At 59.3% G+C, this 138,813-nt stretch overlaps 2 protein-coding genes and 2 long non-coding RNA genes across 11 annotated transcripts in view; 2 read left to right on the top strand and 2 right to left on the bottom strand.

The window, feature by feature from the left end:
• LOC115505516 (inositol-trisphosphate 3-kinase B-like) overlaps positions 1-20,544 on the top strand; it is a 25,334-nt gene extending 4,790 nt beyond the window's left edge. The window contains exons 3-8 of the mRNA XM_030303159.1: positions 6,335-6,434; positions 7,679-7,892; positions 12,457-12,661; positions 14,468-14,569; positions 16,048-16,119; positions 17,480-20,544. Of these exons, the coding sequence (XP_030159019.1) occupies positions 6,335-6,434; positions 7,679-7,892; positions 12,457-12,661; positions 14,468-14,569; positions 16,048-16,119; positions 17,480-17,695 (909 nt within the window). The 3' untranslated portion in view covers positions 17,696-20,544. The remainder of the gene's footprint in view (positions 1-6,334; positions 6,435-7,678; positions 7,893-12,456; positions 12,662-14,467; positions 14,570-16,047; positions 16,120-17,479) is intronic.
• A 9,058-nt stretch (positions 20,545-29,602) lies between these two features.
• On the bottom strand, positions 29,603-92,008 carry STUM (stum, mechanosensory transduction mediator homolog). 2 transcript variants are annotated; one of them, XM_030302854.1, is made up of 4 exons: positions 91,748-92,005; positions 42,393-42,572; positions 35,789-35,797; positions 29,603-34,772 (listed from the first exon to the last, which is right to left on the bottom strand). In XM_030302854.1, the coding sequence occupies exons 1-4, from the start codon at positions 91,935-91,937 to the stop codon at positions 34,738-34,740; spliced, it is 414 nt and encodes a 137-aa protein (XP_030158714.1). In that variant the 5' UTR covers positions 91,938-92,005; the 3' UTR covers positions 29,603-34,737. The 2 variants fall into 2 exon arrangements, with proteins under 2 accessions (XP_030158714.1, XP_030158715.1); XM_030302855.1 differs by lacking the exon at positions 35,789-35,797 and having other exon boundaries at positions 91,748-92,008.
• Positions 92,009-112,768: 20,760 nt separating this feature from the next.
• On the bottom strand, positions 112,769-116,992 carry LOC115505190. Of its 7 annotated transcripts, none has more exons than XR_003965945.1 (5): positions 116,845-116,992; positions 116,304-116,353; positions 115,691-116,090; positions 113,431-113,633; positions 112,769-112,912 (listed from the first exon to the last, which is right to left on the bottom strand). It is a non-coding gene; the product is annotated as an uncharacterized LOC115505190 (long non-coding RNA). The 7 variants fall into 7 exon arrangements; XR_003965949.1 differs by having other exon boundaries at positions 112,911-112,995; XR_003965944.1 differs by lacking the exon at positions 112,769-112,912 and adding an exon at positions 112,924-113,020 and having other exon boundaries at positions 113,431-113,707.
• A 7,777-nt stretch (positions 116,993-124,769) lies between these two features.
• On the top strand, positions 124,770-126,070 carry LOC115505093. The gene is made up of 3 exons (XR_003965914.2): positions 124,770-124,995; positions 125,385-125,494; positions 125,791-126,070. It is a non-coding gene; the product is annotated as an uncharacterized LOC115505093 (long non-coding RNA).
• The last annotated feature ends 12,743 nt before the right edge of the window (positions 126,071-138,813 follow it).

Here is a 138,813-nt window from a genome sequence, read left to right as displayed (position 1 = left end):
GTGATGGGCGATGTCTTCGCCCGTCTCCCCCGCTAGCCAGTCACCGCCCCTCACCAGCGCGCACACACGCTCGTACGTACGCACACGGGAGCAGCGGAGCCCAGGCTCCCAGCGTGTTTCCGAGAGTCGCGGGGTCCAGAGAAAATTCCCCTTTTCTGATGTCTTCGAGATTTGCCCTCGTCTCTTTCAGACTTAAAAGAAAAAAAAAGGAGACTTGTGATTCTCTGCAAAGACCAGGTCGCCAAGGGTCAGACTATTTCGATAAAAAGGGACGTGCTGGAGGAAAAAGTGGAAAATTGGGGGAAAAGTTAGGTGGGGAGAAGTTAAGGAAAGGATGTAAAATCCCCTTTATAAAATGAAACCTGCTCCGTAATCTCTTTGCCCCCCAAAATAGCCGTGTTCCGCGGTGCCTGGCAGATGGGGTTATTTGGGAAACTTTTCTCTCTTGGGCAGCTTTACGGATTCTCCGAACCCGAAAATGGTGCCAGTGCCTGGCCTGGCCTGGCCCGGCCGGCTCGGACTCTCCCCGCGTCTGGGGCCTCGGGAGGTGCTGCGCGGGCTCCCACCGCATGAGCACCCGCGGGGAGGCTTTGCAAGCGGCTTGACCACACAATGAGTTCATCTGGTTGCCACTTAGCCACAATCTGATCCTCTGGAAGTGCCCAGATGGATCCTTGCCAGGCTCCCGTGCGTTGGAGGTGAAAACTGTTTCAACTAAAAAGGAAAAAAAAAAAAAAAGACACAGAAGTCAGAGCAAACTGAACACCTAAGGTTCGCCTGCCCCGTGACCGTGTACGGAGCCCCCGTATATATGTATTCTTTCCTCCGCAGTCCTCCCCACGACCCTATGGGCTGGGCCGGGCATGTGCGATGTTCTCGAGCCCAGTTTACAGATGCGAACGCTGACCGACAGGTGCAAAGGCTTGCTCGCAGCTGCAGCCGAGAGGAGGTAGACCAAGGGGTCCCTCTGCCTCCCAAACATGATCGCGCTCTGTGTCATCGTGCTGCCTTCCGGAAGCGAAATGCAGCATGAAGGCCAGCCTTTCCCGCCCAGGCCTGGCGACGTCGAGGGAAGGGAGGCTGGAGGAAGGGGCTGGCCGCGCTGGGGTAAACACGGGGCCGCGAGTAGCTGTCTTCAGGAGACCTGCTTCTCCAGACGGTCCAGGCAGTGCCGTGGCCGAGGGGAGTGGGGGGGTGGGGGGTGCAGGGCCCCGAAGAGCCCGCACCTGTCCAGAAACCTCAGCTTGTGCCAGGAGGCTCCCAGTGGGTCCCAATGGGCAGATGCAGCCTCCCTCGCACGCCTCTTGGCTTTGGTCTCCCTCCTCCTGAACCACTGGGGCAGTGCTCAGCCTGCAGGCCTGGAGGGCCATGGTGGCCTCTCGGGGACCCCCCTGCAAGGGAGTGCGCGGTGGGGCCAGGTCCTGGGGGCCCGGCTCTCAGGGGCTCACGCTTGCCCGGGTAGGAGCTGGCGTGCAGGTGTATTGTGCCCAGAGCATTCTAGAAACACCCGGGGGGGAAGGGGGCAGCTGAAGCAGAGGAAGGGCTTCCAGGGAAAGGGGCACCGGGCTGCGCAGGGTTAGCGAAGTCCTCTGCAGCCGTGCTGGGGAGAGATCCCTGACGGCAGAGACAGGCACCTGGCAGGTGTCTCAGGGTGGGTGCGGGGAGGTGTGTGGGGCCAGGCTCACGGGCCTGGGACACCGTGTTTGGTGAACGGCCGCGCGGCCGCCTGTGGATGGGGGTGGGGGGCACCAGGCAGCTAAATGTCCCATAGTGCATGAGGCAGCCCTGCAACCAGAGGGGTCTCTGTCCCCGGCATCACTACCCTTTTTATTGGCTGCGAGGGGCAGGCGGTGGCTGGAAAGAAGGCAGGAGGCAGACCCCAGAGGGTCCTGAGGGCTGAGCTGAGGAGAGAGAGTGCCGGCCCTGGGCAGCTCCTGCAGGGGCGGGGACTGGGCGCTAGGCTCTGACACCCCCCTGGGGGTCTAGTGTCCTCTCCATGTGCAAGAAGGAGGCCACCAGGGAAGACAGAGCAAGTCCAGACCCAAGGAACAGGCAGAAGGTGAACGAGGGGAGGGCTGACTCGTGACCATCCTCCCCTCTTCCCTGTGCCATTCCCTCCTCCCCCTCCTCCTCCTCCCCCTCCTTCCCGCGCCACTCTCCTTGTCTGTTTATGGAAGACTGAGGCGATCCTAGTCATTAGCCCTTTCATTCGTTGGAGGCGGGGTTTCCCTGCAACAGACGTGGGGTGTCTGGGGAACCCAGCCGGAGGGTGGCGTTTTCCCAGGAGCCACAAGCATCACGGGGAGGCTTGGGGTCTGGTTTAGAAAAACACACAGATGGGGGCCTGGGGGGCTCAGTCGGTTGAGCGTCAGACTTCAGCTCAGGTCACGGTCTCACGGTTCGCGAGTTCGAGCCCCGCGTCGGGCTCTGTGCTGACAGCTGGGAGCCTGAAGCCTGCTTGGGATTCTGTCTCCTCTCTCTGCGCCTGCCCTGCTTATTCTCTCTCTCTCTCAAAAATAAATAAAACCTTTAACACACACACACACACACACACACACACACACACAGAATCGGACACCCCCCGGGCCCCCTCCCTGGGGCTCAGCCTGGGCCCTGCAGCCCTCTGGCCAGTGAATACTTTCTGCCCGGGCTCTCAGGGGCTCTGGCATCTCTGAGTCCAAGATGAGAGATGCGGCCGAGAACCACAGGCCGGAGCCGTGCGCTCCGAGGTTCCGGGCGTTGAGTGAAGGCGTCCGCCCCACACGGGTCCTGGCCCCCAGCGTCGCTTCTGCTGTGAGGCCGGGCACCTCTAGACTGAAGAGGCAAAGGGGAGCCGGAAGGTGCTGTGTCCTGAGCCTCCGGTCCCTGCTGGCAGGTTCGGGAGCGTCACTGGCTGGCCGAGGCCGGAGAAGCCCAGTCTGGGGTTTGCCCGTCCCACCGAGATTCTTCTGTCCCCCTCGAGGAGGGTCGGGGCTTGTGGCCAGGCGGTGTTCTCCCCCTACAGCCCTGCCCACATTCTCTCCGCTCCTGTCAAGTCAGGGGCGGGGGCTGCCTGGAGCGGTTTCCAAACATCCGGCATCTCCAGGCCGCTCACCTGTCCCGTCCTGCTGGCTTCTGGTCCTTTCCTTCCCCTTGACGTGCTCCCGAGAACATCCCAAGTGCACGACTCCAGCCACGGGCAGATCTGCCTGCTGGGAGAGGCCTGTGTGATCCCGTAGTTGCCCCTGCCCAGCCCCAAGGTGGGACCTTTTGGGGTTTTGGTGGCCGGCCTCGGAGCGTCTCCCAAGGGCTCAGGACCCTGCTGCTAAAGGGGCATTCAGGAGACTCCCCAGAGCAGGCTGCCAGCCCCACTACCCAAGGGACCCGCCTCGAAGAAACCTCCTTGTTGGCCTTCCCAGCCCGTCTGCCGTTACCTGGCACGGCGTCCTCAGGGCTGGCGGAGACCGTGGGTCAGGGCCCTCGCCCGGCGTCAGGCGCAGCCGCTGTAGGATTGGGCCCCGGTCCCCGGGGGTGAGCCGGGACCTGCCGGCGCCCGTGGGTGGGAGCGGAGAATGGGATAACTGGGGGCAGCGACCACCCCGGGTGTCCTGGGAGGCGAGGAAGGAACGCGTCTCCGGGAGCCGCGACCACACCGAGTGGGTCTGACCAGCCCCGGGCTCGGTGGTCTTTACTCCTCAGTAACCGCGGCGACGCCTGCGCTTAGCTCCAGACGGGCTGCTCCCCGGGGTAACTTCAGAAACACCCCTTCCTTGAATGCAGAGCTGAGACCCTCCCCCACGTACCCCGTGATCGCTGAATGGCTTTACCTCCTGGGATCGGGGCGGGGGGGACCAAGGGTTGCTGTCCTCCTACAGGCAAGATAAGAAAGCCACCGGGAGGGTCAGGAGCCTGTCCAGGATCAGTCAGGGAGGAGGGGCCGGAGCCAGGACTCCGGCCCAGGCCGACCCGCCTCTTCCCCACTGCGTATGCTGCCCTGCCCCGGGCCTCCTGGCCTCACCTGCTCACCCTCGTCCCCCGCCGCCTCCAGCTGCCCTTCCCAGCAGGCCTGGACCCAGCCGTTCCAGACGCAGGCCGGGGCTCTGTCACACAGGCCCCTGCCTGTGACAGTCTTCCCCCTGCCCCCACCCTGCCTCTGCCGGGCGCAGCCAACACGAAGGCCTTCCTTCCCAGCATTCCCCCGTCTTTGCACGCCCCTCCCTGGCCGAGGGACCACCGCGTCTGCAGACGCAGTGTGAGGTCACACACCGCAGCCGGGTGACAGCTCTAGTCTTCCTCCGAGGGGCTTTGCAGTTGGGATGCGTGTCCCCGGGCCCCTGAGGGTCCAGCAGTCAGCGCAAGGAGCCCGGTGGCCCAGCTGTCCCTCCCTCACGAGGCAGAGGAGGAAACTGAGGCCCGAGAGGGGCGTGTAGAAGGGGAGCGTGGGTTTATTGTTCCCTGACGGGACAGTGGCCCGGGATGGGGTCACGTGCACCTGCCAGACCCTCGTCCCCCCCCCCCCCCACCCCGAGCTCTGCTGGCGGGACGTGGCTGGCAAGTGGTGGCCAGCTGTGCACGTTTCCTCTGGACCCACCTTGACGTCTCCCCACTCCCCCCTCCCGGCTCATCTCGTGCAGTGAGGTTTTCCCGTTGTGCCTCCCCCTGCATTGTTTGTGCGCCCTTCTGGGGGCTTAGATAAGAAACTCCTCGGCCTTCCTTAGCCTTCTTTGGTGATCTCCATCGGAAGGATCTAGAAAAACAACCTTGCCAGCAGAGGCCCGGCCCTCCCGTCACGTGGGCTGGCGAGGGCTGGCCTCGTGCGAGAATAGACCAGGTCTCGGTGGTGGGGTGAGGGTTTCTGGCACCGGAGGAGGATTGCCAGGTTCCAGCAGATGCTTCTCCTTAAACAGATTTTCACTTGAGAGCCGGGTGACAGCGGTGGCTGATGTGACCTTGGTTTCACCTTGGGCACCCGCAGCCTCCGCAGCGACGCGGCCGTGGGGCAGGGAGCGAGCCCCCCGGTCTTCGGGGTCCCCGGTCGAAGCGGGCCCCTCCTCACGCCCCCCCCCTCCCGCACAGCTTCTAGCCCCTTCTCCCGGCGCCGAGCCTCGTGGCTTTGCTCTGTGTTTTGCCAGCCAGGGACCCGCCTTCTCAGGAACCGGTGGTGGTCCCCTGGCCCTGACTTGCAGCTCGGGTTCTCGGGCCTGTGTGCTTCTGCAGAAACATTGACTGCGGGGGGAGGAGGGGAATTTTGTAAAGCAGTGGTGTGGGTGAAGGTTCCAGAACCGTCTCCGTCGCTCGTGTCCCTGAGGCTCGGGCTCTCCCCGCCGACGGGATGGTGACTGTCCTGTGTGCCTGTTGGGACGATAAAGTCGGGTGCGAAATAAGTGTCCGTTCTCCTTTCTGCCAGGGCGCCCTCCTGCACACACACGCGCGCGCGCGCACACACATACACACACACACACACTCTCCTTACTTGAGAAACACCCTCAGAAGGAGAAGTACCTTGAAGAGGAGGGAACTGCGGGCCCACTCACCCCTGTGTGCACCCGAGCCGCGGGGTGGAGGGTGCTGTCCCCGGGGAACTCCCTGCAAGGTCTCTCTTCAAACCGCCCGCAGGCAAGAAGGGCCTCTGTGCAGCAACGTCTGCAGACGCAGTGTGAGGTGACATACCGCAGCCGGGTGACAGCTCTAGTCTTCCTCCGAGGGGCTTTGCAGTTGGGATGCGTGTCCCCGGGCCCCTGAGGGTCCAGCAGTCAGCCCAAGGAGCTCGGTGGCCCAGCTGTCCCTCCCTCACGAGGCAGAGGAGGAAACTGAGGCCCGAGAGGGGCGTGTAGAAGGGGAGCGTGGGTTTATTGTTCCCTGACGGGGCAGCGGCCCGGGATGGGGTCACGTGCACCTGCCAGACCCCCGTCCCCCCGAAGGTCCCCTTGCATCTGGGCGCTTTGTCGAGCTCTCGATGGCCGTCTGCTGCGTAGATGACGGAGGCGACGTCCTTGGAGCCCTGTGGGCTTGACACTTGTCATCCTGGGGCCACAGGCAGCGAGTCTGTTGGCTTTGGATTTGTCCTAAGCAGAAAGCAGTAGTTCCCTTTCTTAAAATGTGTATTTATGTATGTGGGAGGTGGGGAGAAAATTGGGCATGTGAGTGGGGGAGGGGTGGAGAGACAGGAAGGGAGAGAATCTCAAGCAGGCTCTGCCCTGTCAGCGCGGAGCCCGACCCGGGGGGCTCGATCCCACGAACCGCGAGATCGTGATCTGAGCCGAAACCAAGAGTCGGACGCTCAACCGGCTGAGCCGCCCGGGCGCCCCTGTGGTTTCCTTGCTAACGGAGAGTTTTCTCATTCGCTTGTTTCTAGAGCAAATCATGGCGGAAAATAAAAAACATGGTGCACTGGTCTCCCTTCGTCATGTCCTTCAAGAAGAAATACCCCTGGATCCAGCTGGCAGGACACGCAGGTAGCTGCAGGCCCTCGCGGAAGTTCCCCCGGGACCCTCTGCTCTCCAGGGAGGGCCTGGCCCCCGATGCTCCCGGAGGTGGAAGCATCTGGAACGGGATCTCTCGGAGACAGCGGCGTGCTCCCCTGATGCGGCCCGAGCACTGCCCCGAGAACACGGGAGGACAGCACCCCCTCCGGAGCCTGTCCTGTCCGCAGACGCACACGCAGCCCCCCTTCCTCGTCTCTGTCTCTTTCGGTGTCTCCGTCTCCCCCTCCTGTCTCTCTCCCGCCTCACCTCAGCAAAATACGCGAAATCATCATCTTCCAGCTCGCCCGCCATCTGCCATCTTGGACAAAGAGGCAAGGCTCAGCGTGCCATTGGGCGCCCGCTGTATCCCCCCATTGCCATGGTCTTAGGGGTCACGGCATTCGTGGAGATGCGGGGGGTCTGCCCCGACGGAGCTTGTAGGGGGTGGAAGGTGCAGGCAGATCACCCCACAAGCGAAGGACAGTGCAGAGTCCTGGGTGCAGGCGGCCAGGGCGCCCGTCGCCCGCGGGGGATGAGGGGACATCTGTAGCCAGAGCCTGACGCTGGCTGGTCCACGTGCGGGCGCCCCTTGGTGGGCCTCATCCCCTGGGAGGTTTCCGTGGCTGCCCCGGACTTGACCTTCACGACCACAGACCAGCCCAGGGTCTGACACCTCTTTTATATCCCCCGCACGTGGGCCCAAGGCACTTGGGTGGACACTCTTCCTAAATAAATACGTCCCCGACGGCGTGACTCAGGGTCACGTCGCGGGTGGCCTGTGCCGGGCCTCGGACCCCCGCTTCTCAGCCAGCGTCCCTGCCCTGGGACCGAACCTGTCCCATCAGAGCTTCTGCCGTGAGACCGGAGGCACCGTCACTGCCCGAGGACTGGACCGATGACGGGGTGGGGGTGGTGACAGTGACACAGGAAGAGGAGTGGCTGGGTCTCGCGTGTGTGAACCCTGCAGTGAGCACTGGTGCCCCTCCATCTGCAGAAGAAGAGCCTGGGGTCAGGGAAGCTGGGGACCCAGCCCGGTTTGCAGCCAGGACTTGCCTCCACTCCCCTTACGGGGCTCGGTCCACGAGTGGGGACCTGGGGGCACCTTCAGCCCCAATGCTTACTGGGCGAGTGGCCCCTGGAGACCTACCGCGGGGGCTGGCGGGCAGGTGGGGGGAGGTGAGAGCGGGGAGGGTCTCGGACACGGACCCAGGGTCTCCCCCGACCTTGCCCTGCAGGGAGTTTCAAGGCGGCTGCCAACGGCAGGATCCTGAAGAAGCACTGTGAGTCGGAGCAGCGCTGCCTCGACCGGCTGATGGCCGACGTGCTGAAGCCCTTTGTCCCCGCCTACCACGGCGACGTGGTGAAAGACGGCGAGCGCTACAACCAGATGGACGACCTACTGGCCGCCTTCGACTCGCCCTGCGTGATGGACTGCAAGATGGGCGTCAGGTGAGCTGGGCCCGGGGTGCGGCAGGGCGGGCTCGGGGCGTGGGGGACGCCATCCCGCAGAGGGGACGGGACCCCGGCGTTGCCCCTCACGGCCTCCCCGCTTTTCCAGAGCCAGTAGCTGTGGGGCCGGAAGAGGGGCTCCGTGCTGAGCCTCCCTGGGAGGGGTGGGGCAGAGAGAACTGCCTTTCTGGGCGGGTGGGATTGCCGGGCAGCAAGGTGGTGGCCGCGTGGGGAGACTGGGGGAGAGGGTCTTAGCGCCCCCCCGCGCCCCCACCCGTGGGAAGGGGGAGCTGGTCAGTGGAATATGTTGGGGTGCCCCCGAAGGTTCGCCCCTGCCCTACGAGTGCGGTGGAGGGGAGCCCGGGAGCTGCTTTCACGGGGGACGGGTCGGGGTGCTCCAGGGGGCCCGGAGAGGGCACAGAGGCCGGAAGGGGGTGCTCGGGCCTGTGCACGGACTCGGATCCGACCCCTGGCGCCTGCCCCGGGAGATAAGCCCGAGCTTGGAGAGGACTCGGAGGGGAGGAGACCGCGTGATGCGCAGAGCCGAGGGGACCCGAGACCCCTCCGCCCGCAGCTCTGGGCCCTGCTTTGGCGGCGTGGTTTTCTCCTCCCTCTCGGCCTTGGGCCGCTCCGTCCCAAGGAGTCACCGGGCGGCTCCCTCTCTCCTGCTGCGCTCGTGAAGGCCTCCCGGGCTGTTGGCCACGTGGTATTGGGGTGCCGTGCTCCCTTCGGGGGGAAGCCCCCAGGCTGCACAGCCAGACGCCCGGCTCGTCCATCCGCCCGCGGCTCGCCGGGGAGACCGGGCTCCAGGGAGCGGCTCAGAGCTGGGGCCTGGGTTTGCTTTGGATGGTTTTTATTCTTACGAGAATGAGAAAGAAGCATGTGTGTGTGTGTGTGCATGCGCACACGTGTGCAAGACAGGCAGGGACCAGGAGAGAAGAGGGCCCGACAGCCCCCTTCCTTCCCTCCTCACTCCTGGGACTGTGTCCTCAAGTCAGACCCTGCAGGCCGTGTTCGTCGCGAGGCCCCCAGGCAGGGACCGGAGATGGGGAAGTACAGGCCCTCCTATTTGCTCTTTCGCTGTCCTTGACCTCCCTCCCCCGCACCCTTCCTCCCTCCTCCGCTCCAGCCCACAGGGAGGAAACAGAATGTCCCTCCAGCCACCGCTTGGCCGCTGCCCTTCCCCAGAGTTTTATTTCTGTCCCCGGAAGGCCCTCCCCGGTGCACCAGGATGGGCCCTCTCAAGGGAAGACACAGAAATATTCCGATTAGCGTTCACTCAGACCGTGGCCCAAAAAAGCACGCGCTGCGGGAGGGATGTGTGGAAAGTCCGTCCCACGAGGCTGCCCCGTGTAGCTGTCTGTTCCCTGGGAGGCTTGTGGGGACTGGCGCCCCCGGGCCCTGCCTGTGTCTTCAGCTTCTGTCCCACTGCGCCCCGGAGTGACCGGCGAGGCTGGGACAGCGTTAGCTCACTTGGGAGCGGGGCCTCGAGGCGGAGGCTGTGCGGTGAGAGCGGGGTCTGTGTGGAGGGGAGGGGAGGTCTCCCCGGAACTGGTCCTGCCCAGCTTCTCCTCCGCTCCACAATGCAAGGGATGGGCCCTCCTCCGCTCCTCACTGCCACCGGCAGACGTGGGTCCTGCGTGGTCCAGTCCGAGCAGGGGGACATCGAACACAGAGGTGCGGGGACTCGGACTCAGCAGGGCCCCGGGTCCGTGCCAGGCTTCCAGCTGCAGACCATGCCCCGAGGGGGCTCCGTGGGGCCCCGGGTCCATGCTGCGTCGATCCAGAATCCTTAACCCCAGACAGAACCCCTCGTAAGACCAGCAGTCCGTGGCCACTCCCAGTGCTTGCCAGAGGGAGGAGGCCGGAGCCCGGGGCCACCACCATCACTGAGTCCCAGGCATGAGGGGTTGAGACCTGTCACGGGGAAGCAGTAGACGGGCTGACCAGCCAAGCCAGCTTCGGCCACAAGCTGGGGGGAGGGGTGGGGGGCGCTCAGGAAAAGGTGACGTGGGCACCTGTAGTGTCCTAAATCGGGGGCATCGGGGACGGCGGTTCCACGTGGATGTATGCTCATGTCCCAGGGACTTTTCTTAGATTCTCCCCCGTAAGCCTGTGTGCTGTGTGTCACACGAGTCTTCCTGATGTCGGGGCTGGGGGTGGAGACAAGGACCGTCCCCAGCTTTGGCGCGCGAGCTGTGGGCGCCCACAGGCTTGCCGCCTACCCACCCTTCGCCCCGAGTGGCCGACCCCCCCACCCCCGTCCCCCGCAGAGGCCTCTGCTCCCCCATCCCGCTGTCGGACGGAGGCGGGGAGCCCGGCCAGGCCAGCACTGGGGAGCCGTGTCGCCGCTGACCGGTGCCCCGGGCGGAGGGTGAGCGACCCCACCCAGACTGGCTGCGGGGGCCCTTCCTGGAAAAAGCCCCAGGCCTGCTTCCTGTTTAAGGAGCAACTGAAAGCTCTCTGCGGAAGTGCGGCCGCCCACCCGCCCCGCAGGCCCCCACAGTGGGCCCCGGAGCACGTGGGGCGGCCAGCCCACCCCCGGCCACGTGGCACGCACACACAGCCGCACCCGGGCCGGCCCGACACGACTCCACGCAAAAGCATCCTACCCCTCGGCCTCTGCCTTGAAGCTCCTGCCATCCCTGACCTGGCTCGGCGGGCACCGTGGTGTGTGCGCGTGTGCGTGGGAGGGTGTGTGCATGGCTGTGTGCATGCGTGAGTGTGCGCGCACGTGTGCGTGGGGGTGTGTGCGTGTGGGGTGAGTGTGTGCATGGGGGTGTGCGTGGGGGTGTGGGTGCACGTGTGCGTTAATGACTGCGCACGTGCATGTGTGCATGAGTGTGTGTGCACGTGTGCGTGGGGTATGCATGGCTGTGCGCGCTCACGTGCGTGGGTGTGCGCATGCACGTGCGTGGGTGTGCGTGGCTGTGTGCGCGTGGGGGTGTGCAAGTGTGCATGTGTGGGGGTGTACATGGCTGTGTGTGCATGTGGGGGGTGCATGGGTGTGCATGCGTGTGGGGGGTGTGTGCATGAGTGTGTGCATGGGGTGTGCGTGGGTGTACGTGTGCACTGGGTGTGCACGTGTGCGTGCATGGCTCGCACACTGCGTACGTGCATGAGTGTGCACGCGTGTGCATGAGTGCACAGTGTGGGTGTGAATGTGTGTGCGTAGCAGTGTGCATAGCTGTGTGTGCATGCACGTGCGTGGGGGTGTGCACGTGCACGTGTGGGGGTGTACATGGCTGTGTGTGCATGTTGTGTGGGAGGGTGCATGGATGTGTGTGCGTGTGGGGTATATGTGCATGAGTGTGTGCATGGGGTGTGCATGGGTGTGTGGGTGTATGTGTGCATGGGGTATGAACATGTGCGTGCATGGTTTGCGTGCACTGCGCATGTGCATAAGTGCACGCGTGTGCATGAGTGCACGTTGTGGGTGTGAATAGTGCTTAGGGGTGTGCATGGCTCTGTGTGCACACACGTGCGTGGGTGTGTGCACGTGTGGGTATGTGGGTGTACATGGCTGTGTGTGCATGCACTTGTGTGGGTGTGTGCACGTGGGGGGTGTGGGTGTACATGGCTGTGTGCACACGTGCGTCTGTGTGTGCAGGTGTGCGTGGGGGTGTGCGTGCGTCCACACGTGCATGGGGGTGTACCTGCACGTGCGTGTGTGTGGGTGTGTGCATGGCTGTGTGCGTGCACGTGTGCGCGGGAGGTGCGCACGCCCGTGGAGGGGGTGTGCACTGGTACAGGCGAGGGCTGCGGGAGGTTCTAAATGACCAGGGCCACGTTCACAACCCAGGACTTGTCGTTTCCTTATATTTGACACGGTGGTTTGTGAAAACTCGGCCTCTGAAGGCGTCATGAGTTGACGCGCAGTCTGACCTGGGTCCCCAAGCAGCAGGTGTGAGGGGAGGGTGCGGCCGGGCCGCCGTCACGGCCGCCGCCCACGATGGGCCAGCACAGAAATCTTCCCTCCGCTACAGCTCTGTCCTGTGATTTGTTTCAGGAAGGGTCCGGGGCAGCGATGGAGCCCGGGGTCAGGGGAGAAGAGGGGGGTTCACTGGGGAGCAGGGGTGCGTCTGCAACGTGCAGGATGCCCGTGTGTGTGGCAGGGGTGACGCCCCATCTCTGTTTGGCGATGGGGGTGGGGGAGGCATCGCGGGCCGGGGATTCAGCCCCGGGCTGCTCAAGTCCCGTCCCGCCCCTGCTCCGGTTTCTGGGGGACCCCTGCCGGTTCGACGGCGGGACAGTGACCGACTTCCACTGGCTGTGCCTTCTCGGGCCTTCGGGCTGGGGGGCAGGTGTGAGGAGGCACGGGCTGGGCGGGGCAGGCCGTGTGGCCCCCCTCGGGCTTCCCCCCCCACTCCAGGCACAGGCTTCCCCTTCCAAGGCCACCTTCTGGCTCAGCCTTAGTGCTTGGTATTGGCACGAGGTCGCCCCATGCGCAGGGCCGCCCCCCGTTCTCCCGGTCGGGAGCCGGCCCCGGCCTGAGCAGAGCGTGTGCGCATCCCGCGTAAGCAAGCGGCCTGCGGCCCTCATCACCGCCCCCCTTCCCACGCAGGACCTACCTGGAGGAGGAGCTCACCAAGGCCCGGAAGAAGCCCAGCCTCCGGAAGGACATGTACCAGAAGATGATCGAGGTGGACCCCGAGGCCCCGACCGAGGAGGAGAAAGCCCAGCGGGCTGTGACCAAGCCTCGGTACATGCAGTGGAGGGAGACCATCAGTTCCACCGCCACCCTCGGCTTCAGGATCGAGGGCATCAAGGTGAGGCCCGCCAGGTGCCTGGGGAAGGAAGGGACGGAGGCTCCCATATCCGCCCCGGGGGTGGCGGCGGCCCGCAGGGGCCCCGGAGCAGGGTGGCTTCTAGCCGGCCCCAGGGTCAGCCCTCTGCCGAGGACCCTACGCTTAATCCTGACCGTGCCCAGCCCTGACCGGGAGCCCACCTAGGGGCCCGCGTGCCAGTGCAGGGGCCGCTCACTCTGCCTGCGGCCTGAGAGCTGGGGATGGGCCACGAGATGCAGGGGTGGGGACGTGCCGGCTGCGGTGACCCTCCCTCTGCCCGGCAGCCGGACCAAACGCCCCTCCTCCGCGTCCCCGAGTGTCCCCGCCCTGGATATGATGAGCAGGTGCGGGCCCGCACTTCACCCCGGGGAGCGGCCTGCGAGGTGCCGGCCGGCCGGGCAGACGGCGGTCCCTGCGGCCTTCCTGGGTGTCTGTCCTCTGCCTGCTCCGGGCCGTCACCGAACAGCCCTAGCGTCTGGGTTTGAGCAGAGGGTGGCGCTCCGGGCATCCGCCCCTCCCCAGCGCTGCTTTGTGAGCTCTGGGCTGAGAAAGCCGTGTGTCCCTCCCCTGTCATCTGAAACCAGTTTTTCTTCCTTTTTTGCATCCAGCCCTCATACGGGTTGCAAGTTTCATGCTTCCCTCTCATAATGCTCGTTTTCCTCCATGTCTCCAAAACAGTCCGCTTTCCCCTTACCTCTCCCTCTCAGGCTGGGTGCCCTAGCCTCCGTTCGTTGTCCGGCTGCAGGTACAGCCAGCAGCCCGTCTCCCCGCCCCTGCTCTGGGCAAACGCCGCGCGACGAGCCCCTGTGGGCAAGCTCCCCCTCCGCCCCGGGGTCCGTCCTCAAGAGGCAGCCACATTGCGTTACCTCGTCTCCGGCCTGGTGATGCACAGACCCAAGTCTGGGGGCTCCTCGTGGAGCCCTGCTTCCTCACCCTTTGTCCTTAACTAAGAACAGATCTCGGGGCGCCTGGGTGGCTCAGTCGGTTAAGCGTCCGACTTCAGCTCAGGTCACGATCTCACGGTCCGTGAGTTCGAGCCCCGCATCGGGCTCTGGGCTGACGGCTCAGAGCCTGGAGCCTGCTTCGGATTCTTTGCCTCCCTCTCTCTCTGCCTCTCCCCAGCTCATGCTCTCTCTCTTGAAAATAAATAAAACTTGAAAAAAAAAATTTAAAAAAAAGAACAGATGTCCTCCTGGGGGAGCTAAGCTCCATGTGCTTTCCAGGAACAGCCTGGAACAGACGCAGCGCCAGGCTAAGAAGATAAGTAGTCTCTTGCACCAGGCGGGCCAGGGAGCAGAGATGGGCAGGCGGTGACATTTTGGCTATGTTCAGGGAACATACGGTAAAAGATCTTAAGCTACAAAAGGAACCTCATTGACCTTGCGGTGGGAGCACCTCTCTTCTGCCTGGCGAGGGAGGTCGCCCCCAGATGGCAGGGACCCGTGGGGCACTCATGGGGGTTCCCAGGGCCAGGCCCCGAGGGAAGCCGAGACATAGGTGTCTCCTCCAGCCCCTGCTGCCCGCAGCCCCCTCCTCCAGTCCCGGCCCGCACCCCCCAGGCCTTCCCTGACCGCCTTCCTCTGCCTGGCACGCTGAGGCCACCCTCCTTGTTCTCAGTCGGGGCTCAGGACAGGCTCCACGGTGCTGCCCGACTACGCCCTGTGGCTGGCAATGCAGACGTGGGTCTCCTCGGACTGCCCGCGGGCACCGTGGTGCCTCCACTGCCCCCGAGAGCTGCTGGCGGGCGGGGTCCGTGCCTGACCCCTCCGGGGCGCGTATCGTTCTCAGAAAGAAGACGGCTCCGTGAACCGAGACTTCAAGAAGACCAAAACGAGGGAGCAGGTCACCGAGGCCTTCAGAGAGTTCACTAAAGGAAACCGCAACATCCTGGTGAGTCAGGGCGCCCCCCGGAAGGGGCCGGCCGCGCAGGGACACCTGTGCCCTGCAGACATTCTTGTCCAGCCCGGGACCACGCTGGGCCACGCTGCCCGCACGGAAAACGCCGGCCCCAAAAGATGAAGCGGGAGTTGGTGGCCAGCCTCCAACTGGATATGTGGGGACACTCGGTGGGCTTGCCCTCCCTCTCCCTGGCCGCCTGCCTCTCTGCACTGAGGACGGTTCCCTTGGTGGATTTCTGTAGCCTCGCTGCCCGTCGAGAATGGTGTGCTCATCAGATCCGCAGGCAGCCCTCTGGGGTGGGTAGGCTCTTGGTGCCACTTTCCAGGTGAGACACTGAGGGGTCAAGGACACAGCAGGGACAGAGCCGGACCTCACACGCAGGTCCCCTCGCTCCCCGAGGCCTCCGGGGCCTCTCTCCCAGGCGCTGAGGCCTCCTGAGGGAAGTGCCTGGGGCGGGGGTCGGAGCCTCTCCGAGCCCGGGGCTGTGAGTGTCACAAGTTGGTGACAAAGTGACTTCACGTTTGCCACTGCAACGGTAGACAGGCTGGACAGACACCTGACCTGTGGGGTCAGGACCTTGAGGGCCCCCCCACCCCCAGGCGGAGGTAGGGTGTGCTGAGCCTCTAGGTCCCTAGGGAAAGGCACCCTGGGACGGACCCAGGGGCCCTGGGGACATGGGTCCTGGAGCCCCTGGGAAAGGCGCCTTGCGAACAGCCTCCCGGCGTGTGGAGCAGGGAAGGGTGGACCCGGACCGCCTTTTCTCTGGGCAGACTCCTCGCTGGCCCTGAGTCTCCCTCCCTCCTTTTCAGGCTGGGCTGGGCTTCCCTTAGCCCCCGGCAAGGAGGCTTTGGTCGTGGGGCGCGCACCCGAGTTCTCCACAGCCCGAGCCCTCTGCTTTCCGGTCACCTGCTCCTTAGCCGGGCCCGCCACGGAGTTCGCACACCCGTGCCTGCACGGGCCTGTTCGAGGTGCTGAGCCCCAGGCCACCGTGTTGCCGCGGGATGGTGTCGAGCGACCCCGGGGCCCCTGGGGACGGCAGGCACCCCCAGAGCCGGCACAGCTCACCCCTGGTCCGCGGAGAGGCCTTTGGAGAGATGCTGGCACCTCCCCCGCTTACTCTGCCCGTCGCAAGGTCAGGGGCACGGAGGTTTGTGTTCCGGAGGCCACCGTGGCAACGGGCCCGCTCCGCTGCTATCCCCGCACTTGCGCCGGCGTCCCAGAACCCCCGCCACCCTCGGGGGGAGCCCCGAGGGGCTGCCCTCCGGCGCCTCCCGCTCTCGAAGGAGGGCAGGTGCGCACAGCCCCGTCTGGGCCTCTCCGCTCCTTCGTGTCGAGAGGAGGAGGTTGGAATACATGCCCAGGGTGTAGCCTCCCTTCCGCTCTGACACCTGAAGAGTCTGGGCCACACGGGGCTTAAAGACCACCTCGCCCCCCACGTGTTTACAGCTCTGGTCTTTTTCTGTTCCCAGATCGCCTACCGGGACCGGCTGAAGGACATTCGGGCCACCCTGGAAGTTTCTCCCTTCTTCAAATGCCACGAGGTACATACTGGGCTTTTGTCCTCTTGGGCAGAGAGCCACGCTCTGTGTGGTCAGCCGTGACCCTCGGGCCTGCTGGCCTCCCACGCCAGAAGCCGGAGCGGCGTTTTTAGCATGGTGCAGCCGGGGGGCAGACCCCTCCGGTCAGGTCCCCCGCCCCCTGCAAGCCTGAAGCTCTGTCCTGAAGGCAGCCCCTCTCGAGGTCTTGTGTGAAGGGAGCCTCAGCCCGAGCCCTGCCCACAGAGAGGACTGGGGGTCCAGCGCGAGGAACAGGAGACAGGTGGTCCCGGGGCTCCGGGCAGAGGGAGTGCCCCGAAAGGGAGGTGGGCCAGGCCCTGCTAAACCTCACAGCATCTTTGTGCAGGTGACCTGGCTGGCCCTTCCTCCAGGCAGGCAGCCCAGCTTGCCCTTGGATTTTATCCCCGACTTGCCCCTCGGCCCGGGGGCACCTGTCCCACCACACGTGGTGGCTCTGACCCCAGGACCGCCCGTGAGGGAGGGACTGGGGTGCCCAGAGGGCAGACTGGGTGGTCTCTGCCCTGAGCAGTGGCGCCCAGGTTTCTCAGGACGTTCTTTCCTCGGTCACCTCCGTGGGGCCCAGGGTGTGCAGGCCCAGGGTGTGTTCTCAGCTTGATAAAAGGTCTTGGTGCAGCCTGCTGGAGCCTCCCTTCCCCCCCAGCCTCCTTGCTCCAGAGGACGGGGCTGTGATCCTGCAGGCCGAGCCCGGAAGGGCTGGGGGCCTCGAGCCCCAGGACCTGCCGCACCGGGCGGAAGGACCCCATCACCCCCGTCAGCACCCAGGCTTTGCTGTTATTTCTGGAAAATTGGTTTTGCCGTATTCTTTTCTGGAGTCTCGCTCGAGAGGCTTCAGGCCTAGAAAGAGGCCACATTAGCTGGGGCTTCTGGTATTTTCCGTCCGGGCGGAGGGAGCCCCTGTGTGGGCTCCGTGTTTCCCAGGGGTAATTTCCAGGGTCTTTCCTGTCCTGCCCGGGATGTCTGCCCAGGGTCCTGCTGCTGGAACGAGGCCAGTCTGGGCCTTGCTGCCACCCCCCTGGGGTGCCGTGTGCGCATTTGGGGAGGTCCTTTCCTCTGCCCCACGGGTACAGTGTGGGCTCCTGGACACGAGAAGTCAGGGTGGAGTGTGGCGGGGGGAGGGGGGGGGGGGGGGGGGGGGCCCTGAGGTTCAGCCGTGGCCTGAACTAGAGGACAGTGTGCAGACGCCGCTGGCGGCCAGGGGTCTGCCTCGGGGAGGTCAAGCCCTGGCGGCCGGTGTCCTCTGCCCCTGGGTGGCCACCCTGGGACGGGCCCGCCCCACCCCCCACCCCCCGGCAGTCCCCCTCCTCAGCCGCCCCCTCCCCTTCAGGTCATCGGCAGCTCTCTTCTCTTCATCCACGACCAGAAGGAGCAGGCCAAGGTGTGGATGATCGACTTTGGGAAAACCACGCCCCTGCCCGAGGGCCAGACCCTGCAGCACAACGTCCCCTGGCAGGAGGGGAACCGGGAGGACGGCTACCTCTCGGGCCTGAACAACCTCATCGACATCCTGACGGAGATGTGCCAGGCCACCCCGCTGGCCTGAGGGCCGGCCCGCCTCGCCCCCCCACCTCCTCCCTGCCGCCCCCTTCCTTTCTCCTTCTGAATTTCCCCTTGGTGCCGCCCCAGAGCCGACCCTCCCGAACTGCACTATGAGACACTTTGTAAGAGACCAGGTGAAGATCGGAGAGGAGAGAGGAGAGGAGAGGAGAGGAGAGGAGAGGAGAGGAGAGGAGAGCTTGCCGGGCTCCCACTTCTCTTTATAAACAGGATCTGCTGGCAGAAGAGGAGTGGGGGCGGGGGGAGCCAGGCTCAGGTGGCAGGGAGGTCCCCAACGCAGGAGCCGGCCCCAGCCTTCCAGTGGGGGCCTGCTGCCCCTGGTGGCCGCCACCGAGCTCAGCCTGTCTTGGCCCCATCCTTCCGGCCTGGAGCATCTCCGGGTTGGGGCACAAAGCCACTGGCAAGTGCACGTTGGCCACGAGTAAAGCATTCTCCGCCTAGCGGCCCAGGGGCTCCCACAGACGTGTGGTGGCCTGCGAAAGCAGGGACCCCACCCAGCTGGCAGTGAGACCCTCCAGCTGGGGGCCGGACCCAGGAGCCAGGAGAATGCTGGAGTCCACTGGCTGTGCTCTCTGACCTCGACCTTCCCGGGAGGGGGCAGGCGGGAGCCCCCCTCTTCCATCTGATTATCACCCAGGAATTCAGAGGGACGCTCTGCAAACCTGACCTTGGGGGAGGCCCCGCCCCCACCCCCACCCCCAGAACCACCTGTGCCTCCGGCTGCCAACCTTGTTGGGACGGCACTGGGTGGGGCGGCCCGGGGCACAGCCGGAGGCAGATCGGTTGTCTCACGTCCCTTCACCCCCACCCCCCACATCCCTGGGCTTGTTTCACGAGGTCAAGTCCCCAGCACGTTCGGGGGGGCAGCGCTGGGCAGGGATGAAGCAGATTTCTGGCCTTCCTGGCCTCATTTTTCTCCCCTGAAGTAACTCTTCCAGCCCGAAGGGCTTGGACCCACATTCCCCGGATGCGGTGTGGGCAGCTCCCAGGGCGGGTGGTGGGTGCCGGGTGTGAGGAGGGGTGCTCCCGGCAGGGGGAAGAGTCCTGGGGCCTCTAAGTTGCTCGAAGATGACTGGGGAACCAAGTAGGGCCGTGTTTCTCATTTTAAAGCAAGGCAAGTCTGTATTATGGGGAAGAATGTGAAACCAGCATGACTTTTTAAGAACAAACCTCTCAGCTCCGTGGCCCTTTGGGGCTGTTAGAGGCGCACGGGTGCCCAGAGCCGAGCTCTGACGGGGTAGCGATCTGCAGACAGCCGGGTCGGGGACATGGTGGAGGTCCGTGTACCCCGGAGCGTGAGCCCAGAGGGGCCGATCCAAGAGCAGGGGTTTCCGGGGCTTCCCCCCTCCGCCTTCCCCCCCTCCGCCCCGGGGACTCTGGGAGAGACCTCCGACCCCAGCACGTGACCCCATCATTTCCCCTTTCGTGGCTGGGTGAGTGACAGTCGGTGGGGGCGGAGGGTGGGACGCATGAGGCTATCTGAGTACAGATTTTAGAAAAGGAAATCAGTCTGAAACTTCCTGGCTCTGGTTCAAAACAGTGGGAGCTCGTGTGGGGGGCTCTCGCCAAAGGTCACCACCCGTCCCGGCCGAGCGCTGAGACCTCGTGACAAGCATGTGACCCCGTAAAGGGCGGGAGCACCAAAAGCCAGCGCTGGGTGGCTCAGGAGGGACCCGGTGGCATCAGCAGTCCGCGGGGAGGGGACGTTGCTCAGTTGGACGTCCCGATTCCACCGCCGGGGGTGGACCACAGGTCACCTCACTCCATCGATGAGGAAATTTGCTAAAGCAAATGAACGCTCTGAACAAAAAAGTGCAGGGGACCAGCTTGCTCTCCTAAGAGAACACATTTTCCAAGCACTTTAAACAGGCACCCGTTGTCTGCAGACAGCGTGCTAGAAAAAGGCAAAGCGACGTGTTTATTAGAGGAGGGTCCGTGGGGCCTCTTCCTGGCGACCGGTTGCTTGGGGTGACATTCTGTCCGCGAAGGTGGTATAAAGTGTCATTTTTTTCCTTAGGGTTATTCTTTTAGGGGTTGGGGGGGTTTGTATTTACTCGCTAGCTCTCCTCTCCCGCACCTGCTCTCGCAACCTTCCCTCCCCTCTTCCCTGTCCCCCCCCCCCCCCATCCTGGGGGGCTAGGGTGGATCCCGAACAAGAACCCTTCCGAGGGACTCCTCGGGCTACAGGTGCCGGGACGGCGGGACAAGCCACGTCCTTTCCCGCCCGGTCCTTGCCGGGCCCCCCGGGGGGGGGGGGGGTGCTCCTCGGTGGTCAGCGTGCTTAGCGTTCAAAGAAAGTTTCTCAACTGCTTGCCCACAGACTTGCCTTCAGCGCCATGTAAGAAGTTTTTAAGTTATATTTATTTTTTCTGGTTTTTTAATTGCACAAAACACTAAGACTGGGAGGCTGGGGATTCTGTGTGTCCTTAAAAGCTGTGCCTTCTTTCTGAATTCCTTTTCCCACTTGGCGGAAAGAGCCTGGACACAGCCCTGCCCCCCTTCCCCGCCCCCCTGCCCCCCCCCCCCCCCCCCCACGGACTCTTGCCTCTGTGAGCTGTATCTAGCTTTGAGTTTCTCCTGCATCCCGTCCACCCCCGTGTGTATACACCCAGGCCCCTGGCTCGGGAAGAGGCCCTCTGGCCGTTGCCTTTCCCTCCGGAGGACAGGACCCCCCCCCCCAGAGGGCTCCCCCTCTCTCTGCAACCCCTTTCGCCGCGACACCTTGGAGGAAACTGAACTGTTACAGACTCCCCCCCCCCCCCCCCGCCCCGCACAGTGCCTGTCGAACAGACTGCAATGCTCTGTACCTTCCCGAATAAAGGCCCTGGAGACCACCGTGCCGTCTGCAGTGTGGTCCTTCCGCCTCGGGATGGGTGGTCCTGGCGCTCTTTGGGAACCGGGGGGTTGCGCTGGGACTGCGGGGGTCCCCGGGGTGGGGTCAGATTGGATAATGTTTCGATCTGCAAAGGACTGAAGACACCCTTCAAAACTAGGCACTTCAGAGCCGCCTGGGGGGCTCTCAGTCGGCGAAGCGTCCGACTCCGGCTCAGGTCATGATCTCACCGTTTGTGGGTTCGAGCCCCCGCATCGGGGCTCTGTGCTGACAGCTCGGAGCCTGGAGCCTGCTTCCGATTCTGTCTCTCTCTCTCAAAAATAACATTAAAAATTTAAAAAAAACAAACACCAAGCCTTTCAACCTTCTCCACAAAATGTTTACGTAGCAGTTCAGGAGTGTAGACCAGCCACAAAGTGCTTGTCCCGCACCCCTGGGTCTGGGGCAGCTCCGTGAGGTCCTCACGTATGGAGCGCAGCTCTGTGCAAGGTCGGGTGCGGGCTGCTCGCCTCTGTGCCCCCCACTTGCCCCCAGACCCTCCACAAACAGGGCTCTGTGGTCTCCGTTTTAGAGACGGGGAAGTTGAGGCTTGGATCCATTGTGACCTGGGAAATAAATGGGGAGCAGAGATTCGGAGAGCAGGCTTTGCCCGGTTTCAGATACAGTGCGGTCCTCCTCCTCCCCAGGGAGCACCTGCGGGCGGAGGGCCTTGTCCTGTCTTCCCGGGGTCCCCGGCCGGAAGCAGGGGGCCTGGCGCTTCCTGGCCTCGGCCCCCCGCTTCCGCAGGCTGGGGCTGCACCGTCTCCCAGAACGTCAGGCTGCTTCCCGGAGAGTCTGAACAGAAGAACCGCCAGCCGAGTTGGCTCCAGGGTCGGCCCCTCGGAAAGGTGTGTGGACGCTGGGTGAAGGCGAGGCTCCCCCAGGCCCCGTCTCCCAGCGACCGTCCTACCCACACCGCCTCCGTGTTCGCGGCCACCGACGGGGTTTAGGGTTAGGACGCGGGCTCTGTCCGCTCCATTGGGATGTCACCTCGAAGACGGGGGCTTGACCCTGTTCGTTGCTGTTTCCTCACCCCCTAGCGGCGCCAGGCATGTGACAGGTGCTTAGCGGACGTGTGCCGACGGTCCCCGAGCGCCCTCGGTGACCACGGCCGTCGGGTGCACGAACGCTCGTCCTCAGGCAGGAGAATGACTCACAGGTGCGTGGGCTCCCTGGCCCCTGGGTCCTGCGCCCTCTGCGGGCCGTCCCTCCTCCAATCACAACCCGTTCCTCTGTTCTGCAGTGGCTGGCAAAGCCTAAAATACTATCTGTCCCTTTACAGAAAAGGTCCGCCAGTCCCTGCCTCAAAGGAACAGGGGCCACTGAGGAAGAGTTACCACCTGCCAGGCACCATGCAAGGTGGTTGACGACTAAGCAGGACAATCCTTACGAAAACCCTGCGGGATGAGCTCCGTTCACCCCCATTGTGTACCTGAGAACGCAGGGGCGCAGAGGGGGTGAGCGACTTACTCGAGAATCGCGCAGCTGGTAAGCAACTCGGACCCCGGCTTTGAACCACAGCTCCAGCTATTTCCGTGACGCTGCGCGACTGAGTCTACCTTCCGAGCCGGGGGGGGGGGGTCGCTGGGCGTGCGGCTACGTCACAGAATTTGGGGGGCGGCCTGGGGCCAAGCCAGGAGTCCTGGTTTTTTGGTGGCTATAACGCCGATTAGGCGCTGCAGATGTCGGTCCCAAGCGTGGCCCTCTCCTGGGGGTGCCGGCTGGGCCACAGAATCCCGCGAGCCCAGGGGGAGCTGGGCAGCCTGAATCAGTCCGGGAGGCACCGTGTGCTGGGCTCCACGCGCCCCTGCAGCCTCCTTCCCCCAGAGACCCAGACGTCAGACAGACGTCATCGTCCCTATTGACCTGGCAGGTCACGGGCTGGCTCACACGCGCCTCCACAAAGACAGAAAACGCATCCCTCGTTTCACAGGCACCAAGACACGGTGTGTGCGTCAATCCTTCTCCCTTTATGGCGACAGCTGTGCCCCGCCCCCGCCCCCCCCCACCCCCGCCGTGAGTGCAAGGGGCGCAGACAGGCCTGAGCAGCGAGGTGGGAGCTGTCGCACCTCGCCTGGGTGTGAGCGCTGGCGGTTGTCGGGGGCTTTTCTTTTTCTTTTCTTTCTTTTTTTTTTTTTAAGCAAAACATACAACAAAATACAAGCACCGGAAGCGCTTCCCCAGCAGACGTTTATTTTCTCGTGGTTCCGGAGGCTGGACGGCCAAGATCAAGGTGCCCGCGGGTTGGTCTCAGGGGAGAGCCCCGGGCCGACCTCGCCGACCTCACTGGCCTCACGTGGCGCTCACGCAGGGCCACCACCTGCCTGGGCGGGGCCCGCCGCCGTGCCCCCCCCCCCTTAGCCTGCGAGGGGTTCTTGCCCGCGCTGCTCCAAATACGCGAGGAGGGTTGGGGCTCCCACGTGTGATTTTGGGGGACACACACGGTCGGTCCCCAGCCCCGTTGCTAACATCACGGGCTGTTTCCCGCTCCACCTTTCGTCCTGCACCTCCCAAACTTGTGAATGAGTTAGAGCGGTTTTTGGGGTGGGGCGCGGGGGGGGGGGGGGGGGGAGGGCCACGCTAAGTTCTGTGGGTTTCGATGAGGCAACACGCATTTGGGTTCTTTTAAAAATAGTTTCTGCAAGTCCTGGGCAATCAGTGTCTCACCGGGGCAACCTGCTGGCGACACAGCAGCCCTGTTTACCTGCGGTGGAAAAGCGCCCAATTTTAGTCCTGTTACCGCGGCCCATGGCCTGCTGCCCCCGCCCGCAAGGGAGGCCGCCCCCCTCTGGCCGTGCTGGGCAGGACAGGCGCCCCCAAATGCCCAGTGCCTAAGATCCCTTCCCCTCCTGGCTTCTCCCAGCCTAGCTGCTTTTTTTTAAGGTCTACTTTATTTAGAGAGAGAGAGAGAGAGCACGGTGAAGGGGGGGGGGGGGGGCAGAGACGGGAGAGAGAGAATCCCAAGCAGGCTCCTCCACGCTGTCAGCGCGCAGAGCTGGACCCGGGGCTCGATCTTACAAACTGAGATCACGACCTGAGCCCAAATCAGGCGTCGGATGCTCACGGAGCCACCCAGCGTCCCATGAGCCACGCAGGCGCCCCAGCTCGCTGCATCTCCGTCCTAGGGGACTCAGGGGCCTTGGCGGCCGTCGATTCGGGTTGGTGGCCCGCACCACCTTACCCCCTGCAACAACCAGACGGGGGGATGGGGGGGGGCAGGCACGTCCGTGGATCACCTGTGCTGTGTAGGTTGGGAAAAGTGAGGGCAGGACCGAAGTCAGGACCGGAACCCAGGGCAAGGCGGGCGTGGGGGCGGACAGGTAAGGTGGGCAAGGGCAGTGCACCGTGCGAATGTCCTGTGGGGGTCGGAGGGGGCACAGAGCAGGGCGCCTGACCCGGGAGGGTGACGAGGTCGCTTGAGGGGGCTCTGCAGAGGCGGTGCCACCCGAGGTCAGGGGTCAGGTCATCCAGAATTCTCCAAGAGGGTCTGTGGGGGGGGGGGGGGGGGGGGAGGGAAGCACGTGCAAAGACACTGAGGCCCGGGATCAGGCTGGGGATACGGTGGCTCCAGGCGGCGGGGGGGAGCTCCGCGTGGGGCCCAGGTGGGGGTGGACTGGCGAGCTGGGCGCCCCTCCGTGGTGGCTGTGGCTGTGTGGGGGTGGGGGGGGACACACGGGGTGCCCCGCTGAGCAGCTGTGGGCTGGTGGGGGATGGGGTGCAGAGCAGCTCCGTTTCCCCTCCTGGGCCCCGGGTTAGAGGTGCCGGGGGAGGGGGGACACCCCCATGGGAACACGGCCCGGAGGTCCCCCCAGCGAGTCCCCCAGAGCCCGGAGTAGGGGCGCTGCTCGCGGGATCCCACTCGCTGACAAAAGCCGAGTTCACGCGAGCCGTTTGTTTTCCTTCCTGACAGTTTCCTGTTATATCCAAAGCGGTCTGAAACACGTTCCGCGCAATGGCGCGTGTGTCGGGATCCGAGATGCGCTCCTCCCCTCCTGCTCCCTCCAAAGTCCACTCGGGGAGCCCTCTCAGGCCCCCTGCTCATCCTGAGCATCTTCTGGCTTCCAGAACCTTCCTGCTGAACAGGCTGGCCTGTGGCCACACCCCTCCACCACAGACCGTTCCCCCCACACAGCCCCCTCCACACACATCCCTCCACACATACCCCCTCCATGCACACCATTCCACGCCACACCCCTCCACACACGCCCCTCCACATCCCACCCCTCCACACATGCCCATCCACACTGCACCCCTCCAAACAGGCCCTTCCAGACACACTGCCCCTCCACATCCCACCCCTCTACATAGCACCCCTCTGCACCCCACCCCTCCACACACACCCTCCACATCCCACCCCTCCACACATGCCCCTCCACACACACCCCTCCACGCACACCTCTCCCCCCGCACCCCTCCACACGTGGCCCCTCCACATCCCCACCCCTCCACACATCCCCTCCACACTGCACCCCTCCAACAGGCCCCTCCAGACACACCGCCCCTCCACATCCCACCCCTCTACATCCCACCCCTCCACACCCCACCCCTCACACGCGCCCTCTCCACACCCGCTCACACGCACTGACAATTAACACGTGCGCTGGATTCCTCGATCAGAACAGGGTATGTCCGGAATCCAGGTCACGCGAGTGACGTTCAGAAGGGCCGAAGGTGCTCCCCGTGCAGAAGGCAAGCCGGGGAGGCGGAGACAAGCCGGGCCGGCCGCCTCATGGGGGACTCCCACCTTCTCCTCAGTCTTCGGTTCTGAGGGATCCGCAGGGACTGATGGGCAGCTGTTACCGGAAAGTAGGGGCGGCTCAGCCAACCCGTCTCTAGCAGGTCTTCGCGTCCCGCAGAGGAGGAGGCGGCGAGTCCTGTCGCTGGAGGAGTTACGTGGAAGCTTCCTGACCACTTACCTGCTAGACTGTGGAGGTGGTCACAGAGGAAGGCGTCATGCCCTTGAGATTTCGTGGTTCCTCTGGAGAGCCGTTTAGGAGAGATTTTCAGTCCACACACACACTTGTTTTTCAAAAATTTTTAAATGATTTTATTTATTTTTGGGGGGGGGGGCAGGGCAGAGAGAGAGAGAGACCCAGAATCCGAAGCAGGCCCCAGGCTCGGAGCTGTCAGCGCAGAGCCCGACGCGGGGCGCGAACCCATGAACCGCGAGATCGTGACCTGAGCCCAAGTCGGACGCTTAACCGACTGAGCCCCCCCGGGCGCCCCAGAATCTTCCAGAATGTTTTAATGGACACATGTGGCTCCCACGGTGAAAAGGAGCCCAGTTTACTGTATCAGATTCTACAAAACCAGACTGGCCGCCGGGGTCTTGAGGAGGGGAGACCGGCTGCAGAACTGGCGGGAAGTGCGCCTGGAAAGCGAGCTGGGGGGCTGGAGGGCATCGACCCTCCCCACCACGTCAGACCAGACTACTGTGGGCTGGAGAGAGAACCTGAGATTGACCGCACGCTCGGGGCAGGGGTCCCCGCTGGGGCAGGCCAGCCAGAGTCCCTCACCACGGTTGAGGGAGGAAACTTTGCAGGCCGGACTGGAGGCCGAGTAGGCAGAGAGGCCCGCGCTCGCGGTCCCTGGAATCTCTGCGAGGTGCGGCTCGGGCACAGCCCTGCCCCCCCCAACCACGTGGGGCCCCGGGACTCGGGGGCCACCGCGTGGCCACAACCAAACAACGCCTCTTGAAGTCAGAGCTGAGCGTGAAGTGAAAGCTTTCACGGAACTCGCGAGGCGCTCTGGAACCCCGTCGAGCCTCCGAAGTCCCGCCACCCCTGCCGAGGTTCGATGCTCATCTTTCCAAGCGTTGCTCTCTTTCTGCCCGGCTGGCTTCTCTCCGATCTGAAATCCTTCGAGCCCCGCAGGCCTGTCGGCTCAGGCTTCTTTGCGCGGCTAAGCAACCAACCCTCCAGACGGGCCGGAAGCCAACGGAAACAAATCCTGCCTCTGCACTGGGTGCGGAGGACTCACTGCATAAAACAGTTTCCATTTTAGGTAGGAGGGGGCAGGTGCACTCCGTTAGCCGCTTACCATGTCGAATTCCACCCTTCTCCTGCGCGAAGAGGTTTGCCTGGAACGGGACCCGGGTGGCACAAGAGAAAGAAAAGCGTTATAGGAACCCGCACGGTGTGGGGGAGGCGTCTCGTGTCTGAGAAACCTGGTTCCCTCTGTCAAGGCACTTGGGCCTTGCTGTGCGGCCGGTCCGGCAGGTCTGGGCGGCTGGACGCCCCGAGGATCCCGGACCGCGGATAATTCATGCAAGGACTTCAGACCACCAACCTCTGGGTGCGGTTTTTCCACGTGGGGCTCAGAAAGGAGACACTGATCTTGGTCCTGGACCCCAGCCCTGGTTTCGTACGCTGTAACTGACCCTCATTAACCAGGCGGCGCCCCCAGCCCGCTGAGATGTCCTGCCTGGCCCTCACCCGCCATGGGCATTCCACACGTGCCGTCAGCTCGATGGGAAAAGAAAGGGATTGTACATGTGGCTTAACATTTCTGGAGCTTTTGTTTATTTACTTGGAGAGAGACAGAGAAAGCTTGAGTCAGGGAGGGGCAGAGAGAGAGAGAGAGACCCAGAATCCGAAGCAGGCTCCAGGCTCCGAGCTGTCAGCACAGAGCCCGACGCGGGGCTCGAACGCACGAGCTGTGAGATCATGACCTGAGCCGAAGTCGCTCAACAGACTGAGCCACCCAGGCGCCCCAACTTTTTCTTTACGTACTGTGCCCTTTACAGGAGGGGACGGTGGAGCGGGAGGTGGGTGGTGCCGGCGGGGACGGAAGCCTGTGTTACGTCAACGCGAAAGGCTTCGCCGATCACCTGCCCGGGCCTGGCGCGTGTGCATGTGAACGTGCGTGCGCGGTCGGTGAAGGCCAAGGCTCCTTTTGTTATTAGTGAGAGAAGCTCAACTTGAGCCAGTTCACAGACAGGAAGGAAGGAGCACCGAGGGAGGCAGGAAGGGCCGGGAGCACCGTGGCCGTGGTGGGAGGGGCGAGGGCTAGCACCGGCCTTGGGGACCCCCTCCTCCGTCTCCCTGCGCGCCGCTGTCTTGTCCAGCCTCGGGCCCGATGTGGCTTCAGGCTTGCAAACACAGCCTCAGGACCAAGGAGGAAAGATCCCAAGGATCTCAGGAAAGACCCTCGATCGTTGCAGGTTAGCTGAGCTGGAGGGCTGGGTGGGCTGAGTGGAGGGACAGGCGGCCTCCCCCTGCCTCACGTGGGTGGTGTGGGTTGGGGGGGGGCGGACAGCTGGCCCGGGAGCAGAGGAGGGGAGGGCAGGGCCACAGGACCAGTCTGGTCTCGCCCAGTGGTTACAGTTCTGGAGCTGGGCCTGGGGCGCCAGGGAGGATTTGGATGGGGGTAGGGGAAGCTTCTGAGTGTTTGCAAAGTGCTTGCCTCCTCCGCCAACGACATCCCCAGTTTCAAAGTTTCTTTCGCTTTCTAGAGGGGTGTGTGCGCGCGTGTGTGTGTGTGTTAAACGTGGCTATTTTTGGTGAAAAGAAAAACGTGTGCCACTCTGACCGCTCGTCTCAGAGCCTGATCCCTTCTGGGGGCCCAAACCTAGTCAGTGGGAAGAGGAATGGCCCACCCAGGGGCCATTCAGGCCGCCCGTCTCCGCAAGGACACGGGCCCCGGAGCCGCGGCGTCTTGACGGGACCGGATGCCCAAGCTCCCCCAGGCCCCGGAGGTCCCGCTGCCCGTGAGGCTCTCAAAGTGTGCCCCCGTTCACACGAGCAGCCACTGCCCCGTCCCCCGCTCCTCCTCGGCAATTCCTGGTTTGTGTCACTGTGTGAGGTCTCAGCGACCCGGCTGGCCAGGCCCGGTCCACAAACCCCAGCGGGGCCCTTCTCGGGCCCGGGGCCCTGTGTGTCCCTCCCTGTGACTGGCCTCTCCCAGAGCCTGGGGGCTGGGGATGTGGGGCATTCTGGGGCACAGATGCCTTCACGCGGCCCAACGTGCCCCCCACGCCCGGAAGGGGGTCCCTCTGACGCTGCACTGCTCCGCGGGGCCTTCCCAGGCGTGATCTGAGCCCAGAGAGTATTTGGAAGATGCACTGATCAGGAAAGGCTCCCTGGGGTGTATCTCGGATCATTGCCAGCCTTAGGCCCGGGTTTAGCAGAGGACTGAGCCAACCCGAGGCCCATTTCTGGGGCTTGGAGGGTCGCCCTGCTTGAGCCCGGAGTCTCACGGACTGACGGGACTTTGAAGCAGTCCCGTCCTGAACGCTCAAGGGCACTGCGGCCAACAGGCCAGAGAAGCCCCAGCACGCGACACCTGGAGACTCGCCTTCCCCGGTGGCCGGGGCGCTGCCTGCGACTCTACAGACGAGGCATTCCAGAACCCCCTCCTGCTCCTAGTGCACCTGACTCACGGCGTGAGGGACGGCGAGGGGCGCTCGCTCCCCAGGACAGCTCTGTCGCTGAGCCCTTAGCGTCAGCTCACAGATCTGGGGCCTGCCCATCAGGGGCTTTCTGAATCCCGGTTTGTTCGTCCACTTGCTCCTCTTCGTCCACAAACTCGATAAGCTCTCCAGGCCTTGACCCCGTCGGTGAAGAAAATGCCGGCGGGGCCCTGGACCGTGCCCTGCCCTTCCTCCCAAGTAGTTCAACCAGTCCCCTTGTTAGGGCTGAACAGCTCATTAGAAGTGCTCCTAACCGCTTCCGAACACGCCCCCGAACGTCTATGTCACACACGTTTCCCCCACCAGGCGTCTATAGGGATGAATCCCGTCTGTACCTTATTCCTGGCGATCCCGGGGGCGGGGGGGGGGGGCGATGCCCAGGGTGGCGGGTGAATTCCCAGTTCCAAAGGGATCGGATCACCAAAGATCTACCCCCAGAAGAAGGGGAGGGTGGGAAACGAAGCCCTGCCCTCGGAAGGACAGCCAGCCTTCGTGCCGAGAGAACAGCATCGTCAGGTTTTGGCGGAGCGAGCGCGGGAGGCGCTGGGGACCAAGTCTGGGTCCATCCAGCCGGAAAAAACGAGAGCACACAGGGGGTTGAGAAGCCACCAGAAAGGTCACATGAACGTTTATTACATAGAAAAGAGAAACAGGAAGAAAAGGTGTCTAAAGTTGTATTTCCAGGATTTAAAAAAAACACAGATTTGGAATGCAAAGGATTGCCATGCTTTGTGTATTTATAATAGGAATATATAAATATGTACACGGGGCTATGTATACAGGTTCCTAGCGTCATGCACGCTGTCTGCCATGACATATACGGCATGGCGTTTGGGCTGTGACTTCTGAAGCTGGCGGGGCGCTGGGGAAGTCGGGGCCCTGCTCGGCGCCTCGAGGGGCGCGGGTCCCCGTGCAGCAGAGGGGCCCCGGGCAGTGTCGTGCGGGCCTGCCGAGGGCTCCGGTCCTGAGGACACTGGGAAGGCAAAGCTGCAGGCCTGGGCCCCAGGCTGCAGTCTGGAAGCTTCCCCAGGTCCCAACCTGAGACTTTCTCCCTCTTGTAGAACCGAGGAAGGCTCCCATCCATGGAATGCGCCGGGAAAAACCCCCTTGGCAGGCTCGTAGGACCCCAAGGGAAGTGGCCGCGGGTGGGGTGAAGCCGCTGTGGGTCTAGGCAGGAGTAGAAAGAAGAGCCCTGGGAGACCGGGCAGCGGGTCTTGCCAGAGAAACCACGGAAACGTACAGGGATTCGCTATAACAGAAGTAAGAGAGACCCAAACATCACGGGTCAAAAACTCCAAGTCTCAACACAACACTCGTCCAAATATAAATTCGGCTAATATGCACACACCCAGGCTTGTGTTTATGTATGTTGTTTAAAAAAGCTTGGCACCAGCTACGACAGGCCTATCACTCGGCCTGTGCAGAGGGCCAGCCAAGTGCTCCCACAGGGTGCCCGGGCCAGTTACGGCACCATCGCCTGCTCCCGGTGGGGACGCCCAGCCAGGCGCTGACCCAGAAGGCGGGGTGGGCCTGACCTCCGTCCCCTTCTCTCCCCGCTGCGTCCCGTCCTGGGGCCGGTGGGAGGGTTGTGGGAAAAGGAGCCTCAGAGGAGAGGACCGTCTAGCCCCAGAAGGGCCCAGAAAGGGATCACGGTCCCCGCCGCTCTGGGCAGACCCACGCTGTCCCTCCCACAAGCCAGGCGTGGGGGACGAGCACAGCTGGGTTTGGTGGGTGGGGGTATTGAGCCAAGGGTCCCCAGGAGGAAGAGCTCCAGGCCCAGGGCCCTGCAGATGATAAAGGGGAACTGCGCCCGCCAGAGCCACGCCGGAGGGATGGCTCCCGGGTGTGAGAGGCCCCTCTGCGGACGTGAAACACCCAGTCCTAAGTCCCCAGACAGTCCCGTCCTCACCCAGCCGCCAAAGGGGCTGTGAACACACGTGTGTGTGCGTGGGGTGTTGCACGCGTGTGTGACAGCGTGCATGTGTCTGTGTGCCTCACCTACGGTGACAGTGGCCCGGGATGGATTGCGGGGGCTGGCATTTTGGCAAATCCAGGCAGGAAGGGAGGGCCGGGGACCAAAGCCGAGGAGAGACAAGCTGTACTGGAAACAGGACCCGTACTCGTGCGACCCTGTCCTCTGCCTCCCGCTGTGACAGGATCGGAACGGGACCGTGGAATCGAGGATCGCCCGGGCTGGGCTCGTCCTCCAGGCCCTTGGCTCGGAGAGAAAGGGACCGACCAGCGTTGGCTGCCCAGCCCCCCCTTGTCCCCAGCCTACAGATGGTCAAACGGAGGCACGAGCCGGGAGGAGAGACGAACGGCACGGAAGCTGGAAGTCACCCCGAAGTGCCCCACGCATCGCCACAGGAGGGTCCCACGTGGCTTGCACGCCCGCGATCCCGTGAGCGTTCTGAAGCCCTCGGAGCCCGGCGGGTGAAGAACACGGGAGCCCGAACATCGCCCACCTGCTCAGGCCGCTCCCGGCCTCCCCTCCCACTGCCTGGCCTCCTCGCCATCCCGACACACACGGCGCCCTCCGTGGGGAGAGGCGCCCCTCCTGCCTCCACTCACTTTGCTGTTCCCCCTGAGGGCGGGAAGGGCAGGGCGTGGCGGCCAGGGCGCCGGGAGACCCCCGTCAGTCCACACCAGCGTCCACGGAGTGCTCTCTGGATACAAACGCAGGGGGGAGCCCCGCCTTCGAGAACCGCCTGCCGCGCACAGGGGGGACCGTTGAGAAGAAGGAAGCCCGTCTCTGCTCAGCCCCGGGGCAGGTTCGCGGTCAGCAGCGGCTCCAGACGGCTCCCGCACATGCAAAGTGCAAAGTCACGGTCTCCAGGGAGGGTCACAGTGCAGCTGGGACCCCCCTGCGGTCCCTCTGAGGAAAGCCCTCCGAACCAACCAGCAAGCGGGGGTAATAAATACGCTGAACAAGGTCTGCGGCCGCCACCTGGGGGGCTTGGGTCTAAGTTCCGGGTCCCTAAGCGGTTGACGCAACACACACAGGCTTTCTCTGCCAATGCCACCAACGGGGTGAGAACAGCGAGTGTCGTGGCAGCCGGAGGGGCCCGGGGCGCAGGATCCAGGCAAAACCAAAGTAACCCTCACAAACTCACCCCTCTGTGCAGGGATGGGGGTTCGGGAAAAAGCATTTGAGACCTGCTTTTGCATTTTAAAGAGCTGAGCTGTGGCAAAAGGGACAGCCTTCCCCCGGGAGAGCCCCAGGCCTCCGGAAGGCCTTCTCTCCTCCTGGGGACTCAGCCCCACCTTGCGCTGGCCTCAGGGCTAGCTCCCCCCCCCCCCCCCCCCCCGTCGTCGGGCTGACACACGGCTCTGGGGCCACACAGGGAAGGCAGCTTGCTCCTGGTCCCTTCTGTACGCCCCCTCAAGTGCAGCCGGGGACGGGCTCCAAGGCCAGGCCTGCCGCTTCTGAAGCCGGGGCAGAGGGGCAGCTGGAGCGTGTCGGCCCCACTGTGGCCCCCGCCCCACAGCGGCCAGAAGGGTGCAGGGACTGGGGCCCGACGTCCCCCGTCCCCCGCCGCTCCCACGGGGCTTGGGCCTCCCGGCCGGAGGTCCTCAACTTTACCGCGGACTCGGAACTGAACCGTCTCCACCATGCATGGGATGCCCCCGGGTCCCGGTGGCTCCTTCTTGCCCCAGGAACTGCCGCTCAGGTCCGAGGGCCACCTCAGGGTCCTGGGGGTATCCCGTGTGCTGCGGCCTTCTCTGTGTGCCTGAGGTCCCCCCCAGACACCCGGCTGGGGGGCATCCTGCAGAAGCGTGAGCACCGAGAGGCCGCACCTGGGGTGAGCCCGGGACCTCGGGGCCATCGCCCTGTGCTGCGTCACTTGCTCACGGGAACCCTGCTTTGCAGCTGGCTGCCGTTTAACGAATCGCTGAACTTCCAACAGCCCGAGCGGCCACCTCAGACTCCTTGGAGGCCACTGGCCACTGGCCGTCACCTGATGACGGTGACACTCAGGCCACAGTGGGCTGCTCCCCGGTGAGGCGATCCTCACGGACTCTCCGGTTCGGAAGCAGGTGGCAGCGGAGGGGAGCCTCGGAGGCGGGGGTGCCCAGGGGAACGGGCCTTCCGAGCCCACCAGCCCTGTAGTAGGCCGCCCCCACCGGGCTCAGGGTGACACTTGTCACCCAGGAAAACCCCGCCTGTGTCTGGACTGCCACTAAACGTGCCACGGAGACTGCTCTTTCCTCTCTGCCCCTCCGCGGCCGGAAGGCAAGATCCTCTGCTCCCAGCAGCCTCCTGGTCTCTTCCTGGCCCAGACGACGCCGTCTTCACCCCCGGAAGGTTCTGCCTTTCTGCAGAAAACCAAGCCTGGTCCCACGCGTTGAAAACACAGAGGATCGCAAACACGGAAGCAGCAGCAGAGAGGCCTGGCTGGGTCAGGGGGGAAAGGACAGGAAGACGGACACGGCCAGGGGTTTAGGAAGTGCAGGCCGGCCCCGGGCGGCCCGGGAGAGGACCGGGCGTTGGTCAAAGCCAAGCGGCTGGCAGAGGGGCCGGATCGGGCCGCCTCCGACTCGGGGCTGGGGGTGGTGGGTAGGGGCTGCGGCCGGGGAGGGTGGGGGGTTCCACTTCTCCACGGGGAGCCCCAGGCCCGCAAACAGCTTGGAGCCAGACCCACGGTTTAGCAATTCCCGAGACGAAAACGGGCGTGCAGATGTCCACCTGTCACGTGACCCTGGATCTCCTTTCTCTTAACCTCAGATCAACACTCGACCCGCAGTGGCCCGAACAACTTCCGTGAGCTCCTGCCCCCCTCCCCCTCCAGGATCCAACTCACAATCTTTTACGCAGGTGCCGCAAAGGCCCCGACTGTCCCTTTGCAGTGGGAGGAACCCCCGTCACAACAGCAACGTCCCCGGGGACTCGTGCGCAAGAGGGGTTTCCGGAGAGAAGGGCACGACTCCTACGGTTTTCTTTTTTTGCCGCTCTATATCCCCGAACGCTCTCGAATGCTGGGTTTCCTTCTGTCGCTTCCTGAGGCCCAAATCTGACCTGAACCAACAAGGTGACGCTATCTGGCGTTTTTATTGATCCCAATCGGCCACTGTTCACACGTCTCTCCGCAGAAACGGTCCTGTGCTTGACGGCAGGGAGCTGGTCCCGACTGGGCAGCAGGAAACGGGCGGTAAACGCTCTCGTTCTTTCTCGGATCCGGGTTTTTGGAATTCCGAGACCGTCCAGCCCCGAGGATTTCCAGAGGGCCGCGGGCCAGAAGCGGAGTTAAGTGTAACGAGAAAGCTTCTGGCCTTCGTTGGGGATTCTGGTCCGGGGGGGCGGGGGTCACTGGCCTCCTTCCAGGGAAGCAAAGATCGAAACCCAACCAGGCCCAGAGATTTCAGGCGTGAGGAAGGAGTGGGCGAAGCGTGGGCTGCAGAAGGGAGAGGCAGGGTCAGGAGACGCTTAGGGGGACCCAGGGAGCCGTGCGAGGCAGGGGTGAGCCCAGGATGCCAGCTTCGCTGTCAGCAACCCGGACCCCACTCCCTACCCCGCTTGAGATGCTCAGGGCTCCCGCGTCTTTCTGGAGCAGGGGGAGGGGTGGGCAGCCTCACAGCCAGCCAAGGAAAGCAGATTGTTTTTCGAAATAATATCTTTCTAAATCGCCCCCACTTGGCGCTCCAAACCCAGGACACGGCAGAAGAGAAGACGTAAGGGTCCTTGTGCCCGCCGCTGCCTGGTGCGGCCCTCACGGACCACCCCGGAGTTCTCGGCTCTCCTTCGGGCTCACAGCTGCTGTGGGATGCCCTGCTCCTTGTAGCCTGCGAGGAAGAACCAGAGAGACGGGTGAGACGCTAGCTTCCTCCGGGATTTCCCCAGGAGGTGCCTGCGAACTGGAATATGTTCGCGAGGTCTGATTCTCACTGAAGTAGAAATGACTGCTATGCTTGGGGAGGGGGAGGGTCCGACTTTTCCCAGGGGCATGCACTTTTTAATGGGAAACAGAAGGATGAATGGAGAGCCGTGGAAATTTGGGTTTACTGGGGGTATCGGAGAGGGGGGTGTCCGGGTGGGGGCGGTAAGGTAGTCAACGTATTCAAGCCACACCCCAGAAGTCACTGCCTGGTGTGACTTCCCAGGGCAGAGCCGTGGGAGGCAGTGGCAGTGTGACAGGCACCTGGGACGTGTGGATGGACAGGAGGACGGAAAGCAAAACAGAAGACAGGACGCAAAAGACCGTCACCGCATGTGTGAGCTCAAGCAGCCGGATGTGGGACACAAAGGGCTCCAAGCCTTTAAAACACCGTTAATCATTTTGAGGCCGTTGGGAAAATTCAGCCACTGGAATCTGCTGAAAGGTTCCCCCGTTAGCTGGTCACTCAGCCCCCAGAGGGAACTTCTGTGGACTTGACTGCTTTTTGTCTATTTCCCAAATTATTCACCAATTTTGACTCCTAATTGGGGGGGGGGGAGGGGCGGAAATGTAGGAAAGAGAAGATGTCCCAGATGACACAGGAGTGACCGTGAGTTGGCAGCTGTTGAAGCCGGTGTGGGCGCTGAGGGGCTCAGTATACCAGGCCCTCGGCTTTTGTCTACGTTTCAACGTTGTCCAAAGCAAAAAGCTAAAAATCCAAACAAAAGAAAACAAAAGCAAAACCCGGGATACACAAAAGACGCAAAATAAATACAAACAGATCTCAAAAACAAAAACAAAATAAAAGCCTGATGGCCAAGTTGGTGGCGGGGGGGGGCGGGGGGGGGGGGGAGCATCCGTGTTCTGGGGGCGGTGAGGCCAGTGGCGGGTTCGAGGCCGCCCATCGCCCATCGGCAGACTCACCTTGGGAAACTTGGGGGCGACACAAGATGTGAGGCCGCAGGAGGGAGCGGAGAGAAAGAAAGAGAGAAACAGGGTGAAAACAGGGTAAAAACAGAGGCCACGGGGGCTGAGGAGGAGGCTGTAGAAGGACTGTGCCCCGGTCCAGGGACCAGCAGGTGCATGCTGGGCTGCAGGGGCTCACGGGAGGCTCCATGGGGCCACCCCCAGCCCCACAGCTCAACCAAGCCCACTGCTCCCTCCAGGACCACCCCTGCCCCTCACTCTCTCCTCGCCGCCCCCATGGGCGCCTGGAGATGAATTCCAGGTGGGCCCAAGGAGATGCCTGCAGGACAGACTGAAGATTTGGAAGTGACCCATCCTGGCCCCAGCCTGGCTCCGCCTGAGCCACACGGTCACCCTTTATAGGGACAGGAGCCACACACAGAAAACCTAGCGCCTCGGGAAAGCCCGAGGCCGGGCGGGGGGATGGCCAACAATTTTGTCTTGTCGACTTTCCGGATCAGCGGGCAGCGGTTGTCCAAAGCCGTGTATCGAGAACACACACGACACATCAGCAGGAAGCGTCCTGAATCCGATCCGCAGCTCTGCCCCGGGTGCAGCGGCAGAGGGAGAGTGCCGGGAACTGCCGAGGACGTATGGCCCGCGACCAAGACGGCCTGTCGTGGGCCGTACTTTGTCGTTATTCACATCAGCAGAGCAGCAAGCTCCTACGACCTCGGTTTTAACGTCTACTTAGATCCGGGTTTAACCTGGTGGTCCTCTTGCTGGGGGGGGGGGGGGGTCTCTTGGGGGTATGTTTGCGATGACGCTCTGGACAGGGCTGTGTGAAAATCATCCCGCTCTGTTCCGACCGAGAGGTTTCCTTCTTTTTTGCGGCGAGGGGCGGGATGACCCCAGAAAGGACAGCCCCGTCCACCTGTTGATTCGGGCGGACGAGTCAACTGCGGGTCCTCCCCTCAGAGTGTCCATCCTGGGAGGTTTCCTCCTGCAGCCAAGTCTAAAGACTCTGGCGCAAAAAGAGCATCTTCGGAGCCAGTGTGGGGACATCCAAGGCCGAGTGACCACAGCGAAGGCCTGGGGAAGGGTGGAAATGGGGTTCTCGCACTGGTATCCCGTGGCCCACCCAGAGCGGCCACCCGACGTGGGAGGGGTTTCCGGCTAAGACCACAGTCTGGGGTGATGGAAAGAGAGGATGTGACCAGGTTTCCCCCCCATCTTCTTGGGGTCTGGGCGGGGGGTGGGGCTTTCAATTATGTCTGAGATACAGACCCCGTGTCCCTGGATTTTACGGGTGACCCAGATAAAAATAACCAGAAAGCTCTAGGGATTAGGCGCCACCTCCTTTTACTGAGACAGGCCGGTGACACGACACGTTCCTCTCTAGTGGAAGGTTTTCCTTCCTAAATGCCCAAGTGCCCCGCCGGCCATCGGCATGGCAAAAAAGGCAGTCGAGGGGTCAGGCTTTGCCACTGAGGCTGAGGACGCTTCCCAGAGCAGACACACCTCCCAGGTTCCAACTGGGGAAGGGTCAGGAGCTTGTGGGCCGTCCCATAGGCCCCTAGGGAAGCAGCCAGTTCCCTCCGGGGAACCGTCAGCCTCGCTGCACCGCCTACGATCGATCGATCGATCGATCGCACCCTCCCCCCGAATGCCTGCGATGGCCCGCACCCTCCCCCGAGCACACAGGGGGAGGCTCCCATGACGGGCCTGCCTCGGTCTCAGTCTCCTTGCCCACCTCCACCCTGACTTCCTGAGGGGGGCAGTGTCTGCCCTGAGAACGGCCCTCCCCAGCCTCCTGACCACTCCCCTGCTTATCCCTCCCACTGCGGGCCAGGCTTGGTGCTCCCCTCCTGTTTCTCCGGCTGTCCCTGTCTCCCGGGGTCCTGCCTGCTTGCCCTGACTCTGGGACCCCCTGGCAGAACACCCACCCCACGTCTTCCCTGACCTCTGCTGCCGGACGACCTCCTTCCCGGAAGCCAGTCTGACCGAACAACCACTGGTTCTGCTGGATCCCACTCGGGCTCTGGTGCCTGCATTCTCCTGGCCGGGTGGCCTGCCCGGTCGCTGACTCCCCGGCCCCGCCTGGCCCCAGCATCTATGTGTTGCCCCAGAGCCTGGACCCTCGGGGGACCCGAACCAGGCACGACAGTTGTTCCAGATCCTTCTAGGGCTCCCGACTTCCCTCCTGCCTCTGCCGTCCCCTACCATCTGACACTGAGAGTCGCCCCCACGAATGGTTGCTGTGTGCGGGACACCACGAGGAGCCTGGGGTGTGAAGAGCGGGGCAAGGTGGCGCCTTGTCCTCGAGAATCCGTGGCCCAATGATGTGTAGACGGGACGCGTGGAAACAGCAAACCCGCACGGGGGCACCCGGCGACGAGTGTGGCTGCTTTAAGGCACGTGCGGTGTCTGTTCTGAGGTCTCGCTAAGGGGATTATTATTCTTTAATCCTTTCACTTGTCAGGGCGATGGAATTTCAGATTTGGGCGGTTTGCAAAAAATAGCACAAAAACATTCCTAGGACGCCTTGAGCCATGTTCTCCCAATGTTAGCCTCACACATAAGCACGGGCAGTTATCAGGCAACTGTGCGATCCGCGGAGTTCGTTCTGCTTTCACGAACTGGTCTCCTAATGCCCCTTGTCTGTCCAAGGGTCCAGTGCCCGAGCACAGGACTCGTCTCTTTCGCCCAAACCGGTCCAGTATGGAAGTTCTCCACTCTTTCCTCCTGAGCCGAATCAAGAGTCAGGCGCTCAACGGACTGAAGCCACCCGGGCGCTGCGGAAACAGCTAGTTTTAAATTGAAAAGTGTAAAAGAGAATTCCCCTCTGATACACATTAAAAGTAAAGTCGTTTCCTCTTGAAGTGATGGCAAGGGAACTGAACAGAAGCACAAACTCAGATTTACACGGCGGCCTTTCCTGGTTTCAAGGTCAACAAAAGCCCCCCCCCGCCCCCCCCTGGAGTGGGAACCCACTGGGGAACCCACCGCAGGGCCGGACGGACATGGTCCCTTCTCCCACCGGTGGTTTTCGTCACCAGAAAGCGTTCTATCGAACATCTAGTTGCAAAAGGTTTTTTTCAACTATGTTCTGCAAAGGAAAAACTTAATCGTGACATCCAAAGGAGATCCTGAAAGTAATTAAAATTCTCATATATTTCTAGACATGGAAATGCGAAACAAACAAAAAAACCTCACCAAATTTCAAACACGAACGATATCCATAAAATAATCCAAATTTTAAAAACTGCGTAAGATACATTTGAATGTATTTCTGTAAAAGCTCTGGAACGATGAGCCAAATGTTGCCAGGGGTTCCTTCTGAATATCTTTAATATTTCCTTATTCGTGCTGCTATTTTTTTTTTCACTCTCTTCCTCATTTTCTGCATTTTTTTTAAAATAATAATAAGCAGTGGTTTTACGCTTAGAGAACATTAAGCCATTTCATTTTACTGAAAAAATTTCCCCTGAGGATGTTTTGTACTTCTGAGAAGTATTAGTCACTAGGTTACTAACACGGTTCCACATAGAACTTTTTTTTTTTAATTGCCCTGGACGTCTTTGCAAGAAAGTCGCAAATATCGGGAGGCCTGCTTGTGTTCTTACCTTGAGGGGATATTTGTGAAACCACTGGAAACACGCCAAAGCGTTCTTAAATGAACAATAATGGCTCCCTCCACGTCTCTACAGAAAGACCCTCGTGAAGCCTCTCAGTACACCTTCTCCAGCTCTGTCCAAACCACAACAGGAGACGCCTTAGCGCTTAAAACAACATCATGCTATTCTGCACTCGTGAGAATTCCTTAAGGCACCGAGGGAGGTCGGCCTCATAGAGATTCTCCTCTACTTGGGCCAAAACCGTCTGCTTAGAAAGTTCAGGAAAGTCCCGGGAAAAGCAGACGTTGGGTGTTACCACCTCACCCTTCAGTACATTTTTGGCAAGTATGGTGTTGTTTGTTTACAAGTCATTTTGGAAGATCTCTTTTTATCGTTGTAGAGCCAAACAGCGGTGGGTGGTTTTAGTTCTTTGTGTGTGTGTGTGGGGGGGGGGGATGTTATCATTTATTTACTATATTTATTTTTTAATCAAAATATCTTTTTTTTCCAGGAATAGAATAGTGATTCATCACTTCCACAGAACACCCAGTGCTCATCCCAACCAGTGCCCTCCCTAACACCCATCACATCACCCCCTCAGCCCTTCTCCTCGCCCAACACCCCACCGGCAACCCTCAGTTTGTTCTCTGTATTTAAGAGTCTCTTACGGTTGGTCTCCTTCTCTGTTTTTATATTATTTTTGCTTCCCTTTCCCTTATGTTCATCTGTTGTGTATCTTTAAATGCCACACGTGAGTGAAGTCACGATATTTGTCTTCTCTGACTTACTTCACTTAGCATGATACGCTCTAGTTCCATCCACGTAGTTGCAAATGGCAAGATTTCATTCTTTTTGATTGCCGAGTAATACTCCATGTGTGTGTGTGTGTGTATCTATATATACTCCATTGTGTGTGTGTGTGTGCACACACACACACACACCGCTTCTTTAATCCATTCATCCATCGATGGGGACATTTGGGCTCTTTCCATACTCTGGCTCTTGGTCGATAGTGCTGCCTATAAACTTTTGGGGGTGCATGTGCCCCTACAAATTACACATCTGTATCCCTTGGGTAAATTCCTAGCAGTGCTATTGCTGGCTCATAGGGTAGTTCTATTTTTAATTTTTTGAGGAACCTCCACACTGTTTTCCAGAGCGGCTGCACCAGTTTGCATTCCCGCCAACAGTGCAGAAGAGACCCTCTTTCTCCGCATCCTCGCCAACATCTGCTGTCCTGAGTTGGTTAACGTTAGCCATTCTGACAGGTGTAAGGTGGTACCTCATTGTGGTTTTGATTTTGTACTTCCCTGATGATGAGTGACGTTAAGCATTTTTTCATGGGTCGGTTGGCCATCTGGATGTCTCCTTGGAAGAAGTGTCTATTCATGTCTTTTGCCCGTTTTCTTCACTGGATTATTTGTTTTTGGCTGTTGAGTTTTGATAAGTTCTTTGTAGATTTTGGATACTAACCCTTTATCTGATATGTCATTTGCAAGTATCTTCTCCCAGTCTGTCGGTTGCCTTTTAGTTTTGCTGATTGTTTCCTTCGCTGTGCAGAAGCTTTTATTTTGATGAGGGCCCAGTAGTTCATTTTGGCTTTTGTTTCCCTTGCCTCCGGAGACGTGTTGAGTAAGAAGTTGCTGCGGCCAAGATCAAAGAGGTTTTTTTGCCTGCTTTCTCCTCGAGGATTTTGATGGCTTCCTCTCTTACATTGAGGTCTTTCATCCATTTGAGTTTATTGTTGTGTAATGATGTAAGAAAGTGGCCCAGGTTTCATTTTCTTTGTGTCGCTGTCCAGTTTTCCCAGCACCACTTGCTGAAGAGTCTTTTTTTCCACTGCATATTCTTTCCTGCTTTGTCAAAGATTAGTTGGCCATAGGTTTGTGGGTTCGTTTCTGGGTTCTCTATTCTCTTCCATTGATCTGTGTGTCTCTTTTTGTGCCAGTGTCTTGATGATGACAGCTTTGTACACAGCTTGAAGTCCGGGATTGTGATGCCTCCTGCTTTGGTTTTCTTTTTCAAGGTTGCTTTCTCTATTGGGGTCTTTTCTGGTTCCATACACATTTTAGGATGTTTGTGCTAGCTCTGTGAAGAATGCTGGTGTTACTTTGATAGGGATCGCATTGAATATGTAGACTGCTCTGGGGAGTATCGACATTTTAACAATATTTGTTCTTCTAATCCAGGAGCATGGAACGTTTTTTCCATTTTGGGGGGTGTGTCGTTTTCGATTTCTTTCATAAGCTTTCTATGGTTTTCAGCGTATCGATTTTTCACCTCTTCGGTTAGGTTTATCTCCAGGCATATTGCCAGGTTATTTTTTAAAGGTTCATCAAGTCATTTTTGGTAAACTTGACTTTGTAACATTAAGCACTCGCACAGAACAGTTTTGTGTGTGCACCAAGTGCGGGCCAAATGATCGGCAAGGGTTCACGCAGCACAACGAACAACGCTGAGATCCCAAGGAGGAGGCAAATCGTGCTGTCCTGGCTGTCCAACGAAACAAAACACACGCCACAGTCACAGGGCGTCCCGTGGGGAGAGATGCCAGGTAGGCTTTCCTTCTTTCTGGAAAACTGCAGGATGGAGACAGGGGATGCCAGGCACAGGGACCTCAGCTCACGCGGGCCACGCCCCGGCCACTCAGGGTCCTCGGGGGCTGCTTCCTTGACAAAGAGGAGGCCGATGCGTCTGAGCTGATGAGCAGCTCTGTCTTTCTTGCTTACGCCCTCTGGCCCGGTCTCTGCCTGTCTGCACTCGGGATTCCCTGCAGGCATTGGGCCGGGCGCGTGGGGAGGGTCCCCTGTGCCAGGGGGCTGCAGACTCCAGTGACGAGGACACCCATGAGCCCTCCTGAGCACCGGGCTCCAGGGAGGGGCGGGCCTGCCTGCAAAGCGCCAACACCCCGCAGGATCACAGCCGCCCAGACCATTCGGCGCCTGCCCCGTCCCCCCGAATCCCGGCCCTCGCCCCAGAAAGCAGGGCGCTGGCGGGCTACTCACTGGCGAGGATGACCATGTCCATGCCCCAGAAGATGCTCATGATCCAGCCCACCATGACGATGGCAGTGAGGGTCTGGATGAGGGCCGCCGCGATGTTGAGCCAGAAGACGCAGCACACGTGCCTGTCCGGGAGGTCGGTGCGGGCTCCGCAGAGGACGGCGAAGGCCGAGACGAACGTCCCTGTGAGAGGCCAGAGGGGACAGCTTTCGGAGGGTGCCGGGGACACGGTGGCCTGCGTGCTGACGGCGGCCGGGGGCCCAGCTGCCCAACCCCCCAGGGGCTCGGAGAGGAGCGGGCCGGCATCCAGCACCTTCCCACTCTGGCCCGCCCGCCTCTTAGCCCCACGCCGGCGAGGCCCATGTGGCAGCCTGAGGGGGCGCACGGTCCTGGGGCCACGACGAGCCATCCCTGCAAGTGGGGGATGGGGACGGGGAGCCTGAGATTTACCGCACATCCACGGGCACACAGAGCAAGGTTGTGCATGTGTCCAAGGGGCCCTTACCGGTTAGGACTTCCCAGGTCCCTACGGGAAATGTCGCGACGCAGCTGTCATTTGCCTGGAGCCAGGCTGCCTTCCTGCTGGGCCCTGGGGCCTCGCGGCAGCCCACAGCAGGACTGACGTGGCCGTCCCCTGTCTGCAGCAGCCACCACAACCTCAGCGGCTTCGAGCAGCGGGTACCACCCTCTTACAGCTCGGGAAGGTCGCGAGTCTGGAAGGTCCTCAGGGCTGGGGTCCCTTCCGGAGGCTCTTCGGCTTGCGAGTTTATGGGCTCCCGGCCCCTCCCGCACCAGCCCAGCCAGCGCCCACATCCCTCCTCTGCCACCCCTGCTCCCACACCCCACACCTTCACGTCTCTCCCTGACTCTGACCCTCCCGCCTCCCTCCTGTAAGACCCCTGTGATGACGCTGGGCCCACCCGATCAGCCAGAGAGACCCCCCCCCCGTCGCAAGGTCCTTCCCGTAGTCACGTCTGCAGAGCCCCCTACGCTGCGGAAGGGAACATTTTCCAAGGCTCTGGGGGTCAGGGTGTGCACATCTCTGGGGGGCATCATTCCGCCTTCCACGCTAAGCAGGTGTCAGCCAGGAGTCCCTCGAGCTTTGACAACCTGGTGTCCTGCCCCCTGCCCTGAGAGACTGCCCCCCCCCCGAGAGACTGCCCCTCCCCCCAGAGACTGCCCCCCAGGGCCAGTGATGGACTTTCATCTGCGAACCAACCAGTCTACAGCCCACACGCCAATCCCTCCTTCACGGGCTCTCACACTCCGGGCCACCAGGTTCACACCCAACACGGAGCCCAAAGTGGGGCTCGATCCCATGACCCCGGGATCATGACCTGAGCCAAATTCAAGAGTTGGATGTGCAACTGACTGAGCCGCCCAGGCGCCCCTAAAACCTAGGGGGCGTCTTTATTTTTTTTATTTTTTTTTTCGACATTTATTTATTTTTTTGGGGGGGGACAGAGAGAGACAGAGCATGAACGGGGGAGGGGCAGAGAGGGAGGGAGACACAGAATCGGAAGCAGGCTCCAGGCTCTGAGCCATTAGCCCAGAGCCCGACGCGGGGCTCGAACTCACGGACCGCGAGATCGTGACCTGGCTGAAGTCGGACGCTTAAACCGACTGCGCCACCCAGGTGCCCCGTAGGGGGCGTCTTTAAAGGGGCTGCCGACTCCCACTGCCTCGCAGGCGGGGGTGACGTGCCATAGCAGGTCCAGACGAGAGAGCAGGCCATTCCGGAAACGAGCCAGGGAGACCGGTGAGCTCCTCACCCCCTCCTCCTCACGGTTCCCACGCCTCGGGGAAGCTACCCCGGGGGCCCATTTCCTCCCTCTCTGCACCCGGGCTTCTGGCCCGTCCCTGCCCAATCTCAGTGGCCCCCTGCTGGCTTCCGAGGTGGCCTTTCCCACGGGCCCACCCCTTGGTGCCTCAGATCCAAGGCTGACCCGAGTCCACGTGCTGATTCCTGATCCCGACCCCTACCCACCCTCCTCCTCTTAACAACTGCCACCCGACTGTGTTTCTTCTGCCGCCTGAAGGGCTGACAGTCCCTCTGGGACCCCAGGTGGCATCCCATTCACCTACTGTCCCCAGCCCCCAGCGCAGCACCTGAATACGGGAGGTGGAATTCGAGGGTCCAAATGCACCCAGCGTCCCGTGCGTGTCAGGACCACCTGCATCGCCCCTGCTCTGTGTGCTAAACCTGCAGACGCCTGGAGGGAGTGACGTCACCAAGACGGCACCAGAGGTCCTTGCTGACGTCACTGCCCTTCCCCAAAAGGAGAGCCAACAAGTATTCATGAGCAAACACCACCGATGACTCCAAGAACGGGGGCGGTGAGGCGAGAGCACCCTCATACCGCAGAGACCAACACAGGCCACGTCGGACGGACAAGAGCAGCGGCTACACCCTGACCCCCCAGCCCCTTCCCCAGGCCAGCGCACCACCACCAGAGGTCCCCCCCCGCCCCCGAGTCCCTTCTGGGCGCCCTCCCTCTGATCTCCTTCCACGGGACTGCAGGCACATCTCCGGCTCCGACGGGGGCGGGGGCGATCCAAAGCACCCAGCACAGATCAGGGCACGCGGGCCACACCCGCAGGGCCCACGTCGCAATCCCCAAAGCCGGTGACACACGCTCACCAGGGATCGGTGCAGAATCAGATCTGTCTGCTCTGGGTCCCCAAACAAAGGATTCTGCCGGCCTTACAGCCCGGCTTGCCCAGGGAGGGAGCTGCGTCCCAGCCCACATGCTGTGCAGGGGACTTCCCAGCCACTTGGAACACCCCGAAACCCTCCAGGCCAGAGGCCGGGCAGGCTAATCACCCCGGGGGGCAAAGCCAGGCCCAACTGGAGGGTTTCCCTGCTGCGCATAGGCAAGAGGATTAATCCACAGCCGACCCCAAGGCCAGCTCCCAGCCCCTCCCAATGGAAGGTGTGTTTGGAAAATTGAGAGTTGCTCTAGGCTGCCCTCCCTAGCTCCCTAGCCCCACCTGCTGCCCCATCTGATGAGCCCGGCCGGGCTCCCGCCGCCGGGACAAGGGCAGGCAAAGCCAGCAGAGGGAACCAGTGCACCTGCTCACCCAGGGAACTAGGGGCATGGCTTGGCCAGAGTTAAGACAACAAGGAATGAGTTTTACCAGCCTCAGACCGCTTCTCCCACCACACCAGGCCAGGATACTAGTTTGTAGCCCCGCTCACTGTGGAACACGCCTCCAGCATGCCAGGCACACGGACACTGTGCAGCCCACCCAACAGGCCCGCTAATGGCAGCACCTGGACACAGAGCACAGCCTGTGGCTCTGCCCATCTGCAAAGCAAAAGTGGTGACCTCAGCTGACCCGGGAACTCAGGGAAAGAAGAACGAAGTGGGAAGCGTCACGCTTCCTGATTGCAAGCCGTACTGTAAAGCTACGATCGTCAAACCAATATGGTACCGGCATAAAAACAAACAGACCAATGGGACAGAACTGAGAGCCCAGAAAGGAACCCAGGCGTAGAGAGTCGACTGCTCTTTGACAAGGGAGCCAAGAATACTTGACAGAGAGAAGACAGTCTCTTCAATAAATGGCGCTGGGATAAGTGGATATTCGCATAGAAAATAACGAGACTAGACCCATACCTCACACCACTCACAAAGAGTACCTTGAAATGGACCAAGAACTTAAACGTAAGACCTGAAACCAAGAAACTCCTGGAAGGAAACAGACACAGAGCTCTACTGACGTGGGGCTTGGTGATGGTTTCTTGGAGAGGACACTTAAAGCTCAAGTAACTATGCAAAAAATAACACGTGGGGCTACGTCCAACCAAAGGCTTCTGCACAGCAAGGAAACCATCGACAAGCAAAAAGACCACCCGTGGAATGGGAGAAACTATCTGCACACCAATACATCTGATAAGGGTCAGTATCCAATATACATAAAGAACTCCTACGACTCAATAGCAGAAAAACAAGGGCACCTGGCTGGCTCAGTCAGTTAAGCGTCCGACTCTCGGTTTTGGCTCAGGTCGCGATCTCACGGTTTCTTGGGTTCGAGCCCTGCATCGGGCCTCTGCGCTGGCAACGTGGAGCCTGCTGTGGGATTCTTTCTCTCTTCCGCTCTCTCTGCCCTTCCCCACTCCAACTGTCTTGGGGTCTCTCTCAAATAAATAAATAAACCTAAGTTTTTTTTTTTTAAATAGCAGAAAAACAAATAACTCAATTAAAAAATGGGCAAAGGCAGGGGCGCCTGGGTGGCTCTGTTGCTTAAGTGTCTGACTTCAGCTCAGGCCATGACCTCATGAGAGCCTCACGTCGGGCTCTGTACTGACAGCTCGAGTCTGGAACCTGCCTCAGATTCTGTGTCTCCCTTTCTCTCTGCCCCTCCCCCACTCGCACTCCATGCATCTCTCTCTTTCTCTCTCTCTCTCGCTCACTCTCTCAAAAATAAACATTAAAATTTTTTTTTAAAAAAATGGACAAAGGACCTGAACAGACACTTCTCCCAAGAAGACAACCAGATGGCCAACAGGTACGTGAAAAGATGCTCAACAACCGCCCATCATCAGGGAAATGCAAATCAAACCACACTCAGATTCACCTCACGCCCATCAGAATGGCTAGAATCAAAAAGACAAGAAACAACAGGTGTGTTGGCGAGGACGCGGAGAAAAAGGGATCCCGTGCCCTGTTGGTGGGAAGGCAAACTGGTGCAGCCACTGTGGGAAACAGGAGGGAGCTTCTTCAAAGAGTTAAAAATAGAACAACCGTATGGTCCCGCATTTCCATTTTGATCCAAAGATACCTGCACCCCCACGTTCACTGCAGAATTTACCAAGCAGGTGGCCGAGATACGGAGGCAACCCACATGTCCGTGGTGGATGAATGAAGAGGATGAGGTATACACACAATGGAATATTATTCAGCCTTAAAAAGCGAAGAAATTCTCCCATTTGTGCCAACGTGGGTGGACCTTGAAGGCACTGCGCTAAGTGAAACACGCCAGAGACAGAAAAAAGACAATACCACGTGATCTCACTTATATGTGGGATCTAAAACGAAACGAAAGCCGAAATCGTAGAAAAAACAGACCAGAGGAGGGGTGGGGGCGGGGGAGCCGGAAGGAGGGGTCACAAGGTGCACACCCCAGGTCGAGGTGAGCCCTGGGGGGGTGTCCATCCAGACTGGTGACGGGAGCTGGCACTGCTGTGGTACATAGGGAGGTTCAGAGTAAGTCCTGAGAGCTCAACGTGGGGAGAGGAGTTTGTTCTCTCCTTGCATCGTCTCTGCAGGAGAGCTGGATGTGAGCTGAACCCCCCCCCACACCCCCTCTCCCCCCACCCAGGCGATCACTTCACAGCAGATGTCAGTCAAACCATCACGCCCCACGCCTCACGCTTACCCGCTGACGGGCGTCAGTTACTTCTCAGCAGAACTGGAAACAATGCAGATGCCTGGGTCCCCCCCCACCCCCCGCCTTGGATCTGATTTTAGATCTGGGGGAGGGAGGCAGGCGAACCTGCATTTCTAAGCGAGTTCCTCGTTCCACGCAAATGCCCACTGAAGTGTGACAACCGCGGACTTAAGATCAACCCAGGAACCAGCCCAGAGCCGGGAGACCCTCCTCTCTCAGCCAAGGACAGCCCGGCCGGGGGCGCAGAGACTTGCTTGGACCCCCCCCCCCCCTTCTGCGGGATGTGGCCGGATACACTACTCAGGTCTCACAGCGGCTCATTCAGAAACCTGACTCAGTCCCCGCCCTTGGGAGCCCCCAGATGGGTGAGCAGGCCCCTCATCCTCCACCCCACCCCCACCCCCGCCCCGGGTGTGCCCCGGTTTAGGGCACTTGAACTCCAGCCTCCTCCCGCAGGCAGGAGCAGCGCGGGGTCCTGTGGGGGCAGGTGACATGGGGTGGGGGGTGCTGCTGGGGCACTGCCAAGGGCTTGGAATGCCTGAAGAGGGCGCACGCCCCTGAGCGGAGGGAAACAGAGCTCGGCCAGCACTGGGAGCAGGAGAGTGATCTAACGGGAGCAGTGATTCAGGACAATTAATGTGTCAGCAGGTGCTGTGGGTTGCGAGTGTCCGAGACCGGAAAGGCAGCGGCTGAGGAGCGATGGGGACACGGACCCAAGGGCTCGGCAGTGGACACAGGATGAGACGGGGGACTTAGGGACTCTCGGGAAGCGTGCGCCCCCAGCATGTGGCACGTGGTGGGAAATCAGACAGACCCGCGTGGACAGCAGGGAAAAGAGAACGCTACAGGAACAGCAAGAGAGCAGACGCTGAACACGGGCACGTGGGGGGAAAATCAGGGAAAAATGACACAGATGCCACCCCCCCCCACATACGGTGCGCTAGACCGCGCTACCCTCCCCCTGCCTACCGCACCTCTAACCCTTACAACCGTCGGAGGGAGTTATTACTAACCCCACGTCTCCGAGAGCCTAGGTGATTTGGCCACACAGCCAAGCCAAGATTTAAGCCCGGAGCTGTCTAGTTTAGAAGCCTGAGCTCTTTGTGTTACATCCTTACGGTAAAAAAATAAATAAATAAGGTAAATTAGGTCGGCTGCTGTGGGAAACATACGGAGGCTTCCTCAAAAAATTAAAAATAGAATTACCACATAAGCCAGCCACTTCACTTCTGGATATACACCCAAAAGAACTGAACGCAGAGTCACAAATAGATATTTGCACACCCATGGTCATGGCAGCATTGTGCACAATGGCTAGAGCCTCGGACCCCTAGGGGCGCCTGGGTGGCTCAGTCGGTTAAGCGTCCGACTTCAGCTCAGGTCACGATCTCGCGGTCCGTGAATTCAAGCCCCGCGTCGGGCTCTGTGCTGATGGCTCAGAGCCTGGAGCCTGCTTCCGATTCTGTGTCTCCCTCTCTCCCTGCCCCTCCCCCACTTGCTCTCTCTCTGTCTCAAAATAAATAAACATTTTTGGGGCTCCTGGGTGGCTCCGTCAGTTAAGCGTCGGACTTTGGCTCTGGTCACACGTCTCACACGGATCTCACAGTCCGTGGGTTCAAGCCCCGCCTCAGGCTCTGTGCTGACGGCTCGGAGCCTGGAGCCTGCTTTGGATTCTGTGTCTCCCTCTCTCTCTGCCCCTCCCCTCCTCATGCTCTGTCTCTGTCTCTCTCTCAAAAATACACATTAAAAAAAAATTTTTTTTTAAACACGTGACCGCCCCAAGTGTCTACAGGTAGATGAACAGATAAGCAAACTGTGGTGCGTAATACCCTGGAATGTCATTCATCCTTAAAAAGGAATGAAATCTGACCCCTGCTACGACGTGGATGAACCTGGAGGAGGTCATGCGGAGTGAAATAAGCCAGTCACAGAAGGACAAGGACTGTGTGACCCCATATACGTGACCAGAACGCTCAAACTCCTAGAGACAGAAAATAGGATGGTGATGGCCAGGGCCTGGGGGAGAGGAGAAGGGGGCTTAGTGTTTAATGAGGACAGAGTTTCAGTTTTGCAGAACAACAAAAGTTCTGGGGACGGGTGGGGGTGGTGGCTAGGGAACAATTACAAACGCTCCTAATCCCGCTGGACTGTGTGCTTAAAAACGGCTGGGGCGGTAAATTTCTTGCTGTGCGAATTTTAACGCAATAAAAAAAAAAAGTACAGAACCCTCATCCTTCGTGATTTGCAAAATATCCTTGAAGCTCTCCCCCCACCACCCTGCCCGGGGCCAGAGTCCTTCACGGGAGACCCTGAAGCAGAGGGTCTCTGTGACCTGTGGCCGCAGTGCCCGGACTCGGTGGGATCTGGCTGAATTCCTGTGACCCTCTGTTCTGTAGCTGCGGCCAAGCCTCAGGCTCCCGGCCTGTTTTCCTTGGGCCAGACCACGTGAGATTACCACGTTCATGGGTCAAGAATAGCCGGGGAACAGCGGTTTCATACGGCTCAGCCTGCTATATACACGGACGTCTTGAGCATCAGGCGACTGTCCCTGAGCTCAGAGGTTGTTAGAGTTCGAAAGGCACCCGTCCATCAGCTGCCCAAAGAGGGAACCTGGCCGGAATCACCAAGCCCATCAGAGGCCTCTGGGCCTCTACGTACCCCCACCCGCCTGCCACGGAACCGGCCGCTCCGTGGGCACGCGGGGCGGTGCGAAACGGCAACGCTGGCCAAGACGCCGGCTCGTCTGCCAGGAGGAGACGGGCTGGCCACCTTTTGTCTGAAAGAGGAGGCGACCTTCCGTGCGTGAGGTGTGGGAGGGGCTCCCGGCCACTGCCCTCTGACCCGCGTTGACGTGCTCGTGATAACTCTTGGGCGCCAAAACACAAGCGCCTCGCGCACGCACTGACTTGTACGACACGTTACGTATGTCACCAGCAGCTGCGTCCGTGTGGATAAATGAAGAATCCGTCATTAACCGGGACCGATAACTTCGCTAATTAGGAAATGATGGTCATAGGTCCCTTTTGCCGTTATAAGCTTACAGGTGCCACAGGAAGGTTAGGGGTAAGGGCCTAGCTTCACAGTATGAAAACATCGTTTTAGTCTTTTCAGCAGTGAGTTTGAAAAACGGCTTTAGCACATTTTCGTACGAAGAGGTGTTAATTGTTTTCAATGAGTCTCACCCGCTAAATAAAGAGCGGTACCCAACGGTAACGTGTTAGTTCTAAATTTATTCCACTTGAGCGCCAGCCGTGGGCCACTACCGGGTCCAGGGAATGTGGAGCCCAGGAGGGAGGGGGCTTGGCCCACCGCCGTCTCGGGAGCTCACACCCTCGCGGGCACACGGCACCTCGAAAGGAGCGGCGACACAGGGTGCACACAGGGGAGCGAGGGAGACAAGGCCGGCTCACGCTTCAGTAGAAAAAAAATAGGGGCGCCTGGGTGGCTCAGTCGGTTGAGCGTCTGACTCTTGATCTGGGCTCAGGCCACAATCCCAGGGTCGTGGGATCGAGCCCCGAGTCGGGCTCTGCGCTGAGCGCAGAACCTGCTTGGGATTCTTTCTCTCTCTCTCCCTCTGCCCCTCCCCACTCTTGCACTCTCTCTCTCTCTCTAAAAAAAAAAATAATAATTTAATTTAAAAATAATAGAGTGGGGCCCGGGGGGGCAGTGGTCAGACTGGAGAGGCCCTGAGGCCTGGCTTCCCTCTCCAGCCGCTGGCATTCGCTGGGAAGGGATTCGACAGGGGACTGATTATACGGTCGGGTTCTAATTACAGAGCACACGCTGTGACCCCAAGGGGAGAACGGGGCGGAAGGGGTGAGGCAGGAGGCTGCGAGGAGAGAGGGTGCCAAGATCCCGGTGACGGGTCAGAGGCGGGAAGCCAGGGTGGCCGCGGGGACAAGGCAGGCAGACCCGAGGAGGTGGTGGCCCCGGGACCCAGTGAGCGGCTGCACAGAAGGAGGGGAAGAGGGCCCAGCCGGGTCTGGGTTCAGTTTTCCGCTCTACAAGGTGACCCGGGGACCCATGGTCGGGAGAGCGTAAACAGGGACTCGGGATGCTGGGCTGCGGGCCCAGGGACCGGGTGGGAGCAGGGGCGCATCTGGCCACGAGTGTCCTCTGCAGGGGGAGGTCTGACAGGGTGACAAAGCAGAAGCAGAGGGTCAGAGGTCTGGGAGAGAACGAGGTGCGGGATTGCAGGACAAGGGCGAGGACCACGCTTTCAACAAGCACATTCAAGAAACGTAAGCCTGTTTACCTGCTGAGAGGACGCTGCTTGGCGGGGCGGGTGTTGTGGGCGGTGGGGAGTGGGAGGGTGGAAGGAGGGGTGAGGGCACCCGATAAGATGAGGAGGGGAGCGCGGGGGAGGGATCTATAGCAGTTTCCAAACCAATCTGCCCATCAGAATCCTCTAACCGACCTTCGACCTTCGTGAAAAGGCAGGTCAAGGGCCCCGCCTCCCGACCACCGACGGCACAGGGATCCAGCCAGGAATTACTTGCTTAAAAAATGAAAACAAACACGCCCCATCGGGCGCTAACGTACAATCAGGTGTAAGAGCCCTTCTCTGAGGGGACCCCCGGGGGGGGCTCAGTTGGTTGAGCGTCCGACTCCTGGTTTTCGGCTCAGGTCGCGATCTCACAGTTCGTGGGATCGAGCCCGTTGTTGGGCTCCGTGCTGATGGAGCAGAGCCTGCTTGGGATTCTCTGTCTCCCTCTCTCTCCTCCCCTGCCCCGCGCTCTCAATCTCTCTCTCTCTCAAAATAAATAAATTTAAAAAAAGAAAAAAGAACCCTCCCCCGAGGGGAGGAGAGAGCGGCCTCAGAGATACGGAATGAAAACGTCACACACCCTGGTGGGAAACTAGCGCATGACTCTGATCAGCCCCCCACGACGCGGAGCCGGGGCGGGGAGGTCACCCTCTGCGGCACAGCCGGGGGACAGGGGCCTGGGGCCGGCCCCGCTCCTGCCCAGAAGTGGCTGGCACGTCCTCCCCACGAGGGGCGGCTCTGCTCCCTGGGGACAGGGCGCGGGGACAGAGAACGGGGGCCGATGACCTCTTCCTGCAGCCCTGCAGGTTCACCCGGGGGCTGCGGAGGGCGCTGGGTTTGGAGCGGGGTCCCAGGGCCTCTTGGAACTCAGAGAAGGCCAGGGCTGTCTTCCGAAGTAACCGCTCCTGACAAAGGTGACCCCCAGCCCCGGGCCGGCGGGTCAGGCAAGTCTGATCCCGGACGCGGGCTCTGCGGTCATCGAGCCGTGCTGCTGTCAGCGGCCGTGGCTCGCTCCCGGACGCTCTCCGTCAGCCTCCGGGGACGGCTGCCTGTGCACAGCCCTGTCAGGGGCACAACCTTGAACGTGAGCTCCAGGGAGCACGGGGGAACGTAAATGGGAGGGTGACTGCACCCGAGGACAGAGGTCCCTCCTCCCTGCGGTCTGGTCCGGCCGGAACCAGACGAATGGAAGGTCACAGTCGGCCCTGAGAAGCTGCGACTCTCAGGCCTCGGGGGCGGGGGGCCTCAGAAGCAACAGAGAGGGTGTAAAAACACGGTCCAGGGCCCCAGCCCCAGAGAGGCCAAGACAGCTCGTCTGGCTGTCGGCTTCTCATTAACGTCACTTAGCCCACCCAGAAGCGGGAGGGAGGGCCTGCAGGTTCACAAACGATTCGGGCCAAAAGTCCTGGCAAGGAAGGTCAGGGAGGCTTGAACTAGGTGCCCGCGGCCTCGGTGAGCCAGGGGGCCGGGCCCCCACAGGGCTCGGCGCGTCCCTCCCTCACGCGCACACCTCGCTTCTGGTTTCAGGAGGGGACAGAAGCGGGGGACCTGGGCCACCTGCGTTCGCACCCTTCCATCTGGTGACCCCAGAGCAGAGTGCAAGGTCACGGCAGGGGAAGCGGGAGAGGAAGGGGTGTCTGGACCGCGTACCGCGGGACCGTGTGTGTCGCGCAGGGTGAAGGCAGTCCCCAGGAGCCGGAGGACGGCCGCCCAGGGTTCGAGGCTGCGGAGGTCGGTGGGGACGCTGTGTCCTCGTGGGTCCCGTCAACCCAGCACTGGCCTCTGCCTCATGCACTGCCTGACGGGAACTTGCAAAGAGGGAGACTCTAAAAGCTTGAGACAGGAGAGCAGGGCAAACACAGTGCTCCAGCTCCCGACCACGCTCCACGTTCCGGAAAACCCACCCGCCGGCGGCTTCCACCCGTAAATGTCTGACCCGCGGTGAAGGGATCTGTGGACGGTTTTCCACACCCCGACAGCACACGAGCTCCTTAATGGGGGGCCCCGGCCCGCCGCACGCTGGAAACACGTCAGTGCGGTGATCAGGCTGTCGCCTGTGACCCTTCTGTCCCCCTCGACCACTCAGAGACGGGCAAGTGAATTCATCGTGACTTAAATCTTTCCGAGCACAGGTTTCAAAGGAGAAAAGGAATGAAGGGCGGCCGGGGTGCCTGTGTCCCTCCACAGGGACGGGGTGTCCTCGGCCTCAGCTGCTGCCCGCGCCCGGCGCCCTCCCCGCCGACCCCGAGTCAGAAAGTGCCAGCTCGGGGTACACGCTTCTGTTCTCCCCTGGGACGCACGCACAACACAGGGCGGCTGGGGGACCTGCGGGCAGGGCGGGTCGGGGACAGGAGGGGGACAGGAGGGGACTTACAGGTGAGACCCTGGGGATAACGGCCCTTAGCAGCTACCACTCCCTCCCACGAGGAGGACAGGGTGCCTCCCCCACCCCGCCCCGGGCTGCCACAAATAAATCTGGCGTCCTTCTCGAGGACAGAGAAAATGAGATCAGCTCCCTGTGTCCTTCTTTGAGCCTCCACCGTGACAGGCTGATCACCCCGCTAGAGGCGAGGTCGACCGGAGCCGCTAATTGATTTTAGTGGCCCTGGTGCTGAGTCGGCCTCCCCGGGCTTGTCCGCAAACCTCCTCTGCGAGCCCCCCCAGATCCACGACACGCTCCCTGCCCTGGACGGACGGCGAACAGAACTGCACGTTTTAGGTCTATCTGGGGGGGGGGGAGGGGGCAGGGACCGGGAGGGGACCCCGGGATCTCCCCAGGATGTTGAGCCTGAGCAGAAATCCAACCACATGGAATTCTGGGTTCCCCAGCTCTGAGCCCCGTCACGACAGAGTCTGGGCTTAAATGCCAGAGGGTGAGCTGGGGGGTGGAGGGCGGGGGCAGGAAGGGGCTGCAAGGGCGCTGAGGCCCTGGGGGCTGGGCTTTGTCCTCCCCGCCCTCCAGCCGGCCCGGTGTTACAGCTGGCCGGTCAGGTGCAAGGGCAGCAGAGGACACGCGTTGGAGGGGACGGCACACTTCCGTCTGCTCAGGATCCACAGCCTGACAAGATGAAGTTTCCACGGATGGGCAGACACGGCGATTGGAAACAGAGAGGGGCTCGGGGCCAAGGGCACAGCTGCCGGGAGCCTCTGTGAGACGAACGCAGTGAAAACTGAAGCCCTCTTCTGGGGCCACTGGCCTCAGTGGCTCTTTTATCCACAGGGGCGCCGCTGAGACTTGCAGGCTCGTGGCCGAGCCTCATTCAACCACTCGAGCCCCCGGGGAACACCTGCCAGGTTCGACGCACCTACTGTGTGCTCGGCCTTCGGCTTGTGAAACGGGGTCGCGGGCCCCGGTCCTCTCAAGCCGTGGAGGCAAGATGCCCTGGGCCTCCAGCGCCAAGTGTGAGTGGGGCCCGGCGTGCCACGCACCGGGGACCTTCACAGCCTGGCGGACCACCGCTGGGGGTCCAAGGGGCGAGCGGTCCCCGGGCGCCCCAAGTTGTGCCACACCCCCTGGCATCGGGAGGATGGTACACCCCGCATCCTGCCCCTGAGCCCCCGGCAGCGCAGGCCTGCTGAGCCTCCCACGTGCATCGCGGGCAGGGGAACATTCGCAACCACACGGCCCGGGCCTGGAGGCCTGCACTTCTGGGCACGAAGCCGCCTGTTGGTTAAAATCGATACGATTCGTCTCGTCCATTCCGTTCCCCCTTGTATCCAGGTAGCACTTATGAAGCCCTTGCCGGGAGCCACGACCTGAGCTGAAGCCACGTGTGCCCCACAGAGAGGCAGCGTCCCGGCCCTCGAGACCCTCAGAGTAGTGACGGGACGCATAAGCCACGGAACGCAGGGCCACGCGGTCAGTGCTGTGACGGGGGCGGCAGCAGGACGATGCCGTGGGTACAGAGGTGGCCGGGCGCCAGAAGGCCAAGGGCCCGCACCCCAGCGGGACCAGCCACAAGACGCGAGGTCTGGACAAGTGATGTAACTTCTCCGGGCCTCAGTTTCCCCCTGTGCAATCACGGTAACGACAGCAGCCCGTCTCACGGACATGCGGACCAGAGAACACAGGGTGCACTTGGTTAAGAGGTACGTAGGAGCATGGGGGGGGGGGTGCCACCCAGACTGCGGGGCAGGGGGGGTCAGGTGACCCGAAAAGTCTTTCCCAGGAGCCAATGCCAGAGCAGAACCTTGAGGAGTAAGGTTATTCGCTGGGAATTCGACATGGAACTTGACGATCCTGGTGAAGCCCGTTCTTACAGCGTTTTGCGGCCAGTGGCAGTACCCGTCACCCTACCGTCGAAAGAAACGTATTCTAATTGCTAGGTTCAGGATGTCCCAGCCTCTCGAAGCCCGAGGCCCGGTGCCCATCCACGTGCCACGGCCTGAGGCAACCGGAAAAGTGGCAATCAGGAAGGCTATGCGGCCCGACACGCGAGTCTTTTCAGGACGGTTACGACCACGGTGTGCGTGCTGTTCAGGGGACCATCCAACAGCGTGTTCACGCTTGCGGACAAGGACCGCAGGGTGTGACGCTGGTTTTCTTTCAAAACGAGGTTCTCTTCCCACTTCAACAGAAGTGCCCGGCACCTGTCAAGTGCATCGCAGTGGCCACAGAGAGGCCCACACGGCGGCCAAGCAAGCCGGGGGACAGAAGCCCACAGGCACCCGACACAGAAAACAAAGGATGCCGTGTGGCTGTCCTGCTGCCGTGACAAAAGCCCCCGAACTTCCAGGAAGGGCTCTGAGACGCGGCCCCCATCCAAGGGCGTCCTTCCCAGTTAACCAGACAAAGCGAGGCTCTCGGCTAAACAGACGGTCTGAGCTCACCTGCCGGGGTGGGGGGAGGACGCTGAGGGCTCCTGTTTAGAAGCCAGGGAAGGACTCCAGTCCCTAGAAACCCCGAGGAGCCACCGCGTATCATCTAGATGGGCTCCAGTCCACGCAACGGGAACCAGCGGCCTGGACAAGAGGGGCTGGGCCACTCCGACTTCCGTGCCTCCTGGACACAGAACCTCGTCCCCTCGAGGGACGGCAGCTGGCTGGGGGGGGGCGCAGAGCAGGACCGCAGCAGACCTACAGGCTGTGCGGAGGCAGGGGAGGGGCTCCCCGAGGACCCTTCTAGGTGCACAGGGACAGACTAATAAGCCACCGAGGCGGGAAAACAGAGACCGGTTTACGCTGTCTTCTGGGCTGACCTGCGCACCTGTCAGCCGCCAACGCCATGGGGACCAGCGGCCCCGGGATTAGGACTACGAATCTGCGGGGTACGGAGCACTCAGGAGACGTCACCGTGTCACTGCGTGGCCCTGCCCGGTGGCCACAGCAACCTCGTCTTTACTCCCCCTTTGAACAGACAAGACCCAGGACAAAAGGCGCCTCAGCCGGCGGAGCCGACTGCACAAGTGGCCCCAGTTCTGGAGAACTCTCCCTGCGCCCATGCCCTTCGACACGCGACTCCGCACGGCCTCTCGTTACAGGACGGGGTCTGCTTCCCCGCTCTTGGAATCCGGGCTGACCGTGACTTTCGCGGGCAGACGTAACGTGGCGGAAGCGGCACGCTCCGAGCCGAGGCCACCGGGGCCACGCGGGCCTCCACCCGCTCTCGCCCTCTGTCCGGTCACCACGCGACAAGTCCGGGCAGCCTTGCTGGAGGAGGAGGAGGCCACCCTGGCTGAGCCCAAATCGCAACCCGCAGCATGCGGACTAAATAAACGGCTGTTGTTTTAGGCCATGAAGCTTGGGAGGGGGGTGGTTGTTACACAGCAAAGCTGACTGAGACACCAGCACACGCCCGTCTGCACAAACCCGTGGCCGCCAGCAAAGGGGAAGGAGAGGCTGGGCACTGGGGCTTCTGCCGGGACCCCTTACCCTGGGGCTGGAGGACGCCTTTCCGGAAAACAAGAGCCCAACAAACGCGGTCCAGCTTCCCACGGACCCCTAAGGCCCCCTTGTTCGTTTCCTAAAGGGGCAAAGAACAGAACGGATTTGAGAACCCCTCTTCCCGCCCGGAAACTTCTGTCAGGAAAGGACAGAGAATTACAACCGGCTGTCCTGATGACGGAGGCCTTCCCTCCGCGAATCCGGGAGGCCCGGACTCGACCTCCACCGGCGCGAGGCCACGCGGCCATCCCAGTGCCGGCCTCGCCACCGCGGACCTGTGGGCAGGACCCCAGGGATGGTAATTTCCAAGGGGAGGCTGGACACACTGGGGCCAACGAGGCTGCAGGGGGTAGGCCGAGGGACCAGGCCAGGCCGGCTCAGAAAGGGGCTCACCAGTGGGGTGGCAGGGCGGCGGGCCCACGAGCACCAGCTACAAGTCCCTGAGGAATCTGAATCGACTTGAATCGCTGCGTGTCACCCATGTGAGGACAAGTGCCAGGTGGGAGGGGGCCCCAAGAGCTTACGCCTCATCCTCTGCACAAGCCATGAGCCCCTTGAGGCCGTGCAGCCGAGGGCAGGGGTGCCCTGGGGGGGCTCCGTCGGCTGAGCGTCCGACTCTTGGTTTCAGCTCAGGTCATGATCTCATGGTTCGTGGGTTCGAGCCCCGCGTCGGGCTCTGTGCTGACGGCACGGAGCCAGCTTGGGATTCTCTCTCTTTCTCTGCCCTCCCCTGCTCGCTCTCTGTCTCTCAAGGTAAATATAAACATTAAAAAAAAAAAAAAAAAAGAGGGGCTCCTGGGTGGCTCAGTCGGTTAAGCGTCCGACTTCAGCTCAGCTCACGATCTCACAGCTCTTGGGTTCGAGCCCCGTGTCGGGCTCTGTGCTGACAGATCAGAGCCTGGAACTTGCTTCAGATTCGGTGTCTCCCTCTCTCTCTGCCCCCCTCCCCTGCTTGTGCTCTGTCTCTCTCTCTGTCTTTCTCTCTCAAAAATAAAGAAATAAACATTAAAAAAAAAATTAAAGAAGAAAAGGATACCGACTCTGAACACAAGCTGCTGGGGGTTGAGCCCCAACCCTGCCACTCATCAGCGTCCTGTGTGACTCTGGACAGGTCACTTAACCCCGTGCCTCGGTTTGCTCCCCTGAGAATGGCAGCAATCATGTCCACCTCTCCGCGTTGCCCTGAGTGGAAGAGGACGAGTAGGGGGTTGGACGGCACAGGGCACCGGTGCCCTCGCGGACCATCCCAGCTGAGAAGCCAAGGAGACTGATCGGCCCCTCCTGGTCCCTGCAGGCGAGGGACGGGCTGGGTCCCACCGAGACAAGCAGACTCCCTGCACACCCTCCAACCTCAGGGCTGTTTAGGAAAGGCCACGCAGTAAAGGGACGCGGAGCCGTGATCCTGGCCTCCAGACCGCCTCGGGCCCCTGCCACCCAGGACCTCGGCCATCACTCCCCCTCCTGTATTTCTTAGCTAGATTTTTTTTTTAAGTTTATTTATTCATTTTGAGAGAGAGAGCATGAGCAGGGGGAGCGGCAGAGAGAGAGGGAGAGAGAGAATCCCGAGCAGGTTCCACGCGGTCAGCACGGAGCCCGGCTGGGGCTCGACCTGTCATGAACCGTGAGACGGTGACCTGAGCCGAAATCAAGACTGACGCTCAACGGACTGAGCCACCCAGGCGCCCCCACCATCACCCGCCCTCCTGAGCACGGCCTCCTGGGACGGTTATGACGGATGTCATTACTCCTGGCGCCAGCAAAATTCAGTGAGGGGGATGCTGGGCTGGGCATCACTCTGCCTTCTGACCGTGAACGTGGCCGTGCAGGTCAGTAAGTAGGTTCCTCTCCCTCCCACAGGCCTGGCAGGGTCTGGAGAGGGGGCAGGAGAGGGACAGAAGCCTGACGAGACCCAAAAGCCCTGCAGAGAAGGGACTATGAACAGCGTAAGGACTTTATGTCCCAGAGCGTCACAAACAGACCCACACACAAATCAGGGGGAAGGCCCCCCAAAGGGTCAGGGGACCAAGCCACAACCCCGCCCCCAGGGAGATGTCAGAAACAACTCTGTGACCTGCCCCTCCCATCGACAGGGGGCCCCACCGTAGGCAGATTCCCTCCCTGACCTGCTTCCTGTTCACACTTGCTCGATCAGAACCCGAACCCCGCACGGCGGCCCCGGGACCCACGTCGGGATTCAGACGCGGGTCTGGGTCGCGGCTCTCCACCCACAGAAGTCAGATGACGCGGCTCGATCGCCACCGCGGTCACCTCGCTCGGCCGCAAACATCTCCGGCCGTTTCCAGAAATGAGTTCCCCCCTCCTTGGATGCATTCTGGAACAATCTAGAATTCTCAAAAGAAGGCGCTGCTGACCCTGACAGCGGATCCCCGGAGGGTGCTCTCTCTGCTTGCTCTGAGCCAACGGCGGCCCCGGCCGGGGCCAAGAACACGCAGGACAAGAGCACCTCCATAAATGTGCATCTCGTAAACGGGAGCGGATTTCATGTCTGAGTCACCCCTTCAAAGGTAACGGTGTTCAAAGGCAGTTTCTGTTCTCTTTTGTGCCTTTCCTGGCGCCATCAGCGGTGGGGATGGGCGCCCAGAAGGTCTGGAGGGGGGTCAGCGTGGAGTCTAGGCCTCCCCTGTGCTGCCAGACTCAGCACGTCACCTGCTGACGTGTCCCGGGCCCCCTCCACGGGGCTCGAGAAGGTGCAGGGAGAGAGAGGCATCTGGCGTTCACGCTGTAAACCCGGGTGGGATGCCAGCTACGCCCACCGAGGTCCTGGCGATATGGGGGTGTAAACGTAGCGACTGGCTGATGAACCGACCAAAAAAAAAAGGGTCATTTGTTCCATTTTGTCTATATTTACACTTACTGGCGGGTGTAGGTCAACATCGTGGCTGGTGAGTTGCCCCTGTTCTTACGCACTCTTTCCAAAGATAACCCACGGAAGGATCCAGCCAAGGAATCTAGCTACTCAGGGATGAGATCTCTTAGGATGCTCTGGGCTGGACGGGACGCAAAGCAAGCCACACGAGCTTACCTGGCACGAGGCATTATGACCGGCAGCTCGGAAGTGGGCTCGCTGAGCAGTGCCACTGTCACCGAGGGCCCGGGCTGTTTCCGTGCCTCTGTGCTGCCTCTCCTACAGGCGGCCTCACCTTCGGGCTGGTCCCCAGATGGCTGCAGCCGTTCCGGGAGCCTCGATCCGGACGTGACGATGTCAGGAAGCCAGGGAACAGACACTTCCTTGATGAATGACAACCAGGTCACCTGTCCCATGTCCACACCGGTCACCCACGAGAGGGGTACGGTGACAAGACTGGTGTGGACGAGCCGTCTGGGTTGGGGAAGATGTCGACCTTCAATCTGGCTCCCGCCACCCAGGCCGCTTACCAGGATGGGGCTCCCCTCTCTCTCCTCTGGGCACCCCCTCCCAGGCAACCAGATGTTCTGAGTCAACCCTGGAACCACTGCAGTGAGATGTCCCAGCTGGGTATCTGGAGGCCCTGAGAACAGCTGTTGCGTTTGTTTTTTTTTTTTTTTAATACTTCCAGATCCTTTTTTAAATATTTTGAGAGAGGCAGAGAGCGTGCACAAGGGGGGGAGGGGCAGAGAGAGAGAGAGAGAGAGAGAGAGAGAGAGAGAATCCCAAGCAGGCTCCGAGCTGTCAGCGCAGAACCCGATGCGGGCCTCGAACCCACGAACCGTGAGATCGTGACCTGAGCTGAAACCAAGAGTCGGATGCTCAGCCGACAGAGCCCCCCAGGTGCCCCCGGCCACTTCATTTTAAAGACGCCCAAACGGCCATCAACAGATGAAGGGATGCGACGCAATACTCTTCAGCCTTAACAAGGAAAGAAATTCTGACGACCAAGTCACAAAAAAATTCACCACCGTGTGACTGCACTTGAGGAAGAGCCCAGAGGAGTCAGAATCGCAGACACAGAAAGGGGAATGTGGTTGCCACGGGACAGGGAGGAGAGAACGGACAGCTACTGCTTAACCATTCTAGAGCCCCTGTATGGGAGAGAAAGTTCTGGAATGGATGGCGGTGGTCGCACAACGCTGTGCATGTGCTTAACCCCGCTGAGCCGCACGCCGAAGAATGTCGAGAACGGTAAGTTTCACGTCACGTAGATTTGACCACGGTACGAAAAGCGCCCATTCGGGGACATCCGCGGACTCGCCGGCTCGTGACAACCCCGCTCTGGCCGCGGGACGCACACGCTGCCCTCAGCAGCCCTGGGGAGCCTTGCTCACGCGGGATCTCCCCACGACGGGATCCGGAATCCCTTCTTCTTCCCCGAACGCCAGCCTGATCAGAGAGGCCCAATGCGTAGGGGCCGCGGGGTGCGCACGCCAAATCGGGGCGCCCGGCCGTCGAGGGGCACCCCAGCTGGGAAGCCCAGAACGCGCACTCGTGGCACGGTCCCTCTAACGCGGCTTCTGCAGCCACGCCGGCCAGCAGCTCCAGGAGACGGCGCGTCACCCGCTTTAAAGAGGTCCTTCTGAGCCCCGGAGGAGGGACGAGCCATCCATCCACCTGCCAGGGAGCCGCTGGGAAACGCCAGCTCCTCCTGGCCACCGTCCGATTACTGAGCTCAGCAGGGACTCACGGGGCCGCGGCGGCAGCCGACGGACGGGCTTCTCGAGGCAGAGCTCATCAGGTGCAGGGAGACGAATCTGGGGCCCTGCGACCCCGGGCAGTACATTCTGGAGCCGGGCGGGCAGGACTCGGCCCCGGGCCGGGCGCCAAGGCAGGCCCTGGGGAGCCGCTCACCAGCAGACATTTCCTATTAGGGCAAGAAGACTCTGCAGCGTGACAGGTTGGATTTGTGTGCGGAGCGTGGCTCCCTTTGATGTTCTGGGAGTGGAAACCAGCCACCGCAGGCTCCAGGCCGCCGAAAGCGGGGCTGAAACACGGCTGCCGTTTCTTCCTCTCGGAGATGGCCCCGGGACGTCCTGTCCCCTGCCGGCCTCCCGGAGGCACCCCCACGTTTTCGCCGGCGGCCACGGTGTAGGCGGAGGCTGGCCCATTCACCGCCCCCCACCGTCCCTGCCGTCCCCTGGACGCTTCCCCTGAGCTCTCCACCCCCGGACCCCAGCCGGGCCGACCCGCCGGGCTTGGGGACCCGCTCGCCGGCGTCCTGCCTGCCTCTCAACGTCACCCACCCGGCCGCCCCCCCCCCCCCCCCCCCGCTGCCTGTCTTTCCAGGAGCCCTCGGCCCCCCGCTGGGGGTAGTTCCCACCGCGGCCCCCTTGTTTTGTGTCCACATCCTCAGGTGCCCAGGAGAGCAGAGCGACCGTGCTCACTGCTACCACGGGCTGGCTCGGTGCTGGGCCTGGTCACGTGCTCTGCCTCGTTCGGGCCTCAAAGCCCGAGAGCCGGATGCCGCTTGCAAGGGAGCAGGGCGTCCGTGTCGACCTGGCTCTGCCCCCCTCTGACCCGGAGCGGGTCGATCGGGGGCTCGGCATCTCCGGTCCTCCTTCCGCACGACGGGGCTGACGTCACCGGCACCTGCTTCACGGGGCACCAGACGGGCCCGTTAAACAACAGCCATTCATATCTCACGGTTCTGGAAGCTGAAAGCCCGCGATCGAGGCGCCAGCCGGTGCGGTGTCTGGGGGGAGCTCTCATCTGGGCTGGTAGACGCCTTCTCCGTGGGCTCCCATCTGGCAAAGCGAGGGAGCAAGCGAGCCGTCTGGGGTCTCTTCTGCCCGGGGCGCCGACCCCATCGCAGCAGAGCCCCATCTGACCTCCCGTAACCCTACCTCCTAAAAGCCTTGTCTCCAGACACAGACACACAGAAGGCTAAGGCGTCAACATGCGACCCTGATGGAGACACAGTTCAGTCCGCGGCAACGGGGCTGGTGTGACGAACCAGGGAGTGAATACACACAGGGCTCCCGCCACGGAGCTGGATACACGGCCAGCGGGGCCTCCAGGCGTGGGACCCGGACCCCTTGCCCTTCACCATGATACTGGGGTCACCCAGTCTCATAACTGAGGATGGGGACAGGGGCAGTGGTCCACACCTGCTCTCTCTGCTCGTCCCCCGTGAGTGCTGGACACGACTTTCCCTGGGGGGTTGTGAGACCCTCTGCCCTGGGCCCCTGAGCCCTGGCCCGTGCCCCGTTCCATTCCTCTGGCTCGCTCACTCGCACCCCCTTCTGGGGCCCGGCCGCAGCCCTGGGGACGCTGAGATTCCTCCACAAGGAGTCCCCCTCCTCCCTCAGAACGGCACCACCTGCTCACACACAGCAAAGACCGGTGGCCAGGAACCAGGCTCACGGGCCCAGGTCTGTTACCCGACGTAAGTCCCCAAGGAAACTCCTCAGTGGTGCCCTGGGTGTGTCAGGGACGGACAGTCTGTCCAATACTGTGTTCCCATTCCAGGCCTGCGGGACAGTCACCTCGTCCCTCTCCTGTGCTCTGCTCTCTCTCCTGAGAGCCGCTAACAGGGACATCGGCACCCTTGGCTCCCCGAGATGTGCATTCTGTGACGTCACCACAACCCCCTGCCCTGTCTGGTCATCTGTTACTTCTCTCCAGCTCCTAAGGTGGGCACTTCGGTCCCTGGGTCACAGTGACCGGCTCAGAGATGGGCTGAGGACCAAAGCCAGGTCAGTGTCAGTAGTTTCGCTGAACCAACGGGGCAGGGGGTGGGGGGGAAGGGGGGAAGCCCTCTTTTCACTGGAATTGCTCATTTAAAATTTTTTTTTTTCAACGTTTTTTTATTTATTTTTGGGACAGAGAGAGACAGAGCATGAACGGGGGAGGGGCGGAGAGAGAGGGAGACACAGAATCGGAAACAGGCTCCAGGCTCCGAGCCATCAGCCCAGAGCCCGACGCGGGGCTCAAACTCCCGGACCGCGAGATCGTGACCTGGCTGAAGTCGGACGCTCAACCGACTGCGCCACCCAGGCGCCCCACATAATTATTCCATTTTATAATTAATTATTATTGTTTATCTCCACCTGTATCTAATTTATTTTTTTTCAACGTTTATTTATTTTTTGGGACAGAGACAGACAGAGCATGAACGGGGGAGGGGCAGAGAGAGAGGGAGACACAGAATCGGAAACAGGCTCCAGGCTCCGAGCCATCAGCCCGGAGCCTGACGCGGGGCTCGAACTCCCGGACCGCGAGATCGTGACCTGGCTGAAGTCGGACGCTTAACCGACCGCGCCACCCAGGCGCCCCTGGAATTGCTCATTTAAAAGACAGAGCCACCATGTACAGGGAACTCAAACCACATACGGGACTGAAAGTAGGGTCAAGAGCTGGGAAGAGAAACTGAGTCCTGAGGACATCTCTGAGTGCCTGGATCCAGCAAGGCCTGAAATCCAGCAGATCAGGGAAGCACTACATTCCCTTGTCTTTTTTTTTTTTTTTTCCCCAACATTTATTTATTTTTGAGAGACACAGAGAGACAGAGCAGGAGCGGGAGAGGAGCAGAGAAGAGAGGGAGACGCAGAATCTGAGCAGGCTCCAGGTTCCGAGCTGTCAGCGCAGAGCCCGACGCGGGGCTCGAACTCACAAACCGCGAGATCGTGACCTGAGCCCGAGTTGGACGCTCAACCGCCTGAGCCCCGCGGGCGCCCGTCCCTCTTCGGTTTAAGCCAGTAGAGCTGGCGTCCTCATGCTCCTACCGGAAAGACGCTCAGCGGGCACCTCCGAGAGTTCCGCGTGCATTAACTCGCATGTGGCGAAAAGCCTGTGACGTCGGCGCTAGCAGCCGCAAAGAGCCTACCCGGCCTGGCTGAGGTTAAAACGGGCAGCACCAAGTACCCGGCTCCGGAAACCAGACGCGTGTAGTGACTCACCTGCGTGGGCACCCGGGTCACCGGCGCCGGGACCGCCCGGATGACACTTGTGGTTGCCGGGCTGACTCAGCCGCTTGTATGTAACGCGCGACCCGCACCTGGCCCGGGACTCCGCCTCCCCGGCTCTCGCCCGGTGACCTGACAGCTCCCCTCTTGCCTCTGAGCCTGGCCGTCCACGTCTGTGAGACGAGACACGTGGATGGCACGTTCCCCAAGAAGCCTCCCAGCTCTGGTCCCACGGGACAGAAGAAAGCCATTCGGGCAGAACCAGAGCCGGGGGGGGGTCCTCGACCTTCCTGCTCAGCGACGCACGTGCCCAGAGGCCGTCCCAGCAGCCTGCGGGAGGCCGTGCCCCAGGGCAGGCGGCCAGGGAGCCTGGTTCCCAGACCCGGGGACTGCGGGCACTCCGGGCGGCCTGTCCCCGTCCACCTGACCCGCCTGCGGGAGAACGGCACCCACTGCCCTGGAGGCACTTCATGAAACGCTTGCCAACAGCTGTTCGTGAACACAGTAGACGTTAGAACAACAGGGGGGTCTGGGGGGCCCAGGCGGTTGCGTGTCCAACTCCCGGTTTCGGTTCACGTCACGATCTCTCAGCTTCGTGGCTTCGAGCCCCACGTCGGGCTCTGAGCTGACAGCGTGGAGCCCGCGTGGGATTCTCTCTCCCCCCCTCTCTGCCATTCCCCACTCAACCTGTCCCTGTCTCTCTCAAAATAAATAAACTTGAAAAAATAAACATAGGAAAGGGAAGGGGAAGGGGAAAGGGAAAGGGAAAGGGAAAGGGAAAGGGAAAGGAAAGGAAAGGAAAGGAAAGGAAAGGAAAGGAAAGGAAAGAAAAAAGAAAAGAAAAGAAAAGAAAAAGGAAAAGGAAAAGGAAAAGGAAAAGGAAAGCTGACCGAGGAAGGCCCCCATTCATGCTTCCCGAGGAACTCACAGGTAAGGGCTCTCATGCTTCCAAGATCGGAGGACATCGCGATGGCCCTGACCTTGGACATCCGTGCCGTAAACGTCCCTCTGTGGAGGGAGGCAGGCGACTGCACGGGCCTCTCTGCCGAGCCGGGTCACCGGGTCTCACAGCAGCACGACACCATGCTGTCCCGTAGCCTTTACACATTGGCCGTGCTCGTTCAGGAGTGCCTCACTGCCTCTCTGTTCTGCCCGTCTGTCTGTCCGTGCCCGCGTAGCAGCTCCAGCAACGTGGGTTTTTAAGCAACTCTGTTAACAGGCCTCGGGGGCCACAGAAGTAGGATAGAGCAGGGGGCTGCCCAAGGGACCTCTGGGTCGGGGTCTGACAGTGCAGAGCCGGACGCGGGGCTTGAACCCACCAACCGCGAGATCACGACCTGAGCCCCTGGGGATCCGTGAGCTGGGACTGAAAACACGGCTTCCGTGTTTACACTAACCTCTAACTCAATTTCAGCGTTTCCGTTCATTATCAGATGCAGGCAACAGCCACGATAACATTAGGAGAATCTGGCCTTCATCATCAGTAGAAATCACAGATATTTCCGGACCCCGGTGCAGCCGAAGAGCTTTCTCCAAACATCATCGACACTAATCTCTGATACATTTCAAAGTGAAGGCACTTGTGAGACCCACTGCTGGATCTTATTTAATGCATGAATACAGAAGCGGAGCATCTCTGCGCACAACGCTGGCTTTTTAAATATGTCGATGATTATTTTTTAGTATCTTTGGTGGTCTTTGTGAGTCTGTATTAATGGCATTTATATATTTTTAAGTTTATTTACTTTAAGGGAGAGAGAGAGAGAGCGGGCAGCAGGGCGGAAAGAGAGAATCCAAAGCAGGCTGTCAGCACCGAGCCCGAGGCGGGGCTCGAACTCACGGACCGTGAGATCACGACCTGCGCCGAAATCAAGTCAGGGGCTTAACCGACTGAGCCACCAGGGCACCCCCGTATTAAAAGCATTTAAGAGGGGTGCCCAAGTGGCTCAGTCGGTTAAGCGTCCGACTTCAGCTCAGGTCGTGATCTCACGGTTCGTGGGTTCGAGCCCCGCCTCGGGCTCCGTGCTGACAGCTCAGAGCCTGCTTTGGATTCTCTCTCTCCCTCTCTCTGACCCTCCCTGCTGGTTCTCTCTCTCTCTTTCTCTCTCCAAGAAATGAGTAAAATTAAAAAAAAAAAAAAATCTTAGTATCAATTTAAAAATAAAGTTTTAATAATAAAGGCATGTGAGATGCATTTTTAAGAAACCCAGTATTCTGAGAAGGGGTCCGAGTCCATCAGACAGCTAACGGGTCCAACGGCACCACAACAAGGTTTGGAACCTCTGGGTCAGGGTCTGATGTCTCCTCCGGGGCTCAAGCCTGCCATCTTCCAGCTGAGGCTCTGGAGGGCCACTTGGGGAGGGAGGAGGCGTGACCAGGGCAGAGCCCCCCAGGGATGCTGGTCGGAGAACGGGAGCCCCGCGGGGGCAGGTGGCTTAGCAGGTGGGTTGGGCCGCTCTGGTCTACACCCCGTCTCTCGTCTACACCTGTGGCTACTACCTCTGCTCCGGGCTCTGAGCATCCCTCCCGCCGGAGGCACTCTGCTTCGGTCTCTCCTCCTCTCCGGATTTTGTCGCATTTTACAGGGTGCTGGCGGGCACGGCCGGATGTCCCGACGCTGCTGGCGTGCTTGGCGGGAGCCCCGCTGCTAAGACACAAACCCCAGCTGTACCTCCAAGCACGGTGCCCCGTCAAAGCCCCCATTCCTCCCCACTCAGCGGCACTCTGTCCCGTCCTGGGGCCACTTGGGTTAACCCGGCAGCTGTTCTCCGAAAGGTCTCACTCGGAGCCTTCAGGAAAACCCGACGCACTGCTCTAAGTATCCAGAGAGGCCACTCGCGGAGCTCAGGGTGACGGCCACGGCAGAAAGGACGCCACCGTCCTGGCCCCAGCCGCCCTCAGACTCCGGGCAGGGGGGTTCGTGAGGGACGGCCCCCCAGAAGGGGCCCGCCTGGGCGGAGGGGGCAGGAGGGGCCCTGAGACGTGGGGGGCCACCTCAAGGGACCAGTGAGCCACCGCCCTGTCCCGGGCTGTCCTGTCCTTTCAGTAGTTCCAGGAGCCACTGGCCTCACTGCTCCCTGCTGCAGAAGGTTTCAAGTTAAACATGCTTTAGACCAAATCCGACCACAGCCTCTCTCCCTGGGAGGCCCCAGCCTTCCCTGCTGTTTCTTTTCTCTTCTTTAAATATTTTTAAAAATGTTTACTTATTTTTTGAGAGAGACAGAGACCGAGAGACAGAGCACGAGCAGGGCAGGGGCAGAGAGAGAGGGAGACACAGAACCTGAAGGAGGCTCCGGGCTCCGAGCTGTGGGCACAGAGCCCGACGCGGGGCTCGAACTCACGGACCGCAAGATGGTGACCTGAGCCGAAGTCGGACGCTTAACCGACCGAGCCACCCAGGCGCCCCTTCCCTGGTGTTTCTACCAGACCGCCCCGGGCACGGGCCACCCCCCTCCCCTCCCAGCCCTTCAGGGCTGGCCCTGCCAGCACCCACCCTGGTTTCCTCCTCCTCCCCCGGCCAGGCTTCAGCAGCATGTTAGGGTGCCATGGACTGAGGCTCCCCAGCAGTATTTCTCAAATGGGGTTCTTCTCCAGAAATGCAAGTTCCTCGGCCCCGCCCCGCTCCTCCTCCTCCTAAATCAGACTCTCCGAGGGCGGCAGCTGGAATGTGACATCTCACAAGCTTCCCCAGGGGATTCGGAGGCGCCTTGAGGTTAGAAAACCACAGTGGGGGACCACACCCATACTGGCCACGTCCCCGACCGGTTACTCTGTTCCAGAATTTCTGAGCACCTGCCGGGAGCCAGGCAGTGTCCCGTGTCCCTGGTGGAACAGAGGTGAGTGTGCCCACGGCCCACCGTCCAGGGGCCCTGGTGGCTCACACGGCATCCGTTCTCTTACAGCTAGACCCCCCCCCCAACATGTTCCAAGATGACAATAATATTTAATCGGAAAAAAAATAATCCTACAACGGGCAGAGGACCTGAACGGACATCTCTCCAGAGAGGACACACAAGTGGCCAACAGGTGCTCAACGTCACTCATTCCCGGGGAAACGCAAATCGAAACCACAGGAGACGTCAGAACGGCCATCATGCGACAGACGACAGGTGTCGGCGAGGACGCGGCGGAAGGGGAGCCCTCGTGCACCCTTGGCGGGAACAGCGTGGAGGCTCCTGAAAAAAAGAGAACCGTGACCCCGCGATTTCGCTCCTGGGTACGGATCCACAGGAAACAAAAATCACGGTCCCAAAGAGACACCTGCACCCCCATGCGCATCGCCACATTATAGCCAAGATCTGGAAACAACCTACGCGCCCCTCGGTGGACGGATGGACGGACGAGCAGATAAAGAAAACGCGGTCCGTGTACCGTGGAACGTTATTCCGCCTGAACACTGGAATGGAACCTTGCCATTTGCCAACGACGTGAATGAAACTTGAGGAAGTAACGCTAAGTGAAATAAGCCAGACGCGAAAAGACACACGCCGCACGATCTCACATGCCACAGCTTAAAAAAAAAAAAAAAAACCCTCCAAGCTCCGAGCAACGGCCGGTAGAACGGTGGTTACCAGAGGCTGGGGCATGGGGGGGAAAGGGGGAGACAAAAATAAATCCCTTTAGAGCCTGGAAAGGAAATGTAACCCTCCCCATGTGCCAAGCACTATTCCAGGCGGTTTGTGGAACAGCCTGTTTAACCTTCCAAAGAGCCCCGCGAGGGGCTCTTCTGCTTCCTGTTTCCTCCCAAAGGGTGAAATCTTCCCATTCCCGACACGGGGAGCAGGGGCCCATCCCGGCCTTCCTGCACCCTGGAGCATCACCGAGCAGCTCATAAGGCAGCACCCCGAGGGCAAAGCTCCCCACAGCCCAGGGCTGAAGCCAAGGGATGCACCTGCCCCACCCCCCCGCAGGTCCCTTCCCTCTCCTCCTCACCGCCCACCAGCCCCTGCCAGCAGCCACGCCTGCTAATGAAGCATTACTTTAAAAAAAAAAAAAAAAAAAAACAACTCTCCGTGACCTTCTGTGCCTCCGCAGGCGTGAGGCTTGAGGACGAGACCGTGCGGAGTGCAGCTGGTGCTCTGCGCCTTTCCAGCGAACCTGAGAGCACGCCCTTGCCCAGTGCACATGCCGGGCAACGGCGTGCCGGCCCACACGCGCACGACACACTCTCCCGGACACCTCGGCTCGGCTTTCAAGGAACCAAGATCAGCCCTCCGCCAGGCAGGGGAGTCTGGCACATTCTCCTCCGGGGGGCCCTGTTCGGGTTTCTGGTCTTACGTGAATAAAAACAGTCAACACAAGGGCTTTCTAGTAATTCATAATTCCTTATGATTCATGGTTCTGTATGATTCAAACCCTTCGGCTGCGCCCCGACTCTCAGTTAGGCGGCGCCTGCCATCGCGTGCCCGGCGTGACACTGGAGAGCCTCGTGGATCATCTCGTGCTGACACGTTTCCACCTGTAGCTCCTTTTACCGGCTGTTGCTTTCCCGAAACATTCTGCGTCGTTCGAAATTTCTCTCTTATTTATTCTGCTTCTCCCTTGATCTCTCTGTATACTCCTTTCTCTGTGAAATAAAGCTTAATGGCGAAGGCTCCCCGTGAGCCGAAACAAATGTCTAGCGTCATTGATAAAAAGTTTGGTGCCACTGGGACCATCTAACTCTTCTTCTAATTAAACCGGCTTCTTCTCAACTGCTGGCATTCAAGAGGACCTTAACACAAGAATTTCTTCCACAAGGTCTTCTTGTTTTAACAGCTAACATCTGTTACGTTTTCACTTGGTATTATCTTCCGTTGCAAACGTTCAGCATTTCAGCAGTACCGTGCACGATGTGGGAAATTGTTCTGTTTTCTTTTTGGATGAATCTGGTTCAAAGGCAAAAGAGGCTTCAGGCTCTTTACCACCCCTCGGGCAGCTCCGAGGTCAGATCCCCCCCAAAGCTTTGTGGGTCGCTCTGACCTGGGCAGGACCACTGATAAGCCAAGGGGATGCCCGTGACCCATCAGCCAGCCGGCTGGGCCCCTCGTCCCCTGACCAGGCCCACTCCCCAGAAGCCCTGGGTGTTAGGTTTAAGGGCTCGGGGCTCTGCCGGGGTGCAGATCCTCGGAATCAGATTTGCAGTATTTGAGGGAGGCAGCACTGGACCGACTGCCAGATTCACCACCTACCTCCCCCCTGCCCCCACCAACACTGCCTTCAGTATCAACCTCAGCCTTCAATGTGCAAAAATCCCCACCAAAATCATGTTTATGGAAATTATATCACCATGGCAACTGTAAAGGTCTCACAAGTATTTTTAAAATAGCAAATTAACAAAACCCACTTATAAAAACCTAAAATCTGTTCCTTGATGAGCATTAGCGAACATACAGATGGAACAAACACAAAATGCGTTTCGTGGCCCGAGGGCCCAGACGTCCGTAAAAAGGGGCTCCTGTACTCAGGGGGGGCGGGGGGTTTGAATCTGGGAAAGCAAAGTTTTATTTTCCTAATGAGAGACTGCACTTTGGAGTTATTCTGGAAAATGACACCAAGATCTTCTGGTGCCGAAAAATGCGGGTAAGAGACCTGAACGGCTGAAAAGACTAATTTTTTACTTTCTATTTTCACATCACTGATATTATTACCTTCTCCACCCTGCAAGACAATTCCATTTTTAACTCACAGGCTCTTAGCAATTGCATAAGCTTCTGCCGCTGCGATTTAGCCTGGCTGAATCTCTATTATAAAACCCGCTTCTCAGAAGTCTGCACACAAATCACACAGGAGGGGGAGAAAGCCGGATTCAGAAGTACCCGACTAGAACCTTTCTGCTTTTTCAAAACGTAATTGGCATGGCTATCGCAGGGGATCCTTTCAAGCAGACGACGCACCGCTTTGGGGCGTCTTTTGTGAAGACTTAAAACATAATAAGCGTGTTTTGATGACTCTTCTCCTAACAAGGAATCGCCGGGGGCTTTAGACAACTCAAACAGCGGAGGCTCTCGCTGTGCGTGGAGGAAGAAAAATCAAGCCACGCGATGACGATTTCGCGGTGTTCCTGGCCCCGGGCTCCGGAGGGGGCGGGTGGGGGACAGAAGGGAAGAGGGGGGCGAGAGAGCAAAATGCTGGGTCTCTGGGAGTGGACAGTGCCCCGGACGGAGGAGGTGACTGGCTTTTAATGGCTCGTGGTTATCTCAGGGAGCCAAAGAGGAGTAGCTGTGCCAGGCACGAACAGGGACCAGACGGTGGCTCTTCCAAAGTGATGACAAAGCCAGAGAAGTGTCCCTGAGGATTGCCGATGGACGGGGAGTTGGCGAAAGGCGGACGTCTGCGGACCGTGGGGAAGGGGAGAGGCAGAGCGGGTGGTGGCCCAGAGGCAAAGGCAGGAGGAGGGGAGGGTGCTCCCAGCACGGCGGAGCCTCCAGAGCCCAGCTTTCCTGGGAGGAGAGGTCGGCCCCGAGCTCCATGAGCCAAGCGCCGGGCCCAGAGCCGCCCCGGGGAGCCCGGCCGAGGCTGGCGGCAAAGAAAGAAGGCGAAAACCGTGGAGGAAACCCAGAAGGGGACCCCCAATGTGCAAGCCAGGGAGTCACGCTGCCCTGCCCGCCCCCCCCCCCGGCCCACTCGGGAGCGTGGCATCTCACGAGCACGGGAGCCGTTTGGCAGCCGGACGCCCACGACCGTCCGCGGGCAGGAGGCTCCAGCTCGGGGTACTGGCTGTTCCAGAACTTCCACGAGGAAGACCGTGTTAGAACCAGCTTCTGCAGGACCACGGGGGAAGTGGGGGGGCGGTGGTGGGGCCAAGCTGGCGGGCCAGGATCCGCCTGCCCGGTGAAGGGGAACGCACTGGAAACAGCCATCTCTGCACCAGAGGGTCCCAGCAGGAAACGGGCCGGGGCTGGGGTGGCAGAAGCCACGGCCACAGGAGGAGCTGACGGCCAGCCTCCGTCCCTCTCTTCCGTCCCCTGCCGGTGCCTCCCAGTGCCCAACACCCCTGGTGAGGCAGGCCAGCACCCCGGGGCCCGGAGCAAGTCAGAGAAGGGATGGGGCGCCAGGGAGACGGGCGGTGGAGGCCTCCCCTCCTGCCCCCACCTCCGCAAGGGCAGGGCTCACCCCTTCGGGAAACAAAAGCACGAAACCCACCAGGGCCAGCAGGACAGGCAGCCGGAGTGGGGCCCCCATTCGCCTCCTGACAAAGGTACAGGCTGCCGTGGTCCTGCTCGGAGATCTTCGACCGTCTCAGCATAAACGCAGAGGCGGGACTGCTCGCCACCCCGGCTGTGGACAGGCACACGGTGGGGCCCAGACGGGGGCGGTGAGCACCATTTGGGGCCCGGGGCCCTCACGGCAGAGCTGGAAGGGGAGGCCGGGAGGCGGGCTCTCGTGATAAACGGAAGCGGAGTGGCAGGTAGACCAGAGAGCCCAAGACAACGGCTGCTCGGTTTTAAGGGACCTTCTGCCCGCCGGTCTGCCTCCCACCCCCGGTCAGCGTTCGCGATCTTCAGACTTGTGTTGACAGTCACGTGCACTTCCCCTCCCGGGCGGTGACGGCGACGGTGCCGGTCCCCCCGGCGGCCGGGAGCCCCAAACGGAACACAAAATGACAGGAGGCAGACAGCACTGCGGAGACCCGGCTGCCTTTCCCCTGGTCTCTCCGAGCATCCCCGAGTCCCTGCGTCCTGACACAGGGGAGAGCTGGCCCTGGGTCCTCGGGGGGGCCCCACACGGGGAGATCCAGAACATCCCGTGGCGGGAGCCGCGTTGCGCTGAGGTGAGAGCTGGCGGGGAAAATAAAGCGCACGGCGGAGGGTCGTCCAAGAGCGGGCCCAAGCGACGGGCCCCTGTGGCTTCTCCCCGCTTTCGTTAAAATCATTTCCGAAGCACCGAGGCCCCGCTCCTCGACGTGCGTCAGACTCAGAGTTAAGCCACGGACGCTGAAGCCCGAGACCAACTGAACCTTCCGACCTCAGAACCCCAGCTCTCCGGGCCAAAGACGGTTACGTTTCCATCCGCTTCCGAGCCGGGCCACAGGGTAATTCCTGGAAAGATTCCATTTGTACGTTCAACCCCAGGGCCCCCCTCCCCGCCGGAGCAGCCAAGGCCGAGGGGAAGTTCTGTGCTTGGCGTGACGACGCAATGCGCTCACTGGCCGTTGGCTGGAGGTTGGTTTCTCTGAGGTCCACGGAGGATTCTCTGACTCCACACGGAGATGCCAAACAGGAATAAACAAGAAAAGACCTCTCCAAAATAGATCTGGAGCCCTGGGATCCGCTCCAGCTCTGGCTGGGGCGTTCAGATTCTTGGTGCGCCCCAAAGGCAGGCTGCACACGCAGCGGGTTTAGTCCCAGCCGGCCGCTGCCGAGGAAGCTGCCTATGTTGCCCGGCCTCCTGGGAAACTCATTTCTGTGACGCTCAAGCCTGCGCGGATCACACACGCCCACAGGACTGCGCCAAACTTGCGTGTGACCTCGGGGGTTTCAACAGGGGGAGTTCCTGGGAAAATCTCTTAAGGGCGTCTGGGCCCTACAGGCCAATGCCACCTGCACCACGACTCCCCTCCTGTGGCCCCAGACGGCCCCGAGTTGGTCAGAACTGGTAATAGACCTTAGGGGAGAAGAAAGAGCCTACTCAGGGTACCCTACTTTGCATTTAGTTGAACCCTAGGAGTATATTTGATTTTTAACCATTTATTTTTTTAATTCTTCTTTTAATGTTTATTCCTTTTTTTTTTTTTAATTTTTTTTTTTCAACGTTTATTTATTTTTTTGGGACAGAGAGAGACAGAGCATGAACGGGGGAGGGGCAGAGAGAGAGGGAGACACAGAATCGGAAACAGGCTCCAGGCTCCGAGCCATCAGCCCAGAGCCTGACGCGGGGCTCGAACTCACGGACCGCGAGATCGTGACCTGGCTGAAGTCGGACGCTTAACCGACTGCGCCACCCAGGCGCCCCTGTTTATTCCTTTTTAAGAGAGAGAGAGAGACCAGGAGAGGGGCAGAGAGAGAAGGAGACAGAATCCGAAGCAGGCTCCAGGTTCTCAGCTGTCAGCACAGAGCCCGACACGGGGCTCAAACCCACAAACCGTGAGATCAGGACCTGAGCCGAAGTTGGACACTTAACCGACTGAGCCACTCAAGCGCCCCTTTAACCATATTTTTTAACTTTTAAAATACTCCCAAACTTGCAGAGAAGTTTCAAGAACAATCCAGGGCACTCCCATCTATGCTCTACCCAGATCACCGATTCTTGCTACTTTGCTACATTTATTTAGCGACTTTCTTTCGCTCTGTGTTATGATTCCTTTTTCCCGACCCATTTGTGAACAGGCTGCATACGTCACGGCCCTCGAGTCCCTTAATCGTGCGTCTAACAACAAAGCTGTGTTCTTACACAGTTGCCGATTTGAGGAAACGCGACAACAGATTCGGTAACGTATCTAATTGAGAGCCCGATATTCCGGCTTTGCCACTTTGCTGCGATAATGTCCATTTTGGTACTTGTTTTCCCTCCAGTACAGGATCCGATCCAAGATTATGCTCTGTACCCGGCTGTCGTGTTTCTTCAGTCTTCTTTAATCTTTCACGACACTGATATTTTGGAAGAACGCTGCCCAGCTATGTTGCAGAATGTCCTTCACTTTGGGCTTCCTGGTGTTTCTTCAGAGTAGGTTCAGATCACGCACCCCCCAACGCGACACAAGTGTTGCTATGACCCCCCCCCCCCCCACCCAGGAGATCCCACCAAGAGGCCCGCCATATCTTTGCGTCCCGCCTTGGCGATGTAAATTCTTAACAGCTGAACTGAGAGGTAATTCATGTACTGTCACATTCACCCATTTAATAATTGAGGGGCTTCTGGTATATTCAGAGTCGTGCAAAGCAGCACATCCAATTTGAGGACGTCTCTGCCACCCGGGAAGAACCCCCGTATGTATCCGCAGGTCTCCCCGTGTTCTCCGAGCCATGCCCCTCGGCCACACTGTCTTCAACCTCTATGCACCTGCCCCTTCCAGACAGTCCATAGAAACGCGCTCGTACAGTGTGTGGCCATAATTCTTTCAAGGTCTAGGCGATATTACTTGGTTCACCCGGCGAGATGCCCTATGACTTTTCCCTTTGCAGGCTTTTTTTTTTAAGTTTCTTTATTTTGAGAGACAGAGAGACAGAGACAGAGAGTGAGAGCAGGTGAGGGATGGGGGCGGGGGGGGGGGGGGGGAAAAATCCCAAACAGACTCCACCCTGTCAGCGCAGTCTGATGCGGGGCTCGAACTCACGAGCCGCGAGATCACAACCTGAGTCAATGTCAAGAGTCAGACGCTTAACCGACTGAGCCCCCCAGGCACCCGCCCCCCCGCAAGTCATAAGCATTCTCTGGAGACACTCTGAGGTCACGCAAACATCCTGCTCTCCGTCAAAACTCCCCCCTAGATGTAATGTGATGGCTACTGCCCAAGCCAATCTTGATTAAAACGGTTTACTAAGATCGATCACCTCCCCTGTCAGCCTCCTCCACTTATCAGCCATTAGCTACGTAACTCGAATGGACGGATGGAGGCCCGGTTCGTCTCAGTAACCTCGTGACTGTCCCCAGCGAAGCTCCTGCAGAGCAGGCCCTCTGCCCCAGCAAAGGGACAGCCAACATCCCTCCCCGGAGTGACCGGGACACCAAGGACCCCTCAGAGGCACACATGCTCCGGTACAGCACGCCCTCCACTCCGCCTGCAGCCGGAGAACGCAGTCCCCCTACCTCCGGCTGAGCTGGGAAGGCGGAGGGGGGGACACGAAAGCCTGTGTCCCTCGGGTTGGGGTTCAGCAGGTGAAAGGAACAAGGCGCCCTCCACCCTACTTTGCCACGGGAAATCAACGTGCGTTTCGTTCCACCTGCCCGGACCAGCGGTGGGAGGTCCACCAGCAGGTGACAGACACTTAGCCCGCACCGCCACAGGAAGGACACTGTAGATTTAAACAAAAAAAGCAGGATTTCAGGGGAGCAAGAGGAACACGGAGGCGGCCAGACGGTGCCGGAAGGAGGAGCGCCCACACGGAAGTGGTCAGGAGGCCATGTGAGATGGGCCTAGACGGCTGGGCATCCCCCCCGTGACGGCGGGGGCAGATGTGCAACAGGGGCCAGGGCCCAGGTGGCACCCTGGGAAACCAAGCGGCCCCGCTGGACTAAACAAACCACTGAAGCAGCGTGGGTCACAAGTTCACGGGTCCTGCGGGTCCAGCGTGGCATCCGAACTGAGCCCGTGCATGGACGGCGGGGAGCTGCCGAGGGCTTCGGAGCAGAAGAGGAAGTGGTCAGAGCGGGGACGGGGGCACAGATGTGATCTGGGGACACAGAAGCCCCGTTGGCACAGCAACGTCACCGCCCGGCCACACCACGCGGTGATCCGGGAGGGGCCGCGGCCACGCAGCCCGGCCCACGGGGGACGCTTCCCACACACGCCAGCGTGGCCAGAGCCGGCCTGTCCCGCAGGGCAGGGCTCTCTCCACCCCGGAAAGGTCCCAGGGTTCAGCTTCCGCACTGGTGCCGGGCTGTCGCGTCTTCCCTGGGGGGGTTGGCCTTCCGGGCCGGATGCGTCTTGTCACCATCCGCCACAGCGACCCGGGCCCGGCCTGCCCGGACGCGCATGCCTGCGCCAGCTGACCCTGAGGCGGCCACGCTGAGAAGCTTCCTCGGAGGCACCTGTGTTGGCACGCTCCCGTCGCATCGCGCTTCGGAGGTTCTGAGAGAACGCGGTCAAATAGCGAGACCGGAAGACAGGACGGGGGAAGGCACAGAAGAGGATGGATTTGTTAAGGAACAACAAACGTGGAATCACACACTTTGAAAGGTGCACGCGGTACGTACAGGTGGACCTCGGGGGCACTGCGGGTCTGGCTCCAGAACGCCGCAGCAAAGCGACGGTTACAATAAAACAAGTCAAGGGGGCGCCTGCACGGCTCAGTCGGTTCAGCGTCCGACTTCGGCTCAGGTCCCCATCTCACCGTCTGCGAGTTCGAGCCCCGCGTCGGGCTCTGTGCTGACGGCTAGGAGCCTGGGGCCGGCTTCGGATTCTGCGTCCCCCTCTCTCTGACCCTCCCCTGTTCATGCTCTGTCTCTCCCTGTCTCAAAAATAAATAAAACGTTAAAAAAAAATTAAAAAAAATAAATTAAAAAAAATAATAAACAAACCAGACAGGAGCGCCTGGGTGGCTCAGTCGGGTAAGCATCCGACTTCGGCTCAGGTCACGATCTCACAGCTCTTGGGTTCGAGCCCCGAGTCGGGCTCTGTGCTGACGGCTCGGACGGAGCCTGGGGCCGGCTCCGGATTCTGCGTCTCCTTCTCTCTGCCCCACTCACGCTCTGTCTCTCCCCAAAATAAATAAACATTAAAAATTTAAAAAAAAAAAAAACAAGCCAAGCGAACACCAGCCATCTGTGCGTCGGAATCAGAAACGCCGACCACAGACCACTATAGCAACTGTAATAACGAGAAAGTCAGAAATATCGCGAGAGTTAGCCGAACGTGACACGGAGACAGGAAGTGAGCAGATGTACTGGGAAAACGGCCCCCAGAGACTTGCTGCCATGAGCCTTCCATCCGTGGGAGATCACTATCCACAATGCGCACGACAGGACTGCGAATTCACCTCCACGAGGCTGTCAGGAGGGGCGCAGAGGCTGGCAGTGACGAGGAGGCCCTGGCGGCGGGTCACACGCCGTCCCCCGCAGCCCTCGGTACATCTCTGCAGGGCCCGTGCACACACTCGATTTGACAAGTGGCAATCGGGCGCCCACTACGAGCGGCACCAAGGCGGCGGGAGGGTCGCTGCCGGAGTCGGCGGGGACAGACCCAAGGCAGGCCCCCCGGGCAGAGGTGGCCCCTCTCGGGTAAAGCTCACGGCCCTGGGAAGGCGGGACCATTTCCTTTGTCCAGGTTCTAGGACAGGCTGTTCTCCACAGACACCGGATTATTCTTGGCATCGAAGTCAAGCTTCTCTGTCAACGGCCAAAGCCCACGGGGTGCTCGGCTCCACGGGCGAACCCCGGCCGTGCCCAACCCCGCATTCTGGGCTCCGGGACGGCCCTGGCCTCGACGTCAGCTTACTCCGTCCAGGAGAGCAACCTCTCCAATGGATTTAAGGCCTTTTCTAAAGGAAATGCAGAACAGGCCCCTGTGTTTTGCCATTTGAATAAGGAAACGTTGCCCCCACGCCGTCGCCTCGGCGTCCCCTCGAAAGGTCGTCCCGGGTGCGCACGGCTCAGCCTGGGGCACGGAGACCCAGCACTCAGTTCTCGCGGGGAAGTTCCCACGCTGGAGACGCACCTGCCCGACGGACGGCCAAGGCCACCCCCACCTTGCCCAGGTGACGGGGCTTCACGGGGCACCACACAGGCCTAGGAACTGCCTCTGTCTACGGTAAAATAACTCGAGGTAAAGGCTGGGGTGGGATTCGTGTGTGCACATGCATATGCGTCCCCCCCCCCCCCAACACACACACATTACCAGTCGGATGCTCCCACGGCCTCTTAGAAAACTGTAAAGTCAGCCTCAGGCCCTGGGTATGGGGTGTGCACCATCAACACCCTCCACCCCAGAGACCTCACTCACCCACAGCGCGTGGGGCCTGAATGCTCAGGAGGAAGTGCTCCTGGTGTGCTGCCCCCCGAGCCCGGAGCCTCTGCCAGAATGGCCCCAGAGATCACCTTGAGAACCCAAGAAATTTTCCCGATGTCAACTCATAACGAAAAAAAAGACAATGACCTTGACAATGACCTTGTGAGGCGGCCGGGCGGGAATTATGTCCATTTCACAGATGGAGACACAGAGGCTCGGAGAGGTCACGGGGCCTGCTCCGGGTCTCACGCTCTTGAGATCCGGAACGAGCTCCGAGGCCTCCTGACGTCCGTGACACTTGCGGCTTCGGGACTCTGATGCACAACCGGAAATGTCACTTCATTCCGTGCCCCCCTCCCCTCCGGGTCATTGTTTTTTTTTTTTTTTAATATTTATTTTTGAGAGAGAGACAGAACACGAGCAGGGGAGGGGCAGAGAGAGAGAGGGAGACACAGAATCCCAAGCAGGCTCCAGGCTCTGAGATGTCAGCACAGAGCCCGACGCGGGGCTCAAACCCTTGATCCGCGAGGGTTGAGACCTGAGCCGGAGTTGTTTGCTTAACTGACTGAGCCACCCAGGTGCCCCCCTGCCCCGGGTCATTCTGTTCAGCCCATGGCTCGTTTTCCGAGGCCAGTTTTGCCGACACGCATTCCCTCACCTCTGTGCACCCACCGCATTAGTTGGGCCCAGAACATTCTTCCATTAACGCACACGCCCGTTGCTCCGCCCCCCCTCCCCGACAGCCAGCCAGCTCCTAGAGGGCGGGGCCTTGTCTTCTCTGACTCGGTTCCTCAGCTCCAGTACAGACCTGGAACACAGTCGGGGCATACTGCATGCCCGGCAAGTGACACGCTGCTGGGGGCACTCGGAAGTCACTGTCCCCTGCTCAGCACTCGGGCCACCCTTCTTTGAAACACAAACTTCTTCCGTATCCCCTGCTGACCAACCACTTCCAACAGCTCGGGCCCTCGAAACATCTCAGAAGAAATGGGGAGGCCAGCTGCGTTACTGAACTGGACCCAGTCACCCCTGACCCAACCCATAACGGGACACATCCCACGGGAGAGTCACTGAGCACGTCACACAGCTCGGGAGAGTGACGGGGTGCTCAAGACAATGTTTATTCAGCTTCTCCAGTTAGAAAAGTAATACACAGGGGCGCCTGGGTGGCTCAGTCGGTTAAGCGCCCGACTTCGGCTCAGGTCATGATCTCACAGTCCGTGAGTTCGAGCCCCGTGTCGGGCTCTGTGCCGACAGCTCAGAGCCTGGAGCCTGCTTCTGATTCTGTGTCTTCCTCTCTCTCTGACCCTCCTCGTTCATGCTCTGTCTCTCTCTGTCTCAAAAATAAATAAACATTAAAAAAAAATTTTTTTTAAGTAATACACAGGGGAGCCTGGGGGGCTCAGTCGGTTGAGCGTCTGACTTCAGCTCGAGTCATGATCTCACGGTTCGTGGGTTTGAGCCCTGTGTCGGGCTCTGTGCTGACAGCCTGGAGCCTGCTTCAGATTCTGCGTCTCCCTGTCTCTCCCTGCCCGAACCCCGCCTGTGCTCTGTCTCTCTCAAAAATGAATAAACCTTAAAAAAAATAAGTAATACATTTTATGTTCATTTTAGAAAATTTGGAAAATACAGAAGAGTATAAGGAAGAAAAATAATCCCCCAGGCTCTCGCCACCTGTTACCATCTCAATGTGCCATCTTCTGGTTCTTTCTGCCCATCTGTCTATTTACCTAGCTACGTTCCACCTTGCGTCGTCTGGATTTTAAGAGTCTGTCGATCATAGGACACGCCGCTAATCTGGCAACTTTTTAGGAAAGAAAGGAAAAAGATCATGTCTCTTGGTATCAGCCTCCCGTTTAGAAACATCCCAAATGTGGGGAAAGGAGGTACCTTGGAATCAAGCAAACAACAAAGATTTGAGATCCTACTGATGGCACAATTTCAACCTACGTTTTCCCCCTTCTGCCACATCATCAGAAACTTTGTAAACACTATTTTCATAGGTATATAATATTCTACCATAAAGACAGCCGCGATTTATTTAACCTTTCTTCCATTGTTGTCACCTGGGTTTATTTATAACACCATTTCTTAAATTTTTTTAATGTTTTATTTTTGAGAGAGAGAGAAGGAGCGCAAGCGGGGGAGGGGCAGAGAGAGAGGGAGACCCAGAATCCGAAGCGGGCTCCGGGCTCCGAACTGTCGGCACCGAGCCCGACGAGAGGCTCAAACTAAAGGACCACGAGATCATGACCTGAGCCGAAGTCGGAGGCTCAACCCACTAGGCCACCCAGGCGCCCCAACACCATTTTTTAAAGTAATCTCTGTGCCCAACGTGGGGCTCGAACTCACAATCCCAAGATCAAGTAGTCACACACTCCACTGACTGAGCCAGCCAGGTGCCGAGTTTATGATTTTCGAGGTTATAAATAATGCTTCGTGGCACAGTTTTATGCATAACTTTTTGTCCCTGTTTTTGGTTGTCTCCTTAGGATGAATTCCTGAAAGTGGAATTACTGAATTAAAGGGCATGAACATTTTAAGACTCTTAATACGTAAGGGCCAAGCTGGCTTCCAGAAAAGATATCCCAATTTACGTTCCTATTGACAGGGTATAAAAGTCCCTTCTCTTTCCATAGCGTTGATTCTTAGCCTTAAAAAAAAAAAAAAAAAAAAAAAAAAAAAAAGCACGTAGGGCATCTGGTGGGGGCTCAGTCGGTTGAGCGTCTGACTCTCGATTTTGGCTCAGGTCATGATCTCATGGTTCGTGGGTTCAAGCCCCACATCGGGCTCTGCCCTGACAGCACGGTACCTGCTTGGGATTTTCTCTCTCTCTCTCTCTCTCTCTCTCTCCTCCTTTCTCTGCCCCTCTCCCCCCTCCCTCTCAAAACAAATAAACTTAAAGAAAAAAAGCAAGCAATACAGGTATATAGTTTTTTCAAAGAATCAAATAGGGAAAAAGGGGCTTTCAGGGGAAAGCAATTGTCCCCTACGTCACCTCTCCCTGCTCCGCGTCCAGCTTCCCAAGGGCAATCACTTCTTTTCTTTCGGGAGAGATCACGAGCCAGGGAGGGGCAGAGAGGGGGAGAGACAGAATCCCAAGCAGGCTCCGTGCGGTCAGTGCCGAGCCCAACGCAGGGCTTGATCCCATCAACTGTGAGATCATGACCTGAGCAGAAATCAAGAGCCGGACGCTTGACCGATGGAGCCCCCCCGGGTGCCGCAGAAGGCAATCACTTCTATTTCTGGTTTTAGCATATCCACCCCCCGCCCAACCCATCATCCATCCAGCTTCTGTCTGTGGAGCCTCTGTCATAAACCAGGCTCTGTTCCAGGGTGCAGGGTTAAAGCAATGAACAAAGCAGACCAGAACCAAAACCAAACAAACAACAAACCCTGCCCTCCTCCAGGAGACAGACGGTAGGAAAAAACAGTGCTCTTAAGGAAAGCGGAGGAGGGAAAGGTAGGGGTGTGGGGAGGTGGGGAAGAGCTGCAGTCCCAAGTAAGGTCCTCTGGGAAGGTGTCTGGGCTGAACTGCGTCCCCTCAAAGTCCCCAAGTTGAAGTCCTCACCCCCAGCCCCTCACGCCAGCCTCCGGAACTGTGAGAAAGATAAATTCCTGTCGCTCAAGCCGCCCGGTCTGTGGCGCTGGCCGTGGCCGCCCCGCCACACCAATACGCGGCCTCGCGGCGTCGGCGACACGGGAGCAGAGATCTCAGGACGCGAATGAGCGAGCCACATAGATCTCTGTGGGACGAGGACGCCAGGCGGAAGGAACAGCAAATGTCAAAGCTCTAGGGTGAGAAGGTGCCTCTGAAATATTCAAGAAACGGCAAAGAGGCCGGTGGGGCTGGAACAGAGTGAGCGAGACGGAGAGGAGGCGATGACCCGCAGGACCGTGGGAAACAGATGCGCTGGCCGTGTCTCGGTGGCCCGTGAGCCCCGGGGCGAGGCCGCTTCAAACTGCAACGTGTCGTAAGCGAGCGACTCACACCAGGTCTTGAACACTTAGCCCGCAAAACAAAAACACAAAACCTTCCACTGATCATTTTTATTTATTTTTTATTTTTGAGAGAGAGAGCAAGAGAGAGCAGGGGAGGCGCAGAGAGAGAGGGAGACACAGAATCCGAAGCAGGCTCCGGGCTCCAAGCTGCTGGCACAGAGCCCGACGCGGGGCTCGGACTCACAAACCGCGAGATCGTGACCTGAGCCGAAGTCGGTGCTCAACCGACTGAGCCACCCGGGCACCCCAATAATTTTCATTGATACACATCGGATGATAAGTACTTTGGACATATTGAGTTAAAGTCCATTCCTCCTGTTCTTTTTTATCTTGTATAACGTAGGTACCTAGAAAATCTTAGGTTATATGCGTGGCCCATGTTCTATCTCTTTGGGAAAGTTCGGGCCCAAGGCCTCGTGGGTTATGACAAAAACTTGGGCTCTTGCCCCGAGCGACACGGAGCGATTGGAGGGTTTCCAGCTCAAAAACGACAAGACCTGACTCCATCCTATTTTCAAAAGATCCCTCTGGCGGTCGCGGTGAGGGCGGACCACTAGGGACATCAATAGAGGTGAGCAGGTCATTTATGGGGCCACTGAGATCATCCGGGAGAAGACGGGCTTGGGCCAGCGAGGCAGAAGCAGCATGGTAGGAAGCGGTCAGATGCCGAAGAGATTCTGAAAGCAGAGCCAGAAACGTTTCCTGGCAGATTGGGCGTGGGGTGCAAGAAAAAGCAAAGTCAAGGATGAGTCCGGGTTTTTGGCCTGAGCTCCTGGAAGGATGCCATTTGCTGCGAGGTGGGGGGGGTGGGGAAGAAGGGAGAGGCAGGTCCAGGGAGGAACAGCAGGGGTTGGTTTTAGAGAGGTTACGTCTCGACGCCTTTTGGTTTCTGAGAGGAGACGTTAGGAAGTCAGTGGGGTACGAGACCTTGGAATCCGGGGAGAGCTCTGAAACCAAGATCTGGCTTTGGGAGTTGTTATTATAAGGACGTAATCGAGGGGCGCCTGGGGGGGGGGGGGGCTCCGTCGGTTCAGCCCCCGACTCTTGATTTAGGCTCAGGTCGTGATCTCAGGGTTTCGGGAGTTGGAGCCCCGTGTCAGGCTCTGTGCTGACAGCGAGGGGCCTGCTTGGGATTCTCTCTCTCTCTCCGCCCCTCCCCTGCTTGTGCTCTCTCTGTCTCTCTCAAAATAAATACATAAACTTAAAAAAATCTTTTTTTTAAGGATGCAACTGAAGGCCAGGAAAACAGCAGGAACATCAAAGGAGCAAGCGTAGGCGGGAAAAAGAACAAGGTCAAAGAGAAGGCGGAGACTGAGAGCCTCAAGTGCCCCGGGGACCCCCAAGTTTGGAGGCTGCCGAGACGACCACGGGAGACGGAGAAGGAGCTGTGAGGTGCAGAGAAAACCAGGACGGGAGGTGTTCCGGGGGAAGATAGTGTTTCAAGGGGGAGGGAGTGGGGACGGCGTCCAACGCTACCGAACGTTCCAGAAGACGGAGACAGAGACCTGACCGCTGGATTTAGCAACCTGGAGGTGCCGGCGATCCCGACAAGCACAATTCAGGTGAGTGATGGAGGCAGAGGCCAGTGGGTTCGAGGGGAGGTGAGAGAAGAGGGGTGGGTGACCGCCAACCCGCATACTTCCTGCGGGAGCCGAGAGAGAGGGCCGTGGCCGTGGCGCGGGGAATGGTGCAGGACCGAGAGAGGCTAGTTTTAAAAGGCGGGGGACGATTTCAGCAGGTACACGCACCACTGGGAATGAGCCAGTCGACACAGAAACCTTGGTGATGTCAGAAAAGGGCGGGAACTCTTCTGGTGTTTTCCTGATCTCCAGAGCATACTGGTATCGTTTGTTCCTAGTTCATCAGCATTGGCCCTTGACTTTCTGCTAGGCTAGGTGGGATTAGCTTACTGACGTCACCCCTCATCTTCCTGCCGTCCCCTCCCAAATTATCCCAGGAGATCACTACTGCCCCACTGTCCCTATAACTCTAGCTCAGTTCATCGACTGATCACCTTGGCAACCTTTATGATCACCTTGGTAACCTTTATTTCTCGGTCTGCCAACTACATACAGCATCTCGCTTTATAGGAGTAGGGCATTCACACCCTCTACCTTACCCCCCTCGCCAATGCTTAACGACGACAACAAAACCTCAGCGACTCATGCTTCTCATTCACATGACACGGGGTGCCCAGCCTCTGATGTCCTCTTTATTCTGGGAGGCAGACTGCCGAGCAGACCCCACCGGCCATTCTCACGGGAGAAAGAGAAGAACGATGCCAGAAATTCACAACGCCTCTCTAAGTGTCTGCTCGGTCACCGCCACTCGCATTCAACTGGCTGAAGCCAGTCACACGGCCAAGCCCGTTATCAGTGGGCAGGGAAGGAAGTACTCCCCTCCCACAGGAAGCATGGCAAGCCATATGGCATCAGGTGGGTAAGTGCCATCCTCTTTCAGGGAGGACACTGAAGAATCGGGAACGATAATTTAATCTACCACAATCCACTTGCCAAGTTCTACGAGCTATGGTTTTCATTTTACGTCGCCCGGATGGAACATCTTTACATCTTCCGTTATAGCTGTTATTAAGCAGTCTTCGGGGCTTTGTCTGCAGTTGCGTTGAAGAGTTGAAAACTACCGAGCAGCATGTATATTATTATGACTAAGCAAGTGTTCTTTGCTGCAGAGTCAAAGAGGAGCTGAGAGCCCATAGTGTGGGCCACTGTTCCAATGAGACAGGCCCTACGCACTTAAAAGAGCCTTTCTTATATTTCACCATCTGCTCAGTATCAGGCCACATTTTGATTTGTTTCCTATCTGAGTTATGCCTTTCATGAAAAACGTTTGGTTTTTCTGAAGTCGCTGATTACGTCTCCTTTTTCTATTGTTGGTAGAGGAAACGTGTGCTGCACTGTATCTCCACTCCCCTCCAAATTCTGTCTCACTCCATTTATCGTGTGGAATATTTTTCTTCTTCTTTTTCGAAGCCTGCTGACCTCCTGATCTAACTGGGCGGGCTGCTTCATTTTTGGATCCTGACGCTTTTGCACAGCTTTTTGTCTTTACTGCAGTTACTGATTGCTTTCTGTTTTTTAACAAAGCTTTTATTTCTGGCAGTCCCAATAACACTCTTAACTCTATGGAATGTCCCCTTCTCACCTCATCCTCAGAAAACTCTTCCCCTGCGCCTTCATCCTCCCCCTCTAAAGAAGACTGACTGCTCTCAGACCCGCTGAACAATTTTTCCTCCGGTGGATATTCATGGCTGCCCTGAACTGGATCCATTGTTTCCTGGATCTCATTATCTTCTCTCTTGGTTTACTCTCTGGTTTTGCTGAAATACGTCCTCAAATAACTTCCTTAAGAAGGCCGAATAGGATGTAAACTTCCTTGGTTCTTGAATCCTCAGGACTGCCACACTTAAATATAAAATAAAGGCATCGGACCGGATGATCTCTAGTCCCTATTCCAGGAGTATGCTTCTAAGTCCATATTCATTCGTAAATAGCATAAATAGCATAGCATATTCATAGCGTAATTAGCATAAATAGCAAGGAGAAATTTAAAATGGTTGCTGCTTTCAAGGAACTTACGTTTAGAGTGGCAAAAAGTAAACTCTTAAAACAGTAACAAAAAGCCAACAGTACAAAAGACGCCACAAGAGAGGGCAATATTCGTCATCGGTTTGAGCCTCAGGGCTACGGGGAATTAAGACAGACGCGGAGCCGGCCTGCGGTGCTCTTATTAGGGAAGCAAGACTTCAGCTGAGTGTCAAAGAGTTAGGCAGGGTATTAGAGAGAGATTAAATATTTCTGAATGTCCAACCGCAGATGGATGGCCAACAGGATTCTGACAGAATGGCTAACCGTCAGTAGAGGCTCTCCTCCCCACCACTCCCCTGTAACCAACGTTTTCGTTTCACCAAGTCAATCGAGACACATAAAATCTTCAAATACGAAAGTGTGATGTTGCCCCTGACCAACAGACAAACCCTCTGTCCATGCTGGGTCCTAACAATGAACTTTCACGACACATATGAATAATTGTATAGAAACTTAAAAATGCCCTACTTTTGGGACCGTGAAGTTGCCCACGATGGTCTTGATGAGTAGCACTTCACCAAACGGGACAGGGGGACATGGGGGGGGCCTGCCGGGAGGCACTCTCTTTACCACCATCCGTTTTTAAATTTCTTTTTAACGTTTATTTATTTTTGAGAGAGAGAAACGGAGTGCGAGCAGGGGAGGGGCAGAGAGAGGGAGACACAGAATCGGAAGCAGGCTCCAGGCTGTAAGCTGTCAGCCCAGAGCCCGACGACGCGGGGCTCGAACTCACGAACCATGAGATCACGACCTGGGCCGAAGTCGGACACTTAACCGACTGAGCCCCCCGGGCGCCCCACCATCACATCCATTTTTAAAATTTGTTTTGTTTTGTTCCCATGAGGAGTCAGAGTGATCACAGATCACTGCTCCTTCCCTTCCTTTCCCCAGGGGAGGAAGCATCCCTCTGACATCCTAACAGCACAGACACTTGCATCGAGAAGGCCCGGGGATTATAAGGACTCGGCATCTCACACAGACCCTGCACAGTGGGTGAGCCGGAGACACCTGCATTAGAGGCAAAACATGGCCTCATTCAGCCCCCCACTTGCTCTCTCATTCGATTTGCAAATGAGGAGAGGACTTGCAGAGAAAGGCATTTCCAGAAAAAAAGAAAAGATCTTTGGGCCAACGGTCTGACCGGTTTCCAAAGAGTCCCGGGTAAAATGAGGACCCCAAATGCTTGGGGCCGTGGGGTTGATTTCTTCGTCAGGGTCTAACCTACTACTGCGCCCCTGGGAGCCTTTCTCTGAACCCCACTTCCACACAGGAAGAATTAACTAACTGCGCGCAAACGCTCTGTTCTTGCTGCCAAGACAGCATTCACCAAATTCAAAGTTTGCATCAATCTTCCCCAACAGTCTATGACGCCTCGACCGACGTATTCATCGTCAGGCCCGGTGGCTGGCTTGTGGTGGTCGCTCTGCGTTTGTGGAGTGAATGACAGCACGTGGACTGAAACAGGCCGCGTGTCACAAAAGGGCAGAGCCAGACATAAATATTCAGTTAATATTCACAAATATTCAGATGAGCCAGAAGGACCTGGAGAAGAGGGTCTCGGCCAAGGAGAGGATTTCCAGGCGCTGGGACCACCGACACCGGTCATGGAGGACAGAACAAAACCACCTGTAAGTTTCACCGGGACTGCTCTGCTATCGGGGCTCCCCTGCGGGTCGAGGGGAGCAGAGAGAGCCACAGGACTCAAAGGCCCCAAAGAGCACCCCCACACAGAGGTGGGGGCAGGGCTCGGCTCTGCAGAAAGGCCAAGGGCAAGAGGAACCCACCACCCCGGAGCACCGCCCCATGCGCCCCACCCCGGAGCTTTCTATCATTTAATTCGATCCTCTCAAGGACCCAGAGTGACAGGCATCCCCGACTAACAGAGGAGAAACACCACCCAGGATCAGGAACCCCTCCCACGGCACGGAGAAGGGCGGGGGCTGTGCGCCCAGTGAACTATACAAGGCAACCCAAACGAAACGGAAAAAAAAAAAATGCCCGGATTCAGTTGCTGAAAATTCAGACATCTGCACCCCCTCGGCTCACCGGTTTTAGCCCTTTGGCGGTTTGCTTATTTTTCTCTTTATTCTCTCCTGCCTTCCCAAGAAGGTTCCTTACAAAAATCCCGCGGGATTCGGATCTAACAAAGGGAAGCGTGAAGAGCTGGACCCCGAGGGCAGGAGAGCAGGGGCCCAGGAGGAGCGGCAGGCAGGACCGGGTGGGAAAGGTACCTGGGGAGGTGAGACCCGGGGAGGCCTGCAGGTGCCCTGGTGGGCAGCTGCCCCTCCTGGAGGTGATCCCCTCAGCCGGCCCCAGCCTGGTACAGCATTTCCTACCCGGCCACACGCATCTGTTTCCTCAAAGGACCATATCGGGTGATACTGACTTCGCCACAAGGAAAAAGTGAAGACACACGATCTTCACATCCTGGAGAGATGGCTGGGCGGTGCTCTGTACTCCAGCAGGTGGGAATCTCCAACGCAATTCACATCGGCCAGCCTTCCTCCCGGAGTCTACACTTGCAGAGAGCCGGCCTGATGACCCCCCCCCCCCTCCACCCCGGGGCAGGGCGGTGCAGGCTGCTGGAGGTGCCGCGGAGGGGACCCCTAACCGCCTGCTCGGACAGCTCCACGACCCTGGCCGGGCGGCCGCCCAGCGCAGAAGCACCAGTAGGCGCGAAAGGGAATGTGAATCCGACCCGAGTGGGTGGGTGGGTGTGACCTTCGCTATCACGGCCACGGCCGGAGGCCGGGCTGAGCGCGCTGAGCCCGAGGCCGTGAGAAAGGCCAAAGTAAAACAGAAAAGCACTTCCAGCTGACCTCTTTGGGAACTTGGAGCCTTATACGCTGGCAGCCGGCTCGCTCCTGGGGAGGGCTCAGAGGCGCCTGTCGCTCCAGTCCCGCAGGCATTTGGGGGATGGGAGGGGGTCCCGGGCAGGCAAGCTGGGGGTTGGGGGAGGGCAGATTGGGGTGGGGTAAGGAGAAGCAGGGTGGGGAAACTTCTCATTCCCTCCCGCTACGCACCCTTCGGCACCCCTACCTCTAGGAAGGGACTTTGTTTTAAAATTTGGGACACTGGGAACCTCAGGGACCCCGCGGGCAGCCAGGGTGCGACACAGAATTGCCCCGGCGCGCTCCCCACTCGGTCAGGAACAGAAGGGCTGGGAAGGAGCCACGGGGTCCCCTCCGGCCGGCCGGGAGCGCTGGAACTAGCGAGATGGTCCCCCCAACCCCCGGGAGCTAACGGGCGCTGGCGGAACCGAGGGCACCCGGGAAGGAGGCGGAGGACGCGCGCCCCCGCACGGTCCGCACCCCGCGAAGGCAGGCGGGCTCGCGGGGTGTCCCTTTTCCCCCGCTCGGCCGCGGTCTGTCGCCGCCGCGCTCCCCCCGCCCCCCACGCCAGGCCCCGCGCCCCTCCAAGGAAGGGGCTCGCGGGAGGGCGCGCGCGGCGGCGAGCAGGGGCAGAGGGTCTAGGGGCATCTGGAGCGGCGCCTCTTCGGAGCCGGGGGAGCCTTTCCGCGCCGCCGCCCGCCGGCCCCCGCTCTCCCGGACAAGTTCGGGCTCTCGGGGCCGGACCCCCGGCGCTCACAGGTGGGGGGAGGCGCAGGGCGGGTTGGGGGGGGTGCCGCGCGGCGCCTCCCCCGGGGCGCCCACCCCACGCGCCGCGGCCACCTGCCAGGGGGCGCCGGGAGCGCGGGGGCCGGCGCGCGGGGGCGCCCCCCGGGGGTGACCCCGTGCCCTCCGCGGCGGGACCCGGGGGCGCCAGGGCCGCGGCCGCCGCGTCTTACCCAGTCCCGGCACGAAGGTGTTGAGGAAGAGGCAGATGACGGCCACGGGGAAGGGCATGTAGGGGATGGCGGCGCGCAGGGGGCCCTTCTTCTCGCGGACCTGCACCACCACCCCGCTGGACGAGGACGCCGCGCGGGGGTCCGCCGCCGCCGCCGCCGCCGTCTCGGCGTCTTTGTGCGAGGGCTCCATGGCGGGGCGCGCCCAGGGGCGGGTGGCGGCGGCTCCGGGCCCCGGGCTCCGCGCCGAGCTCAGGCGGCCAGCGTGCTCCCGCGCCGCGCGGCTCGCCCAGAAGCCCGCACTCCCGCGTCCCCACGCGGCCGGCGCTGCGCCGCGCCCACACCCCGGCGCGGGGCGGAGGGGGCGGCGCCACACGCGGCGGCCGCGCTCCGACGCCCCTCCCTCTCCCCCTCCCCCGCGGAGAAATGCCACTTACGGGTGGGGGCGGAGGGAGCCGCTGGTCCGCCCCCCCCGGGAGGGATGGACGCCCCGGCGCCCCCCGCACCCCCGACAGCCGAGCCGGCGCGAGCCTCGGCCCCGGGACACCGCCAAGGGGGCCGCTGTGCTCGGCGGGCCCTGCCGCGAAAGCCGGGAGTTGGGTCCTTTAATCTGGAGGATGCACACGACGCGGCGCAGGTGGGGGGCCGGGGACGCACGGCGCCTGGTGCCTAGTAGGCCAACAACTCCTTCCGATTCTCCTGGATTTGGTTCCGGTCGGTAATAGGGCCGCAGGCAGGAGACAGCTTTTCAAACAGGTTCAAGTCTGCTTAAGATGGGACCCTCGCCTGCACGCACGTGCGCACGCCCTCGCACTCAGATGCGGAAGGCCTGCACCTGCTGCGGGGAAGCGGGGATGTTGGGATCCAACCCCTGGACCGTCGTCCGGGAGGAAGACTTGGCCTTGTGCGCGCTCGACGTGGTGGTTAAAAAGCCAGCGAGGGCACAGCGCCGTCTGGTGTTGACAGCGCTGCAGTTGGTGGAAGCGAGGAGAAGGTTCGGCCTCAGGGTCCAAGCCGCGGCATGAGGCCCCCTACGGAGTTAGGGGGGTTTGGTTTGGTTTTGGTTTTGATTTTTTTTGGAAAAATGCCGTCCTCACCTCCACACCTGGAAAAAATGAACGGACAAAAGCAACCGCCTCTTTTTCAATGTGGCGAACTGTCCGAATAATCGGGAAAAGGCAAGTTCTCCGTCTTCAGGAATAATAGTTGTTTGCATGACCCTAAAACAGCCCAGGGGTCAGAGGGAGGATGCTGTAAGACCATAGGGTACTTTTTGCGGATCTTCATAAAATTTAAAGGCAGATGCTCAGCAGGGGGTAGTGGTGATACCGTGGACACAGACTCGTGCACGCGCGCGCACACACACACACACACACACAGTAACTAGCTCAGACCTGGCAGTCAGAACCAACAAGACTGAGCGTTTCAGTCTCTTCTTAGCCGCTAATTACCTGTGTGGCTGAGAAGAACTCGCATGAGCCTTTTCTGGGCTTGAGTTAGTGCGATTGTAACATCAAAGCCGGGTTGGACACACGTTTGTTGGAGGTCTCAGAAGACTCAGGTTCTGGGGAGAGAGGAAGGAGTAAAGCCCAGGCTCTCGCATCATGGGTCTAATAGATAAACTGAGTCAGGGTGACAGAGTCAGACAGTGACAGAAGCCAGGGCTGAGGGTGCTGAGCAGACGTGGGCCTGTCCCGGAAGCTGCTACCGGCCAGAGCCAGCAATGGCTTTAGCCAGCTGCTTACAGGAGATGTGTCATGTTTTTTATCCTTTTTTTAATGTTTACTTATTTGTGAGAGAATGCAAGCAGGGGAGGGGCGGAGAGAGGGGGACAGAACATCCGAAGCAGGCTCCACACTGACGGTAGTGAGCCCAATACGGGGCTCGAACTCATGAACCACGAGATCGTAACCTGAGCCGAACTCAGACGCTCAGCAACTGAGCCACCCCGGTGCCCCTGTGTTTTATTTTAAAGAAACACTTCTTTATCCAAATACTCTCTGCCAGGCACTGTACTAAGCACCTTACCCATTTTAATTCATTTAATCCCCTGCTCCGTGACTCTGTGGGGTAAGTATTCTTTATGCCCTAGTTTACAGATGGGGAAAGGGGGGCACAGAGAAGTGGAGTATCTTGCACAAAAGTCACCCGCTAATAAGTAATAGAGCTGGGATTGCAATGCGGGCAGTGTGGCTCCAGAATCCGAATGGATGACTGTTATTTTACTCAGAAACCTAGGGGATAACCCACGTTATTTGAATATTCTTTCGAACTATTTTAGGGCCGTGCAAACACTATTATTCCTGGCCGGGGGCGGGGGGGGATTTCAGGGAAGAAAGTGGATTTACATCCCCCAATGTGCCCGAGGATTCACTTAGTATCTGGATGTCAGAAAGATATCCAGACGGAGCAACAGCACGGATGAAGCATGGAAGTCAAGAAAAGTAGGGAACGTTCCAGGGATTACAGTGTGTTTGGGACCCCGTCTCAGGCGCGAGGGGTAGGAGCTGGCTCTGGTGGTGGGCAGGAACCCAGGAAGGAAGGGCAAAGGAATTCGGGCTTTACCCTGGTGGCAATGCGGAATCACGGGGAACATTCTAAGCAGGGGTGTGGCCTGGCGTGAGTGTTCCGTTTACTATTACTATGTGACAAACTACCCCAGAATTTCGTGGCCTGACCCAACCATTTTGTAATGATCACAAATTCTGTGGGTCTGGAAACATCTGGAGCCTCAGCTTAGAAGACGCAGGTGGTGGCGGCCAGAGCAGCTGGGGTCGAGGACTCACTTCCAAAATGATTCTCCCATCCGGTACCTGGACTGGGATAACTTGAGAGCTGGCTCAACCGGGACCATGCGCCCAGGGCGCCTACACGTGGCCTGACCACGTGACTCGGACTTGTCACAATATGGCAGCTGGCCTCCCAGTGGAAACCCCGCCCAGAGGGGGCCCCCAACGAGAGCATGGGCAGGGCCAGTAGAGGCTGCGTGGACTTTCTGCCCTGACCTCAGCTGTCACCCGGTGTCATTTACGCGGACCCTGTTGGCAAAGCAGTCACAAACCTGCTTAGGGGACAGCCCACCTCTCAATGCAGCAATGTCCGAGAACTTGGGCCCCCGGCTCTAAAACCACCATCATGAGATGTGGTTTGGGGGACCAGAGGGTCCCTAGCACCGTGGAATTAGGCGGAAGGAAAGAAGGGGGGAGAAGGAAGTTTAAAAGGACAAACACTAAGAGTGTCTCATGGAGGCCAGATCTTTAAGCAGTGTCAAATGCGTGGGGGGGTTGGTAAGACCCCAAAAGCGCCTGCAGGATGTTTTGTCTAGTTGTAAAATATCCACCTTATTCCATATAATACTTAAGGAGGTATCATTTACAGCGGAGGGAGAGGAGGCTCGCCGGAGTCTCAGGGCAAAAGTCTCTCCCACCGTGTCCATTTTCATCCACATTATTGACCGTGTCGGCGTACAATTATTTATAATACCCTCTTATCTCTTTCGTGTCTGTAAAATCCGTAATGATGTCTCCTGTTTCGGTCCTGATACTGTTCCTGTGGGCTTTCTCTCTTTTCTCCGTCATTCCCACGAGGGGTTTCTACTATGTCCACACAACAGGGCAAACGTCTCAAACGGTTACATCGGCCAAAGAACAACATATCCAGGCTGGGCACTGGGTCACGAAGATAAAAATATGAAAAATAAAATAAACTATAAAATAAAACAAAACAAAATAAAAGAGGTGCCTGGGTGGCTCAGTAATTTAAGCGTCCCACTTCAGTTCAGGTCACGAGCTCATGGTCCATGAGTTCGACCCCTGCATCAGGCTCTGTGCTGACAGCTCAGATCCTGCTTAGGATTCTCTCTCTCTCTCTCTCTCTCTCTCTCTCTCTCTCTCTCTCTCTCTCCCCCTTCCCCACTTCTGCTCCCTCTCTCTCTCTCTCAAACTAAATAAACTTTAAAAAAAAACAAGCTTTAAAGTACACTTAAAAATGTTGTTTGGCCTTGTTCTGTCAGCGGAATAAAGTACCTCCGCTTTGGAACTCTCTTTAGCTGAAAAACAAAATTATTTTGCTGAGATCAGCTTCCAGACTGCACAAGAAATTCATACGCCACTGGGGTGGCCCCTTGGGCAAAGACGAGCATCATAGCATTGGCAGTAGAGAGACCTTGTTGGAGCTCTGTGTCTCTGAATGACTTCTTAACCCTGCTGAGCCTCGGTCTCCGAAATTAGAAATAATCCCCGTCTCCTCCACGTCGGAGTGAGGATTAAGTGAGAGAACATACGTAAGGCACGTGAGACACGGCAACGGAATGAGGAGCTTTTTTCATCCCAAATGGTAGAAAGCCAACCCCAATTTACCTTTCAGGATACAAAAAGAAAAAAGACAAAAAAGAATTTATGGATATGATGGCGAGGCCGAACCACAGTCCCCAGAACCGCTTCCATTTGGGGTGGGCTACAAGTGACGATCTCTGCAAAGGGCTGGAGGACAGAGGGGGGCGTGTGGCCATTCCATGCACCCTCCCCAAGGCGTTCAATCAAATACGAATAATGTAGGTGCTGCAGCGAGGGGGTTCTGCAGGTGTGTTAAAACCCCTAGTCGGTTGACTTTAAGTTAGTCAATGGCAGGTTGTCCTGGGTGGGCCTGACTTAATCAGGTGTCAAGGGCGGGCACAGGCCTTCTCTGAGGGAGACTCTGAGCCGCCCAGCTCCTCCCTTCCCCCTGGGTCTTCCTTTCTCACCGCAGCCTGCGGACACCTAGCTTTGACCTTGCCATTGGGTTCCAGCCTGCTTGTGAACTTCCCACCCTGAGGGCCTGGCTTGTGGGCCTCAGATTTGCTCAGCCGGCCCCTATGTTGACAAATCCATCCCTCTGTCGTCTGTCTGTCTGTCTAATCTACATGATTCTGCTAGTTCTGCTTCTCTAGTTGAACCCTAGCTGACACAATATGCTCGTGTGGCCGGGAGGCCCGGAGAAGCCCCAGGTTACATCAATAAGTTACCTAATGGACAAATGCCTCTCTCTCTGTCACTTGCTGTGTCTCTCTCAAACGATCTCCACTCTGTGTGGCTTCATTCGGCCGACTGGGTCTCCCCATGCGGTGAGGAAGATGGCCTCTGAATGCCCCGGACTCACATCTTCCCAAACAAGCCCAGCAGAGAGAGAGGTCTCTTGGGGCGGGTTGAGCGTCCGACTTCGGCTCAGGGCACGATCTCCTGGTTCGTGAGTTCGAGCCCCGCGTCGGGCTCTGTGCGGACAACTCGGAGCCCGGAGCCTGCTTCGGATTCTGGAAGGAAGGAAGGAGACGTCTCTCTCCAGGGGCTCTTGGCTCAGTCACTGTGGCCGGGTACTAAAAGCGGCCAGGCCCGTGATGAGGGGTTTTCTGGGACCGACGGCCCCCTCCGCCCTCAAGAGTGGGTAGAAGGGCCCCCAGAGAAATCAGTGGCACCGTAGCCAGAGCAGGGGTGTGGGGAGGCGTGCTGGACACACAGCTGTAGTAGTGACCTCTGTCTGCGACGACGACAGTGACTGGGCTTCTTGATCATTAACCTTCTAGGTCACGGATCTCGACCTGCGGGAGCCACATGTTTGGACTCTTCCCGCCCCGTGCTGACTTCCGTGGACACGGCCTCCAGTCATCTTTCCCAGACGCACCTACTCCCGGGAAGCATGAGCCCAAAGACAGAGAGCCCAGCGCGGCTTGTGCCCCCCTCTCACGCCACCCCTACCCAGCCGTGCGACCCCGGTCAGAGCGCGTCGTCTCCCTCTGCCTCCACTTGCCCGTCTGCTGAACGTTCACGTCCACACCCAGCCTTCCCCTTCCGGGAGACCGAGTGTGGACTCAGCTCACAAGTTAGAAGAGGAGGGTTATTTCAGGCCTTTGGACCAGGTGGCCCCCGTCCCTGCTATCTCCGTGGAGGCAACTTCTCCCCCGCCGCCCCGTAAGGACATCTGCCCTCCGCACCGCCCCCCTGGAGCCAACGCGCTGTGCTGGGCTCGGAGCGGGCCCCTGTCCCGGCGGAGGGGCGCTGCCCCTCCGGGTCTCCTGTGTTCTCACGAATGGGGTAAGCGTAAGAGTAACGCTGGCGACGGAGCGGTAATCAGACCCGGCTGTCGAGATTTGGACACCAGCTGTTTACGGAAGCGTCTGGAGAGCCAGTGCTCGCAGGAAGGCACGCTCAGAGGCACAGGTGCCGGTGCAGAAGCTAATCCACGCTGCAGGAACCTGAGCTGGTGGGGACGGGCCGGGTGGCCGTCCAACAGGCTTAGCGAGGCCTGGGAGGAGACCGCCATCTCCTTCAGGGACCCCCCAGCAGCCCCTCAGGGCTGGCGCTGCCCTTGGGGAGCCCTGCTTCGGACACAAGAGTTTTCCGTGTTTCTAAGGTTGGGAAGGCTGCGGCCGCGGACCAGGTCGCCAAGGAAAGCGTCAGATGCCGTTAAGAGGACAGGAGAGCCAGGGCCTTTCCGATCTGCTGCAACGGGGCGGACGTGCACTCTCTGAGGATCCGAGGACTCCTAGACCCTGCGCGCTGGCGCCTGGACCCAAGTCCATTTACCATCCGGTTCCCCACCGCAGGCCCTAGTTCAAGCGCTCCGTGGCCACACGGGCCCCAGGGGCTGCCGCGCCCAGCTGTTTCTCACACACACACACACACACACACACACACACTCACTCACTGCAGGGGAGGCGTTCTTTATGCCCATTTCACAGATGAACACCTTGCAGCTCAGCAAAGTTGAACAGTGAGTGGGGCCAGACGGGTTCCAGAGCCTTGGGCCCCCTCCCTCTCTGCCTGCCCCAGCCCCCCCTCCTCCATCCCCTTCCCGGGTCCTCCTGCGTCTCTCCCTCTCTCTCCCCTCACCCCGGCTCCCCCTCCCCCGCCTCCTGGGTTTCATTCTTTCCTCCCTCCAGGCCTCACTCGGCCTACTCCCCATGGGGCCTGCACAGCCCCTAATAAATCTATTAAGTTGTATCAATCTATAAGTCAGCTCTCCTGATTAAATCTGGTGGACATCGGGTTTGCGTTTCCCAGTAATTACAGCTGAAGATCCAGGCAATAAAGCAAAGTGACTGACAGAAAAAAATGAGGTGACCTCAAAATACCTTTCCTCTTCTCTGCCGTGGTCTGTGGCCACTGACTACGGGCTCCCTGCTGTCCTATTCCCCACCTGTCCCTGAGGCTAAGGGTGTGGGGGACAGACCTCTGGCCTCGAGCCCGAAAGTCACAGAGAAAAACGTCTCCAAGGGGGACAAGACCCCCCAAGGGCCCTCATCCCCTCCACTCAGGAGAACATCTCCTCCGGGTCTCGGGTGATAATTCTTTCCCTCCACTCGGGGAGGGAAAGAGGCGGACGGGACCGTCTGAGAGCTGGCTGTCCCCTCCGGGCTATTCCCAGCAAAACAGAAAGGGGACTGCAGGAAAGCAGGGGGCAGGCAGAGGGGACCGGAGATGGGGAAGGTGGAGCCAGGAGCACAGGGGAGGGAGATACCCCGGGAACCTGAGAATTAATCTCCCTTTCTTCTCCCTCCCCAGAAACCCAAGTAGGGGTGGGGCCACTCGGTTGGGGCAGGGACGCAGACCATTCATCCCCCACTCCCCTCCTGTGAGGTTCCTGGCCGGCCAGCTTGGGCTTCTGGAACCTTCTGCCCCACCGCCAGCCCCACCCCCCTCGCTGCAACACTCCCACACCCGGGCTTCGCACAGAGGCTGCACATCCCGGGTGTTCGATCAGTGTGGACTGACTTCGCCCACTTGTGCAGGCACCAATCAATTCCTGTCTCCCCGCGCAATTTTCTCGTTCGGCTTCCCCGCGCGCCCCCCCCACCCCCCACCCCCAGCCACTGATGTCTTCTCGGAAGCAGTGGGTGTCCTAGAACGAGATGAGTCGTTGGGGGACGAGAGAAGCCAGGGAGAAGGAAGGAGAGGAGTGGGTCTGGGTGGGGGAAGGGGAGAGACGGACGGACGGACGGAGGGAGCTTGCCTCTTACCCTAAAGGTGATGGGTGCCAGGACGCAGGGCGGCTCGTGCACCATTGTACTCATGACTCTGGCATTTAACTAAGAAGGTGACAGCGTGACATAGGCAACGGGGATTAAGAGCGCGCTTGTCGCACTGAGCGCTGCGTGGTGTATAAACTTGTTGAATCACTGTATTGTGCAACTGGGACGAATATAACACCGTGTGTTAACTCTGCTGGGATTAAGTAGAAAGGAAGGGAGGAGGGAGGGAGGAAGGAAGAAGGAGGGAGGGAGGGCAGGAGGGAGGGCAGGAGGGAGGGAGGCAGGAGAGAGGGAGGGAGGAGGAGGGAGGGAGGGAGGGAGGAAGGAAGGAGCTGGAAAAGGAAACAAAGACCAGCAACCCCAAGTCCCGAAGCCTGGACATCCCCCATCGCTGACCACGGGTCACGCAGAGACCCAGTGTCCCCTCACTGACCTGTGTCCGAGTCCATCAGCTGAACCCTTAACACTGACCTCTGGCCCTAACGCTGGGGGTCCTGGCCTGGTGGCCCTCCCCCAGGCGACCCCTCCAGCACCCGGGAGGGAGGAGGGGGGACAGCAGGCAGGGCTGGGCTGCTTCACCCACTTGTGGGGCTCACGTTTCCCGTGATGACACATGGGGACACAGAGCTCCGGAACTCTGGGCAGTTAGCTCCGGGGGGGGGGGGGGCCTGGGGGGGGCGGTGGTGGTTCCCTCCTGAGCGGCCGGCTCAGGCCTGTGCCCTGGGCAGCCCTCCTGCCCCGTCCCACCCCCGCCCCCCCGGGGCCCCCAGGGGCTGCCTCAGAGACCCCGCGTGTGGCCGCACTCCAGGGAGGAGCCAGGCACACGCTCGGGGAAAACCAGGTGCTCCGGCCGGTGAGGAACAGCGGCATGTGTGACACGCCATGAGGGCTCCTGCCTCTCAGCCACCATGAGACCCTGAGCAAGACACTGAGACTCAGTTTCCACACCTTTAAAACGGGACAATAACGGGGCGCCTGGGTGGCGCAGTCGGTTAAGCGTCCGACTTCAGCCAGGTCACGATCTCGCGGTCCGTGAGTTCGAGCCCCGCGTCGGGCTCTGGGCTGATGGCTCAGAGCCTGGAGCCTGTTTCCGATTCTGTGTCTCCCTCTCTCTCTGCCCCTCCCCCGTTCATGCTCTGTCTCTCTCTGTCCCAAAAAAATAAATAAACGTTGAAAAACGGGACAATAACACAGGGCGCCTGGGCGGCTCAGTTGGCTCAGCATCCGACTTCGGCTCAGGTCACTATCTCGCGTTCCGTGGGTTCGAGCCCCGCGTCGGGCTCTGTGCTGACGGCTCGGAGCCCGGAGCCCGCTTCGGATTCTGTGTCTCCCTCTCTCTCTGCCCCTCCCCTGCTCGCGCGCTCTCTCTCTCTCTCTCTCTCTCAAAAAGAATAAACATTAAAAATAAAATAAGATAAAATAAATGAAACAAAATAAAGGGAGATTGTCCCGGGTAAGCCTGACCTAATCAGGCGAATGCCCTTAAAGCAAAACCGGGCCCTCCCCGAGGTGACAGGCTCTGGCCATAGTCTGAGGCTGTGCTGACGAGGCCCACGTGGCAGGGAGCCAGGGACAGCCTCTGGTCACGAAGCCAGCCGAAAGCACAGCTCGCATTCCCGAGCTGCAAGGAGAGAATTTCCAGAGTGAGCCTGGAAATGGGGTCTTCCGGGGAAAGCCTCCAGAGAGAACGAGGCGGGCTAACGCGGGGTTCGCAGCCTGGTGACACCCCGAGCAGAGGACCCGGGCGGGCCGCGCCCGGCGCCTGCCCCACCCGCGCTGCGCGAGCCCAACGTGTGTTGTCCCCTTACGCTGGCGTCCTGCGGGACAGCAACAGAAAACTTATGAAAGCAGAGCTCCCTGGGGCAGGGGGTGGGGTGCCGCACATGGGGGGGTCAACTGTGGCGGGGGGGGGCCCACCCGGTTTTTATCTCCCGGTGGCAAGGGCCCTGTTGCTCCCTGAAAGCTTTTGCCTGGAGCTGCCCCGAGGAGGGGGTCATTCCTGAGTCACTGCAGGGCTGTAGGGGAAGGGCCAATCAGATCTGGCTCCGGAGCCGCGCCCCCCCTCTCCCTCGGTCCCCCCAGGGTGGCCCTGTCATGACAGCCGTCTCGCCACCTCTGGGCGGACGGGGCCACTCCTGGGGAAGCAGGCCCATCACCCCGGGACCGGACCCGCACGCTGTAGGTGCAGCCCTGTGCGGGATGCTGGAGCCGCGGGACCCTGGCCGCCCCGCTCGCCTCCCTCGGCCCTGCGTCCCTCCCCCGACCCCATGCGCGTCCCCCACCACAGGTGACCCGACACGGGGACCTGCTATCTGGGGGACCCTGCACTTGGCCCGCTGCAAAGGGCATCAGACCCGGCTGGAAGGAGATTATGGTCCCGGCTCGGTCCATCCCCACCGAGGGGTGGTCCAGGCTCTCTTTGGATGCTTCCCGTGATGAGGAACTCACTCTCTTCCAAAGCAGACATCTTACCGAGCAGCTGCTGTGAAGCTGTCCTCAGTCTCCCTCCAACGCTCACCCGCTGGCCCTGCGTCCGGACTCAAGGAGTAAGTCACGTGTGGCCTGGGCTGAGAGGGACACAGAGTCCCCAGGCCACTCCCCTCAGAGGCCACTTGTGTAGACTGTTACACTGGGGGCCCAAGGACCCGCGCCTCCCTGGATCCGTGTGTTCCCCTGCGTGTTCCCCTGTCTCGTGACTCTCGGATCGGCCATGTGACTTGCTGTGACCAATCGGATATTCACTGTCGGGAGGCCTGACCGGACCTTGCAAGTTGGGGGTTCCTCCCTTAGAAAGTCGCTTTCTGGGGGCGCCTGGGTGACTCAGTCGGTTAACCGTCCGACTCTTGGTTTCCGCTCAAGGTCACGATCTCACGGTGTGTGTGTTTGAGTCCCAGGTCGGGCTCTGGGTTGACGGCCCGGAGCCTGCTTGGGATTCTGTCTCTCCCTCCCTCTCTGCCCCTCCCCTGCTCTCTCTCTCTCTCTCTCTCTCTCAAAAATAAATAAATAAACTTTAAAAAAAGAAAGTCCCTTTTGAAAGCCAGCTGCCGTGCTGAACAAAGCTCAAGTTAGGTACCAAACAGGGGAGGACGGGTGGGGGGTGGGGAGGGGCTGTGGGTGGCCGGCCAGAGGTGGGCCCCCGCGTGGGTGACCGAAGCCGGTCACCTTCTCCGCAAGGCATCGGCCCAGAAACAATAGTCATTTCAAGCCACCGTATTTCGGAGCGAGTTGTCCTGCTGCGATAGAAATGGCCGAAAACCACTGATAGACTTTCCGCCAGCGAGGTTCCCAGATGGTTCTGGGATGGGACGGCCCAGAGTGTTTGTTCCAGGCCGGCCACCCGCCAGGAGGCTAGACCAGCCGGCTCAGCTGAGAGGGAGAAAACATCTTTACTGGGGACACCGGGAGCCCGCCGCTTAGAATCGCGTTAGGAGAAGCGAGTCAGGAGAGGTTGGATTGAGACAGTCACAGAGGCCTGGCCGGCTGACAAACTGTGCAGAACAGCTTGGCTCTCGGCACAAAACGGGACTGTGCTTCAGTTCAAGTTCTTGGCCGCTTCCAAATTACTTCTTATTTTATTACCCTACAGACTGGCAGCGAAACAGGCGCGAACGCCGTTCAGGGTGCGCCAGTCGTTCCCCAAAGCCGCGAGGGTGCCAGTTGGGCACCGTCCCCAGGGGTTGGGGAGGGGATGCTTTTTCTTTCAAAAAAATAAAAAGAGGAGACTTGGGTACACGTTTGTGGTGATGACTCAGACGCAAAAACCAGCAAGATCGACTGGGGGCTCTAACAGCATCCCGAACGGGGAGAATTCGCATGAAATGTTCCAGAACGTGCCTGCCCCAGCCTCCATGAGCATGAGGGGAGCGCCTCCGGCGCCTGCCTTCCTGGAGCTCACTGGTGAAGAGGAGAGTCAGACCAGTGAGCCGGCAGGTGCGAGACTGGGTGAACACCAGCAAGTCTGGGGCCGGGGAAGCTTCTAGAAGAAGCGGTGTCTAAACGGGGAGCGGAAAGGTCAGCAGAGCAATCCGGAAGGTGGGAAAGGACGCTGAGTGGCCGAGGTCACCCGCTCCCGCCGGGTACACGTCCATCTCTCTTATGGTTAGGTCCCATTTTGGGCGGTGGGCAGTGTCCGGCTGAGCAACGGCATTTCCCAGACCCCCTTGTGGCTGCTGGTGAGTAATGTGGTCTGAATGGAAGTGCCCAGGGCTTCGTAGAAGGAGTCCCGTCTCCCCTGCAGCCTGGCGTCCCGCCTGGAATATGGACTCGATGGCTGCAATCCCAGCAGCCATTCTGTGCCATAAAGCAGGCGTCAGGAGGGAAGCTGTGAAGCATGGCGGGCGGGGGGTCAACAGAAGCCTGGCTCCCCGACAGCTGTGGCGCAGCTAGACCAGCCCTGGAGAGCCTTCCTTCCGGCTCCTTCCACACGCGAGAGGGACGAACGGCATATTCAAACCCCTCGTGTGTCACCCTTGTCACGTGCAACCGCCATCTCACCAGAACTGACACGGCCGCGGTGCCAAGGCCCAGGGGCGACAGAGCCCCAGGCATGGTCCTCCACCTGCAGGGTGTGTCGTGGGGAGGGGTGGGGAGGGCCGCAGGGGTGAGACTGGAGTTCTCGGGGCAACAGGGCGTAGGGGGGCCTCCACATCGCTGCACTGATGAAGGGTCTTAAAGAGAACTCCTCCCCTTCCTGTCGTCCACATCTGGAGAACGGACAGCCTCCCGTCCCCAGAGCCTCGGGACCAGGGAACAAAGTGTCCCAATCAGCGGGTGTCAGCACTGGGGACCCGGTCACAGACGACAGCCCTCGTATGTGACAGCGGCCTCTGGGCCGTGTCAGATTCAGCCTCCCCTCCTTGAGCTGTGCGAGATTAGAGGACAGAACTCGTAGGAAAACCAGGAAAGGTCTCCAGCCTGCCCTCACGGGTGGCTCCTGAGAGGCCCGAGGCCCAGGCTGGCATGGCCCACGAGCTACGCCCGGGAACAGGGACTCTGGAGCGGCCCAAGCCCGCGGCTCAGTTGGCCTCCCACACCCACCGGCTGCCCCAGCAAAGGTCTGACACCCCCGGGGTTCCGAGGGGGACATGGCCCCCCTGAGGAGCCCCCACGCCCAGCCTTTCACCTTTCTTGGGGAAACCTCCCCACCCCCTCCTGGGTCAGCCCCCAACCCAGAGGAACTCAGCCCAAACCTCCTGAGCAAGCCTGAAACCCAGCACAGACTTACCCCCACCTCTGTCGCCCGCCCCCCCCCCCACCACCATAGGGAAAGGGACATCAGAGGGAGCTCCTCGAAAACGAGTTAGGCCTCTCCCACCATCGCTGACAGATGGGCCCCTGAAAATGACGCGGCGGACCAAGCTGTCGCCCCAGATAGCGAGGACGCCACCCAAGACCCCCGGGGGGCAGGTCAGAAGGACTCCGGAGCCAGCACAAAGAGGCTGTCCCCGCCAGAGACGGGACGGCGTGTGGCAGTAAGGACAGGGGCGTCAGGAGACTGAAGCAGGTCAAGCGTATTTAAGTCTGTGCACCTGCAGTGGCATTATAAAAAATAGAAAGAGGGGCGCCAGGGTGGCTGAGCCTTGAGCGTCCAGCTCTTGATTCGGGCTCAGGATCTCGCCGTTCATGGGACGGAGCCCTGTGTCGGGCTCCGTGCCGTGTGCAGAGCCGCTGGGGGATTCGGTCTCTCCCCCTCTCTCCTCCTCTCCCCACACTCTCAAAATAAATAAATAAACTTGAAAAAAGGAAGAAAGAAAGAAAGAAAGAAAGAAAGAAAGAAAGAAAGAAAGAAAGAAAGAAACTAATCGGTTATCAGTTAAGGATGCTAATAAACTAATTCGTTATTTTGCAAACTGACAAATGAAAGGGAAAACATCAAGTGAGAAGCAAGGACAGAAAGAAACCAGTCTGTTCTGAGTAAATATATCCCAAGATGTTAACGGAGGAGGAGGAAGAGGGGGGGAGGGGGTGGAGGAGGGCCAACGGGGGAGGAGGAGGGAGAAGGAAGGGGAGGGAGAAGGGGGCAGGGGGAGGGGGGGAGGAGGGGAGAGTTTAGCCTGCAATGACTCTGAAGTCCTGGAAACAGGACTGTGCCCTGCAGGGTCAACGGGCGGAGTCCCCGGGGCCAACAGGCAGGGGTCCCGGGACATGGTCCTGGACAGAAAGTCCCGCGAGCAGGGACGCGGGACCTTCTCTTTTTAGGCCTTTAAAAAAAAAAATAGAGACAAAACACTGCAGTGGCGGAGATCAGCCCTCCTGGGAGCAGACAGGCCTGGCGTGAGTCCCAGCTCCGCCAGGCGCCAGCCGCGTGAACTTGGACAACTCACCTCCCCTGTGCCTCGGTTTCCCCCGCTGCGAACGGGGACAACACCGTGGGAAAGGCTGGCGCAGCTCCGGTCGGAGAGCGGACGGACGAGCCGCGAGCAGCGGTGACCGTAGTGGCAGAAAGTGGATCTCTAAATTGGCCTTTCTTCGGCCGCGCTCTCCTCCGCGGGGGTGTCTCCGCGGCTGGGGTCACCCGGGGCGTCCTCCCGCCCCCATCCTCCCCGAAGCCTGCCCCCCTGCGGGGAGGGCGCCTAGAAACCAGGCTCCAGACACAGGCTTTTCGCTGGGTGCCCCCTCGGTGTCTTCTTGTTAAATCCCCGCTTAGACAGCGGGGGACGGAGGTGTCACGGGCTTTTTTTACAGGGGAAGGGAGTCAGGGGGTCAGGGCCACGCAGGGCTGCGGCGAGAGCCAGCAGTGAGAGCCCAGCTCACGGCGGTCCCGGCACCCCCAGCCCACCGGGCTCCAAATGGCCTTCGCAAGGTGGGCTTCCCACCCCCACCCCCAGATCTGGTCTCCCGGCCAAGCTTTAAGCCCGCCCCGAGCGGAGGACCCCACTTAGCAGGAACTGCCATCCAGCACGCCAGGCGCAGGGCTGGGTCCTGCGAGCTGGTGGCCAGCACCAGGGCCTGTGGGCGGCGGCTGTGACCGGAAGTCACGGGAAAGAGGCAAGAGAAAGGGGGGCTGCTGAGTCGCAGCTGGGGGTGGGGGGTACCTCCGAGTCTGGCGACAACCAGGCAGGTACAGCCCGGCCCATCCACCTGCCTCCCCTCCCCTCTTCATCCAAGCGCGGATCCAAACGAGGACCTCGTGGCAGAGGGACCAGGAGGGCAGAGGGCAGAGCCGGGAGGTCTGAGGCAGCCCGGAGCCTGCTTGGGATTCTCTCTCTCCCTTCTCTCTCTGCCCCTCCCCCGCTTGAGCTCCCTCTCGCAATAAATAAACTTAAAAAATTGTTTTGTTTATCACAGATAAATCTATTGCGTCTACTGAGGTGGTTAGACAGCTTTTCCCTTTTAATCCGTTAAATAAGGCAAAGGTAGGGGCGCCTGGGTGGCTCAGTCGGTTGAGCGCCTGACTTCGGCTCGGGTCACGATCTCGCGGTTCGTGAGTTCGAGCCCCATATCGGGCTCTGTGCTCGGAGCCTGGAGGCTGCTTCGGATTCTGTGTCTCCTTCTCTCTCTGCCCCTCCCCCGCTTGCACTCTCTCTGTCTCTCAAAAATAAATAAATATTAAAAAAATTAAAAAAAAAATAAGGCAAAGGTACACCAGCAGTTCTCTTACAGCAAACCATCCCAAACCTCCCGGATAAGCCTAACGTACACGTAGTATATTATTTTTTAATGTCATGTTGGTGTCTTATTTGCTAATATTTTGTCTAGTGGTTTTGCATCTATATTCCTGAGTGCGATGGGCCCGTCTTTTTCCTTCTGACCAAGTCTTTGGGTTTAGGGTCAGCATTGGGAGAGGAAGGTACTAGAATCCAGCTTTCATCTCGGCACAGAAATCCCTGGAAGCTAATTGTTTTTTTCTTTTTGTTAATGTTTTTTATTTCTGAGAGAGAGAGGCAGACAGACAGAGTGCAATCAGGGGAGGAACAGAGAGAGAGGGGGAGACGCGGAATCCGAAGCAGGCTCCGGGCTCCGAGCCGTCAGCACGGAGCCCAACGCGGGGCTCGGACCCACGAACCGCGAGATCGTGACCTGAGCCCAAGTCGGACGCTTAACCGACTGGGCCACCCAGGCGCCCCTCTGAAAGCTCATTTTTAATAATCAACGACAGCTGGTAAGGACGGCTTTGTTTCCCTAAGTCCCTAAAAATCAAGTACTGAAAACTTGTTTGGGGAGCATTTTCTTGGGGGTTGACATCACACTCGGCAAAATGCAGTCGTAAAGCGTGTCTTGTTTGTTTGCAAAGATCTGGACGCGTTTCCCCGGCTCTGTTCCCCCAGCACCTTTCCTAGCTGCCGAGATTCCTCCGAGTGGCCGGTGGTGTTCCACACACCCGTGTGACTTTGCCAGCCTGGCAGGGGTCCTGAGAAGTGCCAAGGCTGGCTGGGTGTGACGTGAGGGTTTGGGCAGAGCACGGGACCCGCCGCGTTCCTCGCAAGAAGTTAAGGGCACGGCGAAGTGATCGTAAGCTGTGGGCTCCCGGGTGGGGGCACTCTGGTCATCATTTAGACGGAAATTTCTAGATTTTCTTCCGGGCAGGCAATTCAGCGTGAGGGCATTTTGCCGCCCGGTGGCCCCACTCAGGAGCAAGGCGCCCTTGTCACTGCAGGAGGGGCCGGGGCCAGGTCTCCCAGGCAGGGCCCTGCCTCCGGTGCAGCCGTCTCTGCTGTCCCTGGGTCCCCAGTGCCCAAGATTCCAGGAAGCCCTCAGGGCAGGGAGGGGTGTAGCTGCGAAGTTCAAGTGCAGGAAGACACCTGACCTGTGCCCCCCCCCCCCCTCAGCCGTGCATCATGCATCCCTGGCTTTTCTCCTTTCCTCTTGGCCGCACTCAGGCCGGGGCCAGACAGGCGCCCTAATCACCAGATGGGGCCCTGCCCCGGAGGCCCCCGTGATGGCAAAGCCCCGTCAGGCTCCACTTTGCATGAAACGCAGGGCAACCTGAGGGGTTCCTGGAGGCCGAGGGGGCACCTCATGAGGTGGCCGGCTGCCTACAGAGAACGGGTCCACGCTTTCTCCTCTCGCCCCCTCTCCTTCCTTCCCCACTGGAAGGAGAGAAGAAAAGAAAGTAGGAAGGGAGAGAGGAAGGGAGGGAGGGAAGGAAATCCGACAGAAGAGAGAAATGTGGACGCGTACAGGCAAGTTTTAAAAAGAGAGAAATGGGGCGCCTGGGGGGCTCAGTCGGTTGAGCATCCGTCGTCGGCTCAGGTCACGATCTCGCAGTTTGTGGGTTCGAGCCCCGCGTCGGGCTCCGTGCTGACGGCTCGGAGCCTGGAGCCTGCTCCGGATTCCGTGTCTCCCTCTCTCTCGCTGCCCCTCTCCTGCTCGCATTCTGTCTGTCTCTCTCTCAAAACTAAATAAACATTAAAAAAAAAATAGGCCTTTTGATTTTTTGATTTTCTACTGCTGCAAAAACCAACTGTCCCAAAACTTAGTGGCTTGAGCCCATCAACAAAGAAACTCTCTCGTGAATCTGTGGGTTGATTGAGCAGTTCTGCTGGGTTTTCTTCCGCTGCGGTGCGGTGGGGGGGCTGGGCTGGACGATCCGAGGTGACTCACTCACATGTCTGGTGCCTTGGTTGGGGGTGGAGGGAGGCTAGCGTGGGCTTTTATTTTGAGAGAGAAAGAGAGAGAGCGTGTGCGTGTGAGGAGGGGAGGGGCAGAGCTAGAGAGAGGGAGACCCAGAATCCCAAGCAGGCTCCAGGCTTCAAGCTGTCAGCCCAGAGCCCGACGCGGGGCTCGATCTCCCAAACCGCGAGCCCGTGATCTGAGGCGAAATCAAGAGTCAGACAGTTAACCAACTGAGCTACCCAGGCGCCCCTAGGTGGGTGCTCTCGCCTGCACACAGCTGGACCCCCACCACCCAGGCAGCTGAGTCCTAAATTCCAAGAGCTCACCAAGGAGGGAAGGGAAGTCGCCAGTTGGCTGCGTGCCCCGTCCCGTCCCCTGCCCCTTAGTGGTCACGGCAGCCACAAGACCAACCTAGGTGGAAGGGGAAGAGAAAGAAACTTCACCGCTCGGTGGGGGAGAGTGCCAAAAACCGTGTTACCCTCATTAATCCACTACAAAACGTGAACATATACGTATTAGCTTCTGGTTTTTAAACTGATGAATGGATAAACCAAATATTAAAAGTCACCTCTGTTACAGGGCGCCCGGGGTGGCTCGGTCAGTTGAGCGTCGACCCTTGATTTCGGCTCAGGTCACGATCTCACGGTTTGGGAGTTCGAGCCCCGCATCTGGCTCCTTGCGGACAGTGTAGAGCCGGCTTGGGATTCTCTCTCTCCCTCTCTCCCTGCCCCTCCCCTGCTCATTCTCTCGCTCTCTCTCTCTCCCTCAAAATAAATAAATAAACAAAGAAATTTTTAAATCACCTCTGTTAGTAAAAGTTACCTATGCAGGGAGAGAGAATGGAAGTCGGACTCTTCTGAATAGATCTGGTTATATAGTTTTGACTTTGAATCAATAATTTATAATGATAAACATGGCAATATACCTGAAACTCACATGACACTGTATGTTAATTTCGCTTGAATAAAAAGTAAGAACCAAAAGTTAAAAACAAAACATGGAAAAAAGGCAAGTCTTAACAGTCGAAAGCAGGGGCTCCCGGCTGGCTCCGCCAGTGGGGCGTGTGACTCTTGATCTCAGGGTTAGGAGTTCGAGCCCCATGTGGGGTGTAGAGATCATTTAAAAAAATTTTTTTTTTGATGTTTACTTACTTATTTTTGAGAGAGAAAGCACGAGCGGGGGAGGGGCAGAGAGAGAGAGGGAGACACAGAATCCGAAGCAGGCTCCGGGCTCTGAGCTGTCAGCACAGAGCCCGACGCGGGCTCAAACCCACGAACCGTGGGATCATGACCTGAGCTGAAGTCGGACGCTCAACAGACTGAGCCACCCAGGTGCCCCTAGAAAACCTTTTTTAATTGAAGACAAAAGGAAAGAAATTCACCTAACTGCAAATCAAGTCACTAGCATAACAACAGAGAGAAAATAATCGCTTCCGATGACTTTCAAATACAGAATTTCGATTATACAGTCCTGGTAAGATATATTCTAAGACAAAACAAACCAGAAAGAAATGTTAGGCCCCACTCAGTAATCCTATTCTTAGCCCAATATGCACACAGCTATTTTGAAACTATTATAGTTTTATTGTGGAACCAGGCAAATAAGGGATTGTGTTGAAGTCACTAAAAAACAAGTTTTCAGCAAAGAGAAAAGGAAGGAAAGCATAAATTCAACCAAGTTAAGTACAAACTCTGTAATCTTACATGTGAATTGGAAATATCAGTATGAACTCGTAATTCTTTGCCTTTCAAAAATATGAGCATAGGGGCGCCTGGGTGGCTCAGTCGGTTAAGCGTCCGACTTCGGCTCAGGTCACGATCTCGCGGTCCGTGAGTTCGAGCCCCGCGTCAGGCTCTGGGCTGATGGCTCAGAGCCTGGAGCCTGCTTCCGATTCTGTGTCTCCCTCTCTCTCTGCCCCTCCCCAGTTCATGCTCTGTCTCTCTCTGTCCCAAAAATAAATAAATGTTAAAAAAAAATTCAAAAATATGAGCATAAAAACATCGCATTTTGTTACATTTGTATGAATTTCAAAACCGAACAAAAGCCTCTGCCGTTAGAAGTCAGCTGGGTGGTCTTCTTTGTGAGGGGGTAGTGCCTGGGATGGGAGATTAGGGGGCCTTCCAGGTGCTCCCATCCATTTCTCAATCCAGATACTGATTACGGAAGTGTCCTCCTCGTTCTATGTGAAAATTCATCAAGCTGAACGTTTACGATCTATTCGCTTCCCTGTAATACGTGCTCGGTTACAATGAAAAGTTTAATTAGCAACAAACAGGGGCGCCTGGGTGGTTCTGTCCGTTAAGCGTCCGCCTTCGGCTCAGGTCATGATCTCTCGGTTCATGGGTTTGAGCCCCATGTCGGGTTCCGTGCCGACAGCTCAGAACCTGGAGACCGCTTCAGATGCTGCCTCTCAATCTCTCTCTCTCGCTCTCGCTCTCACTTGCTCTCTCTCTGCCCCTCCCCCACTCGCACTCTGTCTCTCTCTCTCTCTCTCAAAAGTAAATAAACATTTAAAAAAAACAGTCCTTTAAAACAAACAAACAAAACCCCCTGAGCTGAGTGCCATCAGGACTGTAGGTAATGACAACCCCATAGCACTGAGCACGGCTAGTGACCAGATGCGGTTCTCTATGCACCATTTCCTCCCAGAGGAACCACGGCTCCTCGGAGAAATGGACAAGTCTAGGTCTGGGGCAGGAAATGCCTAAGAGGTGCGTGGGGTATCTTGCTGCACCAGAAAAAAAGGAAGGGCTGAGGTCACATCAAAAAGGCAGAGGAGCCAACCCTGAGACATACCCACTGACCTAAGCAGAGACCATCTGAAGAACACACAAGAATAGTAATTGAAGTAGATTGGAGGCATCGCACTGATAGAAATCTGTGTGCCCTAATGTTACCAAAAAGGGGCACCTCGGTGGTTCACTCAGTTGAACACCTGACTCTTGATTTCGTCCTAGATCGTGATCCCAGTGTCATGGGATCAAGCACCACATCTGGGCTGAGTGTGGAGCCTGCTTAAGATTCTGCCTCTCTCTGTCTCTCACACACACTCTCTAAAAAGATAAAATAAAGGTTACTAAAAACAATAAAAGCCACTGGTCAATATTCATGGCTAGGGCATAACTCCTTACTCTGAATACTGACTAAAAGGAGAGATCTTCTTTGTAAAAGGTAATCGTCAGACAACAAATCAGAAGAAATGATAGCCTGGAAAAATCACAAGTTTGCAACCTCTAAGGAAATCACGGATCTGAGCTGCTAAGCCCATCTCGCTGGTACGACCTGAACCCACCTGACAAGACAAACCAGACCCCGCGCCTGGTGCCGGACGAGGTCAAGAGCATACAACACGACCCGTAAAAATCTTCTTGCCTGAAAAATGCAACTGGGACCCAGTGGCCAAGGAGGGGGTCGGGGGAGGCAGGGGTCCACCCGTGTGCAGGCGACAGAGAATTTTAAACCAATAATAAAACCAACACAAAGTCAGTTTGCTTTTTATTATCACCGGGCACCAGCCGCCCTGAGCGACGTCAGTGATAAAATTCCTCTTCCTCCAGGAGGTCTGTCCCCGGTGGTTCTCCAGCCTTCACACACCTCTGCCTGAATAACAGCTTACGGAAAGTATGGAACAGGGAGGAATAAGTCACCTGACATCATAAGGCAGCATTCATCGCAGTCCGGAAGACGGAGCATTCTACGGGGCAGACGGCCAGGGGTCTCTAAGTGGGGGAGGGAAAGGAATGGAGGGGTCCAAGGAGACAACCGATGAGCGAATATGCAGGCCTCAGGGGGCGCCGATTGGACAAACCAAGCTGGTTAAAGACCATCCGGTACAGGTCATGAAGTTAACACGCGCTAGGCGCGACAGTGACCTGACGGCTGCGTCTTACACGCGAACATATCAAACCAGTTCAAAATGACCCAGATTCGTTCTGACCCAAATGTCACGGCCTCTAGGATCGGCTTCAAAATTCTCCAGCAAACAAACGAACGCCAGCGAAAGCGGGCGGAACCGAGCGAACAAGATGGGCCGTGACTTGGGTGATGGGTACACAGGGATTCCTCACAATCCTGTCCCTTTCTTTCTGGCTCCTGTTTTCTCATAAGCAAAGAGAAGCAACGTACGTACAGGAGTAAGCGCCGCGGTGTCCTCGCTGCCGTCATCACCGTCAGACCCCGGGCTGGGGCTCCGATGCGAAGCAAGCGGCATTTAATTGGGAGGGAGCGGCAAGAGCCAGCTCAGGTGTGGCCCGGTGGTCACCCCGGGGAGCTGAAGAAAAGGTCACCGCAAACAGGTGGCACATGATCTAGGCACAGGGCTGGCGTCAGGAGCTAAGGCAACAGTCGGACATCCTTGGGGACGGCCACGTGGTCTCAGGCCTCAGGGGACAGGGGGACCCAGGGGGCTAGGGACAAAACAAGGGGCTGGTAATAGTGAGGAGAGCCTCCCTCCACGGGACCGTGACACGAGTCATAAACACATCATCACCGACTCAGGTTACAAGGGGGCCCTGAGCTCAGGAACAGGGGGCGGGTTCCAGGGTCTGGATCCAAGTTTGGTGGTGGGGGGGGGGTGGTCCCTGCAGTGACGCCCAAAGTGGGGCTAAGCTCTAGGCATCCCCCCACCCGGGACACGACCGCGCAGCCCCAGAGGCCCGGGCACGGGGGGGAGCCCACGGAGGGGGCGGCCGGAATACCGATGGTTCTCGCCCGGAGACTGCAAAGGGGCCTAAAGGCAGATCTGTGTCGCCCGGCGCTGGGCAGGACGGCCAGCACCAAAGACACCCCCGCCCCCCAGGCGCATGCTTGCCAACTGCAGGCGTATTTCAAAAGCAGTGATAAGGGGCCACCCGCTGTTGGTTGCTCCAGCTTGAGTGATGGTTAGGGAGCGGGGTTCCCGTCACACGGCCCTCCATCCGCCCATCTCCCTCTCTTTTCTCACTCCTTCCGTCTGCCATCTGTATCTGAGAATGTGCGTGCGTGTATGTGTGTGTGTACGCGTGCGTGCCTGCACACGTGTGTGTGTGCACGCTCATGTGCAATGCGCTTGTGCGCGGTGCGTGCTCCTGTGCGTGTGTGCCATGCGTGCGTGCACGTGTATGGGCGTGCGTGTGCCATGTGCTTGTGTGTGCGTGCACACTCGTGTGCATGCTGTGTGTGCGCGCACTTATGTGCATGTGTGTGCGTGTGCATGCTGTGCGAGCGTGCACATGCTGTGCGCGCGTGCACGCTCGTGTGCATGTGTGAGTGTGCTTGTGTGTGCATGCTGCGTGGGTGCACACTCGTGTGCATGCTGTGTGTGCGCGCTTATGTGCATGTGTGTGCGTGTGCATGCTGTGTGCGCGTGCACGCTCGTGTGCATGTGTGCGTGTGCTTGTGCGTGCATGCTGCGTGCGTGCACCCTCGTGTGTGTGCTGTGTGCTTGTGCGCGCGCTTGTGTGTGCACGTGTGCGTGCTTGCGTGTGTGTGCATGCACGCGTGCGTGTGTGTGGTCATGCGTGTGTGTGCACGCACACTCACGTTGTTGTTGTGTGTGTGTGCACTTACACACGTGCACGTGTCTGCGTGAAGGTGCGTGTCAGAGTCAGGGGAAGTAGCATGTCGGTCTCACACGCCCTCTTCTTTCACCGTCCTGACCTTTTTATCCCCATCCCCACTTCTGTGCCTTCAACTGTGCGAAAAGACCCTGCTGTCCCCTTCGAGAACCTTCCTGGTCCGGGCTTTGCCTGGGGCGGGAGCGGGTCAGGAAGCAGCGTATCTTGAGCTCACTGCTGGGGCTGAACCAGGGAGGAAAGGAGGGACCGGTGGGCTGGCCCAAGTGACACTCCTGTCCCCCGAGGTTCTTCCCCCCAACCCTCTCGCCCCCGGCCCCGCCCCCGCTCCCCCGTGCAGGGCTGATGCCCTCCTCCGAGGAGGGCTTTACGCTGTCCCTCCGGCACAACAGCAGGGCGGGTGCCAGGAGCTGCCTGCCGTGTGAACGAAAGCCCACTTAGGAACCGCATCCCGCCGTCTCTCCCCCGCCCCCCGCCCCCCAGCTGCCTGCATGGGCCAGCGAGGTCCTCTTCTTGGGGACAGAGGGCTGACCTTGCCCCAGCCTCTGCAGAACCCTCCCCCCCCCACCCCCTTAGCCCTCTCAGGATCATTCTGAGACACCTCGGCGTCTCCACTCCATGGAGACGCTTTAATTCGTTCCAGAGCTGCTAATTAAAGGGAGAGCTGCTGCGCGCGGGTCGGGGGCTGGGGGAGGGGGGGGCAGGGCGGAGGGGACTCCCAGCAAGCTGGGGTCCGGGTGCTGTGTGAGCCGCGGCCGGGCCGTGCCTGGGGGGGGGGGGGGGGGTAGGGACAGGCCACGAAACAGACGCAGCTCCAAAGACCCCTCTGATGCTCACGTGTGGCCGTTTGGTTGTCCTGTTGAGAAGACACCCGAGCCTCATCATGACTGGCGGGCCAGCTCGCAGACAAGTGACGGACACACTCCAGAGCTGGGGCGCACCGCGCTCTCTGTCCAGGGGACTGACTGACGTCTCTACGGAGATGCTTTCAGACTTCCATGCGGATTGAAGGATGGCCCCAGGGGACAGTGAAAGGCCAGTGGGGGCCTGGCTGTGGCCCCAGTGGCATTAATTGGCCTTTTAAGACCCTGGTAGCTTTGGGCCCCTCTGCTCACCAGCCCCGTGAGAGTCCCCAGCTTACACTTGCAGACTCACCCCAGCCTCGCAGCCTGCCCGGTTGGGCGTGGGGGGGGGGGAGGACATGCAGAAGGGGCTTTGGCGAGAGAAGGGGCTGGAACTGAGGAGGGGACACAGAAAGGGGTGGGGGAACCCAGGAAGGTGTCTCTGGTCACTTGGGCGGGGGCTCGCCCGGAAACGCACAGCCCCCCCCCGAGAACGTTCCCAAGGCCCCGGGACCTGCCCTCCCTCTCTGCCCACCTCCCTCGGGAAGGCCAACCTTCCAGCGAGCCGTGCCCACCCCCCCCCCACCCCCATTCCCAGGCAGGAGCACCTGTATGGAGACCTGGAGTGAGTCACGGCCCCTCTCCGTGCACCTCTGGGCTGGTTGGGGGGTTGGGTGGAATAAGGTAACGGATCCCTTCGCAGGGCAGAGGGCCTGGCCCTGACGTGCCGCGACCTCCTCCCTGCCCCCGGGGGTGCCCGCACGGCCCTCCCCAGCCAGCCGCCTTCCCTGCTCCCCCAGACACCTGGCTGGCCTGGCGGTGCCCTTCACGCCCCCCGCGGGCTCCGCCCGCGCACACCCAGGAGCAGAGATCATCAAAGCCTGCCTTTGCTCGCTGCCCTCCTCCGCCTCCCCCTCCCCGACGGCAGGGGCGGGAGCCGATCTGCCCTGTTGGCTGCTGCACCCGCACCAGGTACCCTCCAAAGAAGGGAGCGGGTGAACATGCTGCCTCCACGCCTGAGCACCCCAGCTTCCCCTGCCTGCGCCCCCTTTCCTCCAAGGTCGTCAGCTCTCCAGAGTCCCCCCCGCCTGCCTCTGGAGGCCTTCCCTGAGCCGCCCCGCCCCGCTCGGGGCCCCCCTTGGCTCTCACCCTGCGGGACCAGGGTTCAGCGGGCACGCTTCCCCGTGCGCATTCAGGACGTCAGCCCCAGGGCCCACGTTCCAGACACAGAGGTTCAAAGAAAAGCAAACGCCATGCACACAATTGGCGCGGAGGGGGGAAAACATCTCCTTCTCAAAGCCTCCAGCCCACAGAACTCCCCTAGTCCCTTCCGGGGACCACAGATGCTCGGCGACAGTCGAGATCTGTCTTCCAGAAGCAGGAACTGGGGAGTATTTCTGGCCCAATTAAGCTTTAGTGCTTGACAAGAAGCAAATGCAGCCTGGTCTCTTTCCACGCCTAATGTGCGAAACATACGGGCTCCGCGCATCTGGGCGTCTCGCCCGCCTTCCAGCACCTGCCGCCCGCCCGGGACCGAGCGTGCGCACAGGTCACAGGTGGGCGTCCCGAAAGGGATGGGGTCTGCTGCGGCATCAGCGTCAGGCAGTGTATACAAATCCTGATCTACAAATTACCAGCATTAAAAATCAGGGGGCGTCTGGGCGGCTCAGTTGGTTAAATGGCCCACTTTGGTTCAAGTCACAGTCTTAAGGTTTGTGAGTTCGAACCACACATCGGGCTCTAAGCTGACAGTGCAGAACCTACTTGGGATTCTCTCTCTCTCTCTCTCTCTCTCTCTCTCTCTACCTCTCCCCCACTTATTCTCTCTCTCTCTCTCTCTCAAAAAACGAATAACCGTTAAAAATTTTTTAAGAAGAAAAAACCGAGCAATTATCTCCATTTCAAAGGTATGAGAACTCTAACTGCTTGTCATGGTCACCAGCGGCCTCTCGGGCTCGTGCGTGAGAAGAGCGCCGCGGGGCTGAGGTGGAAACTTCCGGGCAGGACAGATCGTTTGTCATCAGTTTCGGCCGGGATCGGGGCTGGAGTCGTGATGTCTGGTGGAACAATGGATCGGAGGGTACATGCGAAGACAGATTGCTGGTCTAAGTACACACGCCTGCAAAGCTCTGAAAGAAGGCAGCCCGGATCCACCCGCTGTAATACAAGCGGCCCCTGAAACAGACCCCGTTTAGTGCCGTGAGCGTCTGGCTGTACTTAAAAAGGAAGCCTCTAGCAGGCGGCTGGTCCTCCAGGCTGGACCCACCCTGCCCTGATCCCCGGAGGCCTGACCGTCCGGAAGGGTGAGAGGCAGCTTGGACCATCAGAGCGAAGTTACTTAGAATAATATTAGTTTAGCCTTGTGTACCAGATGAGGAAACCAAGGCTCAGAGGGGGTAAGCAACTTTCCCAAGGTCACACAGCCCGTGACGCAGCCAGCTGTCAAACCAGGACAGTGCGATGTCAGAGCCTGAGGTCTTGACCGCTACCTCTCCCCTCCATTCCCCCCCACCTCCTCTCAGCAAGAGCAAACAGGGGGCGCCTGGGGGGCTCAGGCGGTTAAGCGGCTGACCCTCGATTTCCACACAGGTCGTGATCTCACGGTGTGTGAGTTCGAGCCCCTACGATCGAGACCTGTTTTTCTATCCAACCGTCATTCGGCGGGACCAGCCGGGGCTGCTGACCAGCTGGTTTGCACTGTGCGGCTGTACCTGTGGATAAAATGCTGAAACCCGTTCCCACTGTGGGCAAGGATCCGCTGTCCTGATGCTTGCCTCCTCGGCCCCATCACCCCGACCTCTCAGGAGCCCCCCCGGTAGGGCAACACCCAAGCCTGCCTGGACCCCCGCGGGACCCTGGTGAAGCAGGCTGGCTGGAGGAAGGGCCCAGGGCCGGGGGGCCACTGTGGCCCAGAAGGGACCAGAAGCTCGGGAAGTCAACGCTGGAGAGTTGGCCCTGAGTGGAGCGGAGCGAGGTGAGGCCAGAGCGGGAGATGAGCCTCAAAGACAGAGGCTGGAAGAGTAAGGACGATGTGGTTAGAGGCTTAGGAGGGGGCCCGGAGCTGGGATTCCAGTCTAACGACGCCAGTAGCATAAGGGAGCCTGCGGCCTGTTTCCCGGGGTCCTGGTGTGCGGCCCGCGGGCCCTGAGACCGGGTGGGTGGAGGCCCAGGGCCGACCCGGGAGAAGCAGTTCTGTGGAGGCTTGACTGAGGAAAAGGAGGGCAGTGCCGGCCCCTCTCCTGCCCCCGAGCCCCCGCTGTGTCTGCACAGGGCTCCCGTCCCCGAGCTCTGACTGTGGGCACCCGAGCCCGTTGAGGACAACTCAGCCTGTAGCCTCCACCCTCCCGGGCCTCCCCTGCGCTGCGTGCGGTTCAGTGGGGTTTTTATTACAGTTGGAATCAAATAAGTCAGAGACAGCTCCAGAGGGCGGGGTGTCCAGCGGAATCCAGTGGGGCCCAGGCACGACCCCTCTCGCCCCTTCTCTCTGAGCCTTCCTCCCTGCTGTGCCCACCCAGACAGCTTCACTGCTCTCAGGGCCGCCAGGGGGCTCAGCAGGGTTTAAACCCAGGGTCCCCTTCCCTACCACCAAAGCATCGTGACGAGGTGGGGCTTGGGGTTCCGTCCCCGCTGCCTTAGAAGGCTGAGCGAGGCCCAAGGAGGCTGAGAGCCAGAGGCTGGGGGGCTGGGCCCTGACCAAGCCATCGGGACCCCACCTTGTCTCCTCTCCAGCCCCGTACGGTCTGGTGAGTCGCCCCGCTTTCTCCTCTGTAAACTGGGGATAAAAACTCCTGCAGGGGGGTGGCGGGAGGGTCGGATGAACTCAGTGAGGGGCCGCTGTCTCCAGGGGCCTCTGCTTGGGCTGAGTCCGTCCGCTCTCGTGTGCCTGTTATGTTTCATTTCTACGTCTAGCGCGTGACCTGTCTCCATACATTTTCCCTTCTGCCGGAACCTCCTTCCGAGTCTGAGCTCAGACCCCTGCAAGGTGGGCCCAGGCAGCAGCCGGGGGCGGACTCGGGTTCAGGACCCGGGACACATCGGCACAGACCGGCTGGACCAGCCCTTCCCGGATAACACAGATGCTTCGTCAGGGCTCGCAATGCCCCAGACCCGATGAACACCGCAGACTTAGAGCAGGCTTGCAAATGAAATCCTGTTACTGGCTCCACAGGGCATATCCTGCCCCCAGGGCCGTGTGCCGGGAGAGGCAGACATCAGGCTTGTCTGGCCCCCCGGGGCTTCCGCGTGTGCTGCGTCAGGAGACAGGCACGCCCATAGGTTCATTCCAGCCTTGTTCGGCTTCAGCGACAGCCTCGGTGTTTGCACAGGAGCCTGGCAGTCAAGGCATGGGACCCCACTCCTGCCACGAAGGAGCACGAGTCACTCCTCGGGAGGCCGCGAGGTGGCAGGTGACGTGGGGAGAGACTGAGGCGGGCCTGACTTGGCTCTGGGTCTGCCGCTTACCAGCTGTGTGATCCTGGCCGACCCGGTCAGCCTCTCTGAGCCTTGGTTCGTCGTCCGCTTGATGGGGAAGACCCGCCTTGAGGGCCGATGGCGAGATGAAAGGAGATAATGTCTGCAACGCACTTGCTCGGCAGAGGCTCGTTCCCCCCCCCCCCCGCCCAGCTCATCCAGACGGTCAGTTACCAGCACGCCTGTCTGGTTCCCAGCGGACGACGGTGTGTGTCTCCCTCCAGAGCCGATGAGGGGTCAAAGCCAGTCCCTGCCCCAGGAAAGGTCCTGGGGGAGATGGGGGGGAGGGACAATTTGAGTTCAAGACCTGTTGGTGGAAGAGACTCTCCGGTATTCCTTGCCTCCAGGTCTTGTGTCCACCTGACGTCACCTCCGGGCCCTTGCGTGAGAATCAGTCCCGCCCCCCGCTGTCACAGGGCCCTGACTGTCTGCCTTGCGGGTATTCCAGCTCAGATTCCAGGACACTCGGCTCGTCCCCTTGGCCCTCCCTCTTTCTGTAACTCAGTCCCCAGAACCGTATTGCCACAATCTGCCTCGGTATCCCCATCTGAGCCATGCCCTGGGACTAGGTATCTTACCTTCCCCAAAACTCAGACCCCAGTCATTGAGCCAAACCCCACTCCCGGAGGACGAAGGTCCCCAAGGTCAACTGCACGTGCCTGTTGTCCGAGACGTCCACCTCCCTGGGACGGCGGGGTGCCTGCGGGCTGCCCGCTCCTCCTTCACCCTCCCCCCAGAGCTGTCTGAGCTCAGCCCCTGCTCGGAGCCCTCAGGGGATGCCGGAGAGGCCCCGGAGCCCCAGCCGGTAGCACAAGACGCGTCTACAGGTCCTTGTCCTCTCTTCCTCCAAATCCACCCCCCCCCCAAGAGGAAAGCAAATGCATTCTTTGAAAGTAAACCCAAAGCCTAGGAGAAAATGAGACGCGATAATTATAGACAGGAGATTTCAACAAAGTTTAAAGAAGACGGAAAGCAGATGGAGAAGGAAAGTTGGCAGAGGGGGCTGTAAACTAAAGCTCCGGCGAGGCAGGTTCCAGATGAGAAGCGAACCCATTTGCCTGCGGAAAACCAGACACACTCGGGACGGGGAGGCAACAGGTGCAGAGAGCAGTGGTCGAGTGTGGGGCGGAAAAAGGGGGTGGGGGGTTTGCGTGGAAGCCTGCTCGAGCTGGACCCCAGAGTCCCTCCCCCGCCACGCACCGGGGCGAGAAGCCCAAAGCTTGTTCTCTGGAGAAGCTTGGGGATCCCAGGCCGAGCGTGGAGGGGAGGAAGGTTCAGGAATGCAGTCCTGAAACTTCACGGTGGATTTCCGATTCCCGTCCTCTGCTCCTGCCGAGGCACCCTGTCCCCGGGCAGGCAGATAGAGGATTCTCCTCTCTGGTAGTTGAAGTGCCCCGGAGAGAAAGATCCCCGAAGACCAGCAGCCCCCACGCATTCAGAGCCTGGGGTGGCTTCACAGAGCTTCTCTGAAAGGTGAGCAGACAGTCAAGGGCTAACAGATATTCATCATCTCACAGTTTCGCTGGGTCAGGGGGCTGGGCATGGGCCCTCTGCAGCCCCATTAGGTCCCAGACCAAAGCAGCCGGGCTGTGTCCTCATCCGCCGGCTCGACCTAGGAAGAATCTTCTTCCAGACTCACTCAGGTTGTCAGCAGAAGCATCTCCCTGTGGTTGCGTGACTGAGAGTCCCAGCTCCTTACTGCCGTCAGACCTACGGGCTACAGAAAGCCCCCAGAAGCCACCACGGTTCCCTGCCGCGTGGGCTTCTCCACCTCGGCCGTGGCCTCTGTCAAGCCCACGGGGACGGCCTCTGGTCCCAGTCCGCTAAGAAGGAGCCTCATCCAACAGTAAGTGGCAGTAACCCCCCCATCGCCTTTGCCACACTCAAGGGGGGTGAACGCCAGCAGACCGGGATCAGTGGGGTCACCCTAAATTCTATCCGCTCACCCCCCTCAGGCCTCTGCCCAGCGCTTGTCGTGGTCGGCCGGGACTTCCCCGAGCACTCTGGGACACTGGGACACACAGACATCTTTTTTCCCCCTGTTTTGATTACTGATAGCAAATGCCAGGCGGACTCATCTGCCCCTCATTTTTTTGCACTTAATAGATGCCGAGATCATTTTACATTGGTTCATAAAGAGATTCTTCATTGTTTTCCCGCCGCTGGGGAAGCCATTCCCAGCCCTTTCCTACTGCAAATATCTCCAGGGGAGCCCGTTGTACAACTACAGCTGCCTCTGGGGAGTGGGACAGGAAAGGGCAGGATCCACTGTGACCATTATAAGCTTTTGTAAGTACTTGATCTTGACTCTGTACACACAGTACTTCGATAACTATAATAAGGACCATGGGATCTCCTCGGGGGGGGGGGGGGAGGCTGGCTACACGGGGAGGCCCTCCTGCCCTCACCACCATTAGCACAGGCTTCCAAGTCACCGTGAACTGTCACCCGCCCCCCCCCCACCCCCCGCCAAGCCTCTTTCTTCTCCAGGGCTCAACATTTATTGAGCATTAGCTATGTGCCAGGCGCTTGGAGGGTGGGACGCAAGGGGGAAAGAACGCTTCTCTTTTTAGGCAAAATGTCCCACGTGTCCCTCTTAATACGTGAAGCCAAAACACTAACACAGTCCCCGAGTGTCCGGGGGGGGGGGGCGCGAGACCCTGTGATCCTCCGCCTGCCGCCCGGCTCTGTCCCAGGTGGACGACAGACAGAGTGTAGGGTTTGTAGCAGTGAGGCAGGTACACATTTTCACTGGGTAACAACACCACGCCTTGCCGCTCAGTGTTCTGTCCCCGTCCTCCCACAGCAATGCTGCCTGATGTCACCGAAGGGGACGTTTACTGAGTGCCCTCCTGTGACTAGACCGTGTAATCCTCACAAGACAGCAACCCGACAAGACAGTATCGCTGCTATACCTTCTTTATAGATGAGGAAACTAGACCTCTGGACAGCGCCAGCGATCTGCCTGCAGTCACACAGCTAACGAGCGGCAGAGCCGGTATTTAAACCTGTGTCTGCTCATCTCCAGGCTCTTAATCTCAGCACCGTGGGGTTTGTCCCATAAATGCACAGCAAAAACATATTTTCCATTTTCCTTCTGGCGAACACTGGCACTCTTGACGACCCACGCTGACGTCCATCCAATGACCACAACTGTCTGGGTGTGGTCTCTCTACGTGTAGATGCCGCTATCCACCGGCCCACATTTTTTCGGTGTGGCTGAAAGGACTTGAGACCGTCCTCAAATGCCTTGCCCAAGTCAAGCGGGCAAGGCCACCTGAGATCCCATCAAGGCTTTCCCTCTAGAGCTTCCCGAGGGGACAAAGCATCCGGGAGCCCAGCAAGCTCCCCGCCCATCCTGTCCCCTGCTTCATCCTTGGCCGCTGGGGTTGGCCTTGCTCAGGGGGCTCCTCTGCCCTCCCAAAAGCCAGATCACAAAGGCAGCTGCTCGCTGGGAAGTGACAGGAGGAGGCAGAGGGTGAGATGAGGGGCATTGCCAAGTGGCAGAAGTGAGATTAAAATGTATCTAGAAGCATCTGGTGCTGGGGAGCCACGCTGGCTCGTTTATCAGCCCAGGACAGCAGCCCAGAGGACGGGCCATTGGGACCGGGGGTCCAGCTCTTATCACACCCTGACTGCTAGAGGCGCGGGCGTGGCTCAGGCCCCCACCCCAACAGCTTCTGTCCTTCAGTCAAGTGGACCCGTGATGCCAGATCTTTCTGTTTGTCAAAGAAGCTGCAACTCCGGACTTTTTTTTTTTTTTACTGAAATCTCCCAGTTTTTCCATCCTGGCAAGGAATGCAGTGGAAAACACACACACACACACACACATACACACACACACACACACGTGTGGGTCTGATGGCATCAGCCCGGGGGGCCGCCCTCAGGCTGCACACCATGCCCTGCACAGGGGTCCCTCCCGCCTCCACCGCTGGGGCTTGGGAACCTGGCCTGGCAGTCTGCCATGCCTCCCGCGTGGACCCCACACTCTCCACCGACACAGACCCGGAAGCACCCCAGGGAGGCTGCCCCCTCCCCCCCCCCCCGCTCCCCAGATGAGCCCTGTCACCTACCCAGCTGGCAGAGGGAGAGCCAGGGAGCGGGACAGAGGCACAGCCCGTGCTTGGTGGACAGAGCAGGGGAGCCGGCTGCCCTGGGCCTCTGTCTCCCCTGAACGGAAAAAGGCTTGAGTCACCTTCTGTGATGGGAACCCCAGATCCCGGGCCCCTGGGCTCGGGCCACCTGCCTTTGACCGTGACCGCACTGGCTGCCATTATTACCCGGGGTGCGGGGCGGGGGAGGGATGGCGGCAGTTACAACGGATACGTCAAAGCATACACGAAGGACGAGACGCCCGGCTGTAAAGGAGCCCAGAGAAGTCCCACAGCTGTCGTCTGCCCGTCCACGGTCCCCGGGGCAAAGGGACAGAAGTGACCCCCTGCCGGTCCCTGCACCCTGGCTGGACCGGGAGGTGCGGCCTCCCAACAGCCTCCAGAACCTTCCCTGGTGTCACTGCCCTCCAAAGCTCTTCCCTGCGAGGACCCTGGAGGCGTCATCCGGCCCTCCCTGCGGGGGGGACATCTCCGAGGGGCGGCGGAGTACCTCTGGTGTTGTTTCTGCGGGCTTCACCGGCCCCGGAGGGGAGGAGGTCAAAGGAAAGGGCAGGGGTGGGGGCGGCTGCAAGCCCGAGCCCCTCCCGCTTGCAGCCCCCGCCGTCTGCCTGCAGGAGGCTTTTCATAGACTCCACCTGGCTCTGTGCTGAGGCGGAACCGCTCGGGCGCCTATCAATAGAACGCGGCAGAGGGTGACCAGGCGACAGATTGAGGGGTGGGCGGAGCGGTTCCTCTTCGTGCTGGGGGGGGGGGGGCGGGGGGAGCCCGAGGCTGCGGGCGCCCCCGCCCCTGCTCTGCGCCCTTGCTCTCCCCGCACCCCAGCGCCCCCGCTCCTGCTCTCCACCCCTGCTCTGCGCCCTGAGCGCCCCCGCCCCCTGCTCTCCGCCCTGAGCGCCTCCACCCCTGCTCTCCCCACTGCTCTGCGCCCTGAGCGCCCAGCCTCTGCCCTCCACCCCTGCTCTGCGTCCTGAGCGCCCCCACCCCTGCCCTCTGCCCAGAGCGCCCCCTCCCCTGCTTTCCGCCCTGACTGCCCTTGCCACTGCTCTGCACCCCTGCTCTCTGCCCTGAGGGCCCCCTCCCTGCTGTCCGCCCTGTCTTTCCCAGGCCCTGCCAGGGGGACTGCGGAGCAGAGAAGCATGGGGATCCTGGAGACACCCTGCTCCGGGACTCGCACCCCACCCCCCTGCAGTGCTGGAACTCGCCCTGCGGGCCAGGTGTCTGCAACCCTTCCCTCTCCCCTTGCGCCCTATTTTTGGACTGAGTTCTTCTTCCCAAAAAAGCCTTCTCTCAGGGGCGCCTGGGTGGTTCAGTCGGTTAAGCACCGGACTTCGGCTCAGGTCATGATCTCACGGTCTGTGAGTTCAAGCCCCGCGTCGGGCTCTGTGCTGACAGCTCAGAGCCCAGAGCCTGCTTTGGATTCTGGGTCTCCCTCTCTCTCTGGCCCTTCCCCTGCTTGAGCTCTGCCTCTCTCTCAAAAATAAGCAAACATTAAAAAAAATTTTTTTTAAAGCCTTCTCTCGAACCTGCGTGCCCTCCACACGGCCGTCGCATGTGGCGCTTCTTCACCGTCAAACTTCATAAGTTACGTCCTCAGAAGGCCTCCCTGCCCCTCGATCCGGGTCAGTCTGCCCAGCAAGCCTCTCCCACGAGCCACGAGTCCCCTTCGCGCGCGCACCTGCTGGGAACTGCCCACCAGGGTGTCCACGGGAAGGCGGGGTTCCCCCAGCACCTGCACCCCCAGATGACTAAACGACTTCTTGAAATAAAGGTTAAAAACTTGCCAAAGTAAACAATGTGTCATTTAGAGGCACAGAGGGACGGCTGGGTGGCTCAGGAGGTCAAGCACGAGTCCGAGTCTCGATTTCAGCTCAGGTCTCGATCTCCCCTCCCCGTTGGTGGGATGGACCCCTGCCTCGGGCTCCTGGCTGTTAGTGCAGGGTCTGCTTGGGATTCTCTCCCCCTGCCCCCGCCCTTCTCGAAAGAATTGAAAGCAGGGACTCGAACAGGTAGGTCTGGACAGCGATGTTCACAGCAGTGTTATTCCTGGACGTCCAAAGTTAGCAACCCGAATCCCCACCAGCAGGTGAACACGGAACACAGATGGTGTATCCGTACGGGGCAAGAGTGTTCGACTTTAAAAAGGAAGGGGGGGGGGGCGCCTGGGTGGCGCAGTCGGTTGAGCGTCCGACTTCAGCTCAAGTCACGATCTCGCGGTCCGCGAGTTCGAGCCCCGCGTCGGGCTCTGGGCTGATGGCTCAGAGCCTGGAGCCTGTTTCGGATTCTGTGTCTCCCTCTCTCTCTGCCCCTCCCCCGTTCATGCTCTGTCTCTCTCTGTCTCAAAAATGAATAAACGTTAAAAAAAATAAAATAAAATAAAAATAAAAATAAAAAGGAAGGAAATTCGGACACCTGCTACAACATGGACGAGCCCGGAGGATGTTATACTAGGTTAAAAAAAAAAGAAAGAAGAAAAAACCCACGATGACGTCACAGCAGGGGGAGGGGAGGGATCCACAGAGGGCGCCGCTGTGCCGTGGGAAGTACGGGGGCTCGTTCTGTTAGACTCGTCTCGTTCACGGCCTGTGCCTCCTCCGCGGCCACATACGGATGCTCTGTGTCCTCCTGGTTCTCAGAGACGCATTTGTAACACGAAACCTCTCGGAAATCGGGCTGCATCTCACGATCCCTGGGCTAAGAACCAAAAAGCCTCGCGCCCTAACGTGTTTGGTAGGCCGCTTTCTCCGTGGCACCTGGAACCGCGATGCTTCTGGCGATCGATGATGCCTCAGAGGAGACGAAAGACGCGGCCCGCATCCGTAAGGAGAAATATTTCCGAATAAGTGTTTCCAGAACCGCTTTATTGAGAGGCGAGGCACCTACAACACGATCCACCCGTCGAACGCGTACCGTTCGTTGGCCTCCAGCATATTCACAGAGCTGCGCAACCACAGCCAACCGGAGATCACGTTCATCACGCCCACGAGGATTCCCTGCACCCCGACATCGCCGCCCATTGCTCTGCACACTCTCGGTGCCCGGCAGCCACCAACCCACTTTCTGTCTGCACTGATCTGCCTTTTCCGGACGTCTCGTATCGACCGGCTTCTTTCACACCCAGGCGGTTTTCAGGGCTCATCCCCGTGGTAGCATTTTGCCTCATTTCCCAAGCGGTCCCATCAGCCCCCGGCTCACTGGAATCCGGCCGCTGAACCCACCACCGCCCTGACCTTGCCCGTGTGCTCCCTGGCTCCTCCTCCCCGGCCCTCCTCTGCTCCCCCGTAGAATGCACCCCGTTTCCCGCGGGGCCTGGAGTCACACTGGAGAGCTGCCCTTTCTCACAGAGCGCGCGGGGACGACCTTTCGGACGCGTCCACACTGAGGCAGAGGAGGGTGGGGTGTCGCTTGGGCGCTGTTCTCTTCCCCCCCCCCCCCGCAAGTCCCCCGCCCCCCATCCCCAGCCTGGTAACCACCGCCCTCCTGCTCGCCGTCCTGCGATTCCAACCCCGGCCGGCCGCACGTGTCCGAAGCGCACGGCTGGACCGTCCAGCAGCAGGACCTTCTATCGCTTCTCCTCTGCTCGCTAAGAAGTGTTCCTCGTTCCCCCGAACGGTCTCGATGCTTCGTCCCCCGTTTGAATCTTCCGCGGGGCCCATGCCAGTGAGCCGATGCCGGCAGGAGCCGGAACAAAGTCCCCCTCCAGAAATCGCAGTCCTCCAGGAACACCCCACCGTCCTCTTACACAAATTCCTGGATCTGGGACCAGAAAGGGTGATTTACATACACTTAGAAGATGAATTCAAAAGCCGCTAAACCCGAGCCAGTGAAGGTAGAACTCAGCGCAATTCACTACGGTCGCACTTAAAGTCAACGGGAAGGTGACGCTGTATCGTGAACGTTCTCCTTGTACAGCAAACACCACCGGCCGCCACACGCCTGGTGGGCCAGGGGCTGAGCAGACACCGCGCCTACTGGGGTTCTGCTGCCCAACCACCGCCACCCCCGCCCCCCCAGCCGGCTGGTAACCCCTCTGTGATTTTGAGTAAAGCAGATTGTCCTCCACGATGTGGGTGGGCCTCGTCCAAGCAGTTGAAGGCCTACATAACAACAAAAGACGGACCTCCCCTGAGCAAGAGGGGATTCTGCAGCGGCGGCCCTCACACCAGACCTGCAGCATCGGCTCCTGCCGGATCTCTGCAACCAGGTGAGCCGACTCCTTCGACACGCTTTTGTGTGGGCACAACCACTTGGTTCTGTTTCTGAGAAGGACCCATCACAAGGCTGCAGTGGTGACTGGGTTCAGGGGCAGGTTCCCTCAGGTGGGGCTTAGGGTTCAGGCCAAGAATTCGGGTGGGGTGGTGTTGCGGTGGAAGCCGGGGTCAGGATCAGTGTGGGGGCAAGGTCAGGGCTCATCCTAGAGGGGGGTTAGCGTCAGGGTTGGGTTCAAGTTACGGCTAGATCGGGGTTAGGGTTAAAACGATACAAGTGCTGTGGACGGACATGGATGGGATATTAATCGGGGTGTGGCTGGAGGCCAGCTGGGGAAACTGAGTCCGAAGGTGAGCTGGAGGAGTATCGCGGCCGCTGGAAAGCCTGCTCTCCCTCCTTCCCCCCTTCCCAACGATCGCCTAGACCTACCTCCTTGGCTTGCAGCCCTGGGCGTCAGGTCCCTTCTGGGGAAACCCCAGGATGTGGCAGTGGCAGCTTCATCCTCCTGGGAAGTTTCACCCGACTCCCTCGTGACCAGAGCTGCTCGCCCAACACGCATTCTCCCTTCTTCCGGAAACCGACTCCCAGATTTACTCTGCGTTTCTAGCAGTGCTCTCGGCGAAACCTCCGTTGCCAGAGCCTCATAGCTCCCGGGGTGGCCTGGTGACCACAGCCTGGACTGTGGGAAGGGCGGGGAGCAGCTGGAGGGACTCGTAGGACGTCTTCAAGAGGAGGCCGTGTGCCTCCCTCCACCCCCAGACCTCACAGCATCGGCTCCCAGCTCGCGCGTAGCCTGGTCGGCACCCCTCGAAAGGTCCGTAGCGAGCGCCCTTGTCCTTACTGTCAAAAAGGGGGTCTTGGCTTCCTCGGTCCCCGCGTCTAGCTTCGAGCACCCAGTGCCCCCGCGTCCCCAGCGCACCTGGGGACAGAGCCGCCCTCCGGCCACGCAGTATCTTACAGAGTGTGACGCCGTGCCTCTCCGTCTGGGGCGACCCACCGGGACGACGCCGACGCCGTGGGCAGATCCCGCCTGTGGCGAGACTCCTTCTACAATGCGGTGACCACAGTCACGTGTGCGGTGCCCTGGCCGGCGCCCTGAGAAGCCACTGAAACGCGAGGCCGTCTGGCCACCTGCCCAAGCAGTGCTCACATTCTGGCTCCCGGCCGCCCGTCCATAGACAGCAAACAGCAGTTAACGATGGCGATGATGATAACTGAAGCTGAGAGTAGGACAGACTCTGTTGTAAATGCTCGGCCTGGATCGTCCTGTGCAATCCTTACACTAACCCCCTTTCCACAGGTGACTGTGGCACCTAACGTGCCGGGGGTCACGGAGCTGGGAGGGGGTAGGGCGTGTTTGAAGAAACAAGACAGATGAACGTAGGGGACGGCAAGGAAAAATAAGATCAAACCAGAGAGGGAGGCAAACCGTAAGAGACTCTTAAGTACAGAGAACAGGGGCGCCCGGGTGGCTCAGTCGGCGAAGCGTCCGACTTCCGCTCAGGTCACGATCTCGCGGTTCGTGGGTTCGAGCCCCGCGTCGGGCTCCGTGCTGACGGCTCGGAGACCGGAGCCTGCTTCGGATTCTGGGTCTCCCTCTCCCTCCGTTCCTCCCCTGCTCGCGCTATCTCTCTGTCTCTCAAAAATAGAGATTTTTTTTTTTAAATTAGAGGAAAAAAATACAGAGAACCAACTGAGGGTTTCTGGAGGGAGGTGGGTGGGGGAAGGGCATGAAGGAGGACACTTGTTGGGACGAGCCCTGGGTGTCGTATGTCAGCGATGAATCGCTGAATTCTCCTCCTGAAACCATCGGTACACGATATGTTAACCAGCTTGGATTCAGATAAAATTAAAAAAAAAAAATAGTCCCTGTCGGTTGAGCGGATGTAAAGGCCAGGGGAGCACAGCCATGCCCCCGACAACAAGGACCGATGGGCCCCAAATGACCCCAGGGTCCGGAAGGAAGTTCTGCCCCCGTCCCCCTCTGTTCCCACACGATCCTCGGAGATGGGCGCTGTTCTAGGTGCTGACGTACCCGTTTTACCGGTGAAAAAGCAAGCCGAACCGGAGATGAACGAGCTCCCCCAAAGTCACAAAGCAAGCGGATGGGTCCCTCAGCTCGCAGTGCCCGGGCGCCACGCGGCGTGGTGCGCCTAGTGTGTCCGCTCCCGCAGGCTTAAAACCACGCAGATGTTGTCCTTTCATGGCGCTGGAGGCCACACGTCCAGGATCACTAATCTGGAGCAAACTCCAAGTGTGGGCAGGGCCATGCTCCCTCCAGGGGCTCTGGGGAGAACGCGGATGGCGGCCACACCACGCGCGTCCCCGAAGGTTCCCCTCCAACGCGACCCGGGCTTCTCCTTAGCACGTGGTCGGGCCTCCCCGCCCTGCCTCCTAGGAGGACACGTGCGATCGCATTCAGGGCCGACCGGGGCTAGCTCAAGTTCGTCTCCCCATCCCGAGACATCTAACGTATTCACGTTCGCAAAGATCCTTTTCCCAAACACGGCAGAAGTGACAAGTTTCGGGGATCGTGGTCTGATTCTTTGGGGGCCGTTATTCAGACCACCACACAGACACCCTCCCGACACGGCCTCACCGTAATTACATTATGTCCGTTTTAGGGATAAGCCAGGCTCCTGGGGGGTGACTAAGCTGCAGGTGCTGAGGGCCAAGTCTCTGACATCTAGAAGCTTACTTCATTGGAGGAAGCCAAAGCCCGCGCAGGAACTGCACGCCCACTGCACATGCGGGCACAAGCATCCACTGACCTGACATGACTTGGCCTGACGATAATCATTGTAAGTTCAGAAAAAATTTTTAACTGTAAATTGCATGGCATTTTTAAAAAATGCGTTTTAACATTTATTTATTTTTGAAAGAGAGAAAGAGTGTGAGCAGGGGAGGGGCAGAGAGAGGGAGACACAGAATCCAAAGCAGGCTCCAGGCTCCAGCTGTCAGCACAGAGCCCGACGCGGGGCTCGAACTCACGGACGGCGAGATCGTGACCTGAGCCGAAGTCGGACGTCCGACGCCCAACCGATTGAGCCACCCAGGTGCCCCTTAATGTGAGCTTTCTGAAGTCAGAGACCTCGTGGGTACTTTACGTACCGATACCACACACACACACACACACACACACACACACACACACTGGTAACCTCTCTAGTGTTCGCAAGACCCTTTCACTCATTCATTCATGGGCCACCATTAGTTGAGCACCTACTACGTGCCGGGCACTACGGAAACGTGGCGGAGCGAAAAACAGCTCCCGTCCCTGCTTGGGCGCTGCTCAGGCCTGAGCGGAGCGGACCCGGCCCCAGGGACCAGGAAGAAAAGGAACAGGGCCCCGTGAGGGGGGTGGTCCCCGCGGTGGTAACACCACAGTCCAGGGTGGACCCGCTCAGACGAGGCCCAAGTGCCACGGGTTCCACGGGCTTCCACGGGCCGCCGTGTCCCCCAGCTGCGGCCACGTGGGCAGGGGGCACCGCGTCCCCACCCGTGTCCGCGGCCAGCCCGAGCCCTCTTCGCCAGCACAGCCAACCCCGGTGTGCGCTCACCGGAGCAGAGAGAAATCACAGAAAATGATGCGTCTCAAGCGTTTTACGTTTGTGGAAATGACGTAACCGTTGTTCCAGTCTCGCAGTGGGCAGTCCGGGCCTTTCTGTGCCTGCAGGTCTGCCGTCTGGACTTGACCCTCTCTCTCAGGGGAAGCTCTGTTGCCTTTTACCCCGGGGTTTCCACGTGGGACACCTCTCCAGCGAAGGGAGGCACAGAGACGCTCGTGAGGCCATCTGCCTTCAGAGCCCTGGTTGTTCAATGTCGTTTCCGCAGTCTTTTTGAGTCTCACCCACTTCTGGTTTTTCTGGTTTATCCTTTCTTTCTCTCTTTTCTTCCTTCCTTCCTTCCTTTCCTTCCTTCCATCCTTCCTTCCTTTCTTACTTTTCTTCCTTCCTTCCTTCCTTTCCTTCCTTCCTTTCTTCCTTTCTTTTCCTTCCTTCCTTTCCTTCCTTCCATCCTTCCATCCTTCCTTCCTTACTTTTCTTCCTTTCTTCCTTTCTTTTTCTTTCCTTCCTTCCTTCCTTCCTTTCTTTCCTTCCTTCCTTTTCTTCCTTCCCTCCTTCCTTTCCTTCCTTCCCTCCTTCCTTCCTTTCTTACTTTCCTTCCTTCTCTCCTTCCTTTCCTTCCTTCCCTCCTTCCTTCCTTCCTTCCTTTTCTTCCTTTCTTCCTTTCCTTCCTTCCTTCCTTTCCTTCCTTCCCTCCCTCCTTTTCTTCCTTCCCTCCTTCCTTCCTTTCTTACTTTCCTTCCTTCTCTCCTTCCTTCCTTCCTTCCTTCCTTCCTTCCTTCCTTCCTCCCTTCCTTCCTTTTCTTCCTTCCCTCCTTCTTTTCCTTCCTTCCTTCCTTCCTTCCTTCCTTCCTTCCTTCTCTCCTTCCTTCCTTTCTTACTTTCCTTCCTTCCCTCCTTCCTTTCCTTCCTTCCCTCCTTCCTTTTCTTCCTTTCTTCCTTCCTTCCTTCCTTTCTTTCTTTCCTTCGTTTCCTTCCTTCCTTCCTTCCTTCCTTCCTTCCTTCCTTCCTTCCTGTATGACTTGTTTTTATTAAGTCCTCCCAAGGCATTTACATTCACTTTCCCAATAGTTTTTGCACTCAGGCTTTTACCAGTTTACGTCCTATCAGTCAAACTGTGTAAGGTTAAAGCTTCAATGGCAACTCCGACGCATATCAGGTTCTGGGACAGCTGATTCTTGCAGCATGACAGCTTGTGGGAGCCACACGGGCCGGATGCTGGCGGGCTGCGGCCGTTACATTTTGCAGAGGGCCCGGCAGCGAAGGCCCCGGGCCACCTGGAGGCCGGTGGGAATGCTCCCTGCGAACACACCCGACGCAGCGGTGGGACGGCGGTGGCACACGCCAGGGCAGGGGCCCCGCGGAGGCTCTCCCGCGGCTGCCATCATCATGTTTCTGGGGCCGGGTGAACTAGAGAGGAGGAAGCCAAGGGGCCAGGGAGGGCAGGTGGCAGGGAGGCGAGGCAGGGCTCCTCCTGCAGCAGCCCACTGGCAGCTCCCAGAAACTTCTGGAAGCCCACCAGCAGCTCCCAAGGTCATCGGAACTACACTCCTGAGGGCTTGTCCTCTATCTCTGTAAACTGGTTCTTACCACGGAAGAGAAAGTCACTTGCTACCCATTTCTCAGCAAAATCTCCCCCCTGTAGAGCCGGCTCCACACCCGGGTCGGGCCCACAGCACCGATCGAGGCACCGAGGCCCCAGCCCCACTACTCGGCAGCCCCGAGCCTGAACTGGGCTGCTCTCTCCTCCCTGACAGTGCTTTTCCTGCCTACCCGGGGCTCATGCTTCCCCCAGGGAGCCCCCCGGGATCACCCGCAATATCTCCCACACGTGCAGCTCACACAGGCAAGCACCCGTCCGGGCTGAGGTTGGTTAGGGGTGTTCCCACATCTCAAAGTGCAGGATGGACAGGGACCCCCGTTTTGCTCCCGGGAACACGATGCGGTACGTTGTCTTACCCCGGCCTAGTTCGGGGTGGAATAAGAAACCCCACGATGTTCATGCTCTGTCTCTCTCTGTCTCAAAAATAAATAAACGTTAAAAAAAAACAAATTAAAAAAAAAAAAGAAAGAAATGGGGCGCCTGGGTGGCGCAGTCGGTTAAGCATCCGACTTCGGCTCGGGTCACGATCTCGCGGTCCGTGAGTTCGAGCCCCGCGTCAGGCTCTGGGCTGATGGCTCAGAGCCTGGAGCCTGCTTCCGATTCTGTGTCTCCCTCTCTCTCTGCCCCTCCCCCCTTCATGCTCTGTCTCTCTCTGTCTCAAAAATAAATAAACGTTAAAAAAAATTTTTTTTAAAAAAAGAAACCCCACAATGATCTCAGATGACACCGGGCCTTGGGGGGATTTGAAAGCTGCCCACAGGCCACATCGGGCTACGCCACAGACCCCCGAGAGCAAAATGCCCGCCTTCTGCCGTCCTGCGCTTGGGCCTTTAGTGGCTCGTCCTGGGGAACGGTTCAGACAAACTGAATTCTGTCCGTCATGCTGACCGCTAAGCGCTAGACAGACAGAAGGAATTCTTCGTGTTTATTATTGGGCGTTAGTCTTACGGCCGCAACGAGATGGGAGACGTTCAAGAACAGAAGCAAGGACGGGGCGCTTGGGGGGCTCCGTCGGTGAAGCGTCTGACTTGGGCTCAGGTCACGTTCTCACGGTTCTTGGGTTCGAGCCGCGCGTCGGGCTCTGTGCCGACCGCTCGGAGCCTGGAGCTGCTTCGGATTCTGTGTCTCCCTCTCTCTCTCTCTGCCCCTCCGCCGCTCATGCTCCGTCTCTCAAAAATCAACAAACATTAAAAAAATTAAAAAAAAAAAGTAAGCCTCCAGCAACAGACAAGTGGAGAAACAAAATGTAGTATATCCGCACCATGAAGCGTTACTCGGTGAGAAGGGAACGGCGTCCTGACCCTTGGCCACAGGGGTGAACTCCCAGAACATTACACTCAGGGTTCACAGAAGCCGGTCTCCAAAGAACACCTGCTGTCTGATTCCATTCACAGGCAAGTCCCCAGTAGGCGAGCCCTGTTCTTTCTGCGCTCGGGACAGAGAGCAGATTCCTGGTTGCTGGGAGGGGTGAGGTTGGTGAAAAAGGAGAGTGAGAAGACAACTGAGCTGACTTCCCAGGGGGTGAGACGCTCTAAGGTGACCTCAGTGGGGTCCGCGCGGCCTGGGAGCCACGAAAGCCACTGAAATGTACTCTCTCCGCGGGTGAATTGCATGGCGGGTGAATTACGTCCCAGCAGAGCTGTCTTTAAAAAACACGAACAAAAAGCGAGACACAGAAGATGAGGTATGAGATAGTTCGCTTAGAAAGCGGTTCAAAATCAAGAGCAGACAAGGTATTCGGTAGGGTCCATGTTTCTGTCGACGTCCAGAAGAACCCTTTCAGTCAGTCTTAAATGAAAAGCCCTAAGCCACAAGAATACAAAGGGGGGGGGGGCGCCTGGGTGGCTCAGTCGGTTAAGCAGCTGACTTTGGCTCAGGCCACGGTCTCCCAGTTTGATTTGTGGGTTCGAGCCCCACTTCGGGCTCTGCGCTGACCGTGTGGAGCCGGCTTGGGATTTTCTCCCTCTCCCTGCCCCTCCCCTGCGCTCTCTCTCTCTCCAGCACCTCTCTTTCTCTCTCAAAACTAAGTAAACATTAAAAGAATACAGAGGGGAGGGGAGCTCGGGACTTGCGGGGGTGGGGATCATGGGATTCTGGAAGGACTGGAGGGGCCGGGAAGGGCGCTGGAGGCGTTTCTGGGAACTGCACCTGGGACCCTCCACGATGCCCAGAGATTGCAGTAGTGGGGGCAATTATTCAGTTACTCACTCCTTGTTGACCAGAGCCCTTCTTCAGATGTGACCCAGCTCCAGGTCGGAAGCGGAGACGAGGACCCTGAAGGGCTGCCGTGAGCAGGTGGCTTTTATTTACCACTGATTCGTTTATATCTGCGTCTTTGCAGATATTTAAAAAAAAAAAAAAGCACCGAGGGGAGGTAGCGCCTTGCATCTTTCTGAATCTCGTTTCTTCACCTGACGAGTTGGGCTCCTGATGCCAAGAGCCTGGGGGACCAGGGGACCAGGCGTGAGGCTCCAAAGATTAAGTGAGAACACACAGGGCCTGGGGATGAGTATAGCTCTGGGCCGCCAGCCCCTTCCCCCCTAAGTGCTTGTGCTCGGTTAGCAGGACTGTGCACAAGGAGAGAACAGGGGTGGGAGGGCCCGAAAGCCAAAGTCCTCTGTGACTGCAAGTTGTTACTTCTGTCTTTATTATTACTTGAAGCGCCTCGCGGCCATGAACTTGACGGAGGAAACGCAGTAACAGCTTGTCCGAGAACCGCGTGTGTTTTATGGCTCTCTCCCAAAGCTCTGATGGCTGGGGGACGGGGAGGTGGGCAGGGAGGCGCTTTTAGAAGGTGCCGGCGGGGAGAGGGAGGGAGGACTCACTGTTCTCTCCCCCCTGCCAGCGAGGAGAGACGAGCGAGCGAGCCCTTCCGCTGGGAAGCGCGTCTGGACTTCTAAGGGAGGCGGGGGTCCCCCCACCCCCCACCCCGCTGTCAAGTGCGGAACCAGAACAGAGCCCGGACGGCGGCCCCTCGCTGATCCCGCACCGAAATTTGCGGGGAAAACAGCCCAGCTGACTGCCTCGTTCCTGACCGGTTGCAGAGAAAGCTGGACAGACACTGGGTCACCGACCCCACTCCTGAACCAGCCTCCCCTCCCCTCCTCCCACGCCAGGCCACCAGGCCGTGCTCCAGACCAGCATCTCATCCAGGGCCCTTCTCCAGAGGGCAAGGGCAGCCTTATTTGAACCCGCCTCTGTTCCCCCGCTCACTCACCCCCTAGGCACCCACACTTCCCTGCGTTTAAACACACACTTAGGGGCGCCCGGGTGGCTCAGTCGGTTAAGGGGTTAAGCACCTGACTTGGGCTCAGGTCGTGATCTCACGGTTTGTGGAGTCTGTGGATTCGAGCCTCCTGGGAAGGGAGGCTCCCGAGAGGGGGGCGTGGGCACCCGCAAGGCTGGGGGTGAGCTCCCGGCCCCCTTTGGGGGGCCGACCGGGCCTTTGTTCTCTGCTCATCGCGCATCCCTCCAAAGTGGATGGCAGCTCCACGGGGGTGGGGGCTGGTGTGGGTCAAGCTACAGGGACCCTCCTACAGTCACCAGCTTTGATGTCACCAGGGGAAACCAACCAGAGGCAGCGTTTTTCGGACTGTATCCGTTATGGGATGTGTTCAACGTCACAAAGATCAGTAAAGTCACCTAAACTGACTCTTTTCATTTGGAACATACCTCCGCGAAGTCAGGGTGAAAGGCCACACACGCCCCTGAGATTCTGAGCCACCCAGTCAGACAGACATTCTCTCCCCCCACCCCCCACCCCGGCCCCGCGCAGCAGCTGGGGAGGCCACAACCTGACGGCGGGACCCAGTATGAAGACACGTGTCAGAGGCTGGATTTCGTGCAAAATAGCGGACTCGCTTACGTCGATCCTAGATCCGGTCACTTGTATGTGCTGGCTCTGTCCCCCGCCCCGTCCGCCGGTAGGTCTTGTGCGCATGCAAATGAGGCATCCGAATATATTAATGCAGATAGGATGAGGTGGTTTTCATCAGGATGCAGGCCGCCCTGGGGGCGGGGGGGCTGGTAAGGGGTCACTGTTCATACACCACACGAATGTGCTGCCGCCTTCCTTAGAACAGAACCCGTATTCTGTCAGTCCTTCTCAAGCTGCCCTTCCCCCAAATCCCTGTAGTGAGCGGGAGGGGGGGGTGGACGAAACCAGAGGCTAATCAGGTTCCTCCCCATCCCGTGTGTACAGAGCGTGTAACCACGTGGAGTGCGGGATCACATCATCTGGCTCCCGTCATCCCTACCTTGACACCCCTGCGAACAGCCACACGGGGACCCGAGGAGATGTGGGATGATGGTGGCAGAGCGTGTGCTCCCCCAGAGCCCCATGCGTCCACGAGCGGCTGACCCGACGGAAAGAGAAACCCCCGAGAGCCTCATTTGAGCAGCTGATTTAGCTGCGTCTAAGGGGACAGCGACCCTGTTATATATGCGAACAGAACTTCTATTTACAAGGCAGCTTGGGTTTTCTGTTCAACCCAGAAGCCCCCTCTCTCTCTCTCTTTTCAAGTAATCTGTACACCCAATGTGGGGCTCGAACTCATGACCCCGGAGTCACATGCTCTTTTGACTGAGCCAGCCAGCAACCCACCCCCTACCCCCGATGAAGTTCTGATCATTGTGTCTCTGTGCTATTGTTTCCATAGTGTTCTGACAGCTCAGGGCCTGCTTCGGATTCCGGGTCTCCCTCTCTCTCTCTGCCCCTCCCCTGCTCGCGCTCTGTCTCTGTCTCTCAAAAAATGAATAAACTTAAAAAAAATTTTTTTTTAACGTCCTAGTGTTTCCCAGACAGAATTATTACCTACTAACGTATCAGTTGCCCCCTTGGCCAAGCAGGTCTGTGTAGTCAGACTGGAAGCAGGACATCCTTTTCGGGATGGGTCCACCCAGCATCTGTTAGGATCACCCAGAACCCAACACCGGTGGCTCACAACCTTGATCAGAATAATATTCCACACTTACACTTACCTAGGTATTTTTTTAAAAAAACAAATTTTATAAATGTTTTTATTTATTTCTGAGAGACAGAGAGACAGAGCACGAATGGGGGAGGGGCAGAGAGAGAGGGAGACACAGAATCGGAAGCAGGCTCCAGGCTCCGAGCTGTCCGCACAGAGCCCGACGCGGGGCTCGAACTCGCGAACCG

Source organism: Lynx canadensis, chromosome F1 (genome assembly GCF_007474595.2).
Source record: "Lynx canadensis isolate LIC74 chromosome F1, mLynCan4.pri.v2, whole genome shotgun sequence".
NCBI classification, from domain to species: domain Eukaryota; kingdom Metazoa; phylum Chordata; class Mammalia; order Carnivora; family Felidae; genus Lynx; species Lynx canadensis.
The sequence above is the reverse complement of the archived record's forward strand: the minus strand, read 5'-3'. Positions and strand labels throughout refer to the sequence as shown.

Excerpts from the sequence above, each read along its gene's own strand:
- STUM (XM_030302854.1), bottom strand. The coding sequence starts at position 91,937 with ATGGAGCCCTCGCACAAAGACGCCGAGACGGCGGCGGCGGCGGCGGCG. Across the intron at positions 42,573-91,747 it reads CACCTTCGTGCCGGGACTGG|GGACGTTCGTCTCGGCCTTC; the intron begins GTAAGACGCGGC and ends GGCCTCTCACAG.